Source organism: Camelus ferus, chromosome 29, assembly GCF_009834535.1.
Source record: "Camelus ferus isolate YT-003-E chromosome 29, BCGSAC_Cfer_1.0, whole genome shotgun sequence".
NCBI lineage: Eukaryota > Metazoa > Chordata > Mammalia > Artiodactyla > Camelidae > Camelus > Camelus ferus.
This window is the reverse complement of record NC_045724.1, coordinates 26,353,025-26,497,203: the sequence shown is the minus strand read 5'-3', so window position 1 is coordinate 26,497,203 and position 144,179 is coordinate 26,353,025. Positions and strand designations below refer to the sequence as shown.

The window sequence follows — 144,179 nt, the reverse complement described above, 5'->3', positions numbered from 1 at the left end:
GTGGTGATGCAACTTTCATCCAGAAGCAAGATTTGTTTACTGAAAATACAGCAGCTCATCTTTCCCCTGTTCAATCACAATTTCTTATTGTCCTGCTTATGAAGTCTGGAAAATCATGATGCAAAGTCATCATCATTAAAGTCTAGGACAGGTGTTCACGGTTAGCTTTAGGATTAAGCAGTTTGGTACCCGCTTTCAGGAGTATTAATACCTGTAACCAAATATATTTGAAAAGCAAATACTCCGGCACACCCGTTGCTATAGAAATAACGTAAACAAGAATGAAAGACAGGGATCTCTTTCAAAACATCTTGGTTAGATGCGTTCTTGAAAATGCCTTACTTCTGCTCCAAGCCAACAATCAGAGAGAGCAGAAAAGTAACTGAACGTTTGTAAAACTTTAAAGGTCAACTTCTACAGCGCTTGTTGGCAAAGGTTCGAATCAGTTCACAGCCTGTTAATAAATCCTGCAATGTCGCTTGAAATTCCGAATGCTGGTTGAAACACCTTTGAAACATTGATCAGAAGAGGATTTTTTAGTGGATAATATGCTATTTTGGAGTCAAGGAAAAATACTTTGAGGTGTGTTAAACCTTAAATGTATTTTGATTTTTGGAAATGTACTTGGAACTCAAATGCATCAATAAAACAGAACAGGAAAAAAAAATCCAAAATAGCAGTCAAATCAGTCAGAGTAGTCGTCTAGCAATGTCAGAAGCATTTGCATGACAGCTTTGCATCGGTTTACATGCGCAAAATTACTCTTCCAGCTGCAGGGTTAGGAATAAGAATTCCGTCCTAAGCAGGAAGTACCCACTCCAGTGGTCAAAATGAGCCTTCATCACTTTTTAAAATTCAGCTCAAGAGAATTCTAGACAATGACTACTTTGAGAGAGACATTTTGAAAGGGTCCAACCTGTAAGGAACTATGGAAATCAGTGTAATGACACCTAAATAAATTTAAACAAGTTAAACAGGAAATGACGTATCTGACCTTTCGGCACACTGCAGATGTCTTTTTTAACATTTGGTAAAATTGCTGCTAACTTGTGTGGATAACAAAGTGTAACCTACATTACGCTCTTCCCTGCAGTGTTGAAATGCTACAGACACTCAGTCATTATCACCACTTTCAGAGGCAGAGAGAACCCCCTCCCACCGCAGAGAAGGCCGTGGGAGGTGCTGGAAACCTGCCTGTGAAATGAGTGATTCTGTGGGAAGGCAACACAGGCTATTGCGTTTCCTTACCCGAAGCCTCTGCCCGTTAAACCCAGAAACAGCTTTTAGAATGACGATCTTAGCATCGTTTAAATGGCATGAAGTCTTAAAGGCAGGATTCTAGCCAAGTGTGCGTTTTGTCAGCAGAAGCTGCCGTTGGGGTTAATTACCTTCCCAGGACCTGACTTAAACCTCTATCCAGGAGGCAGCTAAGTTCTCAAGATTTTCAAACTGCTCGCCTAGATAAAGAAGTGAAATCGGATGGAGGAAGTGGTGTGGCGCTGACTGCAACCTGGACGGGGCTGTCTAACCCCGTAGCTCGTCGCCTGTAGCATTTGAGGCTCCTTCATGAGGTATGATGCTGCCTCGGTCTTTGGGGTCGTTTTCACACTGATAAGCCGCCCGCAGCCCAGTTCTCCCGTACTACCCTACCTACAATCCCATACCTGTGATAAACTTCCCAGAGGTTCCCATCTGTCCTTTTCCTTTTGACTCAACATTGATTTTGCCGGCTAATCCCACAGATTTCATCAATGAAATGAATTTCCCTCAAACGTTTCCTCCCGTGCCTTCCTGTCTCAGCCGCCCCGACTGGCGCCCTCTGCACCGCTCGCCAGCCTCTGTATGAACCTGCTAATCGACCTGTGACCTCTTCACCTTTCACCCTCCCGCTACCAGCGCCAACAGCGATGTGGATGTGTCACCCACCTGGAGACCTGGAGATTAAGCTCCACCTCTTTGTAAGCTGTGGTAAGTCCATTCCGGAACCCAGCCCAGCTCACCGTCCCACACTCACCCTCCCTACACGTCACCCTGCACCAACACAGCACCTCCCACCTGCCCGCCTGGGCTCGCATCCAGGGCAGGAAACGTGGACTCGTGGTTGGCAATGCCTCACAAAGGAGAGGCGTTTCCTTAGTACCTGTACAAGACGTTTCTTTCTGCTTTAAAATAACGAAGCCAATAAAGTCGGTTCCAAAAGCCCTAAGCGTAACGCAGGCTATTTCTAAGTAGACTGGAGAGAGGGGGTGGGCCAGAGAGATGCTCTTTAAGACTCTTGCAGGTATTTCGGTCCATAAAGTCCACTCTGTATCTCCCCTCCATGGATATTTTCAGAGCAAAGAACAGGGGGAAAATACACTTAAATTGCACCCAAAATTTGGTTGGTCACAAGGAAGAACGTTCAACAATCACATTCAACAGTGAGTCCTCTGATACGCAATATCGTGAAACTGATGGCTTCACACACTGGAAAGGCCCCACCCGGGGAGGAAAACTGAGCCGGATGGAGGCTGTGTGGCTTGTCTAAGTCGGTGGTTCTCACCCGTGAAGCCCAGACGTGCTGATTCAGCACACCCACTGTGCATACACACCCAAGCAGCATCAAAGAATCTGTTACCAACAGAGGGTCACTGTCTGTGAACGATTTACTTTAAAAAGCCATCGTGGACGGGGTCAAGGTCACCCTGCTGGTGCTTTTGCTTTTCTGTCTGTAGCTGTTGCGCCCCTTCTGGGCGGCACTTGAAGCTGCGATGCTGCAATATCTCCCGCGGGTCTTTCTTGCCGTGTGGTGACCATGCACCAGTTAAGGCGACGTGGGGTTCTTAAGGCATGAAGCTGGCTGATCCGTCCCAATGTGATACGTTCTTTCAGCTTTCCCACCCCTTCATAAAGCACCGGGCTCAAGAAAGATGCAAAGCATAATTTATAAAAGCACATAAATTATATCAGTAAACCAGACAGCATTCGGTCTGAAAAATTATGTATCAAATCCAGCAGAAAAAATTATCAGCAAACTTGAGAATGAGGATTTCTAGGTGGATTTGAAAGACCTCATCAAAAAACACTTTCCTCAACACAGAAAACATACTGTGGTTACCAGCAGGGAAAGGAGAGGGAGGAATAGATTGAGAATTGGGGATTAACAGATACACACCACCATATATAAAACAGATAAACGACAAGGACCTACTGTAGAGCACAGGGAACTACAGTCAGCATCTTGTAATGAGCTGTAACGGAAAAGAATATGAAATATATATGTGTACATGTGTATATGTGTAACTGAACCACTTCGCTGTACACCTGAAACTACCATTGTGAATCAACTACACTTCAATAAAAAGTAAGAATTAAAAAAAAAAATGCTTCCCTCAATAGTTTTTCTTTTTAATTGAGTATTCTCTGTTTTGGAAACTGACAAAATTTAACTAATTTTAGGTAAGTTACCAAATTGTCTATTTGTCACTTTTATTTAATAAAGAAGTTAGATACCTAAAAAAATCTTAATCCAACTAACCAAATCTGGATCTGTCTGGAAGTACTTTTGTTAAATTTTTTTTGCCATCTTATTTTAAGCCTTCTAATATCAGAATAAGGTAACTTCTAAAATAACTAATTTTTAGTAACAATGTTGAAGCTTGAATTTTCCTGAATTAAAAAAACAATAGTTCTTTATGATTTTGAATCAAGACTTAGCATAGGGTCATTTCGGTTTGAAAAGGAAAACTGTCTCGCGCTGCGTTTGAGCAGCTGACCACAGCTTCCTCTCCTTGATTTGTGGCCTCACTGAATCTGCGATGACGCATTCCCTCAACAGGGACGACTAGCTAATTATAAAAATTAGAAGTGTGAGGACGGCCTCTAGGCCACCTGACTGAACGCAGTTTAAAAGGCATTCCAGGGAGAGGAGCTTTTAATTTGCAGTGCGGGGTGCATCAAGTTAATATTTTATATTTAACTGTCGTTCTGTTGGCTTGTAAAGTAATAGGTACATGACATGTAACACGGCTTTCTGTAAATACGTGATTTTAAATAGTTTTCCTTAGTTGTACCACACTTAAAAAACTCGACAAATTTTTTAAAAAACCTTCAAACTACCCTAGCATTTTTCTTTAAAATAAAGGTACATTCTGCTGACTTGAATTCTGTAGATTTTTTTCTTTACTTTTCCATTTTAAAGGGGGATTTTCCTTAAAGACAAAAAAAAAAAAAGGAAAAGAAAGCCAGTGTTTCTTGTTTCTCCTGAAACAGCTGAACCCTTTAGCCACTTTCCTAAGAAGCCACTTCAAAAACAAAGGAGAACTTCGGACCCGACAGATGGCTTTATTTACTTAGGTGAAGTTCACATCTGAAGAGCGTGCCAGGCTCGTAAAACCGCATTGTCCACCCAAGATTGCCAGCCGTGGAGAGCCGCGGACTCCCGGCCTAAGTGGTCCCCCGGGTGCGGGTCTCCCCGAGGCCCCCGCGCCGGGCCGGGCGGGCATCCTCCCCCGAGAGCCCACGCGCGGGCCAGCCCACCTCCACAGATCCTTATGTATCTCCTGCTCACTCAGCACCTAACGGCTCAGCATTGTGTTTCAAGGAGGGGTGTTTAATTACTTCAGGCCAAGGGCACCTGGCCACCCAGCTTCCACAGTTCGTGGGGAGAGGCTTTCTAAAGAGCTGACTCCGGCACCTGGCACCGCATTCAGGCGACGGAACAAAAGCTTAATTATGCACACCTGGTGCTGCCCGTGCTCCAGCTCCAGCAAGTTGCCCGGGATGTCGGCGCCCCGTTCCCCCTGCTCCCTGGGCGTCCCGATTCCAACGCATACGTCTCAGAATAACCTTCTCTTGAAAGATCATTTTCCCTTGCCCTGCATCCGTTTCTTTCATTATATGTATGTAATGTATATACAGGGTTTTCATTGTGGTTAAAAATCGTAGGATCAGCCTCTCCATTTCTGAGTTCGCCTCAATACGCCCACCATGGATGATGGAAGCTGAGAGCTGAGCCCTCGAGGTAGGCCCCGCACCTGTCCTGCCCATCTCAGCCCTGGGAGCCGCGTGTCCAGAAGCTGCGGCCACAGCGCTCGTTGAGGGTAGAGGCTGGATGACCCAGAACGGTCCTGGGGGATCAGCTGGTTTGTGCCATCTGTTTGCACATGAGCCTCCCGTGGGCAGTAACATGATCCTAACTTGAGTCCACACCTACCTAAGTCCTCAGTCAACCCTCAGCCCCACCTGAGAAGCAGCTGCTGATTTCAACCCCTTTTCATGGTGGATGTGGCCACCAGCCTGGGCCCAGCCTGGGCCCAGCCTGCGGCCTCTTGCCTGGATGAGAGCAGAGGCCTGGGAACCCCACCCTGCTCCCGCCCCGCACGCCCCGCCATGCACACCCTACCCCGTGCACACCTGCCCTGCCGTGGGACCCCATCCAAGAAGCATGCTAGAAAAGTTTTTTGGTTTTCTCTCTTTCCCAGTCCCTAACCTGCCCCTACTGTCTCTCGTTTGAATAGTGAAGTTAATGTGAAAAACTGGATCGCAGTGTAAACAAATTGTGGTCGTGTTTCACTTACCTTTTGTTCTACTCATACTTTTTGGTACAACATTAAAGAAAGTGGACTTCTTTCTATTTGTTCTTTGTTGTTGTCATTGTTTTGTTTTTTAAAGTCACATTAGACTTGTAACATTCTTACAGGTGAGGACCGCCCCACCTGCCACCCCCACTGCTGAAGGGCACCAGACAATGGCAGGTCTAGGTCAGGCACATTTATGGGACCCTTGCTCTGATGCCATTCTTGGGGAGCTTACTCCAGGAGCCGTCGCAGACCTTTGTGGGGAGCTCTTCTGTTACTTTTGGGAGCTAGATTTGCTTGGTTGGAGTCGGAGATGCAACTCCTGCACCAAGGCCGCCGCCTTGCTGATGCGCTACAGGGGACCCCGGTGTGTTGCTGACTCGTACATTTCACATCAGTACAGCCGGGCCCTAGTTCACAAACACTAGACCTTAATTAAACAGATGGGAAGCTATGAAACTTGGCTAGGTCAGGGAAAGTCATGGAATTGGCATGTAATTCCTGCCATCCTGCCCTGGACATTCCGGCTGATCAACGACCACTGCAGTCCGGTCCCAGGTCTTTGTGGTGGCCTGAGGGCCTGTCTGTCTGTCTTGCCCCAGGCCCCTCTGACCACTGCCCTCCTTCCTCCAGCTCTGTCACGGGCCTCCCCTGTCCCTAGCGCAGGCAAGGCAGCGTAGCAGTCACCCCCTCTCTACCTGGAAGACTCACTCCTGCCTCTGCCCAACCATCACCCGTGCAGAGGCCTCCTCCCTCACTGTGTAGGAAGCACCCTGCCTGACTCAGCGTCTTTCTCCACCTGCAGTCAGACACCTGCGTGGTCACCTGCTGCTTCCTCAGGGCAGTGGACTCTCCAAGAGCATTTGAGTACCTGGAACAATGCTTGGGCGGGATAGACCCTCGGTACAAGCTGACAGATGGATGGGGGAACCCACATTTCTGACAGCAGGGCAACCCTCAGCGAGTCAGTACCTGCTCGAGGCTATAGGATGAACGAAGGATGGGGGATGCTGACCTCACCTGTGCATAGAGATCTTCAGATCCAGGGGCCTGTGGTCACGTACATTTGGGAAACACTGGCTTAAGTGAAGTTAAGCAAACGTAGTTATTGCAGGACTTCTCAGTGCTTTTAACGCTCTAACACCAATGACAAGAAGAGAACGGTAGCTGCAGCGAGCTCGGAGCTGGCGAGTCTGTCCGTGGTAATCATCTGATGCCAGTGACCTGACCTGCGACCTGGTGTGTTTTGCTGCTGCCACCAGGCTGCCACTGGGCAGGGAAGGCGCCCGACAGACTACATTCTACCTGGAGCAGCTCCCTCCTCTTAGCTAAATGGGTAAAGATGTGGTGTGTATATACAATGGAGTATTACTCAGCCATTAAAAAGGAGGGAATTCCACCATCTGCAACAACATGGATGGACCTTGAGGGCATTGTGCTAACTGAGATAAGTCAGAGAAAGACAAATGCCTATGCTCTCATTTACAGTAGGAATAAAAAAAAAAACCTGAATTCATAGATACAGACAACAGACTGGTGGTTGCCAGGGGTGGGAGTTGAGGGTGGGAGAAATGGGTGCAGAGGGTCGGAAGGTACAAACTTCAAGGTATAAGATAAATGAGTCCTGGGATATGATGTAGAGCGTGGTGACTATGGTTAACGATACTTGATTGTATATTTGACAGACTAGAGCCAGGAAGCCGGCTTCCCTGATGACACTGAGAAACTGCTCTGCAGAAGCATGAGTCTCAGCACAATTTGATGTCTTGTCAAAACAAAAAACATTAAACATGTTGGGGATACATTTCTTCAAAGTTTTAAAAAAAAAAAAAAGATCAGCATGAACACGGCAAGTCGGTGTGGCGCCAGCACCTGGGAAGGGGGTCACCATCAAAGGAGGACCAGCAGTGACATCCCAGGAAGGGAGGCATTTCGTCTTCATGTTTAACATGGACATTCTTACCTCTGGTCAGTGTGCCCTTTTCTTTAATAATCAAAGCAGATGTGCGAGGTACTTTGGTATAAACCAGAACTGGCTTCCCGATACTCCAGATGTGAACATTTCTCTTATCAAGATAAAATTCTGTTTGAAAAAATGAGCAAGTTGGACAACAAAGGAAAATCAAATTCCGCTGTCAGGGACCCCTTAGGAACCAGGGATGTGATGCTGTCTGGCCGTGGCTGGCTGTCCACTCTGTGAGTCATCTGCTCCCCGCTGCCCAGATCCAGACACCCCCTGGAGCCCAGGCCAGACAGAGCGCCTGCCTGTGGGTGAGCTGTAAAGACCTGGCCGGCTCCCCCTGGACCAGGATACCCACGGAGTCAGGGCGTGACTGAGACTGCAACTCTCCCCCACGTCACCTGACCGTCCATCTCAGCAGGGCAGGGAGGGGCATCGTTTAAATGACACATTGCGGCGTCGCCTTGTACTGAGAGTCCACAGTAAAACCTCCGAACAGTCCCTTGTCACAGACCAAATGCACAAAACCACCTAGGAAAAGGTACAAGGTGGAGAAGCTACGTAAATAAATGACACAGCAGGTCAGGAAGCAATTCCGAAAGCAAAATAAACATCACCTACCGCCTGCTGACGGGTCAGCAGGTCTCAGGCGGCCCCCGTCCAGTGCGGACCCGCCAGCCCTCGCCGCCAGACGGGCCCCCACCTCCACTCTGCCCCAGCTGCTTGCCCAGCCCCCGCCCCGCCCTGGCCTGGCGGAGGCCAGCGTCTGTCCGGTGCTGGAGTGGGTCCCAGGGCCTGGCCTGCCGCCGCCCGGGAAGCTCCATCCTGGGAAATGAACGGCCGGACGGCGCTCAGCACAAGGGCAGACCTCGGTAAACAGTGTTAAGCCCTCTTGAATGGTCTCTTGGCATCAGGTAAGTACTATGAAAGAGTATGAGATCCCAGTTTGACTTCTGGGTTAAAATTGGTGGTGGATAGGGGTTTAAGATACATACAACTGTTTGAGCGATTCAAGCCGCTCCCCAGGAGTCACCAAGCGCTCCCTGCACACGAAGGGTGCTGCCTGCAGGAGGTGGGACTGGTCCGCACCCGCGTGCCGCGGTCGCTGCTGCAGCCGAGGGCCCGGAGAGCCGCCCGGCGCGCACCGGGGCCCCGTGAGCATCTGTGAAGTGAGGGTTCTGTTCCATTTCTATTGAAGTGCAGTTGGTCTGCAGCGTGTGGATTTCCGCAGGAGCGCGGGATTCGGCTTATCTGTGTATTTCCTTGATGGGGGCCCGGGGATTGAGCCCAGCACCTCGCACGTGGTCAGCACGCGCTCTGCCGCCGAGCTAGCCCGCCCCGCCGCTGGACTTCTCTCGGTCACACTACAGCCAAGCGCCTAAAACCGCCGCAACGGAGGACTAGCGAGTCCGGCGGCCTGACACCGGCTCCGACCCGGACGGGACCGCCGCGCGGCCGGGTAAAGCGCCCGCTTCCCTGCGGGTCGGAGCGGAAGCGCGGGAGCAGGCGCCTCGGAGGGCTGGAGACGGAAGGGCTGTTTGTGCGGCTGTTTCCGGGGTATTTTCAGCTACGGGGTTTCATGTCGAATCCCACGTGGGCGTGGCCTTTTTCTTCCCCACTTACAGCAGCATCCCTGAGTTTGCTGTGTTCTCCTCACTTCACACGTCAGGAGATGGAGGCTCAGAGAGATGCAGCCACTTGCCAAACGGTACTCAAACATTGCTTGTAAGTGGACGGACGGCTCCAGCCCAGGTCTGTCCAGCTGGAGCCGGCCACTGTTTCTGGGAAGATGTCCCCGCAGCCATCTGGCTATGACGGTTTCAAGCGTAACGAGCTTGGGGTGGCCATGAGTCCACGCTCCTGTGGATGAAACGGGGCGCCAGCTGACACAGGGTCCTTGTACGGATTCTCCCGCGGGCTGCCCTGCACCCACGCCCTCCTCCTCTCTCTGGGATTTGTTCCAACCACTCCCTGTGAAGCCCATGCAGCTCGGAAGCCAAATCAACCCCCGGATCCAGGTGTCACCTGCTCAGTCTGCTCCGATCTGAGCAGATGCGCTCACCCTGCTGGTGGCAGGTTCAGGCCGAGGGTGACAATGTCGTCAGGGCCATGGGACCGGAGGAAGTCTTCCGGGAGGATCACGTCCCTTCTCTCGAAGGCTGAGGATACGGCTGGGGAGAGTGGAGCCTCGGAGAGCCAGGGCGTGCGGTCCTGGAGTCTCAAGGGAAGAGATTCTGGGACAGTGGAGGAGTTAGGAAGTCCTGTCACCTCGCCAGCGTGTCGAGCAAATGGAGGGTCAGTCCCAGAGCTTCCCCTCTCCCTGGAATTCTCATTTCAAGAGCCAGTGAAGAACCTCAGTGTTTAAGTCACTTTGAGTTGGGTTCTCAGTCACATCGAGAAAAGGAACCCTAACTAGGCAGGAAGGAGAAGATTAAAATTCCATAATCAGACTCTTGCAGTGACTGTAATTGAGAAATTACGATGTGAAGATTACTGGGCTGTCCTAGAAGAGACACAGGTAAACATAAGGCCCAGCTCCACCTTCAGAGTATGACATTTCTCTCAGGAACAGAATATTTTGTTTATAAACAAGTGTGAATCTACTAGGTGAATTTAAAAATTGAAATAGCTGAAACTCTGGCGAAGCCACGTTGTTTTCCGGGAACCTCGGGTTATCACGGGCAGAAATGGGAGCCCAGCGGACCCTGGCACGTCGCCTGTTCCCCTGAGCGGCCGGTCGGCTGTGCTCGGGAGGCCGCTTAGCGTGGTGCGAGCTGTCTTGTCCTGAGCCATCACTGACCTTGGACTTTCCTCAACCCATAGGCGGGGCCAGCGACCCCTGTGCGGTCCCCCCAAGGGTTGATTGGCGGGTCAAAGGACAGAACTTCTCTAGAAGTGTCTGTCACTGAAAGGGCCCCCGAACGCATAGCCCTGCAGACCACCCCCCCATCCTCCGTGCATCAGAGTCTAAGCCTTTACTCTTCCCTAGAGCAAAGATATGAAGTTCAGAGAGGCTCAGGACCAGCTCCTCTCCAGACGAGCCCCTGGTGCCTCAGCCCTGAAACAGCGGCCGGACCAGTCAGCGCAGCCAGGACCAGCCCGTGACCGTTCCCTCCCCACCTTCTCACCCGCTGCTGGCGCAGCTGTGATGCTGAGTCAGCAAAGGCCGGGCCTGGAGGCTTGCACACGGAGCCAGGCGTGGGGCAAGGCCGCAGCCCTGGGGGGACCCCCTGCTCTGGTTCCTCTGCCTGCCCACCCACCTGCTAACAGCCCAAGTCACGATGTAGCGCGAACAGCAACAGGGGCATGGAATAAATGGCCCAAACCTGAAGCTTCTGAGTCTGGAAAACTCCCAGGTAAGTGTCCTGGTTACCACGCGGCACCCGGGCTCTTCACTGTGTGCAGTGCCTCCCTGGCACCGTGAGGCCGGAGAGGCCGGAGCCCCTGCGACTGTCAGATCCAGGCTCTTCACAGGGGGCTGAGCCCCCGAGGGCACTGGTGCATCCAAGCCCCTCGCCTGGATTCGGACGTGGGGGTGCAGGGCACATTCCTGTAGTCGGGAACTTGCAGCTAAGCCTCTAAACGGTGAATTCTCTAGTCCGGAATGACCCAGTCTTCTCTAGAAAGAAGAAAAAAAAATTTGCAGTAGAAAAATGGGGCATCTCCTCCAGAATTCCCCTCACCCTGGACCCCTCAGCACCCAGCCCTGCCCCCCACCATGTCCCACTTCCTTGACTGTGTGCCACTCCGTGAGCACCTGGCGGGGGTGTGAGGGGGCACAGGGCCCCCCTGACCGGCAGGTGCAGTTTCCAGGAGGTGGGGCCGCACCCTCAGCGCGCAGAAGGTGTTACAAGCACATTTAGAACCCCATCCCCAAGGCCTCTTTTCTTGGGTGCAGCTGGGACCCCAGACTTCCCGGGAGCTGCTGTGAAGGGAGCCTGACGGCTGCACTTTGATACATGGTCTAACGGCAGGTGTCAGAGCGTCCTGTCCTCAAGGGGATTATGGTCACCAGACACACGGTACCGGCGGTAATCTGGTGAACACCAGCTGCAGCGAGGAGCGTGCGTGCTGGCGAGGAAAGTAAGAAAACGAGAGGCGAGTGGACGGGGTTTTGTCTTGGGCCTGACAGAGGGAGGACTCCCTCAGGGTGCTGCGGTCTGGCAGCACCTGCATTTCCTGGGGACCTGTCAGGAATGCCTCTCCCCAGGCCCCACCCAGACCCAGAGTCAGAACCCCTGGGCTGGGCCTGGCACCCTCTGCTTGGACGAGGCCTCCCAGCCTGAGACGGAGGGCGGGGGTCCAGGGACCCTCAGGACGTCTGACCCAGGAGTCCGGCCACACGTGATGCCTTCAAGGGACGGCAGGTAATGTGTGAAAAGGAAACTGGGTCACAAACAAACCAAAGCCACGGCCACCCCTGCCACGGCCACCCCTGTCACGGCCACCCACCACGTCGGCAGGGCAGGTGTCGGGAAAGAACGAGCCCCTCCCGTCCCGTCCAGGGGAACCCAGCTGCTCCTAATAGTTCCTTATTTAAAGCACAGCCATCGAGAGGATCGTGACAGGTGCATGAAGACCGCCAGGAGACAGTGTAGTGTTTTACAGTGTTTGTTTGGCTTACTTTCAGCGTTCCATCTGCACCCATTAAATCGAAGATTTGTTCAGATACTGGAAAAGGGTGTTTTCTTTAAAAGTGATACTAAGCCAGCAGGATTCAAAGCAGTGATACTTAGTAAACTAGGTGTGTATCCAACATGTTCCACGTACAGAATGTCTCAGGATTAACGAGGAATTGTAGTTGGCAATAAAAAATATGAAAATGAGTTCACCGAATTGCAGAGGAGAGGTGCACGAATCACAAGAAGCTTGATTTCAGAAAGCCACGTGCAGCAGTTTGAACTGTCAGTAAGAAAGAACTGAGGCAGAGACGTGGCTCACGAACGTTCGGGGCCGTGTCAGGCGCTGTGATCGGGGCCGTCGCAGGGAGGGGTGGTGCCCCAGTGGAAGGGCTTTTTCATTTCAGTGAGCTGGAGGGATCGGGCTGGTTTTTAATGTCTCATGTTATTATTTGTAAGTAAACTCTTTGATAAGATCTGTGGTTCTTCATCTTGTTTCCCTGCTCAAGATACTCAAAGAGGTCAGTGCAGCGACGCTGCAGTAAATGCAGTCCAAGTATATCTGGTCGTGAGGGCCCACCATCCTGTCTGGGATTTTACTTCACATGTATATTTAGTAAATAGGATTGTGGAGAAGATATTTAGCAGAGTTCTTGTTTTTGTTTTGTCTTAGTAGAGGGGCTGGGGATTGAACCCAGGACCTCGTGCATGATAAGCAGGTGCTGTACCACTGAGCTGCGCTCCTCCCTCCTGACCAATTGAGCTTAAAAGTGTCTTGTGTCTGCAATTTTGTAACCACAATTATGTTGTCTTCCACTAAACTCTTTCATTGTTTTGAGAGTAGACAAACTAGATGTTGTCCCATAAATAGTCTTTTTAAATCATAAACTTTACTGCTTGTGTATTAAAATTCTATAATTTGACACAAATTATTTTTTAAAAGCTTTTGCTATCTGCCGCCTGTCAGCGAGGAAGCGTGCAGTGTACATTTTTGACCAAGTGAAGATCAGCAGTCACCATGTACTTCTTTTTAAAAACCAGGCATTTAACATTGTTCTATAACTGTTAAAAATACCTTTTCAAGCAATTTCATAAATATCTGGAGGACACTTAAAAACTGCTCACATATTCATCTAGGCATCTGAGTCATTCTGTAATTAGAATTATGTTTGTTTCCCAGCTAACTGGCATGGTGTTAAGTAGATAATAACCAGAAACTGAGTCTAGGTTTTTTGATTACCAATACTTTTTAATGCACTTTGTAAGTTCTTTCAATTTATTCCACAAAGACGGAAAGAAGTGTTTCTGTACCACTGGCAGAAGATACTGGCTGTTATGGTTTATTGATTTCTTGCCATTACTTTTCCTCATGTCTTTCTCTGCAAATGCAATGAATAATTCTGAGAAAGTCCACCAGGAGGAGTTCTTGCTACAACCAGAAAATGAAAGACCGCTCTTGCTGGTTGCTGATTGAGACCTCTGGTATCGGCCTTACGTTTTTCTATTTCAATTGGCAAACACAACACACACTCCATAGGCAGCTGGTGCAAATATGAAAACATTCAAAAGAATTTATTAAATCACAGAAGCAAGGATGGTGACCTAGCGTAATTTTTATAAAACTTATATTACTAGCCAAAACATATGTGCATCTGCAGGTGATTACCCCTGACGAATAGCTTCAAAAGAATGATACTTTTAACAGGAGGATATAAAGCTGAGGTGTTTTTAAAGCTTCAGTTAAATATTTCTATTTCAGAAACACTCCACTTCTATTTGCTGGCTGTTCTTAAACTGCAGTGATCGAACGCACACCTGTCCACGCGCCTGCAGGAGTCCGGGGCTCAGCTGCACCTCCGGGGTCATTTCCACTCCCGTGACCTTGATGCTCCGTGTCCTGACTGGGCTGAGTCTCGCCATCTCTTGCGTGAGGATTATTTTTACCATGAATTTTAACTTGACGTTTATCAGGAAAGATGAAACATACACAAACAAGCTCTCCCATGCAGCGTTTTAGCAAAGTATGTCTGTGGAAGGTTCGTTTTGAACCACTGTGTGTGTGCACGCGCACGTGCGCTGTAACGCGTCCCTGTGTGTCCGTCGGGACTGCAGTGCTGGCCCGCTGGTATCAGGGGGGAGTCAGTCTGTATCATTTCTTTTTCTCTCCATGAGGGCCAGCTGCAGGCTCGGCCTCCCCAGGAGGAAAGGCTGCCCTTGGTCGGGTGTGGAAGGATGGACGCAAGCCCGGGCCAGGCCCGGGGAGCGGCCGCGCAGCTGCGCGGGTAACCGCTCCTGGAGCGCGCCCGACGCCCAGGTCCTGCGAAGGAGCCAGGCCCCCGAGAGCGAGGAGCAGATGGAACAGGCAGTCGCAGGACATTATCCACATTTCTGAAAATGACTCTGCGGAGCCAAGTGGCCTGCGAGTGGCGGGCGGGGGTAGGCTGAGGAGACCGCAGCTCCTGACTTCCCGATCGTTCAGCAGGTGGCAAACGCGACCAAATGAGGCTGGAATCAGAACCGCGCGCCGAGGAGGAGCAGATGCTCGGTCCCGCCCGGGGCTCGGCACGTCCTGGCTGCGCCTCCACGCACACACGCTCGCTCTCCGCCCGGATCCTGGGCCAAAGGCTGCCGCGGATCCCGCCCAGCCAAAGGCAGGACGACCCAGGACGCGCGAGACGCTGTTCAGGCCGCACCGACACCCTCATCGCCCGCAGGAGGGAAGCCGAACCCCGGGCGAGCCCCTGCAGCCTCTCCAGGCCTGCCCAAGCGAGGCCCAGAAGCCACACTCCCGGAGCCAGCGTCCTCCCCGCGCCCTCCTGCAGCCTCGCCCTGCGCCTCCCCGCCCCGCGGCCCGGTCGTCCCAGGGCCTCTGAGCCCCACGCCTGGGGAAGCTCCCCGGGCCCCTTGCTCCCCCAGAGGACTCTCTCCTGCGCCCCGGCTGCTCCTGGTTGCTTCTTCACGGCGTCACTTAGGTCTGGGTGTGTGTCCTCCCCGCCCGTCTGCTGGACCTTTGGGCTCTCGGCCCGCTCACGGGGCGGCCCCTGCCCCAAGTCACCTTCCCCGCGCGCTCGGAACGGCCAGGGCACTGGCCCCAGGTTACTCTGAGAGGCAGGGCTTGAGTCTGAACCGGCGTCCAGCTCCAAGGCCGGCACACGTCGTCCCAGGGCAGAGGTCCTGGCAGTGTGGTCCCCGGACCAGCCCGGTCGTAGTCCCGGGAGCGTGCTGGGCCTGTGGATCGGAGCGTCCGCGGAGCCCCCATCCGTGCTTGGACAAGCCCTCCAGGTGATTCCGACGCATGCTCGAGTCCGAGAGGCAGGACCCCAGGACACACTCAGACCTCCGTCTGGAGACCAACGACACACCCACCTCCGTGTCACAGGCACCCGTGACATCAGTCTGCCACGACCACCCCTGGCGTTGGAGCCGTGACCTGGGGACACTCAAAGAAATTCCACTCATTCGTCATTGGAATTGTGCTTTGCTTGCTGAGAATAAAGCGTCACACCCAGGAAGGATCCATTGGCGGGTGCGGTTGCGGCCTGACTTCTGCTCTAACGCTTTAACCGGGACAGTCGGGGTGAAGCCAGGTGGGGCAGCTCAACCCGGAACGTGCCCCCCACCCCCGCCCGCCTCTACGAGCAACTCTGGCTCTACGGCGACATCTTGTGGTAAAATGTGGGTACTGCACAAAAGTAGAACAGGGGGTCAACAAGGTTGGAGGGTGTTTTGGGTTTTTTGCTTTATTCGTTCTCCAGTTGGTCACGGACTGAAAAACACTTCTGTGAAAGACGAAGTTTCAGAAAAATAAAATGAAGAAAACATAGGTTAAAAACAAAATTCAGCTGAGTACATTTGAAGTCTTACTGGCTTTATTCAGCAATCCTTGAATGGGCATCATGGCACCCAGCAGAGGGAGGGGCTCCGAGGGGCTGCACAAAAGGACAGACTCTGTTAGCAGAGGGGGTGGGGGCAAGGAAGCCACGACAGCAAGGAGCGGGCCGGCGGTGGCAAAGTCACTCTCCTCCAGGGGACGCCAGGGTCCACCAGGCAGATGCCCTCCCTGGCGCTGACCAGGCACTCCTGGCTGGCAGGTTGAATTCCATTTCTGGTTCTTTTAAAAATGAAAATTTGCCATTTGCAGCAACATGGATGGACCTGGAGATTACCCTACTAAGTGAAGTAAGTCAGATGAGAAAGACAAGTATCATGTGATATCACTTATACGTGGAATCTAAAAAAATGACACATACGAACTTATTTACAAAACAGAAATAGACTCACAGACAGAAAACAAACTATGGTTGCCAAAGGGGAAGGTGGGGAGGGATAAATTAGGAGTTTGGGATTAACACATATACATCACTGTATATAAAATAGATAAACAACAAGTTCCCACTCGCTGTACAGCACAGGGAACTATATTTAATATCTTATAATAACCTATAATGGAAAAGAATCTGAAAAAGAATAGATATATATGTATAACTGAATCACTTTGCTGTACACTTGAAATGTTGTAAATCAACTATACTTCAATTAAAAACTTTAAAAATAGGTGTTTGGGTCTTTTTTATAATCTAACTGACCGATCAGCTGGCTGGTTAGAGACAAGCAGACCAGAAGGTAAGAATTCAGTCAACAGTATGAAAGGCAGATATAAAACTTTTTTCATTCCATTTTTCTATTACAGGTACTGGGGCTTGAACCCAGGACCTCCTGCATGCTAAGCGTGCACTCTGCCCTTGAGCCATGCCCTCCCCTGATATAAACCTTTTCTTCGCTTCTAGGGCTCCTGCACCCTTGGCTCGTGGCCCCTTCCCTGCATTGCTCAGCCCTGTCTCCTGCACTTACTCTGGTCTTCCTGCTTCTCTATTGTAAGGACCTTTGCAATTACCCCGGGATGCCCCGGGATGACCTCCCTGTCGCAAGGTCCTCACCGTGAAATAACTTCACGGCAAAACCTAGGTTAACATTGGATTGAACAATCGGGATCTATAGCCGCGCTTACACGTAGCAGGATTGCTCACATGGTCGCTGTCGGCAGCAGCACAGGGTGTGTGATGGAGGGCGGGTTACTGGGACAGCAAGTGTCCGCGGCCCGTAGACATGGCAGGTGATGACAGAGCCCGGGAGCCACAGTGCGTCTCCCGATGGCCACGGAGACCGCGCCAGGGAGAAGTGGAAAGTGGAAAGGCATGAATTCAATCGTGAACATGAGTGTGAATCTGAGAATACACTGGAGAGCCAGAGAGGCCTCCACGCAGCCTTGCACGGGCCCCTCCCCGCCGAGCCGCAGAGCAGCTGTGACCACGACAGAGCCGAGCCGGAGGCCGGCTGCAGTGTGAGCAGTCGTAGCGCCAAGCCGACGCTCGGCCCCCGGAGCTGGCTCTGTCTGGAGGTGGGACTCTGAGTCACGGAATGGGAGCATTAAGACAGAAACACGTCAAGCTAAAAACCGGTCTTCCACATGCTGATAAACACAGTGAGTGAAACTCCCTTCTCTCTCTTCACCCCATTCTGAGAAAAGTCAGTCCTCCTCTGCACACAAGACTTTCAGCGATTCACCCGCGAAAGCCGCTTTACAGACTGCTGTCGGGTTTCTCAGGACGCCCCCTGCTGTTGCCTCCCAGGTCCTGCGTTAGATCCCCAAATATCCAGCTGGGCAGAAACAAGGCCTGTTCCAGAAGGAGGTAACATATGCACCAAAGGGCCAAACTCACTGACACAGCCCGTGGACGTCAATGGACGTGGATTCCAAAGACGTAAGACCAAGGACGGCGGAACAAGAGACTCAGCCTGTCTGCATTCACCGGCACGGGTCAGTCTCGTCTGGGATGCGGGGTGCCCTGGGTCGGTTTGCGCCCCTGTAAATGGTATGAAAGCCTGGTCAGTTGACTAACTGAAGCTTGAACTTGGCAATGACCTACTGTTAATGAGGTCAAAATGCCAGGACATCACGAGAACGCCGAAGAGAACGCTCGAAGGCTCTGATAAATGGATGTTATATGACTCCCCGGGGGGCAGTCTGCTAGCTGTCCCTTATGAAGGCCGTGGGGAAACTCCACTCACCAGGACAACAAGGAGCTTTCGGGCTCCGTAGGCAGAGACAACAGTGGGAACACTCCAATGGCATGAATTTACCTGGTCTAGCGGGAGTCGTGGGTTTCTGGGATGGCCGAGGCCAGGTGTGGTACTTAACCATCAGGGAGAAGCTGGGGAGAATTACCTGGCTCTGTGATGTCTGCGTGGTACATGGGCTTGAGCCAGAAGCGGCGGGTTCAGTCCTTGGGAAGTGGCTTCGGACCACCCGGAGCAGCGGTCTTTGGGGACAGCTTACATGTCTGAAATTGCCCACCCAGCAGCCAACACTTCAAATTTCCACTCCATCCACATCGGGCCCATTCCACCACCTCTCTTTAGTCAACACACTTAGAACTGTGTTATTTCCATGGTCCCAGGACTCATACCACTATTGGGAATACAACAAAAATCCTTGAAAAAAGAGGTCCTAGGCCCCAAGCACGATGACAATACTGTCCGGTACCTGATTCAATAAGACAGCTGTGACCAGAGGCACGTATCTGGGATCTCACTCACAGAGGCTTCCAGACACAGCAGAGATGCCACCAAGAAGCCCCAGAGAAACCCAGGTTCTGTGTAGTTTGCAAGTTACAGGAAACAGGAAGAAAGGAGGCAACGGGCTCCGTGTAGATCTTTGGGGCCATGAATCCCACCCAGTGCATCTCCTGCACACCCCAATATATCAGAGACCGTCTCTTAAATGTCTACACCACAAACCTCTGCTCTCTGCGCTTCCCAGACACCACGCTCGCGTCTCTGCTGCACCCTGCACTCAGGTCCCTGCATGCTTTTGCCTTTTCTGGTGCTGACTTTGGCTTTGGTGTAACTCATCCTCTCTGTCTCAGCAGATCCGTGAGTTCCACCTCCTGTCAGGTCTGCCCTGCAGACACCAGGACCCAAGCTCCCTTCTGCGTGCGATGACACCCCCTTTGGGCTCAAGGGACCCAACTGGGGGCACTCAGATTTGGGCCATGCTGTCCAGTCCAAAGAGTATCGGACCTAGAAAACCTGCGCCCAAGTCTTCACTGTGCTACGCACTATACATACACACTTGGGGAAGTTCCTGGAAACCTCTAAGCTTCAGGCCCCTGTCTCTAAAACAAGGCTGAACACTGATGATCTGTCTCTACCTCGTAATTTAACCTCCTAAGAATTAAATAAGATCGTCTGAGAAACTGCCCCATCTAATCTTTCTCACATAACACACATTCAAAACTAAATTGTTACCATGTTTCCCTCTCAGACACCTGAAATAGTTTCCATGAGAACATGGTTCAGAACGTCTTTAATTTATTGGTATTTTCATATTTAAAGTCATTCCACAAATGCTTTGAGGCTGATGAACAAAAATTCTTTGGGAGCTGCTATTTTAATAATAATGACATGACTCCGAATGATGATGGAGGCCGAGTCTAATTCTTTACAGCAAAGCAAGTACTTTCCATGAATCACCAAGGGCTCTCCTGCCACTGGTGATAAATCAGGGTGTGGCGGAATTAGTAAAATAAATAGAACTCAACTTCCTTCTCCTTGCCGCTGTTATAGCCTGTCTTCTTGGCTTTGAACTCAAGCAAAGGGATTAAAGAGATGTCCAATATTTCACAGAAGTGAGAGGCTGCGACAGACTGTTGGAAACCTGGAACCACTGAGGGCACAGAACAGCCAGTGAAGAGCCGATCTACTTCCCAAGGAAAGCTCACTCTTTGATGCCAACGCATGATCCAATCTGGGCGAGTTAGTTCCGCCGTATTAAGAATGTTAACTTTTGAACGGAAAAATGTGGAAACTGGGCATTTTAAAAGCTGGATCTCACCAATGGCAGTGTTCTCAGGGGAAGTTCCACAGATTCTTGCTGTCACGGTCCCAGGACCTTGGGTGCCTGTCCTCCCCAAGGCCAAGGTTTGAATCCATGACTTACCCTCGTATGTTTCCATCAACGGTCTCTTTTTGCCTAGTCTAAAACTGGCTGTTTTTGTTATTTGGAAACTAGGTAATTTTTAACACATACATAAATATATTGGGTAAAAGAAACTAACAATTATTTGAAACCATTTGCTGCAAAAATGAGAAATTGTGGGGGGTTTTGTTTTGACATTTAAATCCTCTAGGGGGCAGAAAAGTTTTCAGCTGAATTTTCTCAAACCGGTGGGGAAAAAAAGCAAACCGCACAACTAAGTTTCTGTTTAATTTTACATGGGAACTAGTTCTGTTTCAGTCAACACTGAATATTCATTACTATATTTTTTAGAAGAAGCATAAAGGAGTCTGAGGCTGTATGACCAGAGCCCCCGTCTCCATGCTCACGTGTGCCTGACGGTGCGTGAGGGGCGGGTAAGGGGCTGACAGACATCACGGGCTGAGGGTTAGTGATCTGCTTGCAGACTGGATACCCAGAGTCGAGGGGGGTAAGATGGCCATTCAGGACGGCCTGCTGGAGCAGAACTCAGACCCAACTTCATGAGCCAATGTGCTTTTTTTCAATTTTTAAAAAATATTTTTTGTCTCATCCATAATCCCACCATATCCAGCAACAGATTTTTTTAAAAATTTTTGAAGAATGATTTATTTATTTATGTAGGGTTTTTTGGGGGGGAGGGCTGTGGTTAATTAGGTTTCTTTTTTTTTAAATTTTTTTAATTGAAGTACTGTCAGTTACAATGTGTCGATTTCTGGCGTGCAGCACGTGTCCCAGTCGTGCGTACACAAACATATATTCGTTTTCATGTTATTTTTCACCGTTAAGTTACTACAAGATATTGAATATCGTTCCCTGTGCTGTACGGAAGAAATCTGGGATTTTTTGTTTAATCTTTCTTTATTTTTAGAGGAGGTGCCGGGGATTGAACAGCTAAGCGCACGCTGAGCCTAACCGTCCCCTCCCTGAACCCGTGCTGTGAAGCCGCTGCTCGCACTGCGTCCTCAGAGTCACCTGCAGAGTCCCTGTATCCGTCTTTTCCCGGAAACAGCTCTTTCCCTGGCGCGTCAGCTCCACGACGAGGGCACAAGATGGAACACAGCTGGTAGGTGGGTGGGGAGGCTTCCATCGGAGAAGCCGGCTTTGTAAATGGTGGTGACAGCGGCCTGAGGTACCCAGACCGACCTCGTCAAAGTGACGGTGAGCCAGCGGGGCAGAGGCCACCCGAGCTCTGTGTGAGTCTGTGCAGAGATTGTCTGCGGTGTGAGAAGTCAGGGCAGAGGCCGGTTTTAAGTTGCCTTTGTGCAGATAGTTAAAAAACTCAAAAGTTCTGTCAACAAGAGTCAACTACAGTTACGTCGAAGGCTGGGAGCGGAATCCTGGCCCCTGGCGGTCGGTGGAGACGAGGGTGTTAGCCGTGGAGTCGGGGCGGGGAGCGGGCCTGGGCCCCACGGACCCGGCAGACGTTCACAGCAACGTCTGAGGGTCGAGACGGGACAAGCCTGACCCATTAGCTGACCTGTTTCTCTGGGAGGCAGGACCTGTCCTCATCCCACACTGACCAGAGGATGGAGGCACCGAGCCCGGAGACCCCCAGGGCTGTACAACTGTAACAACTTACCGAGTCCGAAACTTACCCAAAAAATGCAGATGTGCTAGCTTTTTGATTTCTTCAAATGCCTGTAATGAGCCTCAGTTTTTCCCCGTTTGTTGTGGAATCCGTCCCTCCCACCTCCTCGGGAGCCCATGCTGCTGTTCTGTGTGGCTCCCTCTGCTTTCTGGTGACACAGCTACTCGCGATGGCTGGGACGCCCAAGACGTTTATCTTAAACAATTATTATTTCTTTGTTTTCCTTTTTGTTTTGTGGTGGAACTGAAGGAAGCTGCAGGGACACCGCCCTATTCAGACGAATTGGCTCCATTGGAAGGTTAACCTTCCAGCCCTCCTGGGAGGGCACTACCTCCCAAAAGCAGTGACCCCTCAGAGTGGGTGTCTGTCGTCCTGCTGCTGCCCCATCAGACTGACAACGGAGGTGGTGAGGCCGGCAGCATCGCGCTCATCAGCCGACCACTCACTCAGGCACACGTTCCATACCGCGTCCGAGATGCAGTTGGAAGCCCTTCCCCGACCTGGTGCAGACAGGTGTACGGGGAGTTTCTGTGCCTCCAGCTGCTCTCACTCCCCCTCCCTTCACCCACCTTCCTGCCCATTGTTGGCACAGGCTGACGCGGCTGAGGACTGTCACTTTGTCCTAGATCAGAGGCTCCCTGGGTTCTGTGAGAGGCATGGACATATGGTTTACCCTGCCTGGGGCTACCGGCATGGAGCCTGCGAGAAATTTCCAGAAGCCGGGTATTAGCGAGCAGCCAAGCCAAAGCCAAGGTAAAACTCTGAAACTCGTCACTAAATCTCCGTAGGAACCAGAGAGGAGAGGGATCCAAAATTCTTCAAAGAGGATGAAAGGAAATTCAACTGAAGAAATCCCCAAGTTAAAATGTCCATCAGACGTCAAATAACAGCAGCTTATGAGCCAAATGAGGCTCAGAACGTTTGCTTTGGCGATGTAGTGTGTTAAGTGTTTTTCTAGCTAAATACCAACATTTGGAAGTCGAGATAATTCACATGAAAAATCCACATTGCAGCTTCCCACGAAGAATCTACAGGAAGCCTGCGCCTAACATGGCAGCACAGGCAGGGCTGAAACCTGCCCATCAGCCTGGCAGACACTGTCCACTGCCCCGTGGCCCTGTGTCCCTGTGCTGGGCACCTGGCCCTGTCGGCCTTTCAGGTCCCACGTCCACGGTCACACGGCTCTCGTGGCTTTAACCCCGTGTCCATCCCTGGGAGGTGGGTGACAGGAAGCAGTTGCAGGTGGACACGGAACAGACAGTCTTGTCTGTGGGGATTTTACATAAAACATCCAACAAGAACAATGCATAACTCGACAGCCACTCGCCAGCGTTTCATAAATCACTGACTGTTTTTTATTGTGAGTTAAAAGATGGTCTGTACTCTCATCGGTGGACTGCGAGATAACTGCTTGTTCCTGTGTTACGTAAAGCACCCACTACGGGCCAGTCACTGACCTGGGCTCTAGAACACACTTCAGAACGTAGCCTCTCCTCCTCCAGACCCTATGTATTGCACAGAGAGAGGTAGGAAGCAAATGTCATTATTACCTGGAGTGGGAAACGACATGAAACAAGGAAACATGGGGAAAGCCTACTTTACATCATGCTAGATTTTCCAAGCAAGTAACCTTTTTATTTAACATGTAGGGAGTGGAAAGAATTGTACACTCCCCCCCCCCAGATAAAAATCGCACAGGTTTCTTGTCTCCCAGGTGCTCTCAGGGGCTGGCTGTAGTAGCTGCGTCTTGCCTTTCAAAGCCGAGGATGCTCAAAAGAAGGAGAAATGGGAAGTCATTATCCAGGTAACTCAGGGACTGTCTGGGCTGCCCACCACATCCCTCAGGTGCCGGCCGGGAACAGCCAACTCAGCACAGCCTCCGCGCTCCACGTTAACGCTGTCGGCCCCCCCCCCGTCCGGCTGCTCGGACGCTGAGACTACCTCTGGGGCGTGCGCACGCTACTTCACTGAGAAGTGTGCGTATTTCTCCCTGTCCGTCTCGCGATCACTCAGCTCCCCACGCGAGAAAATCCTAAGCCTCTGTACCCACTCCCCTCCCAACCTCTCTCTGTCAAAGTCAACGCAGTGAGAAGGTGAGTGGCAAGTACAGTGGACCCTTGACCAAGGTGGGGGCTTGGGGTGCTGACAGTTAACCTCCATCTCCGAGTTCCCCGCGTCCCCAGATTCAGCCAACCGAGACTGATCATGTGGACGGGCAGTACTCACTAACCCTCTACGTGGCCCCGCACAGGTCAAACCCACGTTGTCCAGGGTCAATTGTAGTAAAATAAACATCATCTCAACTGGAGGTATCTCCAGTCAAGCTCAGAGGGTTTTAAATGTACATATAGCATGGAACACATCTCTGAGGCTTGTTAGCCGTCTACGAGAATGTTTAAAACCTGATTTCACAGGATTCTGTCTGAAATAACTTACGTTGTTGAAACCCCGCTAATCACACGGCTCCTTTAGGCGCCTTAAGTGTTTCAGCCAAATGTGTCTCACTACCGAGTTCTCATTTGCCACCATTCAACGGGCTCTTCACGTTTGTAATAAATAGCACTCCAGCTCTCTAGACAGTTCTGAGTAAAAATTACCTCCTTTTTCCAAATGTTGTAAAAAGTATAAAGCTCTATAAAGGCGAGGGGACTGAAACTATGTTATTCGTCTCACTGTTTCACTGCATGGCGTTCTTGCTGGATTTCACACACCCCCAAGTTTTTCCTTTTAAGTGGAATTATTCGTACATCGTTGCCCAGAGGCCGACACAAATAAAGCTGAAAATTGGAAATGTAGCTCACAATATCCCTGAGGCCAAAGGGGGTTTTCGAGCTTGTTTTTCTGATGAACCAAAGAACAGGTGTGTTCACAGACACAAGCAGACACACACTCCGAGGGGGAGCGACGGAGGTGCGGGTGGGAGAGACGCGTCCGGACTCACGTCTCCACGACGCCAGCTCGAGCGGTGGGGCGAGGCGAGAGGCCGTGGTTGCACCTCCGCTGCGTTGTTGGGCGTCGCCTCCCCTAAAGGGACGGGGTTTCTGTCGTTTCATTGCAGGTTTCTTGTTTTCACGTTGCTGTCCTTAAATGAAACTGATCAGACGTGCCAGACGTGTTGTCATTTTCTAAACAGAGCCCCACGTGTTCTCCTGCACCAAGTTCAGCTGGACTTTTTTATTCAAGGCAGCGGTACCACATGCTCCAAATTCAAACAGACACAAACCGTCTCAGGATCCTAGCTCTCAGTTCAGAAAACGAATATTTACACACATATACACATGTAGTAATCATATCTCAACAGTGTAACCTCTGCTACAAATGCCCTTCACCCAAAGGAAAACAGCACAGATTTTTTGCATTTGTTTTAATAAAATTCATATTTCAAATTAACGCAAATAAAGACAACTTCTGAATAAATGAATTAAATACTATTAAATTAGAATTATAAAAGTGGACTTTGTACATGATTATTCAAAAGATCTATTATGAAAAATCATATACAAAAACCATTTCTCTTTGGCACTCTCAGACATAATTTACATAATTAAGTATATTATTCATACATATACAGAATGTTAGCCACATAAGAAAATAATATACATAGCAAAAATAAAGTAGAAGAGCATAATTTTTAATATTCTGTTTGCAACACGTGAATTAAACTTTGTTTTAAAAAATGTCAAATTACTGGGTACACTAAGGAAAGAGCCCGTTCTGGGGTGGAACGCAGCTCATCGGCTCGCAGCTCATCAGCTGGTTCTGAGAAGTGCCTTACTTTGCTCATCTTAATACACCATAACATTAGACGTCTCATCCCTTTTTACATTAAATATGATTCCAGGCACTTTTTCCCATTCAAATTAGATTTACATTCTTAAGAAATATCTGTGGGAGAAAGAAAGAAAAATGGTATTTAGGACTTGGTTTTTAATATAATTATATTTTGTTTTATTTTGCTTGAAGAATCTGTGAACTCTTGTATAGCACGGGGCACTGTATTCCATCTCTTGTGGTGGCTTACATTGGAAAAGAGTATGAAAACGAATATATGTATATTCATGTACGACTGAAGCACTGAGCTGTACACCAGAAATTGACACAACACTGTAAACTGACTACACTTCAATAAAAAAGACACATAAAAAGAAAAAACAAAGAATCTGTGGACTCTTAATTTATAATATAACCCTGAGCATGTAGATTACTGTGTGTGGAGGGGGAGAGGGTTTAATCCATATTTTAGAAAGTTTAAAGGATGACTTTCCAATTAAAGTTTAAAAAATTCTGCATAAACCAAAAAAATGAACTTGACATCACCTACATAACACAAAAATGTTCCTAAAACGTATTAATCTGTAATATTCTAAGACCTTGTTAAGTAATTGGAAACAGATATTATCAGAAATGACTCCTACGTTGCTCACTAAGTCTCCAAAACTCTGCAATTTTAAAGGGACATGTTTATCAGTTCTGTCTTCTATGACTCTTGTCCCAGAAGAATATAAGTTTGCACACAATATTTTAAATTATAATACAGTACTTGTTTTTTGAGAACTTTCCCAGTTATTACGTTGTTTTGGGGACTTTATTTAAACTTACTCATTCACATAAAATATATTAAAACAAAGAGAGAAACGTGGCTTGATTTAGTTCGTTTCAAGAGCCTAATGACTTTTCTTGATTTACTCATGTTTTGCATTATTCAAAAGGTTTGACACGGGGAACTATGTTCAATATCTTGTAGTAACCTACAGCGAAAAAGAATATGAAAACGAATGTGTGTATGTACATGTGTGACTGAAACATGATGCTGGACACCATAAATTGACACCACATTGTAAATTGACTAAACTTCAATAAAAATTTTTTTTTAAGGTTTGAGATGGACAGGTAGAGAGTAACTGATTCGAGTATCTCGCCACTGAGCATTGAAACAATCCAGCTCATTTTCTTAACCTAAAACAAGGGAAATTTTGTGGTTTCACAACTTTAAGTATGCAGAATTGAGTGCAATTATTATTACTGTCGCATAATTGCTTTTTCAATAAGAGTAAGAAGAGCGACACCCACAACATTCGTCCAAACTGCCTCAGTGACAGTCACAGCAGACCTATCGGACGGGTGAATCCCCAGGCAGCTACTCGGGGTAGATCAAGTCACACTGGCCAGATGGAGACGTTCGCAGATACCTGACCGCAGAGTGTCCATGACTTTGATCTCCACCCTCAAAAGCCGAGGAACCTTGTCTTTAGAGGGACTTGTCCATGGTACTGAAGCACTGACCACACCCTCCCACCCCCCAAATATTGTTGACTGTGTACAACACAGGAAAGTACTACTGATGAGGAAGATCTTTGCAAAGAAATGAATACCTTTCAGTCTTTTATGTAGTTTCTACTTTTGTAAATACACGTTAGAATTTGCATTTGATTTATTTAGGTCACACAAATACTTTTCTGCCCTAGGGCTCCTAGGGTAATTTAGCCAGAATGAAAATTCTGATTAACCATTTCTCTAATTAATTTATTTATTATTTTAGTATTTTTTATATTATTTATTTTTAGACGAGGTACTGGGGACTGAAACCAGGACCTTGTGCATGCTAAGCATGTGCTCTACCACTTGAGCTGTACCCTCCCCTCCAACTGACCACTTCACCCTGGCAAAGTGTACGGCAGAGCATGCAATGATGACATGTTCGTTACGTATTGGATCATTTGCTTTTCCTTCCATTCTGCCAGTATTTCCTCTCTTCTCCTTCCCTACGTTGAGTAAACCAAGATTTTAGGGCTCTATGTCGGCAGCCCTAAGTGAGTAGGCCGTGGGAGCCAGGCCAAAGGTCACAACAACTCGCCTGTGTGTGAGGTAAGAAGCGGGTGTACGCATGTGCTAGTGGTGTAGTGTAAGGTCCTCACGAACAAAGAAATGAACAACGCGCATGTGCGGGCAGAACAGATAAAAGCAGGACAGGTGCACCACGCCGCGCGTGCCGTCTTGTTGTCCTAGAATAAAGTGCTGCTTTGCTCCACGTCGGCTCCTCATGCAGTTTGTTGCGCAGTATGGCCACTCCTCGCGCGTTTTTCTAGTCGGGCAGCTGCCCTCCTCGAATCCCTCTTCAGACCCCCTCAGCTGACGCCCTACTTTTATTATGTTTACTTTTATTATATCTTTGGGGTTTTTTTTAAAAAGTAGGTCTTTAAATAATTCTGTTTAGCTAATACATATTTACATATGATTTCTGCACAATAACATCAAATGTTGAAACATTTTTTAAAATCACACAGGTAAGGCTGCCAAAAAGGCTGTTATCTTACTTAATTCAAGTACCGCTGAGTATATTTTTATTAATTCAATAAACCAGTCTGTCTGGAATATTATGCTGTACACCACAAACTGACACATTGTAACTGACTGCACTTCAATAAAAATAAATAAATAGCCTGTGCATTTAGACCAACTTTAACACTAAGTGGAAAATGCACAGATTGAATTCATTAGGTATTGCTAAAACAGCTTCCTGTCTTTTATAAATTGCTCAACATTTCTTAAGAAAGTCAAGCTGTTAAAAGGAAAATGAAAACTTAATAAGTGCATACTCACAGTGCACGTCCTCTACGTCTGTGAGCACAGTGGACTCGCTGCCAATCTTTTTAGCAACCGAGCACATCTTTTATAATCTAGGGAAAACATTTAAAAGAAAGTTACAGACATGGCGACTACAGATGTGGGGGAATCATGTTAATTACCGTCACTAATTCACAATAATGGTAGCTGTCCTTTAATAAGCGTCTAGCATGGCAAGTGCTCCCCTGGATTTTCTCACTGACTCTCCTGATGACACAAGCCCCTGGGTGCTACTGTGATTGTCGCTCCAGAGAGGAAACGGCCTCAGGGGCTGAGAGCCTCCTGCCTGCAAGCAGCCGGGTTCCGAAGCCCAGGCCCCTCCCCCACCCTGTGCTGCCAGTCACTCTGCCTGGATTCCAGCATGTTCCTCTTCCCTCGTCATCAAACACAAGCAGTTTTTTTTTTCTTAAAAATCATAACAACTCTGACTCAACATCCCAAGTAAAATGAAATATTCCTCAAGATGGCCAGTTTAGTTAAAAAGATACAAAATATTTAAAATTCATTTTATTTAAAAAGAAAGTTTAGATTTAGAAAGGAATTTAAAAACAGCCAACTGAGTTACCACACTTAATCGTGATTCGGGCAGTTTAAATGGTAGCATTGAAATATTATGTGTGGCCAGAAATAGACTTGAGGACATAGAAAACAAACTGTGGTTGCCGGGGGGTGGGGGGAGGGGGCGGGTAGGGACGGGGAGGAAGGATTAGGGCTGGGAATTAAGATACACATCATGGGGGAGGGTAAAGCTCAAGAGGTAGAGTGTATGCTTAGCGTGCACAAGGTCATAGGTTCAATCCCCAGTACCTCCTCTAAAAATAAATAAACCTAATCACCTCCCCCTCCACTAAAATAAAATAAATGATAAAATAGTAAATATTAACAAAAAAACAGATACACATCACTATACATAAAATAGATAAACAAGGACCTATTATGTAGCACAGGGAACTATTTTCAATGCCTTACAATGAGCTGTAACGGAAAGGAATCTGAAATATACATATGTACGTACGTATACGTATAACCGAATCGCTTTGCGGTACACCTGAAACTAACATTGTAAATCGACTACATTGCAATAAAAAACAAGAATTAAAAATAAATAAATGAGTGTTATGTTTGGAATTGTTACTTGGCTCAGTAACTTAAGTATCCAAAGGAATTCATCAGCCTGTAAATCACACGCTACTATTATTTAGAAAACTCCATCCCAATCCGTCGTATAAATGGTGTGACATGAAACTGTTTTTAAAAATCTTTATAAGGAAATTTTGACTTTTACTTCATGGTCACTCTTTTTTTTTATTTATATGAGGGAGTACCTTATTTATGCCAAGGAATTTGAAAAGTGACAAACGGTTGAAATCTTGACAAACATTTTGGTCCTGAAGGGGCTCTGGTTATTTTCAGATTTGTCTGAAATAGTCCCAATTAGAATGTGGTTTCATTCCATGCAGTGTCAACAGCGCACACACACCCCTTAAATTTAAGTACCATCAATACTATAAACAGCGTGTCACACAGTGTTTAGTCTGTTACTTCCCTCTCGCAGACAGCTGAAGTTCAAAACCACATGCATTTACTGTTGGATAAAGACTTTTTTAAAAGAACAAAAACGGCCCAAGCTACTCACAAGCTGGCGTCGAGCAGTCCCTGGTGTTGTGGTAGAGGCGGTGGAAATGTTTGCTACATTCAGCTGAAAACGTGACTGGCCCTGTCGGACAGGAAAAGAATGCCTGAGATAAACGTGGGCCTGTTTTCCAAACAGACCTGCCAGCACTTTATGGACGGAGAGGATAAACCAGGTTTACATCCTTCCAGGCCCTAAAAAGAACTTTCCTGCGACCACACCTCCTCACCCAGACTCAGGGAGGCTGTGACGTGTCATCTGTGAAAAATAGTCTGAATTCATTCCACATTTTCAACAGCTCGCATAATGGAATCTTGACTTCAGAAGAACTCTTCAGAAAATTTAGAGGGAAGAGCTCTAGACAGGAAAAAAAAAAACTGTAGAGAGCAAATCAAGTGGATGTGAGAATAAAAAATAAATACCCTTGGTTTCTACTTTCTGTTCTTCAGTGTTTTATTTAATAGGAAGTAATGTTTATATGCAGAGACATTTATTCCATTTTCTACTTATAGTGATTTGTGTATTATTCATGCCAAGGACCATTGTAAAGTAGACTTCCCTCACCTAACCCCACAAATCCAGACAGTCCCCACCAAATGCATCCTTATATCTGGAACCTGCTTTTTGAAGGAGAGCCCACAGCCACTAACAGAGGGCTGGAAACGCTCAACATCGGGAAACTGCTTGAAACTTGATGCTGTGCATGAGAAACTGACACAACATTGTAATCTGACTACACTCCAATTTAAAAGAAAAAAAAAAAAAGAACTCACGGGGGAAAAAATAAATTAAAAAAAACAACGGAAATTCCTTCCACTTACCCGTGACTCAGAGGGGTCTCCACCCCGTCCTTCTGAGGTTAATCAACAAGATGGCCCTTGGCTTTGGTCAAGTGGGCAAACGGCATCTTTCCCAGCTTATCAGCCTCATGTGTCAAACAGTGAAAGGTGGTGGGATGGTTAGGCACAGACTAAAAGTGGGGGTGCCCAGTTCAGAATAATTTAGTGCTTCACTAGAGCGTAGGGCACAGGACAACTGTGACGATTCACAAAGTTGATGAGAAGAACAAAAGAGCATCGTGGGAGAGTGAGCCACCTGTGCTTAAGGGGTGGCATCTGGAAGTCGGCTCCGTCCTGCTCAAAGCCCTTCCATTGCGCCACTGGCTGGGGAGCACAGTCTGCATTCCTTAGTGTAGCCCGGAGGGCTGGTCACAACATGACCTCACCCACTTTGCAGCCATCCTCTGCCCAGTGGCCACACACACCCTTCCCTCAACTGGCTGCACGGCACAGCCACACCATCCACTGTCCTGCCCCAAACCACACCATGTGCTCAAAGGCTTCCTTCTCACCAGGATGCTGCTCTCATCTGGGAAAACCACGTATCACCTCTTACAGCCCAACTCATGTATTGTGTCCACTACAGCCTTTCTTGGCAAAACTGTTCACTTCTGGCGCACCCCTTAAACTCTGCTTACGCTTCTACCACTTCTCAAGAGCTGGTTTAAGCCACAATGGATACAAGGCAACAGCACGTGTCCACCTCCCTGACTGGACTGTGAGCCTCTCCATCCCCTCACCTTCATATCCCCAATGCCACATGGAGTAATTTGCACACAATCTTTTTATTTAATTGAATCACTGATAAAGTTTATGCTTACCTGTGAAATGCTTTATGAATTTGTCTTTTAAGTTCAAATCTCTTGGGAATATTTCTGTAAAGAAAAGAAGAACTTTAGAATTTCCTGCATGCATTTCCTTCATTAAAAATATCCTTACAAGACACTAATTCAAAAGGGTACCTGCACCCCCATGCTCACTGCAGCATTATTAACAAAACAACCTAGGGGTCTGTTCATTGCTCATCGATGGATCAATGGATGTGGTATATGTCTACAATGGAATATTACTCGGTCCTTAAAAAAGAATGAAATCTTGCCACTTGGACAACATGGATGGACCATAGAGGGAATCATGTTAAGTGAAGTAAGCCAGACAGGGAAAGACAAATACCGTATGATTTCACATATATATGGAATCTGAAAAACAAGACGAATGGACAAGCACAACTAAGCTTATGAGCTTAGTTATGATACAGAGAACAGAATGGTGGTTGCCAGAGGGGAGGAGGGTTAGGGAGTAGGTGAAATGGGCGAGGAAGGTCAAGGGGTACCAGTTTTCAGTTCTAAAATAAGTCAGTCAGGGGGATGTGACGTACAGCTCAGGGAATACGGTCAGTGACACTGCAGAGCATACATGAAGGTTGCCAAGAGGGTAAATCCAAAAAGGTAACTCTGTGTGGTGGCAGGTGGGAACAGAATAACTAGACTTATTGTGAAGATCAGTTTGCAATGTATATAAACAGTGAATCATTCTGCTATATACTTCTGAAGCCAATGTCATGTTATGTGTCAATCTGACCTCAATACAAAATTCTAATATTCTTAAAAATAGACTGTAATGACAAGCACTAAACACGTAAGTCGTGGCTGTTTATGCAGCTGATTCTGACTCTGCATCTCCAGCCCTGCCCACCCCCCGAGGCTCCAGATCTCCCACAGAGGTAACTGCTCACTTGCTGTCTTCAGGGTACCCCAGAGACGTCTCAGAAGAGCATGGCTAGTACTTAATTTTGTATCTTCCACTTCCAAAAACTATCTGAGACCCACGCACTTCTGTCCCTCTCACTAACGCAAGGCTGTCCGAGCCGTCGGGCTTTGGGACCGCACTCGGGCAGCGACCTCCTAGCCGGTCTCTTTCCTGTAACCCGCTCTCCCCGGAGCAGCCAGAGCAAGGAAACTGAAGTCCTTCGGGTCATGATGCGTTCCCACTTACAGGGCTTTGCACTTAAAAGGAAATAAAAGATTCAGATAGCTCTCAGGCGTCCCTGTGCGCTCACTGGAAATGCAGCATACAGAAAACACAATTTATAAAAGAAAACAATGGGAGCATGTGCGACTCCTCCAGAAAAAAAGAAAACTGAAACCTGGTAATAAAGTCATGAACCTCCATGTTGTGTGATGGCAGTTACACATCGAAACTCACACCGTCCTTATTGTAGACTGACCCCGGGCACGTCCAACATCACACAAGCACAACGGGGGCCGCCGGTCAGTCTGAATCACCACCCGGACTCCCGTGACCACACTTGAGACAAGGCAGGAGGAACACCCGGCAATTCCTGCAGCCCGTGGCGCCCCGGCGGCGGGTGAGGGTGTGAACGCCCTCCCCGGGTCCGCGGCTCTCCGGCCCGGACAGCCACTTCTATTACAGCGGTCACATCCTGACTAGCATGAGGGTGAGCTGCTGGCTTCTTGAGAAAAGGGACAATGTCCTGCTCATCTGTTATCACTCAGCGTGTACGACCGAGCTTGGCAGATGGGGCGCCTGGCCCGTGTTCAAGGAACTGAAAACCGAAAGGGTTTTTATCTGTGAAACAGAAACAACGCCTCACTTGGGCCTGACGGAGGCCACCAAGAAAACCAGGCTTTTAATACACTTGAGTTTTCATCTCAAAGTGCCAGCATTCTATAGAAACAGAGCGACGCAGAGCAGACCAATTTAACCGAGAGAAGTGACTGTTAAGGTGACACCTGCACTGAAAAGCAAGAGCTCTCTAGGTAAGAAGAGATGGGAAGACCCCAGAGCAAAGAACGAAGCAGTGGGGGGGAGGGTGCCAAGATGGCAGAGGAGGATGGCGCTCAGTTCCCTCCCCCCACGAACACACCAAGAGAGACACCTACAGACCCACGCATTCTCTCAGAGCACCTGCTGGACTTCGGCAGAATGTCTCTTACTTCAAAAGACAAGATTCCTCACAAAATGTGGTAGGAGAAAAAAAACAAGAAGAAGAAAAAAAGAGAAAGAAGAGCTAGCTTTGAAGGGGAGGGCTGCGACGTGCCCAGGGATTTGGAAGGGGGGAGACAGGTGCGGTGGGGACACTCCCCATCCTTGCCAAACTTTGTCCTTGATTCTAGGGTGAGGAGAAGTCTGGGAGTTTTGGGCAAGGGGAGGACACAGCCAAGTCTCATTTTTAAAGATCACTATGCCTGGTGTGTAGGGGCAAGAATTGATTTGGAGACAAGCTACAGGTTTAGAGAAGTTGCTGTGTCCATTGGACATGCTGGCCCGCAGAGGGGTCAGCAAACTACCCTCAGAAGTCATCCAGCCTGACGCCTGTTTCTGTAAGCAAAGTTTTATTGGAACACAGCCACGCTCATGGTTCATGTGCGGTCCACCCCCGCTCGTGTGCTACCGTTGCAGAGGTGAGTCATTGTTGCAGAATTCATACCACCGATCAAGCCCAAAATACTCTGAAAATGTTTCAGACAGAAAAAGTTTGCCAGTGCCTCCTCCGTGGCACCCCATTTGTATTAAAACAAGCTAAAGTGACGACTGCCTGCAGAGAGGCAACAGGGAGTGGGACTCGGGGGTGGGAGGGCAGAGGGACCTGTCAGTGTGCACTCTTTTTACTGACTTTAACATTTTTTTAACTTAAATCTGTATTGACTTTTCACTAAGCAACTGGTTGATTGAAAATGAGTCTATATTTAGGGCTTAGATGCCCCTGTAATAGCTTTTTTTTAACGGCGGTGCTGGGGACTGAACCCAGGACCTCGTGCGTGCTACGCACGCGCTCCACCCCAAGCTGTACCCACCAATCTTAGTACTTGTTTTATACCGTCTGGCAGCAGCGCAAAATGGTTTCAAGAAAGGTTGTGTTCCTCCTTGTAATCTTCCACAACAATTTTAAATTAACTCTTTCTAAATACGTTGTTTCCTAGATGAGGCAAAGGAATTCTTTACATCGCAAGGATTTTCCGATATGCTCCTTTCACTTTTTTAAATTTCAGCTTTATGGAGGTATAGTTGACAAACTTATTTCAAAACACCTTACCCTGAGCCTTACTGAAATGTTTATTTACTTCCTGATTATCAAACGTTAAAAGCTTTACCAAAATAATTTAAAACATTTTATTGGACGCTAAAATAGAATAAGCACTCACAGGAAAGATTTGTGCTAAAACTGGAATGTAAGTGGGATAAGAAGATTGGATAGATAAAGGTCACAAACGGAAATACAACTGAACCAAAATTTAACTTGTCAAGTCCAGGGGCGTGAAGGATGTGACAGCGTCACCGCATCCCTGCCAGTGGTCACCGTCCCCACCCAGCTCCGCCCTGAAAGCCCTTCTCTCCCCGGTCACCCCGGGAAGCTCGGCCCGGCCCCGGACGCCAGGTCCTGGAGCTCAGCCGCCCACCTCAGCTTCCAGGACGGTCCCCACCACCTGCCTTCCCGCCGCCCCTCCCCCCCCCCTTAGGTCTGCCTGTGGGCCAGTCTCCCCCGCTCCGTGCCCAGAATGCGCCCTCAGAGCGCAGACACCTGGCTGCCTGCTCCCCGGGTGCCTGCGCCTCCGCGTGGTGACTGTCATGTAATGGGTCCCGGATGAAAGCGTGTGGAGTGCGCATGTGTGTATATTTATATCATAAATAAGATGAGGCAGAAGAGGGGTGAAAGGAGGCCAGGCTGCCCCGGGCTAAGACCTCTCGGCTAGCGGGGTACAGGCGGGGTGGCCCCCGGAGGGGCGCCTCCGCTCCCGGCCTAGGCGGGTACCTCCACCTCGCTCTACTTTCGCACAGGCTCCAAACGGCGCCTTTCTGAGCAACTTCTCTCCTCCTTCCCTGCTTCCTCCCACCCTTCTTGCCCTGGGAGCCCTGCGCCCCTGCCCTTCCTCTGAGCTGGCTGCCCCGGCCTTCTCCCGTTTCCTCCTCATTCACCGCCCGGTTCTCCACCTTGGGGTATCTCTGCACACCCCACACGCTCCAGTAGTGGCTACTTTTTCTCCCTCTTCACCCACCCCATGACTCCTTGGGCATCTAAGTAGCCAGGAACCTGAGCGCCCAGAGCTGATCTGCCAGCCGCGGGCAGCGTTGTGGGCCTTCGGAGCTAACCAACCCAGTAGCCCCCCAACCATCCCCTGCGCCAGCTCCAGGGGTGCGGAAAGGAGCGTTCCGGCGCCTGACGCCAGTGATTCTACTTAACTCCCCAAACTCGGGAAGACCCGGAACGTGGCGCTGGCAGGTGCTAACCTGTCCCCTGCGCCTCGGCCCCTGGGATTGAATCTTAGGTCCTCCGGCTCTGTGCCAGCCACTTACAAGGCTCCACACCGGGAAGGGGCGCGTCAAGCTGGTCCTCTGCGGGACGGGTTCCTTGTTACTGAGGTCTCAGCCGCGAGACATGAATAAACTGACCACTTGCGCTGAGCGCCGGCTGTCGGCAGCGCCCGCCCGCTCACGGCGCACGAGCCAGGCTGCCCGAGCGATCGCCCCTCCCGGCCGCACGAGTCCTCCCCGGCCCAGGCTCGGCGCAAAGGGGCGCGGGCGCCGGGCCGCCTACCTGCGCTCCGGGAGGCCACGGGGAGGGACAGCCAGGCCTTCGGCTCCTCGCCCGCGACGCGCGCGCCCCTGCGGCCCACGGGCCTCCCCTGGGTGCGGTGCGGGCACAGAACGAGAGCCAGCAGGAACAGCTTCGCCAATCGCATGGGCGCGCCGGGAGCGGCCGTGGGTCAGGAGGGTCCCAGCGGAGGGTCCGCGCCCCGAGGGCGGAGGGCAGGCGACACTGCGCGCCTCGGGGAGGGACGCCGGGCCGGGACGTGGGGCAAGGACACAGGCGGGGACGCGGGGCTGCCCCGGAGGCCTGGGCGAGTCCCAGGGCGCGGATGCTCACAGTTCACGCGGCCTCCCAGACGGTCCCGAGACTCGACCCTGTGGGTGTCCGGCTTCCCACTCCGGGCCGGCTCTGTCTGCCGCCCACCCACCCCACGAAGGGTCGAGAGAACCGGCAACTCCTCGGTCTGGACCGAGGGGTGCAGTGTGGGAGCGGCGCGCGGCGGCGGAGCCCCGGCTTGCAGGCGGGAAGGTGCGGGTCCACGCCACCCGGAGCCCGCGCCCCGCCCCGCGCCCCGCCCCCTCCCGGGATGGGGGCACCGCTGCCCCCAGCGCCCGCCGCAGACCCCGGTCCCCGCCTCCCGCAGGCTCCAGCCCCCACCTAACCGCGGCCCAAGGCTGCAGCCCAGCGGGGCTCTTTTCCTTGAGATAACTCCCCTCCGAGCTTTCTGTCGATGCCAACGATCGAAAATGAGATTAAGCCCACTTGTTCTTATTAAAATTAAAACGAGTATCTCTAATCAAATGATGCCCTGTAAATTACTGCGACTTCAGTCATTCCGTGAGCCCTCTTTATTGCTTTATATTAAGTATATTGAGGACTAATTATCTCTCAGTTGCAAAGTGCCGAACAGGCAGAAGGAAGGAGGAAGGAAAAAATCACGCTGGGCGTCATCCAGTGTTAAACTGCCCGACAAAGAGACCTTGTCAGACACAACCCAGAAAAGCAGTCCCAGGTCATGACTGGAGACAAAAACCTGGGAGAACTTCCAAGGCAGAGCGAGTCGTGGAGTTTAGGGAACCAATCCCCTTTCTATGGGAATCAAAACTTTCAAGCTCATTTTTCTCTGAAACTAGGTGTATTAACATTTCATCCTGACCTTTTTTTTTTCTTTTTAACTACGACCTCTTACACAGCTCCTAAAATAATTTCTTTCACAGCTTTTTTCTGCCCATATGAATGTAATTTTGCACACACACATAACTCCAGGCTGCAAGATTGTTACACAATGTTTTACTCTCTGATTGGACCTAAACTTCATTCAATACACAAATAGTTCGAATTTTGAGTAACACGGAACATGTTCTGGAAACACGACAGAAGAATATATGCTTATACCTACGCCTTTGAGTAACATGAAGAATTCACAAAAGTTTTCACAAAATTACTTATTTTGATGCCTGAACAACGCAACTTGGTCAGCTAAAGTCTGCAAGCCGTCTCCTTTCCCCGGGACACTCCAGGAACACCTAACAGCATCAAGCACCCCTGCTCCCCAGCACCAACAAGGGTGCCCCCGTGCGTCCCGAGTTCCCTAGTCCCCTCCCAGTAAGGAGAGACCCGGAGTCAAGTACTCTCCCCAAGGCTCTAGCGGAGATGAGACGTCTTGCTCTACCAGGCACAACGCGGCAGGTGGCTGACACTTCAGCTGGGTATCAGAGATCTAAGTTTTAAAGGTCATAAGTTCATGCGGTTGTTTCTATTTTAATGTTAACTTTACTAAACCCCTTCCTTTAAATTAGTTGTTAAAGATGTCTTTAATTTTGGCTTTTTAAACTACTAGCTCACAGAGTTTCCACTGGGCAGTTCCTATAACAAACTGGTTTTATGACCACATGCAATTTCCATGAACACATTTCAGAAAATCTGACAACTAACAAGCTTTGGAGTTAATGAGTTACATCACGGACAGTTAAAGTCTCTCTGGTAAAACAATGGAAACACAAAACCCTTATCTCCACACTGCATGTCAGGAAAATGAGGCAAAGAATCCACAGCCTATGATAAATGGGACAGCTGATCTCTTTTAAAATCACAGGCTGAACAGAGGTAATTTTTTGTTCAGTGTGCTGAGTAGTAAATATTCCATATTTCTTATAATCTTGGGGGAAAAGCAATTTGCAATACAGTGTAGCATCTAAATAGAGAAAAGATGTTTACATCTAGGGAGACTGGAAAGTTGCTTTCTCTGTGTGCAAGACTCCTCGTCCACACGTCCTTTTTAATCAAGGCAAGAAGAGAGTTACATGGTGTCTTTGCACTACGTCTTCTCCTTGATGCCTTACGCTTGCTGAGTCCACCCTGCTCCGGGTACCTGCAAACACACGGGCAGTGCTGTCTGAACACATGGTGGTCTTTAAAGATAGTACTAAATTATGTCTGAATGAGAAGAAGCTTAATTTGTGTACTTCCTCTCACACACGTTAAGTCTGAGCTAACTTTATGTCACATTTATGATTCTGAATCAGCTAAGTGACATATTTAAATGAAATGGGAGGAAAAACGATACCATTTATAATTCTCTAGCAAGTGCACCACAGTGCATTCTGTTCATACTCTTGAACTGAGATACTCAGCTACAAACATAAAGAAACACATTGTGATGTTCTTAGGTCAATGTTTGAATCATTACAAACTTTTAAAACATTTGTGTCATGTGCTGAGTGCCCATAAACCATCCAAGTGATTGGGCATAAGTCAAAAATGTAAAAGACTGGAATTTGAAAGTATTTCATAAACTTTTACATGTAAACTGTTATACAGAGCAAAATGAATTATAAGACACCACTCTGATCTTGAAGGAGAAACAAGATAGTATGTGTTAGACTGTGTTTAAAATAACAAAAATTAATCATAGTTCGTGGTACCAGCCATTTACTAATGCTTTATCGAGTAGCTGCTGTTAACTCAAGAAAATAGAGCACAGGAAACAGTCTGAGGTGGCAGGTCCTAAATCAGTCTACCCAGATTCAAACCCCAGCTCTACCACGGCATAGCTGTGTGCCCGGGGGGTATCTAGCTCTCTCAGAGCCTCCACCTCCTCTCTGTAAAACAGAACAATAACCCCCCCACCCACCCCCCACTTTAGGTGACTGCCATGTCTAGGTTAGACTTCATTTTAGTCTCCTTTAAAGTAAAAACAAAGGTAGAAATTCTGGGACTGCCAGAGACCAGATGCCACTTAAGTCTCCAGTTTAGCACAAACCATTTTAGTCCCCGCTAGTGATATGAATAATGTTTCATTTCTTTGGATGAACCCAGATCTTCTACCTTTAAGGAGGTGGCCACAATGGGCTTTTGCCTGCAAGTGGCGTCTGCTTTAAAGAAGGGAGCTGTGCTTCTGCCCCTCAAAGCATCTCGCATACATCTTGGAAAAGGACAGCTGGCTGAAAGCATGGGACAACTAACTCTCAGATCTGTTGGTTAGTAATGCCACAGGAGCCTGAAGCGGAAAGCTCTCTTGGGTACATTGGACCTGAGGAACCCCCTTTCAGACCACATCTAAAGCTTCCTTCTGTGTGTGTCCTTTTCAGATGGGCCACCTGCCATCACCCTTTCACCTAGCGGCAAGCTAGATTAGTCCCATCAAGTTCTCCTTCTGGGTCATGCTCCCTGACTTCAGGCTATACTACAAAGCTACAGTAATCAAAACAGTATGGTACTGGGCAAAAATAGACACACAGATCGAGTCCAGAATTAAATCCATGTACTTATGGTCAATTAATTTATGACAAAGGAGGCAAGAATATACAAAGGAGAAAAGACAGTCTCTTCAGCAAGTGGTGCTGGGAAGACTGGGCGGCTGCCTGTAAAAGACTGAAATCGGAACATTCTCTAACAGCACAGCAAAAATAAACTCAAAATGGATTAAAGACCTAAATGTAAGACCAGATACTATAAAACTCCTAGAGGAAAACATACGCAGAACACCCTTGGACATATATCGTAGCAATATGTTTTTTGAACCAGCTCTTGGAGTAATGGAAATAAAAGCAAAAATAAACAAATGGGATCTAATTAAATTTAAAAGCTTTTGCACAGCTAAGGATACTATCAACAAAACAAAAAGACAACCTACAGAATGGGAGAAAATATTTGCAAATGATGTGACAGACAAGGGACTCATTTCCAAAATATACAAACAGCTCACACAGCTTTATATATTAAAAAAAAAAAAAAAAAAAACAAGCAATCCAGTAAAAAATGGGCAGAAAACCTAAATAGATATTTCTCCAAAGAAGACATCCAGATGGCCAATAAGCACATGAAAAGATGTTCAACATCACTAATTGTTAGAGGAATGCAAATCAAAACTACAGTGAGGTATCCCCTCACACCAGTAAGAATGGCCGTCATTAAAAAGTCCACAAACGATAAATGCTGGAGAGGGTGTGGAGGAAAGGGAGCCCTCCCGCACTGTTAGTGGGAATGCAAACTGGTGCAGCCACTTTGGAGGACAGTATGGAGGTTCCTTAAAAAACTGAAAATAGACTTACCATATGATCCAGCAATCCCACTCCTGGGCTTATATCTGGAGGAAAATATAATTCGAAAAGACACCTGCACCCCTATGTTCACAGCAGCATTATTTACAATAGCCAAGACATGGAAACAACCCAAACGTCCATCAACAGCTGACTGGATAAAGAAGATGTGGTATATTTATACAATAGAATAATACTCAGTCATAAAAAAGAAAAGTAATGCCATTTGCAGCAACATGGATGGACTGGAGATTGTTCAAATGAAGTAAGCCAGAAAGAGAAAGAAAAATATCATATGATATCACTTATATGTGGAATCTTAAAAAAAAAAAGGACACAAATGAACTTTTCTACAAAACAGAAACAGACTCACAGACATAGAGAACAAACATAGTTACCAGAGGGTAAGGGGGTGGGAAGGGATAAGCTGGGGAGAAACTGGAAATGTTAGCTATCTTGATTGTGGTGGTGGTTTCATGGATGTGTGCATCTGTCAAAATTCATCACATTGTACACCTGTAATACGTGTGGTTTACTATACAGGGACCAAACCACAATAAAGGCATTAAAAAAAAAAGTCCCAGTCTGGGACCTCACATGGCACTTAAACAGATTAGCAGGTAACCATTTTGCTTATTTTCTCCCTTAACACATATCTTAAACTTTTCCAGCCTAGAAACAGGGCATTTCTTCCCCACCACCCGCATCAGTCCTCTGAACAGAACTCGGTAACTTTGCTGGGCTGGGATGAGTCAATGAGGGAGAGAGAAATCGACAACGTCCTCACTGGTGTATTATAAAACGTCACTCCTTCAGTGCCGGACAACCTTAGAATGGGCCGCTTATTCACCAGCAGGTGGCAGTGGTGACTTAATTTCTGGACAGATTATTTTAACAGAAAGGCAGTAAATTGTCAGAAGTGCCTGATTTCACTATTATATATAAAACAGATTTTAAAAAACAAATTTCTTCTGTATAGCACAGGGAACTATATTCAATATCTTGTAGTAGCCTGTAATGAAAAAGAATCTGAAAACAAACATATGTATGTATATGTATGACTGAAACATACTGTACACCAGAAATTGATACATTATAACTGACTGTACTTCCATACACACCCAAAAAATCCCTGATTTCATTTCCCATTTCCGTGTTGTGCTTTCTGCCAGCCTCCAAAGCCCTCCCCATCTCTCTCAGCTCTGTCTGCCGCTGCCCTGAGTTACCGCTGTCTGAACGGTTGGAGTTGTGGGAGCCTTCTCAACCGGACATCCCAGTCTCAGCCCTTCCCAGACACCTCCACCCAGTGGAATATTATTCAACAACAAAAAAGACATGATCTATCAAGCCCGCCAAAGACATGATGATGCTCGAATGCATATTGCTAAGTGAAAGAAGCCAGTATGAAAGACTGCAACCTATGTGACCCCAAATACAGGACATTCTGGAAAACCACAGTGACAGAGAAATCATGGGATGCCAATGGTTCCAGGAAAAGCAGGGAGGACTGAATGGGTGAAACACGGGATTTTTAAGGTAGTGCATACAGGATTTTAAATAATTATTTAGAAGGTTGTGGGATCCCAGGATGGTACACCAAATGGAACAAGCAACCTGTATTACAAAAGTATAAAACAACACCTAGTGAGAACATTTAGTATCTACTCGCTCAGCCGCTTTCAAGTGTAGAATGCAGTGTTGTCAGCTAGAGTCTCCGTGCTCTGCATCAGACCCCCAGATCTACCCATCTTGTAACTGGAAGTTCGTCTCTTCTGACCAGTGTCTCCCATTGCCCTCACCCACTCTGGCGATCTCCAGTCTATTCTCTACTTCTCTGAGGTCAGCGTTTTAGACTCCACAACAAGTGACACCATGCAATGTTTGTCTTTCTCTGTCTTACTAATTTCATTTGGCAAAATGCCCTCGAAGTCCATCCACTGTTGTCACAAGTGGCAGAATTTGCCTCTTTCTCATAGCGGAATAATTTTCCATTGTGTGTGTGTGTGTGTGTGTGTGTGTGTGCGCGCGCGTGTGCACACACCCCCCGCACTGCCTTTCTCCGCTCTTGCACAAGGGGACACTCAGGTTGCTTCCTGGCCATCCGAAGGCTCTGGGCGTCCTGAGACTTGCGGTATCAGGAACCATCGTAGGAAAGGTGACAAAACGCCCAGAGTTTCTGACGTTGTTAGAAATCCATGGGTTTAAGTAGACTCGATAGCAGTTGTATGGATGCTCGTGTAACTTTGACTTCAGTCCTAAAGGAGGACCTGAAGCAGTAAGTCAGGGACGAGAGTCGAATTGAAGTTTTGGTTTAAAAAAAAAGAAAAGAAAAGAGAAAACAGCAAAGGTTTAGAAGCAGCTTCTCCACTCCCTGGCGTGTGAATTTGGGCGAATGACCAACAAGCCCTGGGGCTCAGCTTCCGTCAGGATGCAGGGCGCGGTTTTGGTTCCCACTGCAATAGCTCACGTGTATCCCCTGTCATTATGAGCCACAAACAAATTAATTGGTTGTCATCCTTAGCACCGAAGGGAACTCACTCTCATCACTTGAGCCCTCTGAAGAAAGTATCACCGTCCACTCAGATTGTTAAAATGCCTAAAAACCGTGAGAATTAAGGGGGAAGTGGCTTTTTCTGCCTCAGACTTACTGACTCAGTTTACTTGCTGTTTCTAGCTCTATTTTATCTATTAAAAAAAGAGATTGCTCATTTATTTAAAAAATTGAAAAGTATAATTTGAGGTATATAGATAGAAATATTATCTATTGCTTCCAATAAGCCATCCCCATGGCTTATTTCTTATGAATGGACGACATGCCACAAGCTAAGTTAATGAATATTTTCTGGGTGAGGTCAATGGCTGGGCTGAGAATGTGGTCACAGGGAGAACCTCCAGCCCTTCAGCACGGCTGGGCTGCTTAAGCCTCCTATAAAGTTTGTTTAAATTTCCATCTTCCATCTTTTTTAAATATAAAACCAATCCAAACCCTTTAAGGAAAAAAGCTCCCTTATTTATCTGCTAGTCTCCTTGTAAGTCTCTTGAGGGCGATTAATATGATTACTTAAACCCAACTGCCCGCAGGGGGTTTCTGACAGTTTTATGAGGGAATTAGTGACTGTCTGTTTTACGGCCGGTCTTCTCCCTCCCAGCTGCTCGGCATCGCTCTGGGGCGCCTGCAGGCGGGCCCTGTGCTCGGGGCCCGTGTGGGAGCCGAGCTGCGTTTCCCCCACCGTTGACGCCATCCTCTGAGTGCGCCTCGTTCACAGGGAAGTCCCAAGGTCACACCACGGGCATCTCACCTGAGAAGACGGTCCTCTGCGCTCTCCCTCTCACCCGCGGTTCTCTCTGGGAAGATGACAAATTCATGCAGTGATTAAAGCAATGCTTCTGCCCTGGTAGCCGTATTCCTGCTAAATAGCTTTGCCCCCTTCTACGGCATCGAACAGGTGCTCCTGCACCTGCCGCTGCTGCCCGGAAACTCAGCGTGGAGAGCCCTGTGTTCATTCGAGATGTGTGTTCCTCCCATCTGCTCAGACACCACGTTTTCGTTTGAGGTGTCCGTTCCTCCGACCTGCTCAGACAGCAGCTTACAGTAAAGATTTACACTTTTTCAACTCTGACCTGCCCCCTCCTTTCTCTAGATTTATGGAGCAGGCATTCTGTTTCTCATTCTGTTCAGTTCTGTGTCTATGTATCAATTGCCTTCCTTTAAAAAGGCACCAGGACTGCCCTCTCTCTGAAGATGCAGACACCTGAGCAGGGGCTCGGAAGCACATCTGGGAAGGTGGTAGGAACGACACCCCCGCCCCCCCCCCCCGACTCCTAGGACCTGCTGAGCCCGAAGCTCTGGGTGGGGCCACGACCTGACCTCCTGGCCTAAGAACCTTGGTGGTTCAGGGTCAGCCTGGGTCCCAGCAGCAGCACCTGGGTCCTCAGGTCCCCCGCCAACTTGGAGAATTTGAAGAGAGTTCAATAACTGGACTTTTTACAAAGATATGGACAGAGCGATAGGAAACTACAAGTGTGCTACGAACAGGGTCGGTGCCAGCACCCCCACCCCCGGGGAGCACAGGGGACAGGAAGGGCTGAGCGCTAAGGCAGCCTGGCAGCAACCTCAGTCAGGTCAGGTACCCCGGTGCTCCTCTCCCTCCCACGACCTCTGTGTGGCGCCCCCATTGGCCAAATCCCACCAGAAGCCTGAGGACAGAGAGGTGGGAGATAGTTCAGGGAGGTGGCCGGGCAGAGACCTGGGTGGGAAGGAGTAGGGGACAGTCAGCAAGGATGAGAGAAGAGGGCCAGCCTGATTTGCTAGGAAGGCAGGGTCCAAATTGTCTAAATTTGAAAGTTTTCATTACGGAAGATGGATCAGAATTGTTCTATATGCCTTTAAGAAGACCAGTGAGTTGCAGTGATGGAATATTTTAAGAATCAGAGGTTATAGGGAGCGGGGGAACATATAGCTCAGTGGTAGAGTGCAAGCTTAGCATGCACAAGGTCCTGGGTTCAATCCCCAGTACCTCCTCTAAACATAAATAAATAAATCTAATTACCTCCTCCCTGCCAAAACAAACAAAACCAAAACAAAACAAAAAAAGGAATCAGAGATTATACAAAGATGAAATGAACTGTGCTGGGTGGATAGTGAGTTTCTCCATCTCTGGAGTAATTCAAACATCAGTTGGGTACCCCTAGGAAATCCATATACGTGACAGACAAGCATTGTTGAGGCTTGTGGTGATGGTGGCCTTTATGGTCTCCGATCCTTTGTGATTTTATACAACTCTGTTGATGATTTCTAAGAGGTCTGAATTGTAGAATACCGGAGCAAAGGCAAACGTTTGAATTCACGTTTGTATCCAAATCACATTGGAGAAAAATCATACGCCATTCAAAGAAATCATCTATTAAATTTTGATTTTCCTCAGAAATTGCTTCGTAATTAAGAGAATAGATTTTAAGTCAGTAATTGCAGGAAGACTCCATCAATGTCTATTGTATGAATAAAATCTGGATGGTTGAAAAAATTACATATTTATAATAGATTTTTTTTCATCTATTATTCCTCAGCTCAAAGAGATCTGAGCTTAGATGCATCATAAAGAGGCTTGCTGCTCTCTGCATGTAAATATTAGCCAGGTTCAAGAAAATGAGGTTAGTTTCACATGCTCTTTTGATGCCCTAATTATTAAAGCAATGGCCACCCTTATAACCAGTACTCACAGCTGTCAAGCCGAAGAGAGGAAACAGCCTCATGAACTTGGTTTCCAATCGCTGAAACACCACACTCACTTTAGCAAGATTATGATTGTTGTTTTCAGTGGGACCATCCTGCACAATTGTGAGACTTTGCCTGGTCTCACCTTCTGCCACCAGGAAACACGTCCAGGCATGTTTTAGGGGAGCAGATGGTCAGAAATAACATGGGTTTCCTAAGTGCCTCACTCAACATCGAGGGCCTTCTCACTTGTCTCCTTCCTTACTGCACCACTGCAGGGGTCTGGACCACCTGGCGCTGCTGGGGGCTGTCGGAACCCCCTTCGCTGAGGGCGTCTCTCAGTCACAGGACACTTTAGTTGCTAACATGTTAGTTTTGGTTTTTTTCTGACGCTGTCAGCCATCGGTATTGAGGCCTTTGTTGTACTTCTGGGCTTACGTACTTCGGAAAGTGTACTTAAGGCCTTTTTGTAAATTGATCTTCAGGCTTTTAGAAGAAATTAGAATTTTTTTAAAAGTCTTAGAAGCACTAAATGTAATCTGATGTAAAAATGTCTCTCAGCTGTGATTTAGCCCTGTAAACTAGAGGTTTAGTCATTATTACTGGTAAAATGGTTTAAATGTCATCTCTAAATTAGAAGAATTCTTTAACGGAACCATCAGAATATGGCTCTGAACACTGACTTGAGAAATACTGGCTTGTAACTTATGTTTTAGAACATCTTTAGAGTCATAAAGTACATCATTTTAATGAATATACAGCTACTGTTTAGATCATGTTTAATACAAACTGTTGCCAATATGAAGTTTGATGAAACGAAACTGAGTAGTTAACGTTCTTTCCCACTGGTTCTGAGTCACGATTTCTAATAGATTATACTCTTGAAATAATCGATATTCACCTGTAAAAATTACTGTTAAATCACTAAGAGGACTGTCATTTTACTGAACTATATCGTAATTTGTTCCTTCTATTGTTAATACGTATGGATTTGGTGGGTGGCACCTTCACCTTAGGAGAGATAAAGACGTGCTACCTACGAACGCCAAGCTCGCATGGAGGAGGACGGGGGCCGCACGATGACAAAGCTCACTTCGACCTTGGCGGCTTGGAGACCGTACCAGTTTCGTCTGAAGCACTTTCCGTATGGAAGCAACTTACATCCTGACAACCACCTTTGAGCTGTTAACGCCGTGACCCTCCCCATTTCCATCGTGTAGACGGAAAGACTGAATCAGGGAGAAGGCCACGGGTCCAGCGTCAAGGTCATCGTAATCGGCGGAGTCAGGACTTGAATGGGGCGCGTGCCCCGGGCCTCACGGGCTCAGCGCTCACCGGATGCCGTGTTCCCATGTTTCTTTATTCTGCATGAATTCACTCACGGAACAGAATCATCCAAACCAAACCAAATGCCACCAGCCGTGCCTGTCAGGAGGCTGTTTTTCTGACCTGTTTTAGGATGGTCCTGGAGAGACTGCTAATAATTTGGCTTCCCTCAGCTACAGACAATACATTTGCATCTCTGCATAATTAGCAATTCGTTCTCTGGCTTGGCTGCAAGCGTTTTGACATAACTGCTCATATAATAAACAACCGCTTCCCACGAACAGAGACGCCCGTCAGTATGCAACAGCCACAAAAGGGCCCACATTTCAAATGGACAGCGGTCATCCGGGAGCCGTGTCGGCCCAGTAGCGCTCCCCCACATCCCTGCCGAGCCCGTCCACCGGGCGTCGGCACACCTGCCAAGCAACCAGCCCGGCGCTCAAGTGTCTGCGTAAGCAGCTTCCGTGACATTTGTCCCTGCCCTGAAGGTGCTGATGACGGAACATTGATTTATGGCATGATTTCCTGATTGAAGGCAATGCTTTAAGGATTTCAGCCTTAAATATATAGTAATTAAAAATTGTTCATACACTTCTTATAATGAGCCATAATGGAGAAGACACTGAAAATGTATCTAATGTATGTATGTATCAGTGAATCGCTTTGCTGTACACCTGGAACTAACACCGTAAATCGACTACATTTCAATAAACAATAAGAATTTAAAAAGCCCTAACCAAAAATAAATAAAATAAACGTTGTCCCTACACAATACAGGACACGTGGGAAACAGACGTCCCTTGGATGCTCTGGTGTCAGCCTGCACACGGGGCCCCCTTCGGCCGCTGAGAAGCAAGCACAGGCACCCCTGGTGTTTACCAGGAGGGTGGCTCGGGTTCCCCCAGAACCCTCTCCATGGGCGCTGCCGATGGGCGTTGTGAGCCGGACGCGAAGAGGTGGAGCTGCAAACCTGCTTTGTTTTCCAGGTCTTTTCCTCCTCAGGGAGGTGGCTTGCCAGCGTGGACTGTGAGTTCAGGGAAACCTGCTGAGTCTGGAACAAGAGGCCTGGGACTAAATCTGCCAAGACAGAAAGCAAAGAGGCAGCCTGGCATCTGTCACCCCATGCGTTTAACGCCCACCTGACACCCGGGAATGCCCGTTTCTGGAGCTCAGGAGGAAGGCTCCAAAGTGCCTATACTTGAACTTAAGCGGATTTGATGCTTACAAAGTCTCCCAAAACCCTTCAAGGGCTCTGACCTAACACCTAGCACTGCACAGACTACTCCAAGTCTGACAAGATGGCACAACACCATTGAGTTTATTAAGACACCTCAGTATGGTTCTTGCTGTCCAAATTCAGGCTCAGACCTCTGAGATTTCCCACCAGCAGTCGTATGTGATGTAATCACAGTGCTCGTGGACCAGGTTACTCAGAAACACATAGAGTAGAAGGGGAGGGGGGAGAAAACGGGAGGTGAGGGGCTTGACTCTGTGCAGGTTATCAAAAGCTCTTAGGTCACAACAGAAATAAAACTGAACATTCTGATAGGACAATTTGAAAGCTGAATTTCTTCCAGAGGAGAAATTAAAACCCACCAAGAGGTAGGTGGGATTAACCATGAAGGCAACCAGCAAACAGTCTGTGATTCAGGCTCTGCAACCGACATGTCTAGTTTCAACTCTTTTAATACATTCTTTCCAAAACTTAAAAAATAAAACAGGTTCCGATTTGCTTAAAATTTTTCTTAGCATCTTTTACAGTAATGGGACCCATTCATGTATCGGTTCCAGTCAATTTTCATCAATTAGTGGTTACGTTTTAAATAGTAAGCCTTTATCATTGCGGGGGTAATACTTCTTTGTAAGCGGTTGGCCACATTCTATTTTGGTCATTCCATTCACTGGAGATATTCTTCCATGAGCGTGGACAAGTTTACCTTTCCACATTTTTCTTTGTAGTCGCTCCTCCCTGTCAGATCAGGTCCTCCCCCTCCCAGGGTGGGGACAAGCGTTTAATCCCATCACTGTGCTTGTTTTTCAACAGTGTCTGCAGTTTCTATCTTCCATTCATCTGGACGTTACTTTGGGCAATGAACTGAGTTGATTTTGGTTTTTTTTCCCCCCACTAAGCAGGGCAGATGTCTCTTCCGCCTGGATCTGTGAAGTGTGTTGGTCTGGCTAAACGGGCCTCTCTCTTTCGTTGCTTTATAAAGGAGGCTCTGTACAGGCTGACACACCCACTTAGCCCCACCCTGATGGAAATACGCTTGTAGCACCCAAGACGCCTCCCTCGGGCCCCTCATACAAAATTAACTTGCCAGCACAGCTCGTTTGCCCATTCTCGAACTTCATATAAGTGGAATCATCCAGTGTCTAAACTTCTGTGTCTGCGTTTTTAGTTCACTGTTATGTCTGTGCTATTTCTTCATGTCGCGGTGTGTACCAACTGTTCTTTGAGTTGCAATGTGTTATATACCACTGTGAGAAGACGCCACCATTTATTCATCCATTTTAGTTGAAAACATGCACGTTGTTTCCAGGTTTCATCTGTGGCCGTTACTGTATGCATCTTCCAGTGAACGCAGGCACTCATTATCCTCGGGCAAACACTGTGTCAGTGCAGGAGTGCGCGGCGTTTCAAAAGATGCTGCCGTTTTCAAATGACCTCCCCCTGCAGAGTGTGAGAGTTCTGTCTCACTTCCCTTCCAACATTTGCTATTGTTAGGTTTTGAATTTAAGCCATTCCGATGGGTGTAGTGGCACCTCACCGTGGTTTTGACTTGCGTTTTCCTGATGATTAACGATGATGGGCACTTTGGTTACTCTCTTCTGTGAAGAACCCACTCGATTCTTCTGCTCACTCTCAGTCGGCTCCTTTGCCTGCCCTTGCCTGACTTGCAGTCCTTCATGTGCTCTAGGTGCTGGGCCTTTGTTGGGCGCAGGTATGGCCCGCATCTTCTCCCAGTCCGTGACTCGCCTTTCAACTCTACTTAATGGGGTCTTTTGGTAAACAGTAGTTCAGTTTCAATGAAACCTAATATTTTAATCTTTTAATTGCTTTTTTTGTCCTTTGCAGAGCTTGTTTTTTTTTTGTGTGTGTCCTTCGGAGAAAATAAGATACTTCTCTACGTTTTTTCCCCTAAGTTTTATTGTTTTACCTTTTACATTTAATTTTATAATCTGTTTCACTTTTTTTGTTGTTTCAAATACATTTTGTGCATAACATGCACATAATATGCCAAGGTTCATTATTTTTCATCTAGTGTCCTTTAATAAGACACCCATCCTTTCCCCACTGAATTACAGTGGTGCCTCTGTAGTAAATCAGGTGACTGTATACATGTGAGTCTATTTCTGGACTCTGTTTCTTTTCCACTTTCCCCTGTGAGCAGAACCCGGGGCTGGATTTGTGAGGCCACAGATAGTGACTTCTTGAGATGCTATTTTTAGGTGGAGACACGGATGCTTGTGCTTTGGTCGAGTTCTTTTGATTCTTTTCCCTGGGTTACTTTCCATCCCTTTATAAGGACAAAGATGGCAGTGAGTGCCAGGACATGCAGCGGCAGTGGTGACCCAGGAATCTTTTGCTATAAATTCTACTATGTATACTTTTTCTAATAGAAAAAAGGTTAACAATATAAAATTTAGTATGTCCCTTAACCCAATATCTAGAAAACGACATGAAATTACATGGATGCCTGAGGAGCCTTTATCTTGCATTATTCATAATTCATTTCCTATATTCCCGATTGTCCGTATAGAGACAATATGGAAATATCCTATAAATGTCCTGAGGTCCCCAGGAAATAACAGGTAGTGCTATAACCTGGGACTTTAACTTCTTTTCTTATCTTTTATGAGTTAATAAAATTACATGTGTTTATCTTTAATCTTGACATTTAATGTAGTAATTATTATAGATACTCGGGCTATCCCTGTATTTGCAGTGTATATTTTAAATGATCTTTTCATCAGAAGAGTACATTTTTAGCTCTTGCTTGTGAATGGCAACATTAGCTAGAAGAAGAAATATTGTATATACTTTGGCTGTGATATTTTTAAGAAATAAAATTCTGTATATTCTTCATAAATCAGCTGACAACTAAAAAAAAAAATCTCCTGATGTAAGTGTTGATCAGTTTCTCTGATGCCAACAGAGGAACTCGTATACCAAATTCAAGTCTCTGCAAGTACTTGGTCACCGAACACCGAGCACCTTGTGAAGATGTCTAACCCCATCTCAGAATGCACCTGGCTTTCATAAAAACAGGTACAGCAATATATGCAGCTCTAAAGGCAGAACGGCAGGTCTCTCTTTTACTCCCCTCTATCCACTCGGGCTTCCTCAAAATACTAGATGAGTCCTTTAGAGGTACCGTTTAACACAACAGCTCGTGGACGAACGACAGCGATGTCATCATTCACAAAAGGAGGTTTCTGTTAGGAGAATAAACGTAGAGCGAGTGGTCATTACCCAACAGCAGCCAGTACGGGCTGATCAGCACTGCAAAACCCGCGGTGCGTCTGCGTTCGCAATATACAGAGAGACCAAAAGGGAGCGCACTTGTGCCTGAGCGCTTTCCGTGAAGCCCTCGGTCGGTGCAGACAAGCCACAGAGTTAGGGGCCGCGGGCGCGGAAGAGACACGGCTGCTCGCTCTGCCAGTTCAGTTGTTTTCAAAGCACTTAGTGAATCAACATAAGAAACATTTAAAAAGCACTTTTGTACCAACCTCAAAAGGGCTCATTTATATTTTACGGTGGTTAATGATCTTTTCTTACTGGAAATGAAAATACACATCTGCACCTATACTGTCACCTCTTACCGCGTCCAGATCTCTAAGTCCTACGACAAAAACAAGTGTTTTTCATGTATGTCATGTTTTTCATGAAACGCATTTTAGAGAAAAACGAATTTTCATTGTGAAAACTTAAAAAGCTGTATATAATGAATGATGTACACTAAAACAAGAATCAAGATGTTTCATAAACATTCTAGGCACATATATTCTAAAACTACGTTAAAAGCCTAGAGGCTGTGGACGTGTGGCTGGGGTAGCGGATCAGTGCACAACCGTGACCGAGACTGCCAAGAATTCAGACATCATATATGACTGTGAGACGAGGCTTCACACTTCCGTAGGAGTTAAGTTTCAGAATCCATTCTTTAAGAAACCAAGTTCATGTCAGAAGCCTAAGCTAGTTAAGCAGACATCCACTGTCAGGCAGCATTCCAGAGATTACAGGTGCCACCTGCATTCCTCACTGAGTAACGCTGACTCCCGCGGCCAGCGGAAGAGGGAACTGGGGCAGCTCTAAGTCAGCCTGAGAGGGGCATCTCCGCAGCAGTTTGGGACCAGACTGTCAGAAGCAGAACTGGAGACATCCTTCTGAAACGACACACGACATTTGTAAGGACAGTTCCTGAAAGCCACTTCAAGTGATGGAAGTCCCTAAGTTGCCATCAAATTCTAGTGATAGTTTAGTGAGGATGGGGATTCCTGCCTCTAGCAGGCTGGCCCCTGCTCGGAAGGAAAAGGGTGACATTGGTAAGAATAACGGCCCAGTGTTTTAGGGAGGCAGGGACACTGGACAGAGGCATGCCTCCGTGACACACACACCAGAATGGCTTTCGTTAGCGGAAAAGCACGTGGAGGACTCATCTTGCATTTTGCTATATTGAGGCTTGTTTCCCTAACACTGAGGTGACACTGCTACGAAGCCTTACCTATTCCAGGTGAGAGTGGGACGAGCAGGTGCAGCTCAACCTAAACGGTGTCTGAGACGCCTAAGGATGTGAGCCAGGCAGCTCAGAGCTGGCAGACTGTCTCAGCACCACTTACATTAGGAATTGCTTGAATTCCCATCTTACCCATAAAGAAGATAAATTATACAAAAGTATTTGTTAAAATTGGCCAAAGATAGCTTATTTATATTCTAAGAGGATGACTAACATAAAGGCTACCAATCAATGAACAGTAATAACTTTTAAAACTTCATCCCAGTTATCACCAGTAAGTTTAAGTAAAAATGGGTAAATTTATGAAACTTAGAATTCAAAGTAAACAGCAGCTGAGCTTTGCGGCTTTACGCATCATTAAATCACATGCTTTACAAAACATCTTCAAGTGTATCTACATCTAAACATTAAAGGCCAAGACCTTTTTCAGCCCTAACTTCAAAAGGAAGTGCAACGGTTTAAAAAAGGAACGTCTACACAGCCACTCCTACACTCTGCGTCGGCTCAATGACTCAGTCTGACCAAAGGCTGTGGTGGGAGTGACGTAATTAGACTCCCAAGCCTCGGACTTTGCTGCCCCCTCTTTTAGGAGCATGGCTGCCACTGCTCAGAACCCCAGGTCCTTTGACAGGACACACAAGGAACCAGGCACCCCTGACGATAACCCTAGCTCGGCCCCCGCGAAAGGAAACAGAAGGCGCCCAGATTGGAAGGGAAGAAGGAGGACTACTTCCATTTGTAGATAATCTGATAATTAAGAAAGCAATTCCACTTACAAAATCCGAAGGAATAAAATACCCAGGAATAAGTTTAACCAAGGAGGTGAAATACTGTCCACTGGAGACTACAAACTTCTTTAAAATAAAGAGGACATAAATAAATGGAAAGACATCGTGTGTTTATGAACTGAAGGACAGTATTAAGAATGGAAATACTGAAACAAACTGATCTACAGATTCGATGCAATGCTTGACAAAACCCCAACACCCACTTCTCCAAAATGGAAAAGCCAGCTCTTAAATTCATACGGAAACTCAATGTACCCTCAGTAGTCAAACAGTGTTAAAAAAGATGAAAGCTGAACGACCCATAATTCCAGATTTCAAAAGTTATTACAAAGCTTATAAAACTCAATATAGTAAAGACCGTGGGACTGACTTAAGGACACACACACCTGTTGGTGTCGCGATACCATGTACACATACACACCGTATGCAGAGAGAGCTGATGGCTACTCTGAAGCTTTAAGTTACAGTCTTACATAGCAAAGAAGAACGACAAGGGAAATGGTTAACAGGCAGTGTCTGGCTCAAGGTCAGAAGACCCTTTATGTTTTGGTAAATCATGTTCGTGTTGGCACCTGTGAGCCTTACAGCTTATCGGGGCGGAACGTATGAGAAATGGCTGCTTCACAACATTCTGTGCCTGTCTTAGGTTGTCCCCCTCTGGGGATCTTACCCGTCATTGGCTAACCAGCCTTCTCACCTGTGGGTCTGCAGCTTTTTATAACTTGTTTACCATTCCAGCCTAAGGCTCACTCCTTTGTTCCCACAGTTGGGGGGCTACACCACCAATGGATCAGAACTCAAGACCAGCAATAAGCCCACATATCAATGGACAAATAATTTTCGACAATGGTCTCAAAACAATTCAACTGGGAAAAAAAAAAGTTTCAAGTGGTACTGTGACTACTGGATATCCGCATACAAAAGAATGAAGCTGGACCCCTACCTCACACCGTAGACACGAATCAATTTAAAATGGATTAACAATCTAAATATAAGAGCTAATACCACACAACTCTTAGATATGACATCAAAAGCAGACCAAAAATAAATAAATTGGACTTCATCAAGATGATAAACGTCTGTGCATCAAAGTAGATTATCAACAAAGTAGATAATTGAGAAGATGATACACAGAATGGGAAAAAATAAAACACCTACTTAGGATGGCTATTAAAAATGCAAGTCATGACAATGCAAGTGCTAATGAGCCAACTATAAAGTAACATACGTTACATAAAGCAGAAAAAGTTCTTGCGAAGTAACTCTTCGTATCATATGAGAAAGTAAATTGATAATAAAAGTCGATTTATCAAGAAGTAAGGGTATAGCCAGACAATTTGGCACTAAAATAAAAACGGCTAAACAAGTAAAACGTATCCCTGTGGCAAGGTTAGGAAACAGGGCAGGGGCTTAAAGGCGTCTTAATGTTTTGAAAGCACGTACATGTTTTTACACCATGATGATTTTTCTTAATAAATAAAAATAAAAGTTGATACACTTTTTTGCTTGTTCTGGTCTTAGCATATCCAGGTACTCATGCAAAAATAAATAAATAAGACTATCCACATAACTCCTGTATGCTTAACGTTTACTTGCAGTTTTTAAATGTGATTTAAACTTTTGTTAATAAAGAAAGCCACCTCTTTCTATTAGAGTTTGAATGGTGAATTTACAAGGTTCTGATTATACAAAGAAATCTTACAACACCTAACATTTATCCGGTACTTAATCTGTTCATCTGAAATTGTTCAAAGCTCTGTATTGTGTTTACAATTCTCATCACTTAATCTTCAAAGTAACCCTATGAAGCAGGTCCTACGACTACTGCACCACCTTACACACGGGGAAACTGAGGCTCAGTCTGTGCGACTCGCCCCGGGTCACAGTCAGGTCTGGGGCTGAAGCTCAGGCATTCTGCCCCCAAACGCACCTCCACCCCACAGTGGGAAGGACTCAGCCAGGCCCCGCTTTTCTTCTTTTTAACCGAGAAAGCTGCATTTTCTTCCTGCTTGCTTTATACAGGTATGTGTGACTGCTGACAACATGGGTATAAAGCAGGGCATGAGGAAAGCTGTAAGCGCCAAGCCCAGCACTGGAGAGCAGCACCGATGAGGCGCCACGTGCCAGCCCGCAGCTCCAAGCACGCGTGAAATCCGAGGTCAGAAGGCCCGCCCGGCAGATTCACGCAGCCCCAACCACGGCTGCTTCACGACACCACCGGGTACACAAAGCAGTCTGTGAAGATGTAATGGAAGGACTGAGTAGAAACGTGTGAAATCATTTGTTCATTTATTCATTAATACGTTGTCAAATTCAGTTTTCTATACACTATGGTGTTTATTCCATTTTCCGTACTATTAGATATACATATTTAAAAAAATATTTAACTTATTTTTATGAAGAAATTAAATATTTTCTGGAAAAAAAAATCATTTTATTATTGTTCTCTAACAACAAACTTGAAACAAATCTCATCCAACTCAACTAACTCATTTAAATACTTTGCTCCACGGCAATTAATCTAAAGACCGAGTTTGCACAATTCCATCCTACATAACACTGCTTTACCCTGTTACGTGGTGTACAGTTAAAGAGCATTTTTGTAAGAACATGTTTCTCTTTTGATATGATACAGAACAAGTTTTTCACACTTCCCAGCAATCACTCAAATATATTAAAAATGCATCCTCCTTTAAAAGGCACACACATTTACAGGTTCAAATCTTTATTGTTGTAAAATTCTACGTCTTTTACAATACAACATGTTATTCAGATGACCTCTAAGTGGTTAATATACAATGAGCACGTTTTTCCTGAAACTGAACCAACCACAGATAACGTCATCGGCACGACGATCCTAACAGAACAGCGAAGACGCCGGGAAAGCCCGTGTGCTGCCCCAGGAGCTCCACCAGCACACACCCTGCCCTGCAGAACCCAGCGGCCCCTCTGCGCAAAGCGCTTCCGCAGACTGCTGATTACGGCTGATCTTAAAGTCAGTCAATCAAATTAGAGTTCCTTTTTGTTTTGAAACATCAAAGGGCATTTAAAAAAATAAATGAAACAATTTGCTTTAGTAATCTACAGAGGCAAACTCAAAATTATGATTATCTGCATGCAGTAACACTCCTCTTTAAATAGTTTTGAAGAATTTATACATTTTATAAATGTGTTAAAGAGTGCAAGTTTTCATTGATTTCACAAAAGGACAAATGCTGGTAATAATAACTAACATTTAATATCTAAGTTCAAGCTAATGTATATGTAACAGGCAATCAACATGGCTAACCGTAAGCCACAATGCACGGGTATGCCCTTTGAGAAAATGAACTAGTTTGGTCCGCATTTCTAGAGTTACTCAGGTAGAAAAACAAAAACAAACCATTTTAATTCAGCCAACAGTTTTGACGAATTTATTGTTCCTAAAATGTAGCCAGGTAAAAAGTAAATGATATACACCAATGAAGCACACTGTCGTGTTGACTTTTATATAAAAAGATGGCCTGATGTTTTTGGAGTGATGGATGAGCACTGTTGGACAAATCAGAAAAATGTCACAGAATGTCTTGATTTCTTCCATAAATTAAACTTTTTTGTTCCACGACACAGCTTTCACTCTGTAAAACTTTGTCCCCAAAGGAACTTTAAATCTGTTTTGTGCCTAAGACAGAAAGAAAAAGGCGATTAAACCAAATTGCGCAGGAACCGCCCCATCACATAACTCAACGCTAGATGACTGGAGGGGGGGGGTTCCTGTATCAAACGGCCCAGGCCCGCCCCTCCCCAGAGAGAGCGCCCTGAACTCACACCGACGGCTAAGACCAGTGCAGAGAGAGCCGTGTGCCATTATCTGAGCATCACAGAAGCCTCAGCAGCACACGCTCAAGGCCTATGACTGTCCTGGGGCGCAGGGGCCACCAGTGAGTCAGCAGGACGCTCACTGGACCTCATGAGTCCACACGCTGACACTGCTGACATCCAGTCAGATGCACTTCGAGCCACCAAACATTTTACATCATCTCTCTCCAGTGGGGGTAGCACTACGAAAATAAACCATCCACTCTACCTACAAACAGACTGTCCATCACCAGTTGTGCTGTGTTCCTTTTTTGCACATGAAAACACTAGTAACTTAACACTCAGAGAACAGAAGCTTGCGGCAGTTCTCCTGGACAGGCAGGCGGCTTGCTGATAATCCACTACTACTGTCAGAGGATAAATGACGTAAGTATTGATGGAACTGCTCGTGCAAACTCACACTCATGAAATTCAAGGCCTAACTCAAGTGAACTAAGAGGCCAAGAAGAGCGCTGTTACTGACTCCTCCCGGAGCAGAAGAGTCCTCCTCACCAGCCCTTGGTCCGCGGCCCCAGGGGTTACCTTTTTGGCTTGACAGTACTCCTTCTCCATCACTTTCCCAAGCACCCACGGTCTTCTAGATGCGCCCGAAGCTATGGAATCAAATTGTGAATTTCTTTGTGAAAGTACAGTTATAATTACTCATGAAAACATTAACGGCCAGAATCAGAGCAGACGAATGACGTCCTCAAGACGGAAATCAGAGAAGTGCATCGTTATGTGTAAAATGAAACTGAATTCATTTTACTTTTCAATCACTAATTCTGGCTTCATTTACTCATTAAACACAGACGGCAAGTCAAATCAGAGAACTAACAAAGTTCAAGAAATACAAACACAATCTGAGCACAAACCATGAACAAATGAATCTAGGAATTCTAAACTAGCTCAGCAGTGCCACCTAGTGACAGCGCGACCAGATGACCTTTGCTGCTGCTGAAAGCAGGCAGACATTTATGCTCTAGGTTCAAAGGGCGGCCTTCTTTTGTTTGTATTTTGCTGCACGAGGCCCCACAGTGCAAACACAGTCAGTGTACAATAAATAACTAGTACGGGGTGAGAACGAGAGTCAACAGGGTGGTGCTGTGTGAAGGGAGGTAAGGGTGGAAGCAGACAGGACGGGAGAGCCAGTCCTCACGCGGCCAAAGCGCGACAAGGACTCATTCTCTTTCTAAATTCAACAGAAGAGAAGTTGTCATAAAAAAGCTGATTGCAAAAGTATCGACCATAAATCATCCGGTTAGGGTGAAGGCTTTGCGATTTCCAAGAGAAGCTAAAACTGATTTTTATTGCATAAACATAATCTGACAATTTGTAAATAAAAGATATCCTGAATAAACCATCGAACACAAGCATACAGATGCCACCAGGTGACACAAAGACAGGAGCCCCTGGACCACAGGGTGTGGGGGACAGCCTGCCCCAAGGGCTCATACAGCACTTCACACGTAGTTCACCGTTTCTGAGAAGAACCATCTGACACAAATGTCCGGGGCGGGGGGGGGGGGGGGGTACCCACTGTCACAGGCATCAAGTCGCCCGGTGACCCATGCCCCAGGGTGGGCAGCACAGCCCCAGGCGGCATGCCCTGTCTCCTGCACAATGACGACCAGGAGAAGGAGAAGGAGAGGGAGGCTGGAGCTCTGTGGTCGGGAATACTGTGAAATAAGCTCCTCTCTGTGGGACTTGGGAGGGCCTTTAACGTGGAGATGTGCAGTGTGCACGGTGAGTGTTCACTGGATTTAAAGCCCCACTCCTCCTGTTTTTAGGAAATGCACTGTAAAACATCTGAAGATGAAGGTCATGGTATCACGCAGCCTAACGCGGTTCTGGAAACAAGCAGTGCGCACGGGCTTGCGTGCAGTCAGGTGTTTGCACTCTGAGCCACGGTGTGCAGAGACACTTCGAATGGGGCAAGACTCTAACAGCAGGTGACTCTGAGCAGAGGGACAGGGGGCTTTTATACTGTCCTTATTTATGCAACCTCCTGGCAAATTTAAAAAGCATTCTCAAATAAGTCTAAACAAGTGAAAAAACAAACCCCCCCGAAAAATTGAAGGAAAAAATCAAGTTCATTGTTTTCAAGGTATAAAGCCAGTAAATTAAATCGCAAGGTGTCCTCCCCGTCTCTCAGGGTTACACGAAAACTGCACACGTCCACGGATTCCGTCCAGCCCACTGCCAACAGCCACAGCGAGGGCCCTGTGGCATCGGCCCAGCTCGCAGAGGTGACACCTGGCCACGCGCACAAGGCACTCCTAGCAGCAACACCCACACACATTCCTGCTTTCAAAGCGTTCTACTCAGGCTAAGTGCTCCAGGACGCTCACTTCGTGCTTCTTGAATTCTTTGCAGATCAGCGCAACAGGCAGCAGTAGCACGCTAACTGTGCCGTGGTGTGCTTCAACACAGCTTACTGCCTCTTTTAAAAAACATGGAAGTACTGACAAGTTTAATGAAAAACAAGGCAGAAACACAGGATGGTAAATTGGGTAGAAAAGACATTTGCTAATTTAAAAGAATTTATTTTTGCCAAAACAAGTAATGCCTTTGTAAACAAATGGGCACGTCACGTTTAAGCTTACACAGGTCTGAGAATTTTAACAATTCTGTCGTTGCTGGAGTAAAAGACGTCCGACCTAACTGCATTAGCTGCACTCTAACTCTGAATCGCCAACAGAATCCAGGAAAGTCACCTGGATAACGCGGATTTTATAAACACACGGAAAAACAGACTAAGCAGAGTTCCCTCTTACCTATTTACTGCTGACATAATTAGGCGACAAGGGAGAGAAACCTCTAATGCACTCCCTCCAGCCCAGGCTCGCAGGTGAGCAGTGGATGGGACACTTACCACCCTCGCCTGGTTTGAGGTCCAGGGCAGGCAGAGACTCCGAATGCAGGAAATACAAGGTGGGGCTGACGGTGAAGAGCACGTAATTGTCATGGCGTTCGTCCAGGATGATGAGAACCAGGTCGCCCACCTGAAAGCTGAGCAAAGCGAGATTTTCACTGCCCTGAAGAGCCACCATCACCCTCCTCTCAATACTCTAAGTCTGTATTCTGCTACCTCCAACTTCAATTATCAGTGCAATATTAAGTTTCACATTTACATGATTTCTTTAAACTCTACCCAGCCCTTGGTGAGAATGCTGGACATACAGAGACGTTCAAAGGGTAACGCCAGCGCCTGGAACAAGACACATATCCCAATCTTTCATCTTGCAACAATAAACAAATTCTGAGGGAGCAAACTTAGTCACAGTGGGCAAAAAAGGACCAACTTATACCGTTTCTCCAGTCTCCAAGGAGAGTGCTCCTCAATTTGAAAGAAAAATCAACTAAACTGGGTGCATGTACTCAAGTTTAAACAAGTCACTGGTGATCACTGACTTGGGGCGAAGCCTGAAAGGAGCAGGAAGGGAAGAGGGTGTGACCACCTAGGGTTTCCGTGGTGCTGCCTCTGCCAGGTCCTTCAGAACCGCTGTTCAGGGAATCAGCTCAGGGCTAATCTGGAGCGAAGATAATTTAGTGGGTCCTGTACCTGGTCAATCATTAAAATCACAGGGGAGGCTTGCTTTCATTCATTGTTTATCCTGCAAATGTGAGCTGCCTGCCTAAGGAGATGTGACAGGCACTGGCTGGGATAAACCTGGAGATAATTCCTTAAAAAAGGAAGACGGGCCTCCCTGGGGCAGCCTTTTGTTGCTGCTTTTAAAGGCTCATCTCTCTCTGATCTCTGAAAAATCGTAAGCTGATCCGGCTCGACGTGCGGCTGGTGGCTCAAGAAAGCCATGCCCAGCTCTTTCAGTCACTGAGAAAAGACAGGGCTCTGCGAGAAGCCGGCGGGCAGTCACGTCTGGTAACCGGAGGGCTGGCTGGCGGCGCTACTGCGGACAGAACAGAGCGCCTAGTTTTCCATCCGGACAGGCACAGGAGAACGACCAGAGTCGGTGAGCCGCTGACAGCGCTTTAGTGCCCCAGACACCCTCCTCTCAAACAGCCCACACCCAAAGCAATACACCGCTACACGGCAACGTGGGCCAGGAAGACTGTCTGTTACTCAACTCATAATTTTAATAGTGTATTTTGAATTTGCAGCGTATCAATAAAATGAAGTCTGAGAAATAAAAACGGAGAAACACTGCAACTTCAAAAAGCAAGACTCTCCAATCAAAAATGGAAAGGACGAAAGTGATACATGGGATTCAAAAGAGGCGGCACCAGCTGAAAAGTGAAGTCCCGTCAGGAAGGTCTCAGGAATGTATGCACAAATGGTAATTAAAGCTGTAACAGGAAGGCCTTCGAATGTAATCCTAATGGTCCCAAAATAATTTAGAAAAATCTTGTTTTTCAATAAGAAAGCGTTAACTACCAACCAGTGCAAAGCACTCAGCCAGCTAGCCTGAAGCTGAGGGTCTAGCCGCTCAGACTGTCACCAACTACTCAGTGCTGTTCAGGTAGGTACTTTTTTTTTTCTTCCCAGAGAAAAAGCGCAAAATATAAATAAAATACTTACTCTCTAATAGCTATCTTTTCAGAATGCCTTGAGGACACTGAAGACATGCTCTGAGACATCTGAAAACAGAACAGTTGGTAAAGCTCTGTGTGTGCCGGCTAGTCCACACCACACACACTCCCCATGACTCTCTTCCCAGGCCGCACACATTCACGTCTGTCCCAGCTTTTGAGGGTCCAAACTCGTGTGTTTCATTAATAGAATTCTTTTCCTTCAACCATTACTTTCCAAGGATAAATTTACCTATGTTTCTATCTATGGTGTTTCTTAATCCAATTTGGCTGGATTAAAAAAATGAATATTTACAATTATTCATTTTATTTATAATTACACATTTAATTCTAAAAAATATCACAAGGAAAGAGAATGACATTTTTCGAGAAGAGTCTGAAGCCCACCACTCCGAGGAGGCACTGGACAAGGCCTCCCCTGTCGGCCGGGGCGGCGGCCCAGGGCGTGCTAACTGGTCTGCTGCTGCCCGAGCTCAACTAAGGCTGCCCCGCCTCAGTCAGGCTCCAGCCCAGTTTTCACACTGTCGCAGGACACGTGGGACACGTGTGCCAAGGTCCCAGGGCCAGAAGGGTGGCAAGGATGCACATCCTCCTTAGCAGAGTGGGCCCAGGTACGGCCGTGCAAAGCAAGGACAGATAAATGAGTTTCTCTTTGTTCATTAAGTTCAGTTCTGATGCTCAGAATTTCTTCCATCTCCCTCTGAACACTGTGCAGGTTCTCAATTGGTGTTTAAAAACAAGACAGAAAAAAAACAACAGCAAATTAATGAATAGAAAGGCCTACAATTGTGAGGCCAACTTATTTTCAAAACTATCCAAATAGTGAGGACAAGTTCAACCATCCATTTTTCAGACTATATTCAACTCCGTTGAGATTTTTTTAAAAGCTTCAGTTTTTCACATATTTGTTACAAACAAGGGCTCAGACGTGAGGAAACACTTGGTGAAGAGAGTTATAAATTGGTATGAAATTAGGAGTTAAGCTGAGGTGCCTCCGAGGGTGGCAGTCTTTGGGTCTGAGGGCAAAACTCTTTCAATCTTAAACATTTCCCAAGCATGTACTGGGTACTGTGCGCCAGCTGCTATTCTGGGTGCCAGCAGCACATCAGTGAACAAAAGTGACTAAAACCGTCACCGAACAGCTTCCATTCTCCCGGGGACACTGCGCGGACCACCACGTGGAGCGAGGTCTGCCGCAGACACCTCTTCCACGTCTTTCTGAAAAGGGTCTGCTTCACTTACAGAAACAGCAAACAGTTAATGTTATTTTGGTGATAAATGTATGGTGGACAGTCTACTAACTACAGAAGCTAGTGTGGAATCTGTGGTCACACTAAGGCGCGTGGAAGCAAGTGGATGCCTCCCTACGAGATGCTTTATTTTAAAAAAACTCAATTCTAATCGGGCCTTGAAACCTCCCGAAAGTGCTGCACACAGGCCTTCAACTGTTCCTACGCCTTCATAATCTGCAGTCATTCGAATCTGAAGAATGAAGCAGTTGCTTTATGACAGCATGTGAGACTGAATATGAAACTGGCCATTCGAGTACTTGGTTAAATTCCCAGGCTAGAGTCAAGACAACGGGATTCAGAGGGCCACACAGGGTCTCAAGCAAGGCATCGGGTTCAAACACCACAAGTTTAAAAAGAAATCCACCAAAGGACAGAATGTGTTGATTCTGCACACTCATGAGTGGACTTGCTAATCTTCAAAAGGCTTCTGAAGAACAGCTCTGACTGACTTACTGACTTAATTAAGAGCTGACCTGATCCAAAAACACATATAATTATGGAATCCTAAGAGATTACAGCTTTTCAATAATCAGAAGACTACCTGAATTTTGCTGACTGCTTTTAAAATTCTACGAGTGAGGCAGGGCACGTGGTCAGGTTTAAGAGTCAACTGGCATCAGTGACCAATGTGGCTCAACAAAAACCATCAGGAATGAATTAACCAAAGCACACAACCTTTTGATTTTTATAATCAACTGGACAGGGAAATCTTACCAGTCTCTGATTTAACCGCTTGTTTTCTTCTTCTTTCAACTGTAGTGTCTGCAGGGGCGGGAAAGAGAGACCTGTGGTTTCTGCTCATAAGCACTCAACTCTAAACATAAAGACTGTCCGAATTTCCTAAGTCTTCGCATTACGTCTGGCTCTAGTATCAAGGGCCTGTGGGGATATCCTTTTCAGGGATCCTTATCGACTTTTATTTACTGGCTTAAAAGAGAACTACAACGATTTTAGGTGTATTTCTTTCAGCCAAGGGTTCTGCACGGGGAACGTGCCTCAGCGCCACCTGCGGGAGCGGTAAACACGCTGCAGGTAGCTGAGAGCTGCCCCCGAGGCTCAGCGAGGGAGTGGGGCCCGAGAGGAGGAACGTGCAGTCAGGACACACACACACCCAGCAGGTGCTGATGGACCTTTACTAGCGCGAGCACACACTGGAGCACAAGTCTGTACGCTCCGACTCTGGATCCCTACCAGTTATCTCCTAGAGAGCAACAGAAATTGTGCCAAGTCCTAAAAGCCCGAGGAATGAAAAGTCATCTATGAACAGAGATACATAAAGTTTGCTACTGACAGGAAGCTCTTTGCTGCCAATTTTCTCCTGTTCATTTCAATTAATCTCTATAAAGCACGTAACTCTTTTCCATTATTCATATATTCTACTTTTGCCCTATTCTAGACAATACTTTACACTTTGCTTTGGAAATTAGTGTGTAAAATACCTATTTATAATGTCTTGCTGAATTCTGAACTGTTGGTCACTTGGACCAAAAATAACAGGACTTCTCAAAATGTTAACCATAAAAATAACCATTAAAAAAGATGTAATTTATAAACACAAATAAAGCACGCTTTAACATCAGGTTCACTTAACTGCATCCCAGAGCGAACACGCTGAACTCTGTGTCAAGAAGGCACCTTACTTACTCGTTCTAACAGCATTATCCTCTGCTTTTCAGACAGCACGTGGGTATTTTCTCTAGGAGAGAATGATTTATTTCAGTTTAAGTCTTTTAAAATTCTGGACTTTACCTTCTCCAGTAAGATTTTGGAAATTTAATTGTTAATAGAGAGCACTTTAAAAATTTTAAGATTTGTACTTAATTTTCAAAAGCAGCCCATTTAAATTAGGACACATTTTAATGGTGTGTTCCTTGTACCAGAGATCCTGAACCTGTATCGATAAAACGTTTGAAATTATGAGCAAAACTCTGTGCATGCATTTTTCTGGAATAATGTCTGAAATTTCAAGCTGTCTCCCAGGGATTAAAAATCATTCCTCCTCTTATCCATGTTACAGATAAAATGGTCATTCTTGGGTGGCATCTCCATTAAAACTAGAAACAAAATGCCACATGTCCTTGAGTGAGCTACAAACACTCAAAAGCTTCAGTTCATAAAAAACAAACCAAATCTCAATACAGGTTACAAAAGTATTACTAAGTGGCTACAATGTGCTAGTCACTGTGTCATGTATGAATCTGCCCATCACACTGAAATATTCAAAAAATAATTAGAAAAGATAAGAAGAAATCTGTTTCTAAGAGTTTGACTTTATTTTTTCAGATTCCGCATATAAGTGATACCACGTGGTGTTTGTCCTTCTCTGTCTGGCTCACATCACTTGGCAGAGCCATGCAGGTCTGTCCATGTGACCACAAAGGGCAGAATGTGCTTCCTTACTGCAGCTGAGTAATATTCCATTCTCTCTCTCCCCCCGCTCCTTTCTCACTCCCTCTCTCTCTCTATATATTTTCATCATTCTTTTATCGATTCACCCATCGACGGACACGGATGTGTCCGTATCTTGGCTACTGGAATACTGCTGCAGTGAACACAGGGGGTGCAGACATCTCTGAGCTATGGCTTCACTCTCTTTGGGGTTTGTTGAGGGTTTTCATATTTAAAAGTTGCTGCATTTTGTCAAATGCTTTCTCTTCATCCACTGCTATTGACATGTTGTATTACATAAATTGATTTTTAAATATTAGACCAAGCTTGCAGTCCTGAAACATACCCTGTAAGATTCACTTTGCATGTGGCTGGATTCAGTTTACTGGTATTTTGTTGGGAATATCTGCATGTATAGTTATAAAATATTTTATTAAATGTAATAGAAATGAATTTATTGATGTGAAATTTCTAAGATATTAATTTCTAAGAAGTTTAATAGTAATTTTAATGTTGCTCATCTAGAAAATGATGCTGCTAATCTATTATTTCTAATTTTTCTAAAAATGAACAGTTCTGTAAGTTTAGAAGCACAAATAGAAAATTAAGAAGGATTTCAAAAATTTCTAAAGTAGGTGGAAACAGGCAGAAACCCAGCACGTGCAACAGGTAATCAGGAGAGGACAAAGTCTGCAACACCAGTCCTAGCTTTTTTTTTTTTAAAGCTCTACTGAGCTACAACTGATATACATTTAGCAGAATAAATTCCTAATCACTGGTATTTTTTTAAGAAGTTTTCAACTACTTTTGTACTTTTATATTTCTATATGAATTTTAGCATCTAATATAAAATGTAGGTACTTGTTGAAATGTTAACTGGGTATAGATGAAATCACTGAATTACTCTGACGAGGGAACAGTATCTTTATAATACTGTGTTTCCATCCATCTTTTAACTTTCAGGTCTTTACATATCTTTCATAAGGTTCTATACGTTCCTCCACAAGGGTCATGCACACTTTTTGTTAAATTCATTACTAACATATATATATATTTCTTCCGATCAGCTTTGTTGGTAAATACACAAACTTCTTTTTTTGATGTATCTGTGACTTACACTCTAACTCAGTCTTTATTAGTTCTAATAGTTTGTTAGGTTTCTGTGGTTTGAAAAGGATATTATCTTTGAAATGATGACAGTTCAGACTTTACTTGCCAATTTTTGTTATTTACTTATTGTCTTGATGAAGAGTGATGGTGACAATTAGCATTCTTGCGTTCTTCCTAAATTTATGAAAAATGCCTAGAAATGTTTCAACATTAAATGTGATGTTTGTTATAAATATTTCACATATGGTTTCTCAAATTAAGGAAGTTCCCTGCTATTCCTAGTTTGTGCTAAGGTTTTTTTTTTTTAATATTATTTTTAATAAATTCACTGACTTCTACCAACGCAATGTCTGCGTCTACTGTGAGGATCATACTCCTCGTGCAACCAGGGAATACGGTTACGTTGAGAGAGTCTAGTGTTCATTGTTACTGCTTTCCTGTAATACCCCACTGGGTCACAATGACTACATTACCTTCACTTCCCAGTGCACCTGATGTGCCAAACCGCCTTCAGGATTTTTTACATATATATTCACAAGTGAGATTAACCTCTATCTTATCTGCTGTAATTTTTAAAATCATTCTAGACGTATAAACTCCTACTTTTTTTATTGCTATATTGATATATTCCTTCATTACAGGTTTTGAAATCATTCCATTTAATTACCAATCAATTGTGAACCAAAATGTAATAAAGAACGTATCTTAGGTTTATATAAACTCCTATTTTGTTACTACTTTTTAATATTATTGCCTGTGTTCAGCAGCCTAAATTATATCAATATTTGGAACCTCTGAGATTTCCTCTGTGACCCCGTATGCAGTTAACTTTCTTAACTGTTTCTCTATCGCTTTATCTATTTTTCACTTCGTTTCCTGAGAGGAAGTGACCTACCTTAACTAGTTCAAAAGTTCCACTTTTTAAGCACCTACGGGTTAACAACTAACTGCCCGTGGTGAACGGTATCCTCTCTCAGCACGAGACTTCCCCCTCAACTGTTCAAACCTTTTGCTCTGAATGGCTTACATATTATTTGCCTTACAAGTCTGTTACAATCACATTACATTAAACGTTCTGTCATTTTCAGGTGATTTTCTTGCATGTAGAATGCAGCTGGATGCTTTTTTTTCTGAGAGGTTTTGTTGTGATGGGTTGATTTACTTCTTCAAATAAGCTGGGACTTAACTTCTGTCACTTAAGTTTTCTAATTACTGCGGTCTCCTGATGTTTATATGCCTTGCCGATTTGACTTACATTTTATTTGTTCTGTTTTTCATCCATTCTTAAGCCTTGTTCTTCCTAAGACTCAAGTTAACCAGTTTCTGGTCCTTTCCTTTGAACTAAACAGAAACCTACCTACAATTTTACTTTTCAAGAAACTGCGCTAACCCCCATACCCCACACAGCCTCGGCAAAACAAACACACTTGTCACCGCAGTGACCACCGTCCGCTGAGTGCGTGCAGGACCTGACCGCTTACACGCGCCCTGGAAACAGCTCAGCACCCACTGGGGCTCAGGGAAGCACGGCAGGAAACACGCCGCAGGGGCTCCACACCCCCGCCTCAGCCGCGCTCCGGGCTGGGAGGGCCCCGGCGGGGGGCGGTACTCACTGCACCGACATCGTGCTGGTCTCCAGCGCCGGGTCCGCGCGGCCCTCGTCCTGCGCCTCCGGGGCCGGCAGCTCCGCCTCCCCCGCGGGCTCCGGCGCGCAGGCCCCGCACAGCTCCGGGGCTGCGGCCGCGCACGGCGAGGGCACGCGGCCGCCGGCGCGCAGCCGGCCCACCTCCTCCTCCAGCCGCTTCTTCTCCTCCAGCAGGCGAGCCCGGTCCTCGGACAGGGACTCTATCAGATCTGCAGCGCACGGGGTGGGGGTGGGGGGGAACACGGGCGTCAGGACGAGCGGCAGGACGAGCGCACCACGGCCCGCGCCCGCCGCCCCCGCCCGCCCGCGCTGACCTCTGTCCCGCTCCTGCTGCCGCGTCGCGCTCTTCAGCTTATCGCTCAGCTCGTTGATGATGTTCTCCTTCCTCAGCTTCTCCCTCGTCAGAACAGTGTTAAAATTGGTCTGGGACAACAGAGTGAGAACCTCGTAAACGCGCGGCACGCACGGGGCAGCCGGAGCAAAGGGCGGACACCCGCCCCTCCGGCCGCGGGCGCACTTGCACGCGGGGAGGAGCGCGCGCCACTCACAAGCGATGGGAACTGTTCAATTAAAATGCTACGCTGTGGTGAAGGCACTGTGGCTGCATTTTATTAGCTCTGTATTAAGGTGTGTTCCAACTTAGTATCTTGAAAATGAATTCTATTTTCACGTTATTGTCCACATGTTTAGAGGAAAAGTATTAGCAAATAATTTTTAAATTTTGGAGAAAGAAAAAAAAAACCAGCCAACAATTAACCAGCGCCGCTGTACACGGGACTCTTTCCTTCAGGAGCCTCCCTGCCCTGAGTCCTCCCTGTGGCTCCTGGGGCAGCGCGTTGCCCTGCACCGCCGACGCGCCGTCCTCGAGTCCACCAACGCCTTCTCACGGCCAAGCTCACACATCCAACTGCCTGCAGAGACCTCATGAGCCAGCTTCCAAAATTAACAGTCACAGATCCTCTCATCAATGAATAATGCCAATAATGCTAGAAAAGGGAGACTTAACAAGAATGTGGCATTCTTGGACCTAATTTAGTGAATTCATCAAATACTGGGTTAAACCGACTTCCAGCCAGAAGGCAGACAGGACGATCCCTCAGAAAGAGCATTTAGGGTGCGCCTGTGCAGTAAGCCACTCCTCTGTGCATTGCTCACATGCAGAAAGCAAAAAGAATAGTCCTAACAGTGCATTAGCTGCTTTGTCTTCATAGTCTTTGCTGCTTCTGTAATACGAAGCGGATTTTCAGAAAACTTACCACAATTGTAATACACATGTTAGAAACAAGGTTAAGGTCAGAGACAGCTAGGCCCAAGGCATCCCTACAAAACTAGCTCTAAATCAACTTAGCAACCACTACTTAACATCCAAACACTACGGAAAATCGGAAGGTGTCTCAGGAGTCACCTCTCCTCTCACTTTACAAGTACTGGAGGAAGAACTAAAGTTGAAGAGATGGTTTCCATCTGCCACTTCACCCCCACTGGATCCTGGAGGCCTGCGCCCGCAAACGTGCTCCCAGAGGAGCCCGCAGAGAGAAAGGCGGCCAGAAGGAGACAGACCTGTCTCAGGCAGGATGAATCCGCTGAAGAACTGACAAGTTCAGAATTTCAGAAACAGAGACGCTGTGAGTGACCTGCTCACTGACGATCTCACTGAAAGCTGGTGACTGCTCCCACCCTGGCAGTTACTTCCCTGGTTTCCGCTACACACACCCTTCCTTTTTCCGATTTCCCATCCTCATTCCTCCTTTTCGGCCCTTCTGTCTGTCCCCGGGCCCTGAAATTTAAACTTCGTAAGTAAGGGTTCTGACCCACACTTGTTCTCTGGTTGACATTTTTTGAACTCTAAAAGGATACTGAGAAGAGTGAAGCTGTACCACACGGTATCACACCTGTGAGTCAATGACGCCGCATCCACCGGCTTCAGGAGCGGCCTCCGCAAGGTAAACAAAGGATGCCGGTGTCCCCGTGCCTGTCCCGACACCTGCCCGGCCCCGCAGCCCCCGCTCTTCTCCACGTCCTCGCCGCCACCTCTGTCGCGCAGAAGTGCTCCCCTACTGTTATCCAGACCATAGCTGGCGTACAGGCTCCCTGACGGCCATCCCAGTTCCGGGGTCTGGGCCCTGCTCAGCCCACATGCGTTGCCGCTCCCCGCTGATCAACGCCAATTAAGTGAATCACCAAAGTTCAACCATATTCCACCGTAACCTGCTGCTGGCCGATCACATCAATACAATTATCAGCATGTAATATATAATGAAGTTCTAGCTTAGAGGAAAAAACCCAAGTATCATCTCTGTAGCGGTACAAATATAAACACCTTTATTTGCAAAAAACTAATCTGGGTTGTGAAGAGGTTAAATGATGTTTCCGAGATCACACAGACAGCTAAGAGACTGGAAACACAATTCACATTTCCTAATTTCTAATCTAGGACTATTTCACTGTGAAGTACCTGTGTGACGTAATGACCAGTAACAAGCAAACGCTTTTATCATGAAGACATTTAATTTGTGTCTCAGGATCAGTGCAGGAAGAGCACACCTAAGATGTAAGAAACCCCAGCTACACAAGGAACTTGTATTTGTTGATGTATGTTCACCTTCTTTGGCCCTAAAATAAATGAAACGAGGGCAGGGGACACGCATACCTGCTGTTCCGCGATCAAAGATGTTCGAACATTTTGCATTTCTTCATTCTTTCTTTTCTCCTGCTCTTCGAGTTGTTCTAGAAACTTAGCTTTTTCTTCCTGCAGTTTTTCTTGAAGTTCAGCAACTAGGCTTGAAGAATCTTCTCTGGCAGATTCAATGGCATGACTTTAAAAATTAAATGCAGTATTAAAACTTTTTCCCAAAATTACAGATGCAATCACAAACATACCAAGTACCGTCAACAGATGACATCAGCAAGGCTAAGTGTCTTCCTCATGCCTAACAGCGGTGACTCGGGGTTAACGACAGTGCTAGGTGAACCCTTTACATCTGGCCCCAAGAGAGAAACGAGCAGAGGGGCAAGGCTCAGCACAGATGACATGCTCCCTGACACCGACACGGCTGAACAAACATGTCTGATAAACTCAGGATAATCAGCTTCTACCAGCAAAAGGTAATGCTTTTGGTGTAAAAGTCAACACACTTCTCAAGAGCTCAGTGTCAGCTTCAGTCCTGCCTTCTCTGTAATGCAGCAGGCAGGACAGCTGAGAGGTGAGAAAAGAAACAGCCTGCAGAACACACCTGGGGAAAGGCTTTTCATTTTTAAAACAGGCTTTGGTTCATTTTGCTGGCTAATGAATAAATAACACAAAACTAAAGCGAACTTAAATGTCTACCAGCAGAAAGCGCCACGTTCCTTCCTCTGAGAACGCACTGACAAAACAGCGGAGGAGCGGAGAGGCCCAGGGAAGGGGAGCAGGCACGACCTAACACTTACTTTAATCCTATCTACTTCCAACCTAACAATCCTTTACATCTGGAAGCTTGTCCAGGTGGATCATTACTCTCATCAAAGGTGTTACAACATGCCGAGCCTCAGGAGAAAGGGTGCCATGTAAATATTCCCAAACTATTTTAAATAAATCTTAAAACATGTAAATGTTCCCAAACTGGTTTTAAGTGTACATTTACTCAACATTCAAATGACACGTAATGCTTTTCACAGCCTCTCCTTTGGGCGAGAGGAGAGGGGATTTGCAGGGTGGGAACTACAGGCTGCATGATCTCAGGGTTACCAAGGACGCAGAATGGAAGCATGGAGACGGCCACATCCAGCAACAAAGAGCCAAGTGAAACACCTCCGCAGCCGCAGTAGAGGAAGTACCATGAATGGCAGGGGTTTCAGGCTGAGAAGAAGAAACAAGCTAAGACACTGTCCGAGGTAAAAGATGGAGTGGGTGATGGAAGCTGTAAATAGCGACTGGAGTTGCGAGGCTGGTTACAGAAATAAAGAGCAGTGGCGAATCCTGTACGTAATAACCACGTCTCCCCACCCTGCCCCAGTGCCCTGGCATGTGACACCGTCGTGATGAGGGCAGTAGCCCTGGGGCTCCGCATCTACCTAGCTGACCGTCAAGAGACAGCGCGTCTGTACAAGGTGAGCGAGCACCAGTCTGCCACTCGAGGGTGGCTGGAATGATATGGAGGGAGAAAGGTGTCCTCGGTGACACGAGGGACAGAAGCCAAGCCATGTGGGCAAGACCGCAGCACTGGCAGTCCGGTGTAGGTGGCAGCGGGACTAGGACCATGGGGTCAGAATGGGCGCCCAGTCTGCCCCGCCTGCCGTCCCGCCGTGGCTCCCCTGCTCGGACCTCACCCGCACTGGACTGTTTCCCGAACACCTCTGCAGCTGAGGTCCGGAGGGTACCACATATAATACATTGTATACCTGTAAACAGATTCCCTTGGAAGAATTAACACTAGAACCAATCGATCATGTTCTAGAAATTGTTTATTAGGCCATAAAAATCTCAATAAATTTTAATGGAGCAGAAATACTGAAGACTTTTTTCTCTGATCAAAGACAGAAACATGAGACAGTAACAATAATAAAAATGCAAAAACCCCACTACTGTATCAAACCTGGAATTTTACATTACCTATTACCATTTGAACCCAGAAGAAATAACTAAAATCATAACAACCATGAAGTTACACAGCCTTAAGCTAGAATTCAGCCTTTACTAAACACTGCTCAGAGGAAACTTCTTTTATACCTACATACACGGTTTAAAGAATGAAAACACATAATTTTCAAACGAAGAATTTAGGGGAAAAAATTAAAAATAAACTAAAAGGAAATTTATGAGTTAAAAAAGGACAAAGAAGATCCTGAAAACATTTGAGATTTTCAAAAATATTTCTCTGGAAATCCAAAATGCGAATCCATTTTTAAAAGCTACACTAATGGAGTTATGTTGTTTGTTATTTTTAAAATGTTTATTAAGAAACACTAAAGAGTTTTTACTTTATAAAATATTTCAACTGTTACATCTAAGATAAGTGAGTAAATCAACGTATGTGATTACACACACAATTAAGACTTGAATCATGACTTCAACTTGATGATTACAGACTGAGGTTAATTTCTTACCTTTTTGCTATTTGCCCCTCAAGATGTTTGACTTTTTCTATTAATTCTTTCTCAACAGCTTCTCTTTCCAACTTCAGTCCTTCCAGGGCAGTCTGAACGGCTGCTGCTTTTTCACAAGTGAGCTTCTGCAGTAGCTGTTCTCTCTCCTGCTCCTGGCTCATGACAAGTTTCTCTCTGTCCTTCTCAAGTTTCTGGATAATAGCTTCGTACTTCTCTTCCTGCTGGGCGATTTTTTCATCTTTTTCTTTTTCAAGAGCACTCAAGTCTGAGTCCAGCTTCCTCTGCAGCTCGGCCAGCTCTCCTTTCAGGCTCTTTTCTACTTCACACGCCTGCTGATGCGAGGACGTCACTCTGCTCAGCTCGGCCCTGAGCACGCGGGACTCCTCCTCGTGTCTGCTGACCAGCTCGGAAATACACTCGTCTTTCTCACTTGTCATTAAAGTTCTCAGCTCCGCCAGGCCCACCTGGTAACTTTCATTATTATCCTGAATCTTCTGGTTTAGTTGCTGGATCTCTGTTCTCATAGTTTCTGTCTCCTGTTTAAGGAGAGACTTTAAGGTCTCCTTCTGCTGGGCTCTGCTTTCTTCCAGCAAAATCTTTATTTCATCAGTTTCTGCTTCCTTCAACGCGAGTTCAACCTCCAGCTTACACCTCATGTCCGACAAATCTGACACCTTGAGTTTCAACTCCTGGAGCTGCTGTTCTTTTTCCTGGATGACCGCGGCGTGGGAATCCTGCATCTGCTCAATTCTCTGCTGACTTTCCTTTTCCAGTTTCTCCAAGCGAGCCTGGTGGTCGGCCGCCAGCTTCTGGAACTCCTGCGCGTGCCGGAGCTGCAGGGCGCCCTCGAGCTCGCGCCGGCGGCTCTGCTCCAGGCCCTGCAGCTCGGCCCGCAGCAGCCGCAGCCGCTCCTCGCCCAGCGCGCGCTGCCCGCGCAGCTCCTCGCGCGCCGCCTCCCGCGCCTGGCGCAGCGCCTCCACCTCGCCGTGCTGCGCGCGCAGCCGCGCCTCCAGCTCCTGCAGCTTCTGCTCCTTCTCGTTCTGCAGGCAGACGACGGCCTCCTTCTCGTGCTTGACCAGCGCAAACTCGTTGTCCTTGTTCTGCAACACCTCCTCCAGGCACAGCAGGTCCCCCTTCAGCTGGCTGATCCTGCGCGCGCTCTCCTCGCCCTCCCGGACCAGCGCGGCCAGCCTGCCCTCGTAGTCGCTCTGCAGCGACCGCAGCTCCTCCTGGTGCTTTTCAGTTAGTGTTATTTCCAAAGCGTACTTTACTTTCTCAATAGCGTTCCTTATTTCTCCTGCTGTACACGTTAAAGAGTCGGAGAAGTCGCACTGCTCCTTCTGCACGAACGCCCGGAGGCGGCCCAGATCCTCCTTGAGGCCCTGCAGGCTGAGGCGCGAGTCGCGGGCCGAGGCCCGACAGCCCTCCAGCCGCTCGCTGAGGGCGGCGCGGCCGCCCGGGTCCTCCGGGCCGCGCGCGCCAGTGTCCTGCATGCGCCGGCTGTCTATGGCATTGATGACCGACGAGTACAGGGACTCCACCATCATCTCGGGGCTCTGCGGGTCACTGATGGGGTTAGGAGACGATAGGTTTTCTTCTATGACAAACTCATTCACAGCAGACATGAAATCTGACTCAGGGCTTTCTGCTAACGAATCCAAGTCTAACGAAGCCTGGTGAATAGTCTGCTCTATGTTTGGGTGGGGGATGGTTTCAAAGTCAAACGTATGTGCATCAATGCTGTCTGGAGACAGTTCTTCTAAGGGACACACCGCGGGACACAGGGCGTCCTGCACAGCGAGCGGAGGCGGCGTTCGGGCTGAGGTAGTAGTTGTCATGCCTGTCGCACTTTCTGTCCGGGGTGAGGAAGCCGACTGGGGGGACGTCTGACTCACGGAGGCCTGGAAAAGAGAGGGACGGGCTTTCAGAGCTGCGGCAGCACAGGCATCTACACTAACGGGGGGACCGTTTCAAAGAACGCGACTTGCCTTTTGTTCACTCAGGAGATCGGTAATGGTCTGTGACATCTCATCCAAACTCTGGGCTGCCTTCACCAAATGATGCAGAGCGAGTACATGCTGGTGCAGAGGCTCAAAGTCACAAAGCAAGGGGACCCTGAAACACAGAGCAAATTAGAGTTCTGACTTCGTAATGAAAAATGAGTAACTACAACAAATATTTTAATCTATGCCAAAAATAACTACAGCATTATCATCCTCTTTCAACCAACAGCAGGAATACTTTCAGACTGAGACACATCATGGAAGGGATCAATCGGAAATCTCCCGCAGTATGCAACAACACAGACCACCACCGGAAAGGAACTACCTTCCTGTAGGCATTCCATTTCCTCTACTTTACCTTCATTTTCTGAACCTTATTTTTTGATCATTTTTATACTCCCCAGAAATGTCCCAAAGCAGCCACAGAAGAGCCTGCCTCTACTCTGGCGTCTCCTAAGTGCACTGCTGCTGCTTTGCACAGCTCCAGAGCAAAGACAACACCGTGAGGTGACACCCAAGGTTAAAACACCAGTGACGTTTACCTGAGGAATGGCTGAACTTCAGATGGACAAAGTGATTGCAGAAACTGTAAATCTTTTAGTGAAATATCTGGAAGTTCACAGTCAAACTTTCGAGGCTTCTGTGTCTATATAAAAAAATAATTTACAAAAAAATATACAGGGCAAATCAAATTCATAAATGGTTTCTTAGTATAATCAAGTTCAATATAACAAGCAAAAATGTTTCAAATGATGTACCCATACTGGAGAAACAATAAAATAATCAAACAAAAATGAAGGGCTATTCAGTGAGGACACGCTACTATGTCTCTGAGTCTGAAATAACCAGGACATGAAAGCTGCTGCTGATCAACTGACATGCCCCTCTGCTCCCGTCTCCTCCCCCGACCTGGCTCCAGCATCTCTGTACAGAGTTCTAGCTCTCCTGCCAGCGCCCGGCTCCAGCAACCCTGTAAGGGGTTCTAGCTCTCCTGCCGACATTAAAGGAACGCACTTGTTTCCCTCTCGCGCAGGCGTTCCCAGTTTTCATCTGACCCTCAGCAGGGTCACGAAGCCCCTGCCAGCCTGAGACCTGTATCTATTCCTGTAACCTCCTGGTGCACCGTGTTGTTTTAATGTAGTAAAAATAGTTTCTTCTTTACTTCTTTCCTTGCCCTTCACTTTACCTTTTCACCACATTTTCCAAAATACAAAGTCTTAGTCCACGTAATCCTCTTAAAAAATGAGTATCTACCATTTCTCTATAAAATTGCCAAGAACTACATCTTTCAAGATAACTCCAGGTGTCTCAGTCACGAGCCATGCAGTTTAGGGACGTCAGGACGCTCCTCACCAGCAGGGCTCCTACGTGTGAATGAGTGTGGGAAATCCGCCCGTTACAACACTCATTCACACGTACACAGAAACACATACATCTAAAGCCCTAAGAAGCCCTGCAGCACAAAACACGGTGAAGAGTCAAGGAGTATGTCTGAGGAGAACACAGAAAACCTATAGCGCTTCCAAACTTCTTTGACCGTGGAATCTGTTGTTGGTTTTTCCTAACGTAGTAAGATCAGTGGTCCCAGGTGGCCCTGGTTCAGAAATACAGCAAACTTACTTGTCGCTGTTTAATGAAGCTTACCTGATGGGTCGCCCTATTCTGATCTGTCCAAACATGAATGAGAGGGGAGGGCAGGGAATGGGGCAGGAGGAGAAGGGTGGGCGGGGGGAGTGAGGGGGGGAGGAGCAGGGGGCAAGGAGGAGGGAGACATCGATGGGGAGGAAGAGGATCTATTCCCACCATCTCAGCAGTGTCGCCTGTGTTGTGAAGACTCTGTATCAGAAACTATGAATTTACATTAAAGCTTTTTGGCAATGATCTTTTAAAGCCAAAAACAGTTTTATTTTGATAAAAAATGTCTGCTTCTGATAAAGATCTCTACCTCTGAAATGACCACATACAGGATTTAGTCATGTTAGAAAATAAATACATACGCAAAAGGACGGGGGCCAGGAGTCCAGTCCCCTAAACAGACGGTTTCTTAGAAAAGACTTCCCTGTGTAAAGAAATGAACAATATGGTTATTTTATAACTCATGCTAGTAATGCTACCTTCTTATCTATGAAATAAAACCAGCATTTTTTTCCTTAAAAAATTAAAAAAGAACACTTACTAAATAATTTCCCAAAGGATTCCCTTTTTGACTTTTCAGCCTCATATAATCGCTTTCCGTCCTTGACTAAAGCACCAGCCCACTGAGGAGAGGAGAGCTTGTGTTAATAATCACCCAGTTCAGGCAGGCTCAGACACAATGAAAGCAAATTCAACCTGCGTACCTCCCTGTAGTGTTTTATGAACATTTTTCTCCTCACGACCTCGACAACAGCTAAGCAGTACACCTGAGGAACCGTGCTCAGGGCTTCCACAGTGCGGACCCTTTCCACCAGCTCCACCACGAGGCGCAGCAAAGCCTGCAGCTTCTCTCCGTCCTGGTCAGCGTGAAGCATCACGAAGCAACACCACCTGCAGGGTCAAGTCCAGACACACAGATGCTACAAAAACCATCTCACCCCATGTCAATCGACAGATGAAGGGTTTCAGTACAGTTTAAAATTACTCCATCACTTGGGAGAAACAAAAAATATCAACCCTCAACATCCCAAATTAGATATAGTAGAATCACTTACTTCAGCCTGACATGCAGGTTATTTGCAAGTTCTTGTTTGGCAGTGGTACACTTCTGTTTAATGTCCAACAGTTTTCTATGATTTTGCAACATAATCATCAACTGATTTGCGTGACTCAGGCACAAATCAGGTAACACAGATGCATCCTTCAAGTTTTCAGCTCTCATCTGATTAGCTAAAAATCCCTTTAACAGAAAATATGTTAAAGAACATTAAGTCTCATGAAAGGCACAAACATTCATTTCAGAGGAAAATCTGTTAGACATGCACTGTTCTACTTTCAAATAAGACTTAAAAATCTCCTGCGTTTCTGAGTTTAGTGGATGTGTCCACAGCAAAAGATTCAGAGCTTTTAAGAAGTTTATGCTCATCTAATGCTGCTCCATTTTCAGGCTAGAAGAAAAATGAGACCCAGGAAGATGAAGCTCTGTATCCAGGGATGCAACAGGCAAACGAGAACCAGAACCTACGTCCCTGAGCCTCTACCACACACACAGCGGCCCCGTCCGGGCACAGCCAATGAATAAACACGCCCACTGGCCTGAAGTTGCAAAAACCAGCAGATACAATCTAATCAGTGATAGCCGACGGGAGACCACACACTTCCCCCAGTAACAATCAATCAACTGACCTTGTACTTTTTCTTGAAGTCATTCCTCTCACCACTGTTTCAAGGCTATTGTATTTTGTTCCCCTGACCTTTGCTCATATTTTGAGAATAATGAGCTTTATAGTACATTTTATTATTCTGTAGGAAAAATAATTATTGTAGTGTGTTTATAGGTTTTTTCCTACTCTGCTGTCACATTCTGCTCACTGTCACACTTGCTGCTGCAGATGGTTATCCCCCTGCCACACGACCAGCCAAGGGCAGCAAGTGTGTCTTCTTCCTTTCTGGTGGTTCGCTCTCCTTTCTTTCATGTTTTTCCTAAATATTACGAAAATATTTAAGTTTAAATGATGTGTATTAAAATAAAGCCGAAGTGGCTCAATATCTGAAAATAAGACAATTTTAATAGTAATATTATATCTTACACTTCTTCCAATGTGCTGCAAGACTATGTTTTTCCTGTAATTTAATCCATTAAAAAAATAATTTACTGCTTTAATCAACCTCCTGTGGTAAAGTCTTAATGGGCTTTCAATTAGTTTTTCCCGAATCCGAGAAAAACAGAATCAATCCAGTTCATGCAGTACAAGCCCAACGCAGGAGAAGTACCAAGCAAGCCACAGCCCGCCACAGCCCACCACAGCGTAGCCAAACTGCTGAAAACCAAGCCAAAGGCAAAGCACTACAAGCAAATCACTAACAACTGGGAATTCTCCATCAAGAGAAAATATCCTTCAGAAATAAGGTGATGTAAAGAAATTTTCAAATGACAAAAAGTGAATTTTCCACTCAAAGGAACTACTAAGGGCTATTTTAACGTACAGTAGACTTTACTACGTCAAGGCTGCATGTATTACTTAGAAGGAATACAGCTAATACACAAGAAAGACAACGTATCATAACCGCGTTGAGCTTATTCCAAGAATCCAAGCATGGTCCAAGATTAGAAATAGAATGTAACTTTCTTATTCTGATGGGGGGTTTTCTATTAGAACAGGGAGGAAAAAAAGGCTACAAATATTATAATGGTGAAATGTTGACCGTTTTTTATGGATCAGGAATTAAACAAGGATACCTACTAGCACATCTACTTAGCATTGTACCGGGGTTCCATTCAGTGTTTGGACAAGATAAAAAAAAACCCAGCTCACGGTAAAGCAGCTTGACCCAAAATCAAAAGAGAGAGTAAGAGAAACTGGTAATTCGTTACAAGGTGAACTCAGCAAACTACAAAAACGCTGTAGGTATTTTAAACGTGTTTACAAGGACTGCAGCATGGTTATACACATTTTACCTACCTACACCATACTGCATGGACTCAGCCATGCAGGTGAAACAAAACACCTGTACCCATTAGAACGATTGTTCAGAGGTTCTAATGAAAGAACACATTTAGAGAGGAAACGCTGGCAGGGAACGTTAAACCAGAAGAGTGAACGTTAGTGTCACCTCTTTTGCTATAGGCTGTTTTCCAAGGGCTTGAGGGTGGGAGGCAAACGAAGCGGCCTGAGGTGCAGTCACGTGTGGGGGGAGTGTCTAGGTCAACCATTCTTCACAATTTCGTCACCTTCTTTTGGTTATAAATCTAATTTGGTAACAGAGTTCTTGGAACACTGCATTAAATTAGACCTAAAAACCTAAGTATTAGTAAATTCTTAAGCCCTTTACTTCCCCCGAGGAGGGAGCAGGGGTTTATCAGCACGACACGCTCGGCCTCCCCCTCAGCCCGCGCGCGCCCCCTGCTGCTCGCAGAGCGCGGTCCACCTTCCCGCGGACAGCACGGCAGCCGGCCCGGACCTCACCCAACCCGAGGAGCGCAGGGGCCAGTGGCACCTGCATGAGCAGTGCTCGTGGTGCGCAGCACGGTGAGGCTGCGCACGAAATACTGTGCAGGAAAACCGCACACTCCTTTTCCTGAGAGAAGTCTGCGAGAAGCACCTGAGCAAGCTCTTTCTGTTCGTTGACGAGTCGGCCGCAGCTGGCGATCATCTGGTCCAGGGCGTACAGCCGGTCTTCCAGCCCTTTGATGGCTTTCATATTCTGATTATCGAGATTGGCAATAGTTTGACGGCATTCTGCTATAAATGGTCGAATAATCCGTGGATCAAGCTAATGACAAGCAAACACACATGAATGAAATTTTCAACAAATGGTTTAAAATATATTTCACACTATTCTGATAACCAAGCTTCAAAGAAAAACAAACAGTGGAAAATGGAGAAAAGCAAAAGCATGAGAAATCAAGGGTGTATTTCCACAAGAAGGTCAAGAACAGGGTAATTATGATGTTAACAAAACACAGGAATGCCGACACAGGAATCCAGTTCTAGGGACCATATCTTTCAATTCAAGCCACCATCTATTCAATTCTCAATATCCCACCAAAAACATTTTTTCCCAGGTCTTATGAAGTACAGCAGAATTAATAATAACACTTTCTTGGGTCATTAACTGATCAACGCAACTTCCCTCTAAAACATATCAACACCCCTGCCCTGGAGATGGCTGTGTTCTTAGCCTGCATCTCCTCAAGGAATTTGCTTGACCAACTACGCTTTCTTACTCTTCAACCTCTCCTGTTGCCTGGCTTTAACTCTACAAATTTTCTGGAATTTATGGAAGTCACAGAACCCCAAAACTTTCCCTCAACCCTGCTGGGCCCTCCCCTGAAAGAACCCTGTACACCGGCCATCCTCGTCCAGACGCCCTGCCCCTGCTCCCTGTGCGGCTCCCACGCTCACGCTGAAGACACTTGTCGCGCGTCCGGCGTTACCCCCGCTGGCTCCTTCAGGACCCGCTCTGGCAGCTCCTTGCGCCTACTACCCCCAGGGACTCCGTGCTGCGGCCCACTTTCCTGCTCCTCACGAGATTTCAGCAGTAACCACAACTCCAAGGAGGGAACCCCAGCCCCTGTTCAACCCTTCATCCTCCTCACAAACTCTCAGTCTGTGTTTCTGACTACTTGCTGCTGCCTCCACAGGGACACCTGTGGTATCTTCTATCACTGACTCACTAGAGCTGTCTTCTGCTGAAACCCCTAAATGGCTCCCTTCTGCCCACAAAGACATCGGAAAACACGGAATACTGAACCGCCTAGTACACGCAGACAAATGTTTCTCTAGCTCTGATCTCTGTTCGCAGTGAGCGTCCCCCTAGCCGCTGAAGCCCACGTCTGTGTGACTGTGAGGGTCCTAGTCAAACGCCACCTCCTTCATGATGTCTTCCCTGATCTCCAGTCAAAGAGACCTTAAATTATTTATTTTAGGTACAGTGTCTGGTACACAGAGAACATACAAAGGCAGGTAAAAATGAACTGTTCTATTGTTACCAAGAATTCAGTATAGTCAGTAAGAAGCTGCATTTCTAGTACCTCAAAGTTAACATGGCCGCTATGTAATACAGCCGGCACCTGCTTTGTACAATGTTAACTAAAATTTGTTAATAGGTGAATGTTTTCTCATTTTTGTGGTGACTCCAATGTGCACACATTTCCAATCCAAAGTAATGACTAGGTATAAATTATGTGGGTGATAAAAGCCTTAAAAAGATGACTAAAATAGACTCAAATTTTCAACCTGGGCAAAATCACAACTATACATAAAACACAGCAGTGATTTAAGGAAGAAAACCCAAACCCCAAACCACGGCTCCCGATTATGCAGTTTCTGTGTCTCACAATTCACTGGAAGTACAGTATACAACACAGACAAGCACAGAAGAATGTTTGAGACTCACTGAATACAGGTTACACAACCTGAGTTCCTAAAAGCTTATTCTACTTAATATTTCACTCCATCAGTGCACAAGTAATGACAACTAAAATTTCCAGTCTGTGAATATTTTAAATTATGTATTTTAAATCACAGATTTTTACTAGTAATGATTCAGCAAAGTTTCAATAATTAAACACAGTGCTACACTAATTTTTCAGTCTGGTGCTTTTTCCCCTGACAACTACAAAGGTTAACATTATTGTTGTCTAAAACTAAAAAGTTTCTTACCTTCTCCATTCTTCCCACCTCACCTCTAAACCCACCCCACTGCACAGAGTAAACAAGAATATTCCAATCAGGTCACAGGTCTCCTGAATGAAATACTAAGAAGAGATTCAATAACTTATGTTCATATCATTCTGGAAGGCTGAGAAATTATCTAACTAAACATGTTTCCCACTGTCAACCATCAGATTTGCAAGTCAGTTTGTCTTTTGTAGTATAATCTGAAATAGAGCACCCAAGAGTTGTTCTAATACGAACACAATACAGTCTAAGAAAACATGTGAGTATACAAAAACGCAGCAACAATTCTAGATTCTCCTTGATATGTGAGGGTAAAAACTAAAAAGTTTGTGAAATTAGCATTTATCAATCCACCCAAATATCGTAAAATAGAGAATTTAAATGACTTATTGTGGATGACAGAGGTCAGAAATGAAGTACAGTGCTACGATCTGAGCCCTTATGATTCCAAATCATACTCAAGCTCCATGATACCTGCCTCTTGACTCAGTTTTTGAAAACGGCTTCTGACTTTGGCAGTTGGAAATACATGTTAAGAATACTACTAAAATTGGTTAGTCTATAAAAATGATGGCTTTAACCAGAATTTGCTTTTGTAGAAGAGTATCAAAACTTGGAACATTTTTTAATTAGTTCATTGGCAATGAGCACTCCTGCTATCAGAAAACCTGGCAGGCAGCTGTTCTGGACAATTATGGATTGAACATGTGATGAAAAGAAGGCATCTTGGGTGAGAGAGATCCCATACTCAGGTCAGTCGATCTTTAGAAAAGCCATTAGTAGTATCAAGAATACACAACACTACCGAGAGGAGCAAAGTACTAATCTAGTCAAACCATCACGGCAGAGTGCCGTTTACTACGCGGCACATCCCACTAGGAGCACGTACTGTTATTGTGTCCAGCACAAACAAATACATAAACTGATTCTTCAAAATGCGTTTTCATCTCTGCTGAGCAGAACGTTTCGGTGTCACGCGAGCGTCACTGATGACAGCGCTGTACCACAGCCGTGTCCGCTGACTCCTGACAGCGCGTGTAACGCAGGGGCCGCCACCCTGCTCTCACAACATGAAGACTTCCCACGCTGCCGCATGAGCTGCCAGCGACCGCTCCCTCTGAGAAGTCGATGATGCGACCCCCTGGCAACACCACCACAGCTAACTTCCGTTTTCGGTAGGTAAAAATGCTTGTGAATCCTCATTCATCCAGTAAAGGACCATTGTTACCTCCCTCCTGTCCTACAAAGGGCTTTGCTAGATTTCACTTCAACATGCAAGCGCAGAGCCGAGGGCAAGCCCGTCAAAAACGGCCTCATGGTCTAGAGCCCGTTCTGACTCATGTGGAATTACAAAAATTATAAAAAAAAAAAAAAAAGAAAGAAAGAAAGAAAAAATGAGATTTCAACCATCCTATCACAATCACGTGGCTGACTTTCCACAATTCCAGATGGATTTTTTAGACTACTAAAACGTCAGTAACTTGACCAGAACACTAGTTTTCATTCATTTTCGGCATAATCTATTCCACACTTCCCTGCCCTGGCAAGTCTGAACTGAAGCGTTCTCTGACCACAAATAATAAACGGCCACAATGAAAGAAACGCCAGAAGGGTGTCATCAAGGAAACAGGTACTGGAAGAATTAAGAAGAAACGTGGAACCCATTGCATTTTACTGTCCAGTAACTTAAACGAGGAAAGAATGTTGCTATTTTCAGGCACCCAGACAATGTGCTGCCCTCCTCTCAATAACAAACCAAAGACTAAGTCTCTCTTCCAACTGAATGAAAAGTTTACCTTTGAAAAAAGCTTAGCTGCCCTGCCCATGACCTTCAGACAACCGCAGCCTTCAGAATATCATTTCATGCTCCTGCACCCCCGACACACGGGCCCGTCCCCTTCCACGCAGGCCTCAAAGATTTCTCCCAGCTCACTCCTCAGATCTGAAGAGGTATTGACTCCCCAGGTTTCTGTAAGTGTACTCGGGGGAGAACTTAATCTAAAACACAAGCTCACTGTAATTATAAAATACAAAAACACAATGTCTACATTCTGAATTTTAAAATGCATCAGGCAGACGCAAAATTACTTCTTTTAAACGTCAGAAATCGGTTCCAGGAGGTGTGGGGTGGGACGATTAGAAAGAGGCCCGTCGCAGTTTCCTGGGAGACGGAGAAATTCAGTACTTTGGTGCTGGCTACTCTGAACTAACCACTCAAGGCTTCTGTATTTCATCAAATGTAAACCATTCTCCGTATAAATTTTTTTTAACTGTAAAGATAAAAATGAAATTATATCATTAATATTTTTCCCCTAAAAGCTTGGAAGTTCTATAGCATTTGTAAATGTGAACACCAGATTCATTACTAAGTGAATGTAGGACACAGGGCAGGTCAGAGGCCGCCGAACACTGCCCTTTTACCGGTTTACTTGTACTGAGAGTGCTCAGGACTCAATGCACAAGGATGAAAATCATACGACTGTTTTACCCAGGCCAGTACAGAAAGCCAGGACGGAGGTTCACCCAGAGGATGAAAGAACCTGACTGTAGGGACAAACTAAATGACAGGAGATACTACAAAGTCCAAGTGAAATTACTGGGTCGGGGGAAAAATTCAAAGTACCACCACCATCACAACTGTCCCCAGCGGAGGGGACACAGCAAGGCTCGGCACTGCACAGAATTTCTCCTGTCTGCCCTCCGATAATCTTCCCAAATGTACTATCAGCTCTCGAGTAAAGTTACAAGTTCAACGGTCTGATGTGTCCAAGCTCATACACATGGCGATAATGCTTGATTCCACAGCCCATCATTTCCACTCCAGCATGGCACTCACTCCCCGTTACTGCATAGGAAACATTTAGTGTCGATAACATAACTTCACGTGGTAAAATGACCCAAGGAAAACCAAGTTACCGTCACTTACCCTGCTCATGGAATCAAAGCACTTCCTGACCAACGATTCCACGTCATTAGGCCTATCCTGAACATTGATCCAGTCTAACAAAGAAACATTAAAAAAAGGCAGATCGCCATCTTTAGCATCTACTGAAGTTTCGTCCTGCTGGACAGTACTTTGACAAGATTCCCTAATTTCCTTTCCACTTTCAGCATCTGTGGGGTCTGGGGCTACGTGTTCCATGGACTTGTGACATGAGGCTGACGAGGATTTGTTCGTCGTTGCAGGCATTTCGGGAGACAGCACCAGTTCCGCGGAGGTCTTCACCTCCGCCTTTTCTGAGCCTTCGCGTTCAGGTAAGGAGCCCAGTCTTCCCAAACATCCCCTGTAACTGTGTCTGGTCAGGCACTCCAACAGCGGGATCTTGGCCATCACTGAGACCGCAGTTCCTAAACTTAAAATACGAAAGATCTGTCAGTAAAACAATGGGACTGCTCTAGTTAGAGATCAGCATTTTGAAAGAAAGAACACTGTTAACACACACACACATCTTACCACCTCGCTAATAATTACACGCACCTAAAGTAGTCTGTGAGGTGCTCTCAGTTAGACAGAGAAACACGTCGTTAGACACAGCAAAGGGTACTGCTCACACACTGAAACACCCTCTAAAGCAAAGGCAGCAAGTGTATGCTAAACAAGTGGACAATTGGTTTTTAACAAATCTTAAGGTATAAAAAACTTGAATTTATAAAGAAGAGTTACCATACCAGTCCCTTAAAGTTCAACATTTTGTCTTTAAGCTAATAAAATATTTTCGATATACTGAAAGTAGAGGATAAAATTAACACTTTTATAAAAGATTACGATAACGCTTGCATTCATCAGACCCTGAAACAGACAGAAAGGTAGATAGATGTATGTTGTCAAAAAACATGGGAAAAGATAAAATCTGGATGATTTGACTTGTGTAAAAACATAGTAAAAGTATTCAGGCTCCTACATTAAATTACATTAAATTAACCTCTCTGAGAGAACTCCCCTGCAAAAAGTTACTTGAAAAGGTAATTATAAAAACGTTTAAAAGCTCTTTCCCATCTTAATTAATCATTCCCTTCCTCCCCGAGATGTGTCCCATTGTCAACTTAAGGCCAAAATGTTCTAAATATTCGTACCACAAAATAGAGAAACTTGAAATAATAAGGTTTACTTCATTAAATAAGAAAAGAACATGCTACTTCCCTCTAATTCAAATTGAATAAAAAATAAATTTAAAAAGAACCAAAAGTGCACAAAACACTGAAACTGTACATATACATACAACAAAAATTCTTGGGTTCCTAAATGACTTCAAAAGTATTCTGAGCCTTTTACATAAAGAATACAGAAGTCAGGCATGTGGTAGACGTGAAGTACGTGGGGGATAAAACTGACCATACTTTCTAGATTTTACAGTCCATATAAGTCATCATGAAAGTCTGAAAAACATGAACTTCAGTTATAATAAATACAGGGCCTATTAGAAGCGAAGTTACCATTACTAAAACAGATAAACTACAAAGGTGTTTACACAAATGTCTTATTATCCATTTTAATGGCAAACATACTGAGTAAGTTTTAACTTGATGTCCTCTATGGATTGCAGATAATTTGAATAAATACTTTCAAATTTGAAAAGTAGCTTTTGGTAGGAATTTGAACAATCCTCCAGATTGGCCATGATCGCAGCCCAGCCCTGGTGCTGCAGGTGCTCATCGTGGACCAGACCTTCACAGAACGAGCAGAGTTTCTTGGCAACTTCATACATTTCCTGCATTGGAAGACAAGAAACGAACAGTGAAAGAAGGTAATGTCTGTGTGCACGTCCGCACACGGGCACTCACACACACACACGAACGTGCCCTGAGCACATTCCGAGGGAAGCTCTCCTGAAGGAACTTTTTAGTGGCCGTTCCTGTCTTCGCTGTGGCAACACAGAGAAGCTCACCCCTGCTGGGCGTCCACACAGCTGGAGTGTCCACCCCACTAGGGCGTCCACACTGCTAGGGTGTCCACACAGGGCAATTCAGCAAAAACTGTGGAACACAAGGCTCTGAACTTTCTACCATGGAATGAATGCCACGTGGCAATGACTACAGACCACTAACACACGCAGTTACACGAATGAGTCTCAGGAACACAGTGCTGAGTCCAAGAGGCCAGACACACAACAAAAAAAGCCGTTTTGGGGGTCAGGACACTGGTTAACTTTATGGAAGAGGAATAACAGGTACTGAAAGGGGGAAAGCATGAAGTAGGGTGATACATATTTTAAAATTTGTGCTCACTTTGTGAAAATGCACTAAAAATGAATGTATCATGATTTGTGCATTTTCAAACATATATCAAGAAACAAAAATCCATTATTAATTTTACTGACAGTAAAGATAACAGTGCAGGTCACATAACAAGCAGCCGGGTAGCCTGACTCCAGAGCGTGCTCCAGACGGCCGGCCCTCAGGGCCTCTCAGTCCTCACACGACGGGCGGCCTGGCCTGCGGGCCCGGTTGGGGCTGCAGCGGCTCTGGGTGTGGGTTAAAACCTGAGGACACACTCTCCCTCCACTTCCCGTTCTTTATCGTCACTTTCTCAGTGATTCCTGGACAGGGATTCTTTCAAGGGAACTCCAAGTCCATTTTATGTAACACAAATAAAACAAAAAATCAAAACTCCCCCCACCGCCCAAAAGCAAAAATGCCTCATCATGGCAATTAACTGTGATTAATTAAGCTCATGAACACAGATAGATAGGAAGTAGCATGTGACCACAAATGTTAAGAATGATAGTAAGCATCCATCTTCTGCGCTGACTCTAGCAGCGCACACGCAACGGGCATGTCACAGGGATGGCTGATTAGCGGGGCCGCACAAGGATGACACGCAAACTCGCAAAGCGTTCCATGTTTTGAATATACGTGTGTGTGTGTGTGTGTGTGTGTGTGTGTGTGACTGAAGCACCATGCTGCACTCCACAGAGTCACACAAAACTGTAAATCGACCATACCTCAATTTAAAAAAAAAAAGTATCTTTTCATTTGATTATGTTTTACGTCCTGGAACAGAATTTTACAGACTTTTGTTGTTGCTGCTATTGAGAATGCAATATATTTTTCATTTTTTTCCCCAAAACAGGGCCAATACAGAGAAATCTGAATAATGTCGATGTATTTATCACACACCCAGTCAACCTTACAATTCCTTCCAATGGGTTTTTATTAAATTCTCTTGAATTTTCCAAGTATGCAATCATAACACCTAAAATGGATGTTTTTCACTTCTTTTCCATTAATTTCATCACTTACTTGATTTTTTAATTTTAGTACATTTCCCAGAAGTTCCAAAAGAATACTGAACAGATTTTCTCTGATTTATGCAAATGACTCTAGCTTTGCACTGACTTGAAATCTCATTACTTTTTTATACTTGGTCTAGTCTGCATTACATTTATTCTGTTCCCTTCTAGGGCTATTGAATTTATTAGGAACAGCGGCCGAATTCTAACAAATGTCTCTTTTGGACAACATTAATATGACCCTATATGTTTTTACCTGTGAAGTATTCATGATTAAGGCAATTAATTATATTAATACATTCCCAAATACTGAGCCATCCTTGCATCCCCAAAACATCTGCTTTTTTGCTATTAATATATTCTTTTGATACTCTTCTGGGTTTTTAGCCATAAGAAAAAAGTATATTCTGTATTTTCAGATTTGGAGTATTAAATCTAGTCCACAAGGTTTTTCTTGATTATGAAAGAGATGTATTGAAATCTCCCTCTGAAAAATTACTGTGGTAAAATACTCATAAACCCTACCATTTTAACCTGTCTGCGGGTGTACAGTTCAGTCCTGTGGACTCATTTGCACTGCTGTGACCATCCCAACCGTCCATCTCCAGAACTGCTATCACCCGAACCGGAACTCAGCATCCATCACGCAAGAACCCAACAGCCCCTCCCTGTGCAGCTCCTGGTAACATCTACTCTACTCTGCTCTATTCTAGGTGTCTCGTATACTGTTTGTCCTTTCGTGTTTGGCTTACTTCACTCAGCATACTGTCTTCCAGGTTCCTCCACGCTGTAGCTCCTATCAGGATTTCCTTCCTGTTTAAGGCTGACTGATACCCCGCTGTATGAATATACCACATTTTGTTTATTTATTCACTGAACATTTGAGCTGTTCCACCATTTGGCTATAATTAATAATGCTGCTATGAACACTGATGTACATCATTATATTAAAAGTTCTCCTGAAATTATTATCTTTGACAGGCAAATACAGATTCAGCTTATCTTTTTCCTCAATTAAATCTTTCAGTATTAATTTCACTCTGTTCTGTTTAATGCTTTAACGTCCACTTCGTCACATCCTGATACCACCCCCTTTTCCTGTCTTGGCCTCTAGTTCTGTGCGTACCTTTCTTTCCATACTTTAGCAACCTGTTTTACCAGGATTTCTTGTGATGGTGTGGTTCCTTTTTTAAAATCATACCATGAAGTTTCTTTAAGTAAGGGAAAAGTTGGCTAAATTACTTAGTAACCAATATGATGGGCTGTATTAATCTCACTGTTTCATGTTCAGGGTTCACTTTACTATTTCTGTTGTATCCTATGCAGATGTGTGCTAATCCAGTGAAGTCAGTGTTCCTTTCCGTCCTAGCTCTTCTCTGCTACTCAGCACACCCCCTTCTCTTTCCTGCTTGTCTTAATCTGTGACTGGATGGACCCGTCACCATTCTGTAACTTGCCACCTGGCATCACTACAAACTGCGCAGATTGTTTATTTCTAGACTAATCCTCTTTCTCATTTCATCTATTTGATTTTTAAATCTTTCTATCAAGTTTTATTTCTTCTTCTGGTTTCTCACTCTAATCATGTAACAGTTATATACCCTATCAGGTTATCCTATTGGTAATTTTTGTATCTAATGTTACACTTTGCTATTAGCGTGTGGTGTTTATATTTCAACTAAATCAAAACTATTACCTTTAAATGGCATGCAATAGTGCAGCCTGTCTTTATTAGTTTTATTAGTTTATTATAGACCAATACTCAGAAAATAAATCTAAGGGATTATATTACATAAATTCAACTTACAGAATTTGTTTTTTAAAAAATAGTTTTGCCTTCTAAAAAACATTTCCAGACTCTAATGCTTATTAAAGATATTCCAGAAAGGTAAGTTTATTCTCTTTTTATGTTGTATCCTAGGTGCAAAATGGGATAGCTTCACTAATGTACATAATACATTAAAACAAACTAACAGACTTCTTTCGAAAAGCAAATATTAATACTTTATAATAGTTTATTTTAACAATTTGTTTATTTTTATAAAAGGTAAATACACCTATTTAGTTGATTCTAAAGGATGATTTTTTTTCATGGCTGAAAGCAAACTGTGTCCTACTACTGACAGCTTACAGCCAGCATCACAGCAAAGCGCTAGCAAGTCAAACCAAACAAACAAAAAACAAACGACTGTGAACAACCCATGAGAACTGCACACGGCAACCAAGAGGTATGTACTGGGAAGAGGCTGGGTTCTTCCCCAGACCTAAGCATGCGAGAAAGGGTCGTGATTTTAAAGAGTTATTTGAGCTCTCTCTGCAATGTCCACCTACTCTAACGTAGGTACTTTACTGACTAAAGATTGCTCTGAAGTCATTATCTGCACATCATCTAGGAAAGAGGGTGACAAATAGCATCTAAGACAGCCTGTCCACTCTAAAGATCCCGTCATCGTCTGCAGTGTAGACCAACAAAGCATGCACCTGAAACTTAAAACCCAGACACAGTAACCAGGAAATATTTTTTCAAAAAGTTTGTTATTTTTCATGTTTTTGGCATGCTTCTTCTATAATTTAGACTACTTTGCTATTTAGATTTAAATGCTTTTAGAAGCAATAGACGGTTCAGATCATTCACCAATGCCTAATAAGCTCATGGCTCCCAAAAAATTACCAAGTGTATGAATTCAACATTATTTTGTTAAATACAGCAATTTTACAATTTCAACTATACTAGGTATAAATAAATATTACAATTACCACCGCAAGTTGTGTCCTTGAAGCAACAGTGTGAAAAACTGCAGGCATCATAAGGGACTCTTCAACTTTTATTTCCATGTCATTTTCTGTTGAAAAGGTAGTTTTAGGAATAGCAGGTAGACGTTCAGATAAGATCATTTCTTTGTTAAACAGAAAAATTGGATTTGTGTCCTACAGAAGTAAAAATGCAAGAGAGAAAAAAAAAACTGAGGTAAAATGTTGTAACTACTGAACATGCACACAGCCCTCAATATACAAATCGGATCAGCGGCCCAGTTCCCGACGCCCGCCCCCACCTACCGTCCCCGCGCTGTAGGTGCACACCCTCCGGTCTGCAGCCATGCACTCTCCGCCGTTGACCACCAGCACCTGGTGCTGAATAGCGATCTTGTACTTGCTGTGGATGGCATGCTTCAGGTCGGCCACACTTTTCAAACAAAGGAGGGTAAGTTGGTTATTTACATTTGCCCAACAACAAACCTTTTTATTACTAAAGTAGCACTATGTAAAAATACCTGATAGATAAATGAATTTCACTCTAAAGTTTTTCCTCCAAAGAGTAGTAAAAACTATCAGCTGCTTGTTCCTGGAATTGGATTCCATAATCAAGTAAGCAATTTTAAATAAATAAAAGGTCAATAAATGACCCCTGTGCCACATCTAGAAGTCAATCTATGAGATACAGACAGTAGAAACATTTATTTTTGTAATCTTTATATAACGTAGCAAAAGAATTGCTCAAGTTAGCATCAGGTCTGTTAAAATCTTCAGAACACAGGATGTGTGTTAAAATCTCCAGGTCACATTACACAAAATACATTAAGTCTGTATCACATGAAAACTGCTTCCTTTTTCTAATCTTTCAAAAAAGTTATTCCTTCACAGGTCAACCTGTGTTTTATTAAAAACTAGAACTTTCAAAAAAATAATTTTATAATTCCATTAAAAAATAAAATTCCAAATTTTATTCTATCATTAACAAACAAACCAAACACTATTGACTTTATTCATATAAAAGAATAAAAGCAATGACAAAAAACACAGGCCTGGTGCATGCTGGTTTATACAGCTAGCAACAGTCCCCTCTGCAGTGTCCTGTGGAACTGAGAACAGCAATCAGCTACGAAAACTTACTTCTGTTTGACTGCCTTGGTTTGAAACCAGTTTGTTTACTATGAACAATATATTCATGTCAACAGAACAAAGCACAACTTAATGCATTCAACGTTAGCGTTTTAGAAAAGATGACAACTGTACGTGTAACACGCTGGGGATCAAAGCTCTAAGACTCACTGCACTACCACTCTTACTTAAAGGAGTCATTTTCTCAAACTCAAACAGGTCTTTAACTTCTTACACACCCAGAATGCAAAACTGATGCGAATCAATGAAAGAGAGCTCACGTTTGCACTGTAAGTTCAGTGTCAAATGTCAGGGTAGTTCCAGTGTTAACCAGAAACACATATAACTTCATGATGACTTCTCTGGATTCTGTGAGCTTGCACCTCACACTCTGATACGGTCACTACAGGAAACAGACAAGGAGCGTGGTCAGCGCACAAACACAAGCACCCGTGCAGATGTGCTCACGTGAGCCCCAGCACAGCTGCACCGCAGCAACAGCGCACGCCAGGCCAGGTTCTGGCGGCCACGCTGGCCAGCTGTGCGACCCAGTGAACTCGGTGCTTAAAAAGCAGTCACACACAGGAGTGAGACCGCTGGAAAGCGTGACTGCTACCTTCAAAACTGTTCTAAGGAAGAGAAAGACCAGTGGTCAGAACAGGTCTGTGTGTTTTTCACACTGTTCTCACGTACCGCCCCCCCAAGTTAAGAATACAGATTTAAAAAATCTAACCCCAACATTTCTTCCTTCACTTCTTCCTTGTAACAATAAACAACAGTCTTCAGGTTAAACTTACTAACAGCAAATAGGAAAAGTTACTGCTTGCAATTAGAAGGGAAAGAGTTAGCCCCTGGTCCTTCCACCGGGTGCCCCTCTATCTGGGGTCCACCTCCACAGTCAAAAACGCTCCACACAAGAAACTGCCCTGACAGTTAATCACTCCATGGAACAGCAGAAAGGGCACAGGTCTGGAAATCAGAATGTTTCAAACAACTGTGCCACTAACTAGTGGTCCAAGTCAAAACCCCCTCTATAAAATAAAGCGATAGATTTCAAGAGCTAGCATTTTACTTTTAACAACTGGAGGTATAAATCCCCCAAATTAATTTAAGTGATGAAAGACAAACTTCCAGAAACTAGTAGTTATCTTTCTTTATGCTCTTTGCATATGAGCTTTAGAGGAGAATTATGAGGGAAGAAGGAAAGAGCAAAAAAGGTTTCAAAATTAATGTTTCCAATCACTATTTTAAATGCATTAGATCAAGATCTCTGTTATAAAGGTAGGAACTGTGACTTACCGTCAGGCACTGTGAAAGAGATTACCACTTTCCTTAAAAAGCAGAATAAAAGTGGCTTATGTTTGTTTTGCTTGATATTGGCAACTGAATGGCATTACTGGTGAAACTCAGTGAACTGGAAAAGAAAGATTTCTGGATTATTATTGAGAGAAATAATTAAACGTGACAACAAAAATGTTAGCAGTCTCTTCAGTTTAATGTTAACTTCTGCAAGAGTAATCTCTTCTCAGTCTCTCTTCCTACCTGCACATTCACTGAACCACAAGCATGTGACCTTGACCTAACCATTCCATTAAAAAGACATCAAATAAAAGTCCCCAAAGAACTCCCCAACACAGCCAAACTCCATAGTCATTCTCAGTCCTTAGAATGTAACAGTCCCGTTACTTCTACATGATCTTGGCCAAGTCACTTAAAGGTTTCAGCTTCATCTTTTGTAAAACAGGGAAAAAATGGCAACTGCAGCAGAGAGCCTCTCCTTCCAGGTATCCCCTCTCTAGTGAACCTCGACCCCCTGGATGTGGGTGGGGCCTGTGATCTGTCTTTAGTCACTGAAACACAGCAGAGGTGATGGAATGTCACTTACGTGACTGCTATTCAAGACTAACTTCCCTCTTGCCAGCTCTGATGGAGTAACTGTCATGTGGATAGGCCCACGTGGGTGGCAAGAAACTCATGCTGGCCTCTGGCCAACAGCCAGCAAGAAGCTGAGGGCCTCAGTCCAGCAACCTGCCAGGAACTGAATCGACAACCACAGTGAGCTTGGAAGCAGATCATGCTGAATCTCCGACAAGCCCCACCCCTGGCTGAAACCTTCCCAGCAGCCTTCTGAGAGACCCTAGCCAAGCCACACCCACAAACCCAAAACAACACGTCTGTGTTGTTTTAAACAGCTCAGACTGTGGTAGGTCCGCACTCGACCGGTGATCCAGCGCCCAACATCCGAGGGGCAGTACCAGAACTGGGCAAGAAGAGAGGTCCCATGGTGCTCGGCAGATACAAGCCCCTTCCTGGGCTCTCCCTCCTCGGTCAACTCTCCGGGGGTCTCGCCCTCCCTGCTCGCTGTCCTGCTCCGGGGGCTGCAGCGAGGCCCTGCTGACCACCACACCTGCCCAAACACCTCTCCAGACCGAGGTCTCTATCCGGCCCCTCCCACAGCTCCTCTGCACCTGAACAACTCCCTGCACCTGAACAACTCCCTGCTCCGGTGTGCTTCTCTTTGCTGAAGGACCTTCGTGCAGCCAGTCTCACAGGTGCTATCCCAGATTCGCCGTCTTCCTCACCCCCGGTCAGTTCAACGCACCGCTTACTGATGGCCTATCCCTATTCCTCCTGCTACGGCTTTCAGTCAAGCCCTCGCTGTCCCCGAACTTCCACTACGGCTTCTCAACCTGCTCCGTCTCCTCCGCCCCTCACCATCCTCCTCCCTCCCCGACATCACCCTTGAAGGGACCATTCTACATGCCAGGGGGGCCACGATGTTCTGCTCCCTGAAACCAACCAATCAGGATCATGATGATTTTTATGGTAGTGGCCACCACTCGTGAGTATTTATTATATTCCAGGCGACTGTTCTAAGCCCTTTATTAAATAAAATGCTTTCATCTGATCCTCATAAGAAACCCTTACGGTAAACAATATCATCCTCATTGCAGAGATAAGGAAACTAAGGATCAAGGGCCTGAGTAATGTCACAGGGTGAGTGAGGACTCGAACTCGGACAGTCCGATGCCAGCTTCTCGCGCCTTTACCATGGAGATGACACCCAGCAAAACCACAGGCGCCACACGGCTTCTCCCCTCCTCCGTAACGCCCACTCCGCCCTCCCCAACCTCCCACCGCGTGACTCCCTGAACAAACACACTGCTTCAAGTCTGAGCCTCGCAGGCCTGTTCCCCACCTGGACCCCACTTCCCCGGCCCTCCCTCCACCAGCCCCTCTCAGGTCTAAGGGCACAGCCCCACCAGGAGCCCTGCTGCCTGGACTCCACCTGCACTTCTCAGCTGCGCACTTCATAGCTCCCACCTCCACTGAACAGCAAGCTTCTTTAAAGCAAGGACCACGCATTCCTGGGAACTAGCTCCAAAATATTTTCTAACTAAAATGAATGAATAACCCAGCAGAGGATTATTCTATATCCTTGTGAAGAGTGCTAAGAAGCCACACCGTGACATTCACCACAGGGCTGCTTCTGCCTGTTCCCAGCGTCGTCATCTCCATCGCATCCGCCACCAGCACACGGGCCACCACCACGGCCCACGGGTGACGCAGGCCCCCACAACACAGCCCCGACGGCTCCGCCCCACGACCTAACTTACACCACGCTGGCCTGCCCTACGCCAACATCCCGTGTCTATCGTGGCCCACAGCACATCCTGTCACCCCCCTACCACGGCCACGGCCCTGGGGGGCCCTGCATGGACGTCAGCCTGAGGGCTGCCCCAGCCATGGGTCCTGAGGAGACAGCACATAAAATGCTCGTTGCCAGCACTTCCGGAGGGATCAACCACGTGCCAGTCTCCTTCACCGATGTCTCACAACAGGTGAGACATCCACATTATTAACATCTCCCTTTGCAGAAGAGGAAGAAGATTCAGAGGTTACTCAACTTGCCTGAAGACAGCAACTAGTAAATCAAAGTTCCGGGGGCTTGAAACCAGGTCAATTTATAACATTAATTCAATAAAAACATCACTGTGAGAACCCAGTACAACCTAGGGATTTTCTTAGCTTTGGGAATAAAAGAGGAAACAATGTGATGAAATTACTATCACCTTCTCTCATGAAGCTTACATCGCAGCGGGCAAAGTGAGAATTTTTCATCTAAACACAAACTCCATGATACCTACTCTCAGAAAGAACAGCAAAGAAAGCATTCATTTCAAGTAGAAGCAATTCCCAAACACACATCCGCACTTTCCTGTTTTACTCTTTACAGACACGCACACTGTTGGGACACCCGGCATCCGTATGACCTCCAGGGACAGCCAGAGCCTGCAGGTCCGCCACAGGGAGGTCACAGGTGAGGAAGCCCCACGCAACCCTGGACGCCAAGGACTCACGGAGGCTCCCCAGGGGTCCGTGCTGTGGCGCATGCCGGCCACGGGGAGGCAGTGCTGCCCTCCCTGACCCCACAGAGGGACCCGAGCACTGCACCTGCAGCCCTGCCAGGCCCCCCTCCCTGCATATCTTCCTTCGTCTGCTAGAGTTTAACTTGTAGCCTCCCACTACAATAACACTGTAATCATAAGTATAGCGCCTTCCTCAATTCTGTGAGCTTTCCTAGTGAATTTAACTCAAAGGTAATTTTGGGAACCCTGGACTCTGCAGTCAGTTGGTCTGAAGTGAGGGGGTCCTGGACAACACCAAACTTGTGGCTGGTGCTCCCGGTGGGAGTGGACTTGTGGGGACTGTTCCATCTCAGTCCAGAGTGGACTAAAACCCCTGCACACCCACACGTGGTTTCCCCAAAGAAGCTCTAGAGAAGTGGCTGATTCCAAAACGTACCCAGCATGTAAGCCTGGAACACCTCAATGTGATAGAAAAGCTGGGAAGCCGCCACAGACTAACGAGACAGCGTCAGAAGGGCGAAGAGGTCAACCTGGAGAGGCTTCGCTAAGCTGGGACAGTTTGGGCATCAACGGAACGATGGCAAATAATAAGTGTTCATAATGTTACCCAAAAAAGAAAGAAGAAACACCCAGGGAGCTGGGGCAGCAACCTAGTGTCAGAGCTGGGGAGGGAAGGACATACATGCATCTCCTGGGGCACCGACCTTGGGGAAAACCAACACTTGCTGAAGGAATGGCCTCTTCTGCAGACAAACTCCAGCTAACACTACAGACAGAACACAGAAGATGACCATTTTGCAATGAAGTAACAGATCTAGACAACCATGCACTGTCACAATGAGGAGAAGTGCGATGTGATGGGGCTGACAGACATGAACACACTGACCGCCTATCACTCTGCTACTGACAGTGTCTCTGCGCGTCTCCGCTGGACACGAGCACAACCCCGCCATAAAGGACCGCTGCTCCCCATCCCTGCAAAAAATGAACCAAAATCTACCTAAGCCTCTACATCCACCTACAGTTCCCAGTTTATACACAACAAGGAGTCACAGAGGAAAAAAGTCAACAATATTATAAGAAAACCACCATCTAAATCAGAAATGAGCATTCTATAGGACAATGACCTAGTTTCTTCAACAAATGGCTTCAAAAAGACAAGGGAGGAAGAATTCTACCTACTAACGGAGATGTAAGAGGTAAAATAACCACATGTAATGTGTGCACCTGTCTGGATCCTGAAATCAAAGAAACCACTGTAAAAAGACATACTTGAAATAAGTGTGGAAATCTAAATATGGACCAGGTATTAGATTATACTTAAGAATCACTATTCCTCTTTTTGGATAATGGTATTTTAGTTACAAAATAATAATTCTAAAAATTAGTTCTAAAAAAATTCATGTGTAAAATAATATTTGAAATGTTTTAAAACATTCTAGCAGAAACAAATGAAAGACGGAAGGACGTGAGGCAGGGAAGGGAGAGGTCAGCTGAGGTCAGCTGAGGTCAGCTGAGGTCAGCTGGGCAGGGGACAGATAAGACGAGCAAGACACCGATCCACCATTAAAGCACAAAGGATGGACAGACTGGTTTCACTGTTACATTCTCTCTAGTTTTGTGTATGCTTGCAAGTTTCCATGATAAAATATTACAAAAATCATCACAATTATTTTAATAATCCTATTTAGCATTCAAATATTATAGGTGGGACTCTACTATAAATAATTATGACCTTTCTGAAAAGCAGCTGGCGTTGATGGGGCAGGTAACTAATACATCAACAAACACACGCCTCTCATCTCAAAGGGAGAGAGAACATCCTCCTTGCAGAGGTGCTGCAGGACCAGAGCAGTAAGAGAGGGGAGCGAGGGGTGCACACAGCTGAAGCAAGACTGGCCATGAGTGAGCTCCTGGAACAACATGACAGTTACACCCGCCTGTACAGGGGCTGCGTGCACCCTAGCAGTGATGAGCCCACCTCCCTCCACTCATGCTGGACACAAATTTAACCTCCCCCATACCTACTGGTCATCCTTTCTCACGCTGATGGATACAAGTCATTGAAACACTTCTGGAGCAGTCTTCCGCTGTGGTTAAGACAGAGCTAAGAAATTTTCTTTTCCATAATTTCTCAAAGACAATCTTCATCCCACTGTGAAGTAGGTCTGACCCGGGTACACCATGTCAGCTCTCAGCATATCATCTTTGCAGCCAATGCATGAAAATGAGCAAATTATACAAATAATGTCTGTACATAAGGACTCTGTGACCACCGCGTCCATGGCAGGGCACAAACATTATGCTTTACTAAATAAAGGGACAGTAACAATTGCCAATAAAATGAAATCCTAGCTCCCATAAGTGAGCACGTATGTGCAGATATGGACGCACCCAACTTCCATGTTGCATCAACACTGCGTCATCAGAAAGTATCAATGACAGCCAAGGCACTCTTACTCTCAAACCGCACTCAGACATGAAAAAGCAAGTTACTTCTGAGTTAAGAGTTCCCGGGCCTGTCACTACACTGAGAGGGAAGATGACCTGGAGGACACCCACAGTGCCAACCTCCTCAAGACTCACACGGCAAGGTCTTTGCATATGGAAACCGGCAGTAAGCAGTCAACGCGCCAGGGCGCCAGGACCCTCCTACGTGAATGCGGGGCCTCAGTGCCAAGAGAGGGGCACCATCCAGATCCCCACGTGGCCATCAGCTACAGCCCCTCAGAAAACTGCGCGATTCAAGTTCTCACTTCTTTATCCTAGCTCCTATTAGACTAGAGTCCTTTAAAAAATCTATTTCTATCTTGAGCTGTTATTTCAACCTTGTATTACTAATTTTTAGGTGGTCAGGTCACAGCTTCACAGCAAGGTTAAGTTTGGTATAGAAAGATTTTATTTCTACATTTAATTTTTTCATAATTTGTATATTGGACACAATAAGGGATGGAAATAAGAATTTGTGTGTGAGCAAAGTAAAAGCTCTGGTCGGATTTTAACTCAAGTATGGGTTATAAAATTAACTGCTCTAAATGGGTAACAGAACGAACAAAATATATTTATTCATGCTACTATTTTGAGTTCTTTTAAAAGAAATGTCATAAGACCTATATAAAGGCCAATTCTGTGTAATCTAAATCAAAGTCATAAAATTTTTCTGAATTACATCTTCTCCAGCCAATCCAGGAGCCACATGGTTTTACTGTCAAGTAAGTAACTGGACTTAAAAAAAATTCCCATCACTGCACGTCCATCTAAATTTCCACTCCCTAACCTGTGAAGCGGGGTATTAGTAATACCTGCCTCATTCAGCTTTCATGGAAAACAAGTTAAATAATCCGTGCAAAAGAGCCTATTTAGCACAATGCCAACTTCTCAGTAAATACTCCAAAACGTTGCCGAGGGACAGGAAATATCTCTGTGACATAACACAAAGTACTCAAGAGGGCCTGTTGAGCGAGTGGACTCTCACGTGGGAAACTCTCCAGGAGACTAAGCAAACGACAAAGCGGCGTTCAAACAGTAACTGAGAGCGATCACTTCCAAGGAGCTAATTGTTGGCAGTTTCTTTATTAGCCAACATATTCCAAGGCTGCTTATCTAAACAAAACAATAATCATCATCTCTACCTTAAATATATCTTCCTCTTCGTAAGAGGCTCCGGGGCCAGGGAGTACGTATTCACATGTGACAGCTAAACCAAGCGGACTGCCGTCGCTGACACCCAAGAGGTTAGTATCCACCCAAATCCACCACGGAGGACACCACCCAGGACGCAACCTGCAGTGTTATTTTAATGTCACTTCAACTTGTCCACAAACTAAAAATGCTGGACAGCATCTACTCAACCGTCTAAGTCCCTTGAACCAACACTCCAGCACCGCCCTTCTGAGCCTCACCGCACACGGCTGCAGGCACCTGAAGCGACCTCCTGAAGAAAGACAGTAAGCCTCCACCTTTCGTGCCTTTACTTGTGTCGTTTCACTGCCGCCGTTTTGTAAACAAAGTGCACTTTACAGTTGGTAAGTACCTGCAACTGTAAAGTACAAGCACAGAAGGGGGAGCACGTGCTTAGCACGCATGAGGTCCTGGGCTCAGTCCCCAGTGTCTCCTCTAAAAATAAATAAGCCTAATTACCTAACCCCCCCCCAAAAAAAGTACAAGCACAGAAGTCAACCACCACTGAAGGAATTACAAGCTAAGTTTTTAAGTTTTACGTAAAATACAAGCCTAGTTCATAATACTACTTTCCACCAGTCAAGATTTTCTAAAATCTGGCATGCTCATTTTATATATAAACTTTTCTTAATCTCCTCAAAATGAAATCACTTAGTATTACATGACTTAATACAAAGCAATTTTAAATTAAAAGCAAAGGGTTAGTGACTCACCCACTGACACAAGATTTTCTTAAAATTATGTGGCCCTTTGTGTAAACACTGTCTTTACTTTCTGTCCATTGAGAATATAACTTTAAAGAGTCTGCTACACATACACTGAGACACCGTAGGAAAGAACATTTATCAAAACATGTCAAACATACTATCACAGTAATTACAACTAGGATTCTGGCCCATTAACATACGGAACAGAACAGATTCAAGCATATCTTTAAATGCACACACACAGATGCACAATAGAATCTCAAATTGGGAGAATGGATAAATTGTCCAAACAAAGTATTCTAATAAATGGTTATCTACAGCATGCAGAAAAACAAGGTCTACATAAATACCATTTTTACACTTCAGATTACTACTGATGATTAAAATGAATAAAACACTGACAAGGCACAGTGGGCACACTGGCACAGTTTTGACAAGAATATAAATTGGTCCAACTTTTAAGGAGATTTAATCTGGCAATGTGCACCAACATTTAAAATGTGCAAACCAGCAATTCTGCATCTTGAGATGTACTGGAAGCAAATAACCAGACAAGTATACAAAGGGACATATCCAATGATTTCTGTTACACCATTATTAACATTGAAAACCGGAAAAATGACCCTCCTAGGTGCCAGTCAAATAAATCACGGTGCAACTATTTAATGTGGCTTCATTCAGACATTTTAAAATGTTCACTAGACCTATAGCTACCAATGCGTGATATATCTATTATTTAGTAAGTAAAGCCAGTTATAGAATCCAGCCTGTGACCTGTTTGTGGATTTTATGCTTATTTTATTAATTAATGCTGAGGGATTTACGTGTATTAGCATTAAAAATGTAAAGAGCACTAAAAAAAGGGTCTAGAACAGTTTAACATCAATGTTTTTAACAAAGGCTAACTCTGGATGCAGGACTTCCTCCCTGGTCTCTAAAATTCACATTTACAATCTGGGGTTAAAAATACTTATTTCCATTTTGAAAAAGAAAAAAAGACAACATTTCTATGCTTTGCAAAGAAATACAGGACCTGCCAATGCTGTCCTAGAAGAGCTGGTCCAGATAAGAGACAAGACAACCGCCCCACCTGCTGGTCCCAGGCTGCCCCCACCTGGGGGCTCAAGCAGAGCTCCACCTCTCCACTTCGCACAGTTCCCAACCCTAGACAGTCACTCAAATTTCATTCTCCAATTACGGTCTTGGTATACCCGTAAGAGGGAGAAGAGAACTGTGAAAAGAACATGAGATTTGGAATCAGAAGATGTACATTCAAGTCCTGTCCCCACTATGGATTGTGTGACCCTGAAGGACCTCAACTAACCTAAATTATTTTGATACAGAAAAGAAGGAGACTTCCCAACTCACGGAACAGCATTCAAACCAAGGGCAGTACAGTCATAAGTTCATGTTATAACCCCCCCCCCAGCTCTCCGTCCTCAGCTCAGGACTAGCACCTGACCGCTGCCAAGCATTTCCAGTCAGAAATCATACTGCACCTCCAACTCAACACATAAATTTCACTCCAGTACTCTGCCTTAACAAAACAACAAAAACCCAACCCAAAACAAACCAACAAAAGCTATTCCCTAACTTCTTCTGTGAACAAAATTACCCTTGTTACCCAAGACTTCAGTTACTTCTGTCTAAGTCCTATTCCTTTTCCCTTTATAATTCAACCCCTCATTTTCCAATGACATAACCTTTATTTTAGAGCCTGGAAACTTCTCCATCCTGTTCCAGCCCTTCCTGACCACACCCACCAAAGAGAAACACCCCAGGCGAGCTGCTTCGCCTCCTGGACCCTCACCATTGCCAAAGCAGGTTACAAGTCAGCGGCCCCTACGCTGTTCCCTTCCCTGCAGCTCCCTCTCCCATGACCTCCGTTAGGACCTGGCTCAGCACTGGACAGTCTCACTTAACTTCAGCATCTGCCTGCCCTTTAAAGGTGTGAGTCTGCCAACTCTGGCAGAAAGCTCGATTAGCATTAAAATGGCAGATTCTGGAGCAGAGTTACCTGCAACTGAAATCACCTCTCCCACTGAGCCTCAGACACCTCCACACATCAGCTCACCATCTAGGACGGAAATGATCCCTTCCGCAGAGTGGACGGGGATGGGGGGGGAGGACAGCAATCATGTATTTCAGATTACTTTACGGCGCAAGGAGTACGATAAAAGCTTTAAAGATGGTGGCAATTATTAATGAATCTCCAACATTCAAGGACGCCCTAAGGAAGCCCAGTTTCTCTTTCTAAAAGTATCTCCAACTACTCCCCCACACGAAACCTGCACTCCCACTTTACACAGTCTTCCCAGATAAAACACCTGCCCCCATTTCTGCTTACCTGAGTTTCACTCAACCAAGTGTGGTCAAAAGGCCCTTCTGAGTCCAATTAGCCCTTCTGGGAAGTCTTCCCTAATCACAGGTGGGGATCTTAACTAGCTATGAAGTGGTGTGAATTATCGTATATGGGGGGAAATAATCTCACATCGAGAAAGGACATCTGTTCTGCCAAGATCCTTTTGGGATGCAGTCAGCTGTAAATGAGGGGGAAAGGAGAGGTGTATTTTCTAAAATACTGATTCCACTGCATTTATTACCAGACATACAGGCGTTATAACTGTACATCCAAGCCCCTCAAAACAAGAAAGCATCTCCCACACTCATAAAAAACACTATCATTTATCATTGGAATTAATTTACAATGTCCTCTCTGAGAGATCACCCCTACAAGGATCTGGTCAGTCATTCCAGCTTACTGTCAACAGGTCTAATCCATTCAAAACTTGGAATCCGCCTCCTTACATGGGGAGAACAAAGGGAAAATCCTAGACCACAACTTCTGACCTCCCCAAACAACACCAATACTGAACGCCTGACATAAGCCACACACCATGCCAGGTGCAGGAGTACAAGAACCCTCAAGGTGCTTTCCAGTCTAGTAGAACACATGGATGATGCTGGACAAGGCGGGCCAAAAGCTTCACAGAGAAAGAAGGATTAGGAAAAATTCTGTCTGACTTGCAATTCTGCAGTGTAATTTGTAGCAACTGGCCCTCACCAAGGGGCCACTGCTGCCTCAATGAAAACAGCAACGTTCACCACAAATGGGGTGTCCAAGTCACCAGGGACTGAACACTGGGCTTCAGCCTCTCCAGATCAGACTTATTCCCATCTGATCCTGCCCTTTCTCTGCCAAGAAGAAAAGAAAAAGAGAAGAGCAGGTCAGCCATCTCCTTCGCATTCTCCAAGGGAAGCTTTCCATCAAGGTTGGGGGTCCTAAACGAACACCCTGTCTGCACCACACAAGGCAAGGATGGCCGCACAGAAGCACTCCCAACAGCCTGGAGCACGTCCCTGAGGGTTTCCCATGGACACAGAAGCACGTGTGGTCTGTGGACAGCGTAATCTCTCAAAAATGAGAGATTGTCAAGCGGACCTGCAACTTGATTGAGCTGAATAACACAGCAAAATGAGGACCTTTCCATATCAGTACACACAGATAGATCACACGCTGTGGTGTCCAGTCAAAAACACTGCATAAAGTGCATGACTTAAAGATAATTTGGAATTGGAAATATTAGTAAATAGTCTAAAAAACTTGTCCCAATAGAGAATATCATTAGATTTTATTCTTAATGAATTTAAAAAATTTCATATATATGTCATTTGATAGCTTTTGCTTAACAGAAACTCAGAATAACGGTTAAATGAGCTTAGGGCAGTCTACTACAAAATAGCTCTCCAGCCACACGGGCCAAGCCTGGAAGCCACACCCACTTCTCCCACATTACCCTCCCAGTTAAGACGCTACATCCAGGGCTGTGCGTGGCATGATTTTTAAGGGGCGGCAACATCAAGCTATGACAATTTCTTTAAATGTGAATTCTGTTTTTTTAAACTCTAACTTCTCACATAATAGTATCTACAGCAAAGATTTTCTAGGTCTATGCTTCATTTTATATGAGATACTGAGAGTAAGAAATGAAACCAAAATTATCTTTACAGCAAACGTTGAATCAGCTCCATTCTATTAAACCAAGACTATATGTAAACATATAGCAACATCAAAAAAGGATGCGCACATCTAGAATTTCCAGTATAATGGCCAAAACAGCCATGGAAATACTAACAGTATTGTACAGATTTGACTAACATTTCAACAGATATTCTGGACAGTTACTAACCAATCATATGCAGCATATGAAGGAAAAAATGATGTGGATAGTCCTAAACTAGTAACTAAAATGGAGGGGGGCTTGTCCACAATTATTTTCACCTCTTAGGACAATTACAAGGCAATAAAATATGACAACTCAACAGAGAGCAAAATCACAGTGGCAGGGGTGGGAGTGTCACTCCATAATCCGCAGGGCACCCACTCTACAGCTGTGAAAGCAGCGACTAACCAGTGGAAGAAAGGTGCCTGGAGGTGCTCGAGAACTGCACCTACACAGAGTAATTTAACAGAACGTAACTTCACTGAGGGTCAGAAAGAAAAGCTGTCCTCTCAGGGCTCTGGACAGGAGTCCTGACAACAGACAAATCAGGTTTACTAGGTCCACGACAGTGAAAGCACCAGAGTAATGTAATAACTAGAATTATATACTTCTAATTATTACGGAGAGACTGCAAGTACAGAATCTTCGAGCCCTCCGCAATCTGCTTCCCTAGCACTGTGTCTATTTCAGCATCTTCAAGCAGGCTGCATTTGCAATTTATCTTCCTTAAAATTTCCAGTGTTTCACCATTTTCTACAACTGTCTATACAAAGCTTTACATATAAAGCTCCTCTTGTTCACTCTTCACGTCACTGGAGCTAAAACTGGGTCTTCCTGGGGTTTAACATTTCATGAAAAAAACAAATGAATCTGGCTCCAAGTTGCTTTCCAGCTTCGCGGGGTTTACTGCACAAACCTCTGTGCTTTGCACAGGTGGGGTTAGAGCACATCAGTTCTTACTGAGAGCACCCCCAAACCTGAAAACCCGTAGAGCCCCGCTACCACCCCAGCCTCCTCCTCCAGCTCCCGCTCCCCGTGCCCGCCCTGGCCCGTCTCGGTGATCTTTTCACTTTTGCCGGCATGTGCCAAGTCCTCGGAGCCTTTGTATTTACTATTCCTTCAGCCAGTGTTCTTTCCCCAGAGTCACACAGCTGGCTTTCTCACGTCTCTTAAATCTTTCCTTCAGATGTCCAATAATGCTTAAACAGTAAGTAATTGCATTCAGGACCTCAATTTCCTTACTTTTATAAGCCAAAAGTCATACTGCATACATTTTTATATTCCTTGCAGTAACTGGTTCAATGGTCTGCCTTGGTAAGTAAGTAACTACGAATGAGTGTGTGTGGAAAGGGGCTGCTAGATTTTCACTTGAGTTTCTTGAACCAGTATTTCCTGCATACAAAAGGCTTACTGGGGTTATAGAATAGCACTACCCCAATGAGACAATCTTACTACCCATTACTTTTTATAAACACATCCATAAGTTACATATATCTGCAAAGTAGAGCATATGGCAGGTGTTCAAACATTTGCTGAATGCATGAGAATTTAAAGACAGTCTCCAAATTAGAGGACAAATAAAAGCTCCTCTCAAGCTTACATAATAAAAATTTCAGTTCAAAAGTGTGGCTTTTCAAAACCAGAGGTCTAGTGGCCTACACCCTGTCTGACTTAACGAATTTCATTTGCTAAAAGTCAATCTGTCATGTATTCCGACCTTGTGTTTGTTAGCAAGGGCCAGAAAAATGTTCTCAGAGGAGTCAACTTCCCGTCTTCCCTGTCATCCTAACATCACGACGTAAGAATTAGGCCAACAACCAACCCTAACTTTGACTAACATAAAAGATTCAAAATAGACCAAACAAAATTACCTAAAAAAAAAAAAATCGCCTGAGTCCATATTCAACTTCCATCAACAGGCACTGACCAACATAAACACCAACACAAAACATCCCTTTTACAAAACTCCACCTAGATTTTGAACACAACATACACCAACATACACACACATACACACTAAATGTTGCTAAGAAAATGTGTTCATTCAGGCCATGTTCTGTTACATTACCAACAAAGGAAAAATATCTTCACACACCCCCTCCCCAAGCAAGGGTCTGCTTACAGATCAAGTAAGCCCCAAATCAAACCAGCCACTTTCCTCAGTGGTCCTCTGCTTCTCAGTAGTAATGTCAGAATTGGAAGGACCCTCTTTGAATCAAGTATCGAAACATCATAATGAGATTGTTCTACTGAAAATGAGCGGTCTCCTCCTAAGTCGCCAACCTTCCCAGCCCTGGGCTGAATCACGGGAGCACCCTCCACACACGAGAACCTACAAACTGTATGTACAGTAAGACGGCGAGCAAGCAGGCAGGCACACTCTCCTCCGGCTCAGATCGTGCTCTCGGCCCGGCGGGCCCGCGGCGACCACCCCCGGCCTAGCGTCTCGCGGTAACCTGACTCGATCGACCGCGGGCACATCGGAGCTCACCGGCGCCCAGGCCCCCCGCCCGGCGGATCACCGCGCTCCAGCCATGGTGGAGAGCAGCCGATTACGAAACCAGAGCAGAAGCGGCGCACAGCCCCCGGGCGGGGGAAGGAACCACAGGCGTCCCCCAGGAGCCGCCGTGCCTCCCGCGGTCCTGCCGCCACCGGGGAAGCCGGGAGACCCGCACACACGGCGCGTCCCACACCCACCCGGGGGGCGGGCGGAGGCTGAGTCATCCCCGGAGTAACTTTATCCGGATCCTCGCACTCCGGGGCGGGACACAGCCATGCCTCCGACCCTCGCGCTGGCAGGGCGGCCTCCGGGGCCGAGCCGGGCGGCGGCGGCGAGGACGCCGGGGCGGGCGGGCCCCTCGGCCCGGGCCGCTCCCTCAGGCCGGCGGGGGCGCCGGGGACCGGGACCGCACAGGCCCGCGCCCGCCGCGCCCGGGACTCACCGGGCGGCGCCTCCTCCTCCGCCGGCAGCAGCAGCAGGGCCCGCGGCACCCGGCACCATCTTCCGCCGCCGCCTCGTCCTCGGCGGCGGCTACCAACCGCCCATCGGCGCCGCCAACCGACACAGCCGCCGGCGCCGGTGCCCGCCCGGCCGCCACCTCCGGGCGGCGCGGACGCGGTCAGGCCCCTCGGCTCTGGGTGGGGGCCCGGGGGCCGGTGGAGGGCAGGCCGCGGCCGGGCAGAGCCGAGGGGCCGGGCGACGGGGACCCCGAGGCAGCGGCGAGGGCTCGGCAGGGCCGCGGACACGGCCGCCGCGGGTTTGTTATTGTCGACTCCGTCCCTTCCTCCGCGGGGCACGCCGGGAAGCGGGCGGGGGAGGGGCACCGCGGCCGCGCAGGGAGGCTCCGCGCAGGTCCGGAAGTCGGCGAGCTGCCGGAAGTCGGCGGGCTGCCGGGAAGGCCGGCGTCGGCTCCGCCTCAGGCGGCTTCCGGGCGGGTGACCTGGCTGTTCTCTCGTGACCCCGAGACTCGCTGCTGGCCGCCGTCCGGGCGCGACTGCCCCAAGGTGAGCTTGACGTTCCCCGCTGCAGCGAGTGGGCCTGAGCTCGCCGACCCCGCCAACTCCCGGAGTAGCCTGGCGCGGGGTGCGGGGGAGGCACCCGAGGGTCCGGGGCCTCCTCGTTGCCCCCGGGGCGCTCGCCGCCGGGCCAGGGCCTGTGAGGGGACCGGGTGCCGGGAGGGCTGCGTTCGGGCGGGGCTGCGGGCCGCTGACCGGCTTCCGGGTAGCTCCGCACCTGCGGGCGGCGCGCACCCTCAGGCCAGGTGAGGCACAGAGACGTCCGAGGGGGAAAGACCTAAGGCTCGGTCGGCTGGAAGTCGCAGGCGCCGCGACCGCCCACGTTCAGCTTGATGATGAGCTCCCAGAGGGTTAGCACGAGGCCTCGAAGCGGTGGGGAGCGATTTCGGGGGGTCCTGATTCAGGGGTGATGGTTGGCCACACGGCTTAAGTGTTACAGTCTGGTGAGCAGAATCTACGGGTAGAATAGTGTATAATGTGTCTAAACTCCCTGCTATATCCGGGAATATCTGGCGTGAATAAAAGCTTGGAGGTGCTACCGCTAACCGCTCAGTACCTAAAGGGCTCTTGAGTTGTGTTTGCATAAAAATGGGTATTATCGCCGCTTTCAAGGGCACCCAAGCCGAACGAACACTACCGGGAAGCCAGGTCTGCTGTCCTTCATTTGTCATGGTGGGAACTGATTTAAAAAAAAAAAAATTTAAACAACTGGTAAGCATTATGGAGTTTCCGTTTCCATCACGCTGACCCAGTATCTGAAAGTTGTTTGAGACAGCTTATAGGTATTACCACTTTATTTGTTTTTGATTTCCCTTCCTATACAGCCCAAAGAGGTCTTGTCTTGGGCATGTCACTTTAGTTTTTGTTGTTGTTGTTAAGCTGGACTTTTATTACGCCACCCCAACAAGATACAGCAGGGAAGTGAAATTTAAGAGGCTGAATTGTTATGCCTTGGGGGGAAGGTGTGAACTGGCGAAACTGAAGAAAGGAGCTGATTTTATTAGGCACAGCACGGTAATCAGCACACAAAATAAGTGGTGAGAAGGGATTCAGCCAGGAAACTGGTCAGTGGAGCACAATATTAAGCCTCTAAAGAATGTCTTGGTGCTTGACCTTCCTCTGAGTTATCGGTGACATCATTACAAATGCAATACACCTTCGAATGTAAAAACATGACTGGAATATGCCAGTGATATCTATTTAAAAATTTTTTTAATTGACGTATAGTCAGTTTACAACCTTGTGTTAATTTCTGGTGTACAGCATAGCGATTTGGTTATACGTATATATTCCTTTTCATAATCTTATGAAATGAGAATGTTTATATGATGAATATATGCTTATATTCTTATGAAATAACAATGTCTAAATAAATTGTTTTCAGTGTTACTTGTCTGACTTCTTTCTTTGGGGAAAAAAGTTAATTCATTCTTCATCTTCTCCTAGTCACGGGCTGGAAGAAATGACCAGAAATGATTGGGTCATGCCTTAAAGGTGTACACCTTCTCCAGAGTGTAAATGTTAAGAATTTTTATGCCTATTGTGCTTTCCTAGTGATAAGTGAAACTGTCAAGATTAGTTTTATTATATTTATGTATATATCTAGGGAAAACACTATTACAGGTTCGCAATACTGCATGTGTCCATAATTATTCTCAACAAGTTACATTTTCCTTCAGACCACGGATATTGAAAACCCTCTGTACTCTCCGTTGATAAATGAAAATAGGAACAAACAAGAAGTCCTCATGCAACATGACTTCTCAGCCAAGCTTCTTGATTGGAAGTCCTTGATCCAGTTTCATTTTTGTCCACTGTACTTTTCTTGCTAAAGTTGCAGATTAATAGGAACCTTCCAATTAAAGCATTAAATGGACAATGCTGAGGCTTAATTTGAGCTTTCTAAACCATTTGCCATTTTACATTTTAAAATATATTTTTCCTTCTCCTTCCCTTTTGAAGTGTCTCCCTCTTTGCTCTTAAATGTGTCCTTTTATTTGATCCTCTTCCAAATTCTCAAGTAATTCTAATACAGATGTGAATGATGCAAATATAAGGTACTATGGGAGCAGAGGCAAGAGACAGTCTTGTCCTCATCACATTATTATTATTATTATTATTTTAAATTTAATAAACATTTTAGGTTCTTTGATTTCCCATGAGGGCAAAAGAAAGTGTTCTTTTTAGGAAGAGTATGTAGGGTCTACTACTCAACACCCTGAGTGCTTCACTTCCAGTCAGTTCCAGTCTTTAAAAACCTGTTTTTCCTCCAGGTCTCAGCTTCAGTGTCACTTTCTCAGGGAGTCCTTCCCCAACATGCCTGTAGTTCCCCTACATCCTTGTGTTTTACCTTTCATTATCTGTCTAACCTGCTGAAATGTAAGTCCTTATTTAAGAGAACTGTTTCCCCCATACTGAACACTCCAACATCTGTTGATGTCCTACACTTTTTTCAGGCCCTCAATTTATACTTCAGCTCACCTCCCAACTCATCTGATACTCCATCTAGGATCTGATCATGCCTCTTACGTGCCTACAACCTTTACTGATGTTGTTTTGTATGTTAGATACAACTTAAACTTCTTAGCATATGAATCTCATTAGGTAACAACCCATCTCTCTAACCATATCTCCTGGCATTTTTCACCTTTACACATGATTTACATGAGTTTCCTCATCTAGAATGTTCTTCCCTCTCATCCACCTTTCAAAGTCATCCCTTAAAACAGAGCTTGGACATTGGCCAACTTCCAGCTTCTAGACAATATAATGATCACTCACCCTTCTGCCACCTCTGCCCCATAATCACACAACTATAAATTGTTGTCGCCCCCATCTATATCTATGACACCCTTAAGATAAGAAACTATGAATTACTAATTTTTAAGTTCCTAGAATTTTACAGAGAACTTGGCACATAGTTAGCAATTAATAAAATATTGAATGTAAATTCAGACGGGACCATTCAAAAATCATTGTAGTGACAAGTTTATGACATTAATCATTTAACCAGAATACATCAAGATATTGGGAATAGCCCAAACACAGCTTAATTTTGTTAACTGCCTGACTGGGATTTCATTCCCGCACGCATTAGATATTTTCCAAACACCTTCGTGTCACTAAGCCTGATTGTTTTAGGTTATGTTCAAACAACCAGCAACCACAGCTGACATAATGACTATTCAAAGCATGAATCACAGTCTTCCATATTTAAAGGTTAACCCCTTTACAAAGTCTCAGACTTTGTTTTTAAGATCATAGCTAATTTGATGTGTAAAATATGGTCATGTACTGCTTAGAGGCTTCAGGCATGTGATGATTAAGTTAATATGTCCAGTACTATTTACAGACCTGAAGCTGCCCAACTTGGTGTGTGGGTACACACGTCATTAATGATAATGATAGTTAACGTAGGAGTGACTCTCTTCAAAGCTGGTGCAGCTTGATGAGCTAGTAACAGTGTCCAGTGCCACAACACCTACAAGAACATACTTACAGCATGCTTCATTTTCCAACAGATTTAAGCCAGTAGATTGAGACAAAATGTTTAGTCATTTTTCACATAGAATTCTTCTCTTTTGTTATTTTGAAGAAGAGCTTAAAATGTCTAGAAGTAGAGCTGGAATATCTTAAAGCAGAAACTACTACCTCAGATGATCCATGTGTTTTTGTCAACCCTACCTGCCGCCCATGCCCGCAAAACACTTCTCCCAGTAGGCGTGTGTTCTCAGTGTGGTTTATTAAAAGGAGCACTGAAGTGGTGTCCAGTCCTGCCTCAGCCAGAGGCAGTTCCCTCGTAGTCAACTCTTTCTACTCTCCATTAAACTGTCTGCACTGCTGTTAAATCCCTAATCCCTAGCCCTTTCCAATTCCTCTCTCATTCTTGGTCATAGAAACTCTGAGAAAGAACTTCTTCCCCCTTCTGCCATAAAATCTGCAAACGCACCCGCACCCACAACTAGTCTCCCCGCCAGTCACTCTTGCGTCCCTTCTATTGAAGGTAGCCTTGGGCCCTTGACTCCATCCTTTCATCTCATTCAGTCATCTCGTGGGACCATTGGGTACGTGCTGAATCTAGTTCATATGTGAAATATTTTACAGAACTTTAAATCATATCTTTTAAACTTGAAATTTACCCTTAATTGCTTATCGTTCTGCTTAAGACTAAAATTAATTAAGAAATAAAGCATTACATTAGCAGTGTGACTTAGTAGCTATCTAAGATATCTTTTGATGTTTCCATTTTATTAAAACTCACTTCACTGCTAGACAGTTATTTACATGAAGTGTCATATTGATCTGTTAACAAAAGATGAAGTTAAAACTTTCAGGCAGATATAAAAATTAGAAAAATTGTTTTGCTGTTTGTTCCTCTAATATTTGTTATTTTTTAACTTTTAAGTTTTGACTGCCTTCATTATGTGACTTTCCAATAAAAATCTTCAGTCCTTTTCTGGTCATTATTATTTCATGATTGTTACTTAAACTAATTTTGTTGTATAGAAGAATGGAGCATTAGAAAGTTTTTCACTTTTGACCGTCAAATATACTAGGTATATATCAGTGACAGGGCACAGGGCTCTACTTTTTAACATGCTATGAAGGGAATTCTAATGCAGATGATGGCTTTGAGAAACAACGGACTAAATTTCTAAAGAGCCTTACAGGCCTACACCTCTCCCTTCTTTTAAACCGTAGTTGCCACCCTCTCCCTCAAAATGAATTAATCAGTTGAATCCTAATCCATTCACAACTTTGTTTCTTTGTACTGTTGAACAGTCTAATTTGAACTCAGTGGTATTCTCAAACGTGCCCTGGTTTTTTTTTTTTTTTAAACAGATGTATATTGTTTCTACACAACTAGATTGTAAGGTTGTTGGCATTTAGGAGTCAGAAAACCTGAGATCTCATTTGGATTTGGAAAATCTATGATTTCACTTTACTCCTGTTAGAATGGTGTTGGCAGCACCTATTTTAGCTCCTCCAATAATCTGTAGGTTAGAGTGAAAAACAGCGTGTAATTTACTGCAACTCAGGTGTTATGTGTGGTTCCTGAACAGTAATTATACAACGGCCACTGGATACATTTTGAAAAATCAGCACTATCAGTTCTTGAAATTAATGAAGTGTTTCTATGTATTTCAGCACACACATCTAATTACATTTAAAAACAAAATATTCCCAAAACTTCTTAATTTTACATCTTTCCTGTCACATCCATATCACAGGCTTCTTACCTCTTCCCCTTTTCATAACTTTATACGTCTAAAGTTCTGGAAACCGACCAAAGAGATCTTTGTGTGAAATGCTTGTCTTTTCCTTTCTATATAAGGCTCCCAGGAACACTTTTTACTCCTATTTCAACAAGATAATCTCTGAAAAATGTCCAACATCACCAAGAAATAAGCTGAGAATTCCAGGTTTCCTGAAAGAAAGTTCCTCCAGCCTTTTTAAAGAAGCTGTGGAACAGATGTCTTCAGCAGCAAGTAGTGCTGATTCAGGAGCAGCAGAAGTCCACATCAAGTGATTGAACAAACAGATCCTTTTCCTGTTTCATGAATCTGCCTCAGGGGCATTATTTACTTAAAAACATTAGATTTCTGTAATATAGTAATAAATTTGAAAAATGAAATTGAGAAAACAACTCCACTTTAATGGCATCCATTTAAAAGGAACATAATTGGAATATATTTAACCAAAGAAATGCAGGACTTGTACACTGAAAATTACAAAATGTTGAAATTAAAGACATCCCGTTAAAGACTTACTAAGATGGCAATGCTTTCCAAACTGATCTACAGCTTCAACATAGGTCCTACCAAATCCCAGGTCAATTTTTGCAGAAACTGACAAGTTCATCATAAAATTCATGTGGAAATGCAAGGGACCAGAACAGCCAAAACAATCTTCAAAAAGAACAAAAGTGGAAAATTCAAATCTGAAACTTCCAAATTTCAAAATTTACTACAAGGCTACAGTAATCAAGGCAGCATGATACTGACATAAGATAGACGAATTAAAGGAAAAGAAGTGAGAGTCCAGAAGTAAACTGTTAAATTTGAAATTAACTGATTTTCAAAAGGGGTACCAAGACATTTCAATGGAGGATGAATAGCCTTTTTAATAAATGGGATTGGGACACTGGATATCTCAAGCAAAAGAATGAAGCGGGGCTCCTACCTTGGACCATATGCAAAAATTAACTGGATCGAAGACGTAAGTGTAATAGCTAAAACTATAAAACTCTTAGAAGAAAGCATAGAAGTAAATCTTAGTGACCTTGAGTGAGGCAATGGTTTCTTGGATATAACACCAAAAACGCAGGCAGTACACACACACACACACAGATTAGGTAAATTGAATCTCATCAAAATTAAAAATGTGCTTCAAAGGACACCATCAAAAAGTGAAAAGACAACACACAGAAGGTGAGAAAAGATTTACAAACTACATACCACATAAAAATAAGTATCTGGACTATATAATGAATTCTTATTACTCAAAAATAAAAAGACGACTTAGTTTTTTAAATAGGCCGAAGATTTGAATGGACATTTCTACAAAGTTATGCGGATAGCCAATGAGTACATGAAGACAGCCTCGATCTCGTCGGTCATTAGGGAAATGCAAATCCAAAGTACAAGACAGCACTTCACACCCACTAGGACGGCTAAAATCAAAGACAGACAATAACAAGAGTGTGGAGAAACTGGAACTCTGAAATATTGCTGTCTTACATGGACGCTGCCCCTTTGTCAAGATAAGAAAAGCAGCTGGCGAATCAGAACATAGGAACGTGAGCTTTAAATAATTGGTCTTCTTTTAACAACAAAGCAACCTAGCTGGATTTTTTTCTTGACTCAGTAAGTATAGACAGGCTGGGGTGGCCTTTGGCCAGCTGGGTGTGTCCCTGCAATTTAAGAGATGACTGATAAAGTACTGTTTACACTTAAAAATAGAAAAATTACCCTTGATATATACTGAGGGATTTTTTTAACTGGTGATTGAGGCTCTTAATGCCAATTACGGAAACTGAAAAAGTACAGAACATAAAAGCAGTAAAAGGTTGTTCTTCCCCAACCCTTCCCATCTACCCCTAAGGTCTTGAAATGACAGCAGATGATGGGCGTGTATTTTCCTGGGCATCCAACATCTTCCTATGTCGTCCCTTAGACACTGCAGTTCATAGTAGAGAATGCCAACTACAGTCCGTCTCAGTCCACACCAGCTGTTTTGCATGCTTTGTAAGCAGTTTCTTTATTACTCATTGATTCATTGGTTTATTCTTTCACTCAACAGCCATTCATTACGAATGGCACTCTGACCAGGATAAAGCAACATGAGAAAAATGTAATTGTCTGTAATTGTCCATTAGTGGGTATACGGATAAGTAAATTGCAGTATATTCAATTTATATAATTGCTTATTACCCAGTAGTTTAAAATGCATGAACTAGAGCTATAGATATCTCAAAATATGTAGTATTTAAGTAAAAAATAACCTTGGAAAGGGTGTGAGAAAATGGGCACTTTATTTCAGGGAGTCTATATTACAACTTCAAGGGAGGGCAATTTGGCAATCTATTATGATTTATATCATAAAAGTGTCCATTCTAATTCTGTAGACATAACTGCATGTGTGGGAACTGACATGAGCAAGAATAATTGCCATATTAACTGCAGTAGTAAGACAGATTGTACATTAATAGAAGACAGGTTAAATTATGGTCAATACATTCATGAATTTGAGGTGAAATTTTTTCATTACTATAGCATATCCAGACATAGACGTTCTGGTGTGCAGTAACTTGAATTTGTCTCATATTACTACATAGATAACTGATTTCTTAAATTTGCTGTTCTTGGGGGAACACATGATTCTGCATAATTAAGGATTTTAAGGCACTGGAAAATATCTGTCTTTTATGTTTCTCCTTTTAGATACTGCCTTCCACTAGATCAAGCTATAGATAAGCCTGAATTCCTATAATTGCTGTTATTTTTCCTATTACTTTAATAGTTGAGTTGATAAAATGAATATATTTCCCAAGTGGTTTTATTGTAAAATTTCAAAAATAGCACGTGTAGGTGTTACCTAACACAGTGTTGCTCTTTTATATGTTTACTATACGGAATCTAATTCCCTGTGGAGAAGTTTGCTATAACCCCGAGGGCCACCAGGAATAAGCTGCTTTATGTAGGGTTTGCCCACGCCTACCAGGAGCTATTTCAGTAGATGGTCTTAAAAGATGAGAGATGAGTAACCTACTGCATGTTTCTCAGAATAACACCAGGGGCCACTGTACACTAGAAACCTTCAAACAAGTTTAGAAGAAATGTTGACTTAATGTCAATCACACGATTTTTATTTGAATATTAACCCACAGCAAAATAAATTCAGTATTTATTTTCAGGCAAATAAACGAAGGATGAAGACAGCAGAGTAAGTAGAATACTTTTCAATTTTCAGGTCAGATGGGACAGGAAATAGAGTTCCTGTTACCGAACTAGATTTTAGCATTTTAAGGAGTCACTAAGCCCTTCTGGAATTTGTTTATAGCTATAGACATTCTGACCATGAAGAACACACAAAATTCAGGGTTTACCAATGAAGAACCAAGAATCTCATGCTGAGAAACTCTACTGTAGACTTTTATTTTTCAAGTGGGCAATTAATGTTTTTAACGGAGGTGCTGGGGATAGAGCCCAGGACCTCGTGCATGCCAGGCACGCACTTTACCTTATCCACCCCTCACTGTAGACATTTTAGTCTGATTTCTCTCATTTGTAAATGATAAGTAAGGATGAGTTGTGTTGTAGGTTTGCTTTTAGCTACAGTTAGATCTGAATTGGGAATATTTCAGTACCCAGCAAACTCGCCTCACCAAAGCCACTGGCTAATCATGATAAGAAGCACAGTGCTGCTCGTGAGCAGCCTGTCTAAACAGGAATCAGTGCCTTCACCCAGAAGAGCCGGTCCTACTGAGGCTGAAAAGTTACCCTCTTCCTTTGGATTTTTTATGAGTTGTCCCTCCAAAGTTAGGAGGCAACAAAATTATGAAGGAAAATGTGCACTTCTGAGTCACAAATAATCATTACTGTGAAGTTCATTTTAAGAATATGATTATTTCATTTGACTTGCTACGTGATTGCCGTCATGCCTGTTCCCCCCATCCCTGCGGAGATGGATTTCAGAAGACACTGTAGACTACTGTGTGTTTCATTGTGATGTAGACAGGCATGCGTTCATGACTACCTTTGCACACCCATCCTTCCTTCAGGGGAAAGCTAATCAGAACCTGGGAAGGACTTGTTAGATTTCCATTTGTTTGGGGGACCAAGGAGGTTTGCAGATATGACAATGAAAATGTAGTGTGTATTAGAGAGGATGGTAATATAAATTAAATGGAGAAAAACTGTTTAAATAGGAAAGACACTCAAAACTTTCCCAACACCACAGGGAATAATGGGTGTGCAAGACTGGTGGGATTTAGGGAGTGTCTAAATAAAACAGGAGAGGTGAACTATGGATAGAGTCAAGCTACACTGTTGAGACTTAATCTTGAAGGAGTTATTGAAGGTGTAGCAGCATCAGGCATGGCTTTTTGGGAAATCTCTCTGGCAATCGTGGAGGAATCATGGATTTACAGAGGCAGGAGATGAAGGTGGGCACTGCAGTGATGGGCGTGGGAGTGAAGAGGGGAAACACTTGGGGTGGCAGGGTGGCCAACCAGATGTTTATTTTTGCTCCGTGCTGTCCTGGTGCCCAACAGTGCCTAGTACTGGTTTAGGCATTGATAATAAACTTATAATAACAATTTAAACAAATGAGTAGCCTTTACGTAATGTATCTTTCATCCTTCTGGTTTGGCTATAGAGCCATTCAATGAGTTAGGTAAATAAGCAAATCTTTCTAAGCATCAAAGGAGTGGAAGGCCTCTAAAAAGGAAAGGGTAGAGAGATTTGACTATAAAAAATTTAAGTATCTATACATCACAATGGTTGTGAATAAAATGAGAATGAGAGAATATGGTAGGAAATAATATTTGTTAAAAAAAGTGATTGGCTGCTTATTAGCAAAATAGCTCATGCAAATCACTGAGAAAAACACGAGCAACTCAAAAAGAGGAAATAAGACAAAGTGACTCCAATGGGTAAGCAAAGAAATACAGATGACTAAAACCTGTCGTCTAATTCAGCAATTCCCCTGCTGGGTATACACCCAAAGGAAATGGAAACAAAACCTCCGAGAAACATCTGCACTCCCATGTTCATAGGAGCACTATACATTAAAGGCAAAATATGGAAACAACCTTACGTGTCTACCAAGGATGAATGGATAAAGATGATGTGGTGTGTATACATACAATAAAATATTACCCAGCCGTAAAAAAGGAAAGTCTGACATTTGTGGTAACATGGATGGACCTTCAGGACATAATGCTAAGTAAAATAAATCAAAGAAAGATAAATACTGTCAGATCTCATTTATATGTAGAATCTAAAAAAGCCAAACTCACAGAAATGGTAGAGTGGTGGTAGCTAGTGGCTGGTGGGTGGGGGAAATGGGGAGAGGTTGGTCAAAGGGTAAAAACTTCTAGTTATAAGATGAATAAGTCCTGGGGACCTAACATACAGCAGGATGACTGGTTAACAGGATTGTTATGTACCTGAAGGTTGATAAGAGAGGAGAACTTAAATGTTTTCATGGAGCTGCTATCAAAAAAGACTTTGGATGGATTCCCACTTCTGGCCATGACGGAATAAAAGGAGTTGGAATTGCTCTCAGGCCCCCCTAACAAAGCTTAAAATAAGCCTCAGATGGATCATCAAATGGATTTCAAATAAGTTAACTTCATTTTAGAACTGAAACCCAGAAGTATTTAAAGGAATTTTTTTTAACCCAACATCTAGTAGCATATAATTGACAACATTGGCATCTAATCATAAATTACCAGGCAGACAATTAAGCGGCAAAACATGTCCCAACACCAAGAGAAACAAAACAAAGGAACATCAAGACACATGTAGAAATGACATGACTAATACAATCAGCAGACAAGACATTAAAACAGCTGTTAAAAATATGCTACATATGCTCGAGAAGGTTAGAGACAAGAAATGTAAATTGTAAAATAATCCAAGTTAAATTTCTAGATGTGAAAAATATCACACCTAAAATGAAAAATAAAAAAAGATGGATGAGATTAACAGCAGGTAAGATACCATCAGACACCCCAAAAAGAAAAAAAAGACTTGTAAAACTGAAGACAAATCAATTGAAAATAACCAAAATGAAACTCCAAGGGAAGAGATTTTTCAGTAATGAATAGAGCAACATACTGTGGCTAAAACACATCACACATATAACTCGTCTTAGAAGGGAGGGAGTCGGGAGTTCAGACAGAATGTTTGAAGAGATGATGGCTGAATAGTCGTCACGTGATGAAAACCAACAAATCAAAGACTTCCAATCCCAAATGTTGGCAAAGATACAAACAACTGTCACTCATACATTTCTGGTGGGAATGTAAAATGGTACAGTCACTTCGGGAAGAATTTCTTTTACAAAATTAAATGCTTACCAGACAACTCAGTAACCCCACTCTTGTATTTAGCCAAGAGAAGTAAATACTAGTACAACAGATCTTTAAAGAAGCTTTACTCACAACAGCCAAAAACTAGGAACAGCCTAGTGTCCATCAACAGATGAGTGGAGAAGTAAATTGCAGAATAGTCATTCGATGGGTTTGGTCATATCGAAGGACCAACCTATAGAATCAGGCAACCACGCAGAAGAATCTCAAAAGTCTCAGGCTCCCTGGGAGAAGTCAGGCACAAAAGCACTCCTTTCACACTACTCCTGTCCTGCACAAAAGACTGCATGTTGTATGATTCCACTCATGGAATTCTGGAAACATGAACCATAGTGACAGAAAGCAGATTAGTGGGTTGCAGGGGTCAGGGAGGGGACAGACGCCAAAGGGGCACAATGGAACTCTTTGGAGCGATAGATATTTTACATCATAGTTTGGGTGGAAATTGCACAACTGCGTACATTAGTCAACATTGACTTATGCTGCTAAAACCTAAAATTGGTGTGCTTATTTCTTGTGACTTACAGCTGGTCAAAGGGAGAGTGAGTGAGGGTATTCTGGAAGCAGTGACCAAGGCAGAATAACCAGGAAAGCCAGAGTGGGAGCCTGAGCTCTGTGACAAGGACTGAAAGTGTGAAAACAGTAGGTCTGTTTGCAAATGTGGAGCTGAGTTTGTTTATTCCTCTCTGGCGTTGGCAGGAGAGGTGAATAAATGCACTCAGTAAGCCTTGGACCAGGGAGAGAAAAGGGAAGGAGATCCTGAGTTGTTAGAACTGCAAGCAGACCATGACAATTAAGCAATTGTGTCAAGAAGTCAATGCAAATGGAAGGGTTGAAATGTTCTAACAGAAAGCAGTAAATGCTTGGACTGCTAGCTCCAAGTATTCATTCCCTTCAAATGTGCCTTTCTAAGGTGTGAAGGAAAAATACTGCAAACCGAATCAGTAAACTAAGAATGCTGAAGCCGTCAAGTTGTCAGCCGCTGCTGCCACTCCCCCCCACCCCCACCACCACCACCCCCTCCCCCAGTGAGGACCAGCCTGCAGCCCGGCTTCTGCAGCCACTCACAGTGGTGCACCCTGAGGGGATCAGAACAAGAAAGGACAGGACACTGGCCCTAGATAGCTAGGTACTTGTCAAAGGAATGAATTCAATGAGCCCAAATGCTTGCTTCCTCCCATACATAGAAAAGCACTGAATTCTTTAACTTGAGATGCCTGGTGTTCTTTAGATAACAAGTAATCTTTTATTGTTCCAACTCCCTGGTCTTTGTTGTAAAGCTCCTATACATCCTAGCTGCTCCCCTGCCTCTTTGGAGCAGTCCCTCAGAGCGACCTGGGAGGCTGTCATCCCAGACTGAGTCCTCCCGCCAAATAAAACATAACTCAACTTTTCGGCTGCGTGTTTATTTCAGTCGACAAAGGGTATTCACAATCATTTGAACTAAAACATTTACGCTAAAACATAAAATTTTGAAAATAATAAGCTTCAAGGTAAACGTTCTGCCTTTCTTAAGACGCTAGTGAGTCAATGTCAGTGGTTTAAGGATTAATTTAGCATCTCATTTCTTAGATAAACCAGATAAGATCTCTTTTGGGAACAGTTAATAAGCTAAGAATGATTCTAAGAACTACTGCTTTGACAAATTAGAATTCTAACTCCTAACAGTTCATTCTTCTGGAATAACCCCTTCCCGTAGACCTCGCCTAAGTGTTGATTGGCAAAGTCTGGTTCCCAAATCATACGTGCCTGTGTGTGTTCATGTTTACCCGTGCGGACACATTGCCAAGACTAGAATCACAGCACAGCGCAACCAAAACAAACCAAAGACATCTCAGATATTTTTCAAAGTATGACTCTGTGACTATATCATAGAAAACTTATTTCAGTTGTCACAATTCTTACATTTCTCAAGTGCAAAAATACCTTAGCACATTTCCACTAAAACTGTTCCTTTCTAATCCGGAAATTATCGCTTTGCTCTACCTCCAGGTTTGTTCAAAGACCACGCAGCAGTTAACTTTATTTTGAAAATGTTTTTGGTTTGAGTATGTATTGATCAAAAGCTTAGCCCGTTGGCTTTCACATCCAAAGAATAGTTTTGTTTGAAAATTATCTAGTTCACAGTTAAATGCAATAATCTGCAAGGAAATGTTTTGAAAGTACATATTTTTCAAATTCATTTCATTTCATGGCAAACTAAATGTTCAAAAAACAACCATTTTCACTCTTCAAGCTGGCAAAAAATAAATTTGGCATTTTTTGACTTAGTACTTGAAATGCAAAGCAATTGGAAAAACCATCTCATTTACATTTTAAACATTCAGTCTCACTCACCTTTTCCTGGTAGACGTCAAGGGGCAGGAGAGAGCAGACACTGCAGAAATGTCAGTGTAGGGTCACAGTCGGCTTTAAATCCTCCCTGGGACCATTTGCGCTTCTACCCCTCCCCCAACCATCTAATTCATATCAAAAAGAAGACCAAAGAGCCTTTTGGTCTTCAGGTAGTGAGACAGGAGGGAAGGGGGCAGGGCACAGCCACTCAAGGAATGGCAGCAATCTAACACCAAAATGGTGGAAGGTTCATCTCCTACTTGGCCTTAAGGATTAAGAGGGTTAACTTCTAGTAGACCTGGAGCTTCATTATATGCTCACTGTAACGTGATCAAATAACACGCCCACAGGCGCCATGACAGCCCCAAGGCTAACCACAAAAGGCCAAAGAGTGGGCAGTGGCCCAATTCCTGGGAATCCCAGCCCCTTCCCCAGGGAAGTGGGATTGATCCCACCTGTAGGCGTGTGAAGCTACTGAGACCATAAAAACTGACAACACCATGCCTAGCGGCCCTTTTTGCACTCTCTCCCCTTCGGAGACGGCCCGCACTCTTGTCTATGGAGTGTATACCTACTTTTACTTTAACCTGAGCACCCAATTCCCACACTTCCTTCCTGGTCTTTCTCTTGCCTTACACTCTATGCAGTATGTGTCTCTCTAAATAAATCTACCTTTACTCAACGGTGGCTCGCACTTGAATTCTTTCCTGCACAAAGCCGAGGACCCACACTCGGCGGGGCACGTCCCAGGGGCTCAGCCGAGACCTGGGACTCGGCCCTCCTCACGCCCCGCATCTGATTTCCTGCATCAGTAGGAATTGCTTATATCCTTGAGAAGATGGGCTATAGGTTTATCCCAAGAGGCAGCAGACAGCTGTGAAAATTTGTGAAACAGTTTCAAGTTCTCCGAAATAGAGAAGATTGATTCATTGGGTCAACTAGCAGTTGTTGGATTCCTCCTGTGTTCCAGATACTACTAAGCACTGGAAAGTTAGGGGAAAAAATCCAATCCGACCATGCCTTGTCCTCAGGGGACTTACAGTCTCCAGAAAGGAACGAGAAGAGAGCCCTCGGGCACAACTGTACTTCAGTTCTGCCGTCAGTGCCCCGAGGCCCACCCAGCACTGGACAGCTGTGTATTGTAGAGGGTCACTGACCTTGAGGTAACAGGCAAAGGGAGAAGAGGCTTGGGAACGTGTGGGTAGGAGTGCTGCCTAAACAGGTCTAGAGATCAGCCCGAGAAGCCAGCCTAGGAGGGAGGAAGACCCTCTCCCGGTCCCTTGCCGCAGGCGAAGGGCCAGTGTTCGCAGCAGCCAAGGCCAGGAGGGGGAGAAGGATCATCTGAGTTGAGAGTCTTGCGTTAAGGAGGCGTAGTGTCTGTGGCATGAGATTAAGGGAGGAAAAGTACTTTGACTCAAGATAAGGAGCTACTCAGGATAAGCTAAAGGCACTGAATTTCATTGGAGGGAGCCTCTGAAGGTTTTTTAACTGACTGGTATCATAATCAGATTAATACGTTAGGAAGATCACACACCGCCCCCTACTCTCAGCCCCGGGGGCCTTACAGGCTAACAGGGGAGAAAATGAACGGCCCACTTCGCAGTAAAACCACCAGAATGCTGGCGGGAGTGGGGAGGAAAGGAAGACGGGGAGTCAAGGCATAGAAGTAATTAGAATTGCGCCCTTTGCCCGGCTCGGCCCTGTGCTAGGAGCTTTATGAAGATTGTCTTGTCTGATCCCTCAAACCCTCAGAGACAGCTGGGGAGTAACCCGGAAATCCACACTTGGCAGTGTTTAAGAGAAGTAACAAGCCCCAGAGTCGTTTGCCCCCAGGACAGCAAACCAAGACTGACTGAATTTCAGTTTCAACCCCTCCCGGATACTGGTCTTTACAACAGTCAGTCCGAACTTCCTGGCTGTCACCCTTGAGGTCATCTCCAAGGTAAAGGCCCCTGCTGTTCTCTTCTCCCCAGATGAGGTGGCCTTCCCAGATCCTTTCTTTTCTTTCACTAACGCCTTCTCGCCCCACCCGCCTTCCTCCCATAAAAGCTTTCCGCTTTGTACAGTCCCTCAGAGAGCCTTGGCAGGCGGGGTGCCGCCCAAAGCAGACACACCACTGGGAACTTTCTGTGAACAATTCCAAACCCGAGGACCCCAGCCTCTTTGAAAACAGCATATGCTAGCTGCAACCTGTGGTCGCAAGCTTGTTCCTCCTAGTGACTCTGCAAACCAGCCCCGGCTTAACAAGCACGCTTACTTCTTGCAGCTCCAATGATCATTCTTGGCAAACAACCCATATAACTGTGACCTTGCAGTGTTTGACTTTATAAGCCTCCCCCATTTTGTGGTCCAGCAGAACCCAACTGAAGTGCCGTTTGAATCTATATCTCCCAGGCTGTGACAGTCCTAACCAACTCCAAATAAATGCCTCTTTACTTCAATCAGGTCTCCATTTCTGAAATTTTCCTGCCGTGTGCCTCTCCTGGTTCCCAGAAACAAGTCATGACTGTGGATTCCCACTGAGGATCCTTACTTCTGTCAAGGGCTTTATTGGCTGTTGTGAAAGTGCTGATCGTCCAAATCTGCTATTTTTTTCTGTATTCATTAGCTGGCATTCTTCTGTTAAGAGGGGAAAAAAAGGAGCTTTTCCATATGAACTGAGGAAGAATTACATTTCCATCTAAAGACACAAGTATATGTTTAATTCTTTCTCTTTAACTACCGATTTTCAGAGTTAGGAGCGAAGGGTAGCTAGTCACCTCTAATGGTAGCCCAAACCTGCTTTCCCCTTTCACTTTCTCTCTTTCGTTTTATAAAGGTCAAGGCTTTTCTTTATGCAGCATTTGCAAATCAAAGGTATTATTCTTCCTGATGATCCAGACACCTCCAATTTGGGCCCTGCCTACTCTTCAAGCTCCCTCCTGTGCCCTATTGATGCGCCTGAGCAGGTAGAGGACCAGCCATTCCTTCAAAGACCTTTGGTTCCTTCCAGTGGACAACGGTCTCTCTTTAGGAAGCAAGGACTGATCATCAGAAGTGCTTCTTGCTGTTAGGGTAGCGTTGCTTCAACGCCCTTTCAGTGGAGAGCCAAACAGTACGTATGACATTAACATGTGTTTATTTGTTTTACCCGCAATACACATAACTCTGCCTTCCAGAGAAACGGGCCTGGGGGAACAGACCTGGCGGGGGAGGCGAAGGGAGGCGCTCACAGATCCTCATCCGCACCAGGTCCGCGTCCTCCTTGGCTCTGTGGCCACTGTCACCTCGGTAGCTCTGTTTATGTGGACCAGTACACTTCTCTTTTTTTGCTTAACTGACTTTGAGTTGCATTTCTCTCCCTTGTTACTAAACAGTCTAACTAAAATGGTTGGTAAGTAAATTTGGATTTTTTTTTTAGGCTTTATAGAGAGTGGCATATTGTAATTCCAAGTCTAAACTTAGATTCTAAGAATATGGTTCTTTTATGGTCCATCCTCTGTTCTGTGTCAGCTTTGCTAGGAACAAGGGAAGAGGGAAACGACAGAAGGGAAGTTTTCCTTTTTTTTAAATTCCCCTAAAAACTTTTTCCTACTTGGTAAAAACTTCCACAATTAAAAAAAATGGAAATACGAAGATGTTTATAATGATACAGGGATCACACAAGGCAAAGGACATATGACTTCCCCAAATCATACTAATAAGGAAATTATCACCTAAGAGTTAAGCTATAAAATGCTCACAGTAAGGATTGGGGCAGAACCACTGAAAGCAATTGCCAGGAGACAGAAAGACAATGGGCCTGCAAAACTTTAAAAATATTAATGCTCAAAATTGTTTGTGTGACATTTTAAAACATCTACCAAAATAGAGAGAAAAATGCAATGTACACCCAAACATCCATGGCCCGGAATCAACAATTACTGAGATTTCACTCCCATTTGTCTCCTCTATCCTTTTTTTTTTCCTTTTTTTTTCCTCTTTGCTGAGATATAGTTTAAAGTAAATAAATCCTGGTGTTATGGTGGAATACCCCTACGTATCTCTTATTATTATCATTATTATTTTTAGTGGAGGTGCTGGGAATTGAACCCAGGACCTTGTGCGTGCTGAGCACGTACTCTGCCACTGAGCTGCACCCTTCCTGCTACATATCTCGATACACATCTCTGAAAAACGAGTTTCCTGTCTTCCTGGAGATTACTTTCTAGTGGGGAAACATAAAACACCCACACAGATAAATAATAAAAAGGCGATTACTGGGTGGGAAAGTGGCATCGCGGACTGAGGACTGGAGAGACGGGGAAGGAGGGGGGCTCCTTCAGGCTTCCTGGAGGAGATGGGATTTTAGGGGGGGCGACAGAACTGTAGAAAGTGGGATTACAGAATTGAAAAGGCTGCAGTCCAGGTTTAGTCCTCATTTTCATCATTCTGCTCCCTCCTGCTCTCCCAGCTGAACTTGCCCATCCACATCTGTTCGCCTGAGAATCCGATGGTGCCCAGCTGTTGGCCTTCAGATCGTTTGGTTCCTTCTAACGGTAACTTCCGTGGGCCAGCAGACACCTAGCCTTCTAACCACGTGGAAATCCAACCATGCTTTAAAAGATGAGTGGGTAAATGTGTTCCTATAAAACATTTCCACAAATAACTACTGAAATAATACTCATATTATCTAAATTAACCACATTAAGGCAAACTTTTCTCTTATCTGTACTCTTTTTCTTTTAAAAATGAGATTCACGTAACTGTGATGGGTGGGGATTAACTGGAAGGAACTTCGTGAAATCAGAACGGCTGGGCCTCTGTCCTCCTTTCACCTCTGATAACTGTGACACCATGAGGGAGCCACACACTAGTCTCATTAGAAGGTCCTGTTGAGAAGAGCAGGAGCAGGGAGCCACCAGGTGTGTACGGCACCTGCTGGGTGAAACAGGTACGGGGCTAACAGTGCTCTTGATATGCTGACTCTTGGAACTGGGCATCTGGGCAAACAAGCTGGCTGTTGACCAGCTCAGGCGCATGGTCCATCTCAGAAGAATTTTTGTGTATGGTGTGAGGTAGAGATCATGCTTAATTTTTTCCCCAAAATAGCTTTATAGGTATTATTTAATTTAGCTCTTACTGCAATATTATAAAGTACAAATCAGTGATACCCCCTTTAATACTTTAATAAGTGAGGAAACTGAGGCTTAGAGATGTTCAATAGCTTGCCTAAGACTCAGGCTTCTTCACTGAGGTAGCAACTACTAATATTTATTTTTTTCTTAAGAAATTGTGGACAACAATATTTCTACAAGGGAATATGCCCTTTGGAACATGCTGTTTTGTTAATCAGAGTTGTCTTATTTCTTGAAAACCAGTTTCCTTAAAACTGAGCACGTGACTACATGTCTTTTTTTCATTCTTCTCTCTCTGCATAGAGCCTGGGCTCAGCCCTCACTCTAGGGGAGGTGTGAGCCTCACCACCACGCTGCAGCTCTATCGGTCTGCCTTTTAAATCAAGTAGAATCTACGTAAATTATTGTGGCCTTGCAATCAGATGGCCTGAGTTTAATTTTTTTTAGTAGTTTTTTTTTTTTTAATGGAGGTACTGGGGATTGAACTCAGTACCTTATGCATATTAAGCATGTGCTCTACCACTGAGCTATAAGCTCCTGCTCTGAGTTTAAGTCTTGACTCTGCTGCTCACCCATTTCCTCCTCTGTGAACTGTGGGCAAGATCAGCCACTCTGCCGACCTGAGAAAGCCGGTCTGAGTACATGTCAAGGGTCAGCTCTGAAAGATAATGGTCTTTCTCATCCATTCGTCACCGCTTCCCCAGCACCTTATAAAGGGCCAGAACATAGCAAACCCTCAGCAAAGGTGGTGGTACTGAATGAATGATTAAGCAAGGCAATGTCTATAAAGTTTATTGGAAATTTTAAAACGGTATAGCGACGTTAGAGTTTTAAGTACTCATCTATGAACAGATGATTTGTGTGTGTTGGTGTTAGCTGCGCTCTACCCTGAGTGAGGCCCACCCGCCACTGCCCAGGTTGCTCACGATGGAGTCTGGGCCCTGTCTGCGTGCCTGGCGGGGAGTGGGCGCCGTGAACTGCCTTTCACTCTTGCTAGCTATTTTTTCAAGATGCTAGGCAAAGTGGTGGTTTGTTATTTTTGCTAATAAATATTTTCTGGCACCTCAAGAGAATTTGAAAGCCAACATTGTTCTTTCTTCAGATTTTTGTTGCCCTAGATACTGATTTGCATTTTTGTTTATATTTTTTCTTGATTCTATTTCACGAGAAAGTAAGTGCTTATAAATGAGGCATCTGCACATTGCTCTTTATTTCTGGAAGGCAGAGATACCTTTAACCCATGCCTTTCATCTGTAATGGGTTTTTTGTTTTATTTTGATTTGATTTTCTTTCAGTTCTGCTACCTTAATAGACAAAGCTTGAAATATTATGTTTAGGATCTCTTTGCCGGAAGAGCAAACTGAACATTTCATTTACTGTTGCAATCCCTGCAGCCCCCATTGGGGACAGTGTCACTGTTTCCATGCTCCCGACTGTTGGGCGCAATAGTCTTTCATTATGACTAAATCTTCTGAATTGGCTGGCTCTGGGGAGGGAGAGAAAGGTGTAAATATTTGAGCCTTCCCTGCGTGCAGCAGTCCAACAGGGTCACATCAGCCCAGTGCCTCCCCAAGTCCAGTACCTCCGTGAGTCAGCCCATTTGCATAGAGAACAGGGTACTGGGAGGTACAGCTGTCAGTGGTGTCAAGTTTGAACACAAGAACGATTATTTCGAGTTTAAAAATACGTGGAGGAGAATGGAGTTCACTCATATATACCCTCCACGATTGCTGTGAGTGACAATAATGTTTTTACGCTGATATAGAATCACGGGGCTTTAGAACTGGAGGTTCTATTCTTAGTCCCTCATCTTATATGTAAAGAATTGAAGGCCCAGAGAGGCCAGTAGCCTGTCCAAGTTCAGGCCGCTAGCTAGGGGCCAAGGCAACGCAGAAACGCGGGCCGCGGGCTGTGTGGGCCAGCTTTCCCTGAACTACAGGTGCTCTGTGACACTTGTTGATTTTATTATTACTCAGCTTGGAGATCACTCAGGAGATTCTTCTATCTTAAGAACGTTTGCTAATTGTCCCTAAGAGCGCCGGGAGGCGAGTCTCCCACCCAGCAGTGCTGAGCTCTTTAGCGCATTTGGTGAGGATTTAATGGGAAGGAGTTTTCCTAAAAAAATAAAAATAAGCTTTTTGCAAGATTCTGTGATTTTTACCTATGACTCCATGGTTTCCTCTCAAGTCAATTAAAAATATTTCAACATGTTTGTGTTTCTTTATCATACGAACATAGATTCATATCCGTATATTACCAGAAATCTGGTAATTATCTGATTCTGGATAATATTATCTATTAATGTGCTTCACCCCATGACATCAAAGAAAGAAACAGAAAATAGTGCATTGCAGTCGGGTTCGCAGTGACACATGGACTTCAGTGGACAAGGTGCATTAGTACAAGTCAAACCACATTCTTTGCAATAAAATTAGAAGAAAATTGAAATTAGAGGGTTACAGACATTGTGGTTTGTGGAAGAGGTTGGACAGCTAGAGAGGGAGGCTTTAAAAGTACAGTGTGAAAATGTTGGTTGAAGGAAACTATTTAAATTTTATTATATATGTTGTAAAGTAGAGGCAACTACAACTTTTTTTTTCCAGTTTTGCATGAGATATTTTTTAAAGGAGTTGCATAGGATTACCAAGACACCCATAATCAGATTTCATTGTCAGTATCCTTACAGAAGAAATAGTTTCAGCATTTACTTTTGTCTTGGGTTAAAATAAAAGACTCAAAGAATATTTAAAAGAAAAGAAAGTCAGAGAGAAATACAGAGAAGGAGGGAGACAGTCAAACCTGAGAGAAAAACCTCCCTTCAGACACCTGCGTTGTAACTGTAAGATTAATGGTTCTTTTTCATCTAGTGCCAGGTGTTGCATGACCCAGGCTTGCTCTGTACCTGCATAACGGGCCAAAAAATCTCCGACAAACTTTACATACAACGTGGACCTGACACCATGATACATACTTTCTTTGTTGCCGAGAGTGTGTAAAACTGCATCTCTAACTCCTGACCAGGGGTGTCCCTCAAATCTTTGGAGAGTGTTATCCAGGTTATAACCCTCAGTTTGGCTTGAAAAAAATTATCTTTTCTTTATTCTTTCCTTGATTGTTTCTTGATTCTTTGGTCGACACTTATTTTTGTGTCTATGGCCTGCTCTTCCCCTGCTAGAATGTGAGTTCCACCGGGATGGAGGTTTTTGCCTGTTTGTTCACGGTTTCACACCCAGTGCCAGTCGCAGTTCCTGTCACCCCGCAGACGCTGAAATGTTTGCTCTCTGGATGTGCGAATGGACCTCGGGGTCCTGCAGACCTGCTGAGAATCCTACCGAGTGACCCGTGGTGGGTAACGGCCACCTTTGGGACCAAGACTGCTGATCTGTAAACAGAGACAGTGAGGCTCTCATGTGCTGTTTTGAGGAACAAGTCACACCACTGTACGGAAGCGCACAGGAGTAGCCTCAGCAGGTCCTCTACGGGTCGTTGTGTGTTTTCTTAATCACTTACTCATCTGAGTCTTTCAACCACAGTTTTTTTTTTTTTTCATATTTACACAGAAAAATTTTAGTGGCTCTTTTCTTGCCTGGTTGGTAAGATATTGTCATATAATATTAAGATCTTAGTAGTTACAACTGTAGTTGAAAATACCGTGAGTTACTTTTTCCTAACAATTTTATTCAAGAAAGTTTTCTATGCAGTTATTTGTAAGTTTTTTTCTAGAAAATGTTAGGGCATGGGTTGCTGTCACTGTTCACGGTTAAGAAGGACATGATTGGTCTTGTATGCTGGGAACCCAGACGTGGTTGCTGCAGGCTAAATAAAGTATTGCCCGTTTCCTCTGATAAGCCATAATAAAGGTAATTTTTAGAAAATTAATTGCTTTCTGATGTTTAATATTCAATGGAAAAAAGTGAACATCAATTATTCTACGTTTTTTTCCTTTACTGCTAAGATTTGATGACAGCTTTGGATTTAAAAAATTAAATTACTAATAATTTTCTAAATGGTAGACATACCATTTAATATTTTAATTAATGGTTAGTGTTGTATTAACAGTTAATGTGACTGCTCATATCCATCTAACCTAAAATTTTAAAAACAAACTTCACTGTGATTAATATGGTTTTAATGTCAGTACATTAGCTCCCTAAAATATTGCTCAGATCTTAAATTTACTCACCTCTTATGTTATTTTTTATCTGAAAGAACTTTTTATTAAAGTATTCCTCCCTTGTCTAATTACATATCTATGTGAGTCCAGATATTCGTCTCTTATTTGTTTTGTTGTGTGACTTTGACAAAATTCTGCAGAGTTTTAAACTCTACGTGGACAAACTAGGGGAGGAGCACGAAAGTCTTCTCCACTTTCCCATCCCCGGGCTCCACGCGCCCTCTGCTCCCCCACCCCTCACCCCCCTCCCCACACCCCGGGCACCTGCTGTTTACTCGGTCCGGCATCCTGACTCCTCCCCTGCGCATCACCAAGTCCCTGGATCTGTCACAGAGTCATAAACGAGATCAAGGTTCACGTCTGCTTATTTCGCTGGCTTCTTCCGCGCAGCAGTTATGTCTTAGAAACTTTAAAGGTCAGCACAAATAAGTCTACCTTATTCTTTTTAGTTTCCTGGAAACTTTAAATGTCACAGCAAATAGATGTACCTTTCCGTTTTTAGTGGTGAAGGCCATGGCACGGTGTTAACGCCGCACTTCATTTAACTCTTTCTTCCATGACAGCTTAATGTTTAGATTTTAATCTATCTGTTATTTATTTTTGTATTTAGTATAAGACGTTTACTCAGCTATACATTAAAGAACCCATCTTTTCTTTATCAATTTGAGATACTACTTCATTATATTTTATAATATTATGCCTAATTCTGCTTCTTGACTCATTTTTCTTATTTTCCTATTGCTATTCTAAGACAATTACAGAGTAATTATTAAATGTTTGATTGTCTGCTACAGCAAGTTAATCTATATTATGATTTTTCCCCCCTAAAAGTATTCAGGTTTTTCTTGCCATTTGATTTATTTCCTTAATGAGCTAGAAACAGCTTGTCAGAAGATGGACTCTTTGGAGGGCTGATTTAGGCTGAGAAATTAACATGTTAGAAGCATTGACTTTTTAGAGTGTTGAGTCTCCTACAGTGACAACTGTATGTCTCTCTCTTTTTTTTCTGGTTTCCTTTGCTGTCCCTCAATAAGGGCTTCTTTGTAACGGCCTTGCATGTCTCTCTGTGGTTACACTCAGAGCTACACCACAGTGGGATCTTTCTCCTGCTACATTTTGCAGTTGGTTACGGCTGTCATGTAGGCAAGATATTGTTTTCTTTGCATGTTTATCTTGCTTCTCATTAAGAAACAGTCTGTCCCCCAAAACTTACAAATTTAATGCAAAGAAAAGCCAATATTTAAATTAGAATATAAGAATAATTAGAGGCACAATTGTGTGATTCACTTTGTAAATTACTTTCAGAGCTCTGAAAGGTTCAAGCAAGCTTATCATGATCATATGGGGAATGCTGGAGGAAAACCTGATCTGATCTTTTAAGGAGAAGCAGCTCTTTAAGCAGTGGGTCCTAATGAACATTGGCCTAGTCATGAGATAGAGAATGAGACTTGTTAAAAGGATGATTGGCATTTCTTGACAGATCAGAGGATAAAATCTAAAGACCAGTGTGGACAATAAACAGAAAGGAAGAGGGTGGTGATTATGGAAGCTCTCCAAAGTCAAGCCGAGTATTTCGGATTTAATTCAACAAACAGTGGGAATCATTTTGGGGTCAGAGATGTGGACATTGAGAAGGCAGAATTGTAGAGTTTTTTCTGGCATACTGGATGCAATCTAGAATCAGGGTAGCCCATGGAAAGCTACTCCAGTAATATAATCTTACAGAGCAAAGAAAGAAAGTGGTGATTAAATAAGGCATTTTCAAAAAAGAAAAAAGTAGGACAAAAATTGAATAGAAAGGAAAAATAATATTTACACGATTTTTATCTTAGTAGAAGCTTATCTCCAGCACGGGTGCCACAGAAATGGCCCGGCAACCTCCCTCCATCCTTCTGTTCCACGTGTGGCGCAGGGCGACTCCTCTTAACCTGGGTTACACACCGTATTGGCTTCGCTTAGGGAGAGGCATGGGAAGTTTCCCCGCAAAAGTCCAGGACGCAGCCCAGAATTCACTTTCAACAAGGCTTTTCAGGGGAAGAGAATTAAATTCACTCATTAAGGAGATGTTGAGTTTCTTTGTAAATTTATTTTAAAAATTGAAGACTTGTTTTTCCCGTGGTACTTAAATAAGGATGACACAACTCTCTGCAATTGTTCAGGGTTGTTTGTGTGTTCGTTTGCAGGTTTCCATTGGGAGAGGGGAGCACTTCTTTTTGGGGAGGTAATTAGGTTTATTTATTTGTTATTATTATTTTGATTTAACGGAGGCGCTGGGGATTGAACCCATGACCACGAGGTCACGCTAAGCAAGCACTCTACCACTGAGCTATGCCCTCTCCCTGGGGGGCACTTCTGACAAGAGCTAAAGCTATTGGCAATAGCGTGAAAAAAGATGATTAGTTTCTGAGCTTTCAGGCAAGAACACTATTGAATTAAAAAGACCAGTGCATCACTGTAAGCAAATCAGATTTAGTGGAACAATTAGGACAGAGGAGCTGAGCTGACACCCACGCTTTCAGATGTCCGGGGCAGAAGCACGATTTTCCCTCAAGCCTGATTTTTGAATCGTTTGCTTTCATTTTTTCCGCCGACAAAACAGGAAACCTTGGTGCGACTCAGTTCCAGCATCCTTGTATTTGTTATCAACATGTTTCACCTGCTCCACCTGGCAGGTGTCAGATCCACGCAACCAGCGACCGTCCCGGGTCTCGTCAGCCGAGGGGCTGACCTGACCCTCCCCGGGCACGTGCAGTGTCCTGCTCCTTACCGTCCGCTGTCGGGTGGGCGGGAACTCTAAATGTGCCACAGGCTGGATTTTAATGAGAAAAACAAAATGACAGGAGCGACCGGATGCCCCACAAGGAGTCCTTCCCTGTTCTCACTGATTTTGTGCATTTCATCAAGCGGGCCGCACCTCCAGCACATTTTGTTCAAAGACGATTTATGAGGTGTCTTTTCATGCATGGTCCCATCTTGCTGACTTCGTCCAAAGCGTTTTGAGTTAGTTTTTGTATAAGATGTGAAGTTTAGGTAAAGGCTCATTTCCTTCCTTTTCAAGGCTGAAAGGTATTTTCCTATTTGCACACACCGTTTTGATCATCCGCTCACCTGCTGGTAAACACTGGGGTTGCTTCTACCTCTCGTCCACGGTCAATAGCGCAGCTACGAGCACAGGTGTGCAAGCACCTCTCTGAGACCTCGCTTTCAATTCTTTTGGCTAAATTCCCGGAAGTGGGAGTCCTGGATTACATGGCGGCTCTGTTTTTAATTTTTTGAGGAATCTCCATACAGTTTTCAGTCGATGCACCATTTTACGATCCCACCAGCAGTGCACAAGGTTTCAGATGTCCCCCCATCTTTGCCAACACTTCCTACTTTCTGTTTGTACTGATAGTAGCCATCCTCGTGGGTGCGAGGCGCATCCTGGGGTTTACGCGTCTCTGGTGGTTAGTGGTGCAGGGCATCTTTCCACAGGCTTGTGCTGTTTGTGTATCATCTTTGAAGAAGTAACTGTTCAAGTCCTTTGCCCGTATTTTTAATCAGGCTATTTGATTTTTGGTTGTTGAGAGATGGGAGTTACATATATTTATAGGATATTATCCCCCAATCAGATACATGATTTGCAAATGTATATTCTGCCATCATGTAAGTTACCTTTTCATTCTGCTGATTGCCTTTTGATACACGAAAGTTTTAAAGTTTAATTATTCTAATTTGTATATGTTTGCTTTTGACAACTGTGCTTTTGCATCATATCTAAGAAGTCATCGTCAAGTCAGGGAGGTTTCACCTGTGTTTTCTTCTAGGAGCCTTACTATTTTCAGGTCTTATGTTTAGGTTTTTAACTCATTTTGAGTTAATTTTTATGTATGGTATAAGATAAGGATACAACTTTCTTTTGCCTGAGGATATAATTCTTACATATTTGCTAATACTTAATTAAGAATTTTTTGTGCATATATTCATAAGGAGTAATGGATTATAGTTTTGTTTTTTAAAATATTGTCTATATCTGCTTTTTATCTGTGTAATACTAACTTCAAAAAATCAGTTGAGGTATGCTCTCTCTCTTCTTCTATTTTCCAGAAGCCATTGTGTAGGACTGGTGTTAACGTTTTAAACTAGCAGCAGAAGTATCCAGGGAAACCATTAGGCTCTAAGATTTTTTTTTTGAGTTCTTAAAGTAAGATTTAAGTTTCCTTAATCATTCCAAGCTGCTCAAGTTATTTACTTCACGTTGAGTGAGCGGCGATCATTTGTTTTCGAGAGAGTTTCATGTAAGTTGTCAAATGTCAAATGCAGAGTTGCTGGCGGTGCTCCCGTAGTTCCCTTTGGAAGACCTCAGAGTCTGTGCTGGTGGCTCCTGTTTCGTTCCTAATGGTTATTTGTGTCTTTTCTCTCTTTCCTTTGTAGTCCTGCTGGACGTTTGCCAATTTTCCTGATCTTTCAATGAACCAGCTTTTATTTTTCCATTAATTTTCCCCATTGTTTTTCTGTCTTCAATTTCTTCAGTTTCTGTTTTTACCTTTATTGTTCACTCCCTTAAGCATTCTTCGTGCTTATGTTCTCCGCTTCTTCTAGGTTTGGAGGCGGAAGCGTCAGTGCTCAGTCTGAGACTCTTCCTCTTTTCTAACACAAGCATTTTGTGCCGTTTTTCTTTGCACTGACTGAGGTGTGTCCTACTCATTAAGACATATTGCATTTTAATTTTTATCCAACTTAATGCATCTTTAAATTCACTGAGCCGTCCTCTTTGACCCGTGGATTATTTAGAAATGTGTTGTTTGGTTTCCACATGTTTGGGGATCTTCCTCTTCTCCATCTCTCACTAACTCCATTGTGGTCAGAGAACACACCACGTGATTTCCCTTCTTTTAAGTACATCGGGGTTTTTCTCATGGCCCAGGATATGGTCTAGTATCGGTACGTGATTTATGGGTACTTTAAAAGGATGTGTAGACTGCTCTTGTCAGGTCAGATGTGACCCAACACCTGCTGTGTAACAGTTCCAACATCTCCCTCCCGGCCTTGCGAACTGAAGGACTTGGAAATGTCAGAAAGTAAAGGAGGTGTGATGCCATCTCTGATTTGGATACAAGCAGCCTTTAAGGCATAACTAACTAACAAATACTTGTGAAATTCTGTATGTAGTATTTTTGATAATTTTATAAGGAATTCACTTCTTTAGCTTTCAAACAAGTCAAATTTAATCATAAAAAGCAAAAAGATGAGACCACATGACTCACAAAGCATATGACTTAATTACACCAGACCTTAAATAAACCCATCAGTAATTGTGTGTTAGATCCATGCTTGGCACACAGAGAGGAAGAAAAAAAGTACGTTTTGAAACTCAGGTTGAACAACTAAGTTATTGAAGGACTCACAGTAGGTTGACATCCCACCCTGTTGCCTGGACACCAGCACTCGGAGTTAATGGTGACCATCCCTGGCGACTCAGAAAACTCAAATAAAAACAGAATCAAACATTATTCAGCCAATTGGAGGTTACACCTTCTCCTACAAGATTGGGTACTTGTTTATTTAAGACGTCAATTCTCTGGCTGTCCCTTCTTCCAGGGAGCTAACTCCCAGTTGAACGAACAAGAACTAAGAATACAGACCCAGATAAAGGCGGCAAGGTTGTTTGGAGGTCAGAGGAATAAAAGAGTGGCCTGTGCATGTATGTATTTGCTGTTCATGCAAGCTTACCGTTTTCACCATCGATAGCAGCTGTGTTGAGGGGCTGTTCTTTAGGGAACATTCTTGAGTATTTTCAGAAGGCAGAGCAAATTTTAGCTATGGGGCGTCTGCTTCTAAACACCCCGCCGGCTTTCCACTGCTGTCTAATGTTTGCTGAGCACGGTGTGGCTCAGACACTGTTCCAAATGCTTCACGATGCCAGCTTATTCAGTCCCCTCAATAACATTAAGGTGTTATTTTACAACGACGCAAATCGAAGCACCAAATGTCTCAGTAGCTCGCCACACACAGATTGGCAAGACGTGGCCTGGCGGGGTTGCACCCAGACCCGAGGCTGCACGCCCCACGTCACCACGCGCCCCCTGTGCTCTCCCACCTGTTAGGTCAAATACACATGTTCAGCAAAAACTAGTTCCTGCTGCCGTGTGTAATGTAAGGATCCGTGAAGCTGGAAGTACTGCTCAGACGAGAGTGTATGAGGACACAGAAAAATATTTAAATTTTTTTCCTTCATCTTTTTCAAGAAGAGTTTAAGAAAGATTGGTGTTACAAGTGTGTTTTTGCTGTTGTTGTTAATGGAGGTACCGGGGATTGAAGCCAGGACCTCGTGCGTGCCAAGCACTCAGTCTACCACTGAGCTATACCCCGCACCCCAAACCAGAAAGATTAACATTAATCCTTTACACGTTTGGTGGATTTCGCCAGGGGAACCATCTCGTCCCGGGCTTTTCTTTGCTGGGAGATTTTTAATCACTGGCTCAATCAGCCCATAGGGCTCCTCCACTTCCTTTGTGACTTTGCTTATACGTCATCTCGTTAGAGTTCCTGTCTGTCTGCCCTCTCAGGGGAGCGTCTGCTAACTCCCCCGCCTGTGGACGCCCTCGCCCTGCCTCGGTCCTCTCCCAAGCCTTTGTCAGCACGGCCACCGCACGCTCGAGTGTTACGTGTGCGAGCGCGCTGCTGCAGCCCCGCGACCTGGAAGGTGAGCACACAGGGGATGCGAGTGAACGAAGAGGGGCTGTCTCACTGAATGTGACAAAGCTCAGAGGGACCCCGCCTGCTCAAGTGTGGCCAAAACTGCTTGTGCAAGTTGTGCAGCATTTGGGTAACAACCTGGCCATTTGGAGTATTACATGAAAATAATTCCAGAGGGAGAAAAATAGCCACTTTACCTGTTCGGATTCTATAGTAACTGACACATTCTTCAGTGAGCAGACTTTAAATAAATGTAACTTAAGGTGATTGACTATTTTTTGTTCGCAGACTCTGACCGTCCCCTCGCTGGGTGGGGTTTGCTAATTGATGTTGAGCACGTCTGTGGACATGGCTCAGCCTGTGCACTGTATCACATCGGAGAATTTATCCTGGGCGAAGCCTGGTCTTAGGGCTCAGACACACCCCTCCTTGAATCCTAAGCACCGTCACGTCTGGCGTCTGTGACCGGGGGTTGGGGACCGTGGGAGTGGGAGGATTTCTTTAACTTCAGTTTATTCTTTGTAAAGAGGACACGATCACTAGGCTCGCTTCTCAGGGTGGCTGGGGGATGAAATGATACAATGAATGCAAAGTGCTCAGCACAGTTACAGACGCCGTGAACACTGGTGCCGTCATCATTACCCACACATCCAGCAACAGCCGGGAGAGGATTCGGGTGCCGTGAGGACAGGGTGATGTCTGCATACAGTGCTCAGCAATATATGCTTGAGGCATAGCACACAGTAGGCTCTCCATAACGTCTCAGTAATGTCGCTGAAGAAGTGAATACTGATGGATTTTAATTTTGTTTATTTTCTTTTAAAATAAAGCACTGCAGTTACTTATTTTCTTTGTATGTGACAGTTATGACATCAAAACAAAAAACAATAGTAAGCTGTCAAGAATCCCGGAAGTGGGGTTCTCACCACAGCTATCTTTATGGAGGCCCGACTGTCTAGCACTGAACGCACTGCAAGCTTGTCTGGTCCGACCCACTTACTTCACAAACAAGCACTCAGACTAGTGGCTTCTCCGTGATCACAAGCCGTGAACAGAACACGAGGGTTTGCTCTCTGGGTGCCGTCACACCAAAAGGGCGTGTGCGTCAGACACAGAGACCCATCGTCTCAGCCCACTGGGAGGCAGAGAGGAATACAGCGTGCCGGGTGTCACCAACATGCTAAAAACAAAACAAAACACAAAGCAGAACAAAACAAACAGCAGAGGCAGAACCTGGTACTCCTCTTAATGAAAACAGATTTTTTTTTTTTAGTATGGAAGAAAATATGCTGAGAAATGGTGAAGTTGGATCCTACGAGTGGTTCTCAGCTTTCACTGAGCATCACTTTGGGAGCCAAACAAGGACAGAGGCCTGGGCTCACCCCCAGATTCTGCCTGACCCGGTCAGGAGGGGCCCGAGCAGCTGAGGGGAGGCGGGCGCGCATCCTGGTCCGGGGACAGGAGAGGCTGACTGCCCGTGCTCCAGCAACGTAACGCAAGGACTCGAGAAAGCAGCTGGCAAACCCAGAAATAAAAATGTTAAGTGGGATTGTTGGCAACAAAGCGAAGGCTTGCAATTCTTTTTAGTGTATTTCTTCTTAGTAAACACAAAAGGAAAATGGGTTGGGATTTCAACGATGACATGACTACTAAGCGATGATTTTTCAGGAAGGAGAGTACCAGTGAATTGAGAGCCGATTTACCAGCCTGGAGCTGTCCGTGAGTGTGCGTCGGGAACGGCAGACTGCTGGAGCTGAGGACGCAGAGAATCTGGAACGAGGTCTGGGTCCTTCCCTCGCGGACCCCAGCTCCCACTGCGGGCGGGGGTGCGGACAGAGTCCCCCACAGACACCGTTCCATGGGAGTTGAATACATTCTGAATGCATTTTATTGTGCTGGCACATTTTCTTGTGCCCTTCGGTCCCTTTTTGTTATATTTCTGATTCCATCTCCTTCCTGCTCTCCTTTCTGCCGTCAACCTCAGGCATCTTTCACACAGAGCGTGACCGAAGGCCTCTGAGCCCTGCTCTCCCCAGCTCGCATCCTCCCCTTCAGGGCCTCCCAAAGCACCGCTGGGATTGCCCCACTCGTGCCCAGGGCCTGGACTGGACGCCGGCTGTCCATGATGGTAAATCTACCCGTCTCAGCAGAGTGCTCGGTGCTGGGCTATTTGAGCTCGCCCAGCTCACCCCAGCCTCGTCCCCCCGACCCCCACCCCCGCCACGGACTGCTTCCCCGTTGTTCAAGCCCAGTGTTCTCCCTTACCTCTCCATCCTTTTCAGAAATTCTGTCCGTCTCAGATGCTTCCTCCCGTGAAAATGCCAGAATCCCACGTTATTCCGTCATGGCCGCAGAGGTGTGGACCACTGCTTATCCTCATCTCCAGGCACCAGGAGCTGCTCCTGACCAGGTGTTCAGGGCACGTTTCTAGAAGGAATCTCTGCTTTGTCGTACAGGGGTGCTTTGTCCCTCTGACTGCTCTCTGCATTTTGTGGGGGACACACATATTTCTTCTCTTCTCTCACAGATTACAAGGTCTTTGAGAGCAGATCTGCAGAGAGACACGCGGTGGGGGAAGAGACAGGTGCGAAACGGGTGGGGGTTGGGGAGCCTGGCTGGTCAGAAGTCTCTCCTAGAAGGTGATGCCCGACCATGAGTGAGATTCAGCTGGATTTGGGTGAGGCGATGGGATTTGCAGAGGAGTCCGACCGTCTGTCACCTTGTGTAGACATTCAGTTCACTGTTACATTTCCAGCCTTGCATAGAGCAGGGAGCTTAATAATTATTTCTTACATGAATGAACAAATGAGGCGAAAAGTAGCATGATTTGTACAGAAACTCCGAGCCTTTCAGTGGTGCAGGCCGGGAGCAGTAACGGTGACAGGGGTGGTGGGTCGGCACCCTGACGACTCAGGTGATGCTTCTCCACGGAAGGGTGGTGAGCATCGTGGTGAGGGCAGAGGGGGCGTTGTCCTGATGACCCTGGGACTTGTGCTGAGGGCAGAACTGACAGGACGAGTCTGATGGCAGGGAGAGGGGCCACAACGGTGCTGCAACAGACCCTGCCTGGAGATGGGCAGAGGGTGGGAGAGGAGGCCAGGAATCTGAGGAAATCAGCACGCTTGGGTAACTGATTGGGTGTAGACGGGGTGGGGGGGGGTGAAGTGAACTAAGATCATGTAAGTGGTGGTTTCATTAAGTTAAGAGTGAGTGTAGCTAGAGGAGCACTTTGATGGGGGTGGGGCCTTACCTGTTGGGGTACACGTGGGAGCTGTCGACATGCAGTTGGACAGGACACTGGTGATGGAGGCTGGGCAGGAGATGCAGCTTTGGGACCCACCAGCCCTGGGGTAAGAGTTGAGACCACAAGATAGGAGAGAGCACTGGAGGAGTGAGTGTGAACGTTGAGGCGGTGGTGGGCCACGCCACAACAGGCGAGAGGGAGCTGGAGAGAGACCTACGTGGGCTTGTGGCTACGGCCGTGGGTGCTGAGTCGGTGAGTGCTGACTTGAGTTACATTACAGAGGAGAAGCCAGATGTCCGTTACCGTTTCTGATCGATGAGTCACTTGACTCAGCGAAGTCCTGGATGTGAAGGCCGTCATGTGCCCATTAAAATCAGCACTTCACAGCAGGTTTTGATCAAATGAGTGACAGGATGTTGTTGGTAACACCCTGAAAGTAAATGTCAAGATATGTGCTTAAATGTAGTCACTTGATGGCTCAGAGATGAAGACTCTGCTTGATACACGCTCCCTGAAGGTCAGCAGGTAAGCAGCCAAAGCCTGTCGGAGAGGGAAGCACGTTACCTCTCACGCCCTGGTGCAGGGAGGGCAGACCATTCATTAAACTACAGACCGTCTCAATTTCCTTTTGGAGCTCCAGGAGACACACTCATTAACGTTTTAAGAACTTTTTTTCCTCTGTGACCTTAAGAGAAATGCCAGCAATTACAGAAAAGGTGAACCCACAGCCCGAACAATCTGAAGACCATTCAGCACGGCGCCCTCAGTAGCATTTGGAGGCATAGGATTTATTGAAACTTAACCTAAGAATTTAAATGTATTTATTTTTTTATTGAAGTATAATTGATTCACAACAGTATATTAGTTTCAGGCATACAACACAATGATTTGCTATTTTTATAGACTATATTCCATTTAAACTTATTACAAAATATTGGCTACCTTCTCTGTGCTGCACAACGTACACTTATAGCTTATTCATTTTATACCCACTGGTTTGTACCTTTTAGCCCCCTCCCCCTCCCCTCAGCCCACTGCTAACCACCAGCCTGTTCTCTGGTGTCTGTGAGTCTGTTTCTGTTTTGTTGTATTCATTCCTAATATGTTTCTATGTGAATTATATTATTTGCATTTTGCTAATAACTTTCAAGATCAAGATGTTGTCTTTACTTGCCTCCCTGCAAAAGTAAAATTTTAAAATATGAAGCCACTGTCCAAGTCCTACAACTATTTGGTGATAACTGAATACACAAAAACACTTACATACATTGTTGATCATTTCCACAAGCTAGAAACTAAATGCTAAACTGCTCTATTGGCATTTAGTAGCGAATAAAACACATTTTTTTAAACCAATGAGGTTATTAAAATTTTACACAAGTTTGCAAATGTGGTTTGCACCCCTTAGTGGCATCGCTT

General features: G+C 45.2%; 1 protein-coding gene and 1 long non-coding RNA gene across 7 annotated transcripts; one reads left to right on the top strand and one right to left on the bottom strand.

Moving 5' to 3' along the window:
• Positions 1-23,129: 23,129 nt before the first annotated feature.
• On the bottom strand, positions 23,130-109,387 carry RB1CC1 (RB1 inducible coiled-coil 1). Of its 5 annotated transcripts, XM_032470069.1 has the most exons (26): positions 109,062-109,387; positions 94,657-94,771; positions 93,639-93,760; positions 92,536-92,662; positions 92,236-92,406; positions 87,755-87,957; positions 86,175-86,601; positions 81,168-81,338; positions 78,620-78,804; positions 78,269-78,455; positions 78,106-78,187; positions 77,927-77,988; positions 76,472-76,575; positions 75,915-76,041; positions 73,927-75,827; positions 71,492-71,657; positions 69,156-69,264; positions 68,810-69,050; positions 65,343-65,394; positions 64,413-64,460; positions 62,396-62,454; positions 60,731-60,867; positions 31,681-31,734; positions 30,024-30,104; positions 28,364-28,440; positions 25,615-25,648 (listed from the first exon to the last, which is right to left on the bottom strand). In XM_032470069.1, exons 3-25 carry the CDS (start codon positions 93,707-93,709, stop codon positions 28,376-28,378), a joined length of 4,830 nt encoding a protein of 1,609 aa, XP_032325960.1. In that variant the 5' UTR covers positions 93,710-93,760; positions 94,657-94,771; positions 109,062-109,387; the 3' UTR covers positions 25,615-25,648; positions 28,364-28,375. The 5 variants fall into 5 exon arrangements, with proteins under 5 accessions (XP_032325962.1, XP_032325960.1, XP_032325963.1 ...); XM_032470071.1 differs by lacking the exon at positions 28,364-28,440 and having other exon boundaries at positions 23,130-25,648; XM_032470072.1 differs by lacking the exons at positions 94,657-94,771; positions 109,062-109,387 and having other exon boundaries at positions 93,597-93,713.
• A 119-nt stretch (positions 109,388-109,506) lies between these two features.
• On the top strand, positions 109,507-141,911 carry LOC116660489. Of its 2 annotated transcripts, XR_004316038.1 has the most exons (4): positions 109,507-109,623; positions 141,185-141,296; positions 141,501-141,644; positions 141,799-141,911. It is a non-coding gene; the product is annotated as an uncharacterized LOC116660489 (long non-coding RNA). The 2 variants fall into 2 exon arrangements; XR_004316037.1 differs by lacking the exon at positions 141,799-141,911 and having other exon boundaries at positions 141,501-141,717.
• Positions 141,912-144,179: the final 2,268 nt, after the last annotated feature.

Coding starts and splice junctions, on each gene's coding strand:
- RB1CC1 (XM_032470069.1), bottom strand. CDS start 93,709: ATGAAGTTATATGTGTTTCTGGTTAACACTGGAACTACCCTGACATTT. Junction 87,958..92,235: donor CAAGGACACAACTTGCGGTG/GTAATTGTAATA, acceptor CTTCCAATGCAG/GAAATGTATGAAGTTGCCAA. Junction 69,051..69,155: donor GCAGCAGGAGCGGGACAGAG/GTCAGCGCGGGC, acceptor CGTGCGCTGCAG/ATCTGATAGAGTCCCTGTCC.